Raw genomic sequence first — 144,179 nt, 5'->3', positions numbered from 1 at the left:
GAGTGGGGAGAGTCAGCTGCGTTTTCCCATCTAATGACTCAATGATGTAGTTGTTTGGTCTCCTCCTTAATGTTTCCATAAAGCCTCGTACACACGTACCGATTGTTGGCCGACCTATCGGTCGTCTTTTGTCCAGTGTTGTTGGGGTTGGTTGAAATGTGCTCTAGACTGCACACGATTTTTGTCGGCCAACAACAACCAACTGCAGAAGTGATGTCATGTTCTGGTTTACTTTCCGTGTGTTTTTTCTTCTCTGAGCATGCCCAGTCTTGCTCATCTGATTTTTGTCTGCCGAAATCTGTACTGACTGGCGAACAATCGGCCGTTCTGTTGACGGCCAACAAAAATTTTATAGCATGCACACCAGATTTTGTTTGGCTGAAAAGTTGCAGTCGGTTGTCGGAAGCATCATACTAACAAGCCGACAATTGGCTGATCAGACGTTGGCCGAAAATTCACGGCCAACAATCGGTGCGTGTGTACGAGGCTTAACTCCTGAACATGTCTTCAAAGTATATTTAATTGAACCTCCTCTGTCACCGAAGAGGTCAAAGAACTCTGTACTTGCCAGTTTCCAACTCTGCTTGATCTGTTTTTTATATTGGATGTCTAATTGTCCTCATTGTTTTTTGCATATATAATTTGTCCTCCTGTCTCTTTTTCTTTTGTTAATGAGGTTTAATAAAATAAATGTTTTTATACTAAATATACCATACTAGTGTCATACTATCACTATTGGTCATTGACGGTACCTTGAAAATCCCAACTTTTGCCCCATACCTCCTCAGTTTGTTTCCTTCAAATAATACTGGGATGTGGTACCTTTATTTCAATATCGTTTTCTTAAAGTGAGCCAATTTAGAACTTCAGTGATTTCAAGAAGTGGTCCCCCCCCCCGCCGCCCCTCCGAGGCAGCCTCTGCCTACCATTAGTTGGAAGCCGCTTTGGCCATGCCCCCGACCCGACTTCCTTCATCTCCAGCAAAAATAAAATTGTCAGGGGGCAGTGGGCCGCATTGCCTGGGGTTTCGGGCCGCATGTGGCCCCCGGGCCGCAGGTTGGACATGCCTGATCTAAAGGTATTCTTAGGGGTTGAGGTCAGGACCCGCCAAACTCGTTCATCCATGTCTTTATAGACCTTGCTTTGTACACTGGTCCAAATCATTTGGTGAAGAGGGGATTGTGGTGTGGTGTTGCTTTTCAGGGGGTTGGACTTGGCCCCTTTGTTCTAGTTCCAGTTAAGGGAACTCTTAAGGCATCAGCATCCAAGACATTTTGGACAATTTCATGCTCCCAACATTGTGGGAACAGTTTGGAGATGCCCCCTTTCTGTTCCAACATGACTGCACACCAGTGCACAAACAAGGTCCATAAAGACATAGCTGAGCCAGTTTGGGGTGGAGGAACTTGACTGGCCTGCACAGAGTCCTGACCTCAACCCGATAGAACACCTTTGGGATAAATTAGAGCAGAGACTGTGAGCAAGGCCTTCTTGTCCAACATCAGTGCCTGACCTCACAAATGCCCTTCTGGAAGAATGGTCAAACATTCCCATAGACACACTCCTAAAACTTTTGCACTGCCTTCCCAGAAGAGTTGAAGCCGGTATAGCTGCAAAGGGTGGGCCAACTCAATATTGAACCCTACAAACTAAGACTGGGATGCCATTAAAGTTCATGTGTGTGTAAAGGCAGGCATCCTAATACTTTTGGTGTATATTCTATAATAAATTGAAAAATACAACTGGCTGCTGAGTGCCTGGTACGAGAAAGATTGGCAAAAAAGTGAAATTGCAGATGTACTGGGTCTTTGTGTGTAGCTCACATGTCAATACCAAAAAAAGACAGAAAAAAACATTAAAAAATAATAAATATGAAAATAAAATTTTTAAAAGCAATGATAATAATAAAAAAAAAATTGTGACTGGGAATCCGCCACACTACGGTTGTCTTATATGCACTATCGAGTGACTATCTTGTAAGTGCACTATTTTAAAATAAATTACTTAAGATTACCTTGCGGAGACCCTTAGATTTCTTGTGTCTTCTTCTTCCATACCTGGGATCTCTTCCTGTGGATGAGTGAAACCTGGTCCTGGGAGACCCTCTGCTGTCCTGCATACGATCCTTCCTACCATCTTTTGACCCCTGTGGGGTATAGCTGCATCTGACCCTGGTTGATTCTTGGGTCAGAGATTGAGGTGAGAGGCTTTAATTTGTGGTGGTGGCGAATTGGAGCACATTCACGGAGGTGCAGCTTTGGACACCTGTGGGATTATTGGGACTCTTTTATCACCATTCAAATTTTTTATATTACTTGGACACATTACATTATTTGATTATTTGAGCACTTTTTTGGATCCTTCCATCTGATATTTGAATATTTTGTATATTTTGAGTACTCTGTGGGCATCTATTGCACATTTATGTTCATTGCACATTCATGTTCTGGCGCAGCACTGTCTTGGTTATTTATGTATTGAAAATTGCTCTTATGTTTTAAACTATAGACATCTGTAATCCTGTGATTCTTAAGAATTATTGACCCATTACACCACATAGACAGGTACCTGAAAGCTTGGGATGCTGCTGTTATATATCATATCAAATGTATACATTTATGTTTTTTGTAGATAGTGTATAGAAGTTTTCTTGAGTCCACTAAACTATATATATTTTATTTTTATTTATTTATTTCAGGTACTTATATAGCGCTGTCAATTTACGCAGCACTTTACATATACATTGCACATTCACATCAGTCCCTGCCCTCAAGGAGCTTACAATCTAAGGTCCCTAACTCACATAACATACACAGTAGGGCTAATTTTTATTTTTTTATACAGGATCCAATTAACCTACCAGCATGTCTTTGGAGTGTTGGAGGAAACCGGAGTACCCAGAGGAAACCCACGCAGGCACAAGGAGAACATGCAAACTCCAGGCATGTAGTGTCGTGGTTGGGATTCGAACCAGTGACCCTCTTTCTGCTAGGTGAAAGTGCTAACCACTACACCACTGTGCGACTATATATATGTGAGGTTAGTGTTAAATTTCTAATGTGTTCCAGCACCCTGCCTGCTTCTTTTTTTTGGCAGAACTGGGCAACTATACAAACGGAAAGCCGAGGCATTTGTTTGACTGCTAAGTAAAGAAAAGTAATGTGGATATATGAACTTCAATAATGGCAGTATGGAGAAAGAGCTTGAGTGAGGTCAAAGCTACAATAAATCAAAGCAGTGTTTGGAAGAACAGAACTGTTAAACCTTGAAGCAACTTGGTTTTTATCTGCTGTAACATAGCTGTTTGAACTTATGAAGAGTCCATGAAAATCAAAAATAAGACAACAACCACAAAAGTCTTCCATGTTGTTTAGCTACTTATTCTTTTTAAAAATGTAAATCGAATAAACACAAGCATTGTGAGAACTAGCATCAAATGTAGAGCTTTTAAGGACACTGCCAATCGCTTGTATTCTTTTTAAGGGCTTTTCTTGCCCATTTTTATTAAAAGAAAGTTCAGAAGAACACAAACATAGGTTTTCCTCGCAGGGGTTTTCAGCATTTCTTCTCCTTTAACATAAACAACATTCATCCCTCCTGGCTTGTACTGGCAGCACTGCCGCTCTGGCCTTTAGGGCCATACACACTATAAGATTTTCTGAAGACTTTTTCCTTTAGACTTACCAAAACCATATAATATGAGGTCAAACCTAAACACTTTCAATTTGTATGCAGTCTGGCAGGCCCTTGCACTACATAGAAAAGGTAAATCTGAAGGAAATCTAACCACAAAAGTTGGATAATGTGTATCCAGCTTTACACTCCAGGCCCTTGTCTGTCTCCTACAGACTGTTCCCCGACCAACTTTCTGCAATGGCTCCCACATGGAGCCCTCATGACTCCTAGGACAGACCTCCTGTCTGCCAGGGTGGAGCCCAGAACCATGGTCAGATTACTGCTAAAAGCCCAGCACACACATGACCAAGTAGTATGCTGCTTGTTCTGAATAGCTGGACCCAGGATTGGAGCTTTCATCCCACCCAGATCACCTAGAAATCTCCATGCTCCAGGCAGGGCCGATCCCAGGGTCACAGACGCCTGGGTGCAGAAATATTTCTGGCGCCCCCACATGGGCGTGGTCATCTTACTAACTCCTCCCCTTTACAAATGTTTCTATGGCAATGACTTAAACACAGAGATGCTCCCCTAAGGAGTCTTCCTTACCCCGGGACCCTGCCACGATCTCTTAACAATAAACAAATTACAGGAAGAGAAGCAGAGTACTCTAATAGGACCTGGAGAGGGGTCTCTCTAATAGACACAGAGAGGGCCTCTGTTAGAGAGTCTGTTAGACAGAGCCCCCAGACATACTATAGGAGATGGTCAGAGACTGCAGACTTGATACAAGTGATGGTCAGAGACTGCGGATATGATACAAGACATCAATGTATCGATGCAGTCTCACCAGTGCCCATCAAATGCAAGCTTATCAGTGCCCATAAAATGCTGCCTTATCAGTTGTGCCCACCAAATGCAGACTCATCAGTGCTCACCAAATGCAGACTCATCAGTGCTCACCAAATGCAGACTAATTTGACTGGACTTCTACTTTAAGTCTTAACTTTTTAGGTTGTTTCACTTTAAGTCAAGTTAAAAATGTGGTGCCTTCAAGGTGTAATGTGAGGAAAATATCTTATCTGCCTTGTGGGCTTTTAGTTGTATATTCTGTGAAGAAGCACCAGGGTGGTATATGGTCTGCAAACTACATTTTAACAATTTTCCTACTGTGTACAGGATCAGCGTGGGCCACAATGTGGAGGGCTTATCAACTGCCCTTATGGCAAGCTAAACACCGTCAGTATGGAGCTGTTCTGGGCACTTTGAGGGCTTACTGTGTTACTTATTTTGGAAAGGCTGGGTGGTATGCCTACTAGACATCCACATTGGAAGCAGCTAGCCACATAACTACTGTGAAGGGGCAGTTAAAAATAGTACAAGAAGACAGATAATGCACAACATTCACAAATGAAGCTCATTATATATATATCTTAATACAATTTTAAAGCCATCTATAACTATTTTACACACCTCATGACCTTTACCCTATTGTCTTACAATTTTAATAATGCATCTACAATATTAAATACAGCAAGTGTTACATTTTCCTAGGACCAGAAGACATTTGCAGCTGCAGTCCAATCTTATGGTGTCATAATAGCAACTCAGAATAAATTACCTTTTTTAAACTACATAGGAAATGTTAAGGTAAATTTTAATTATTCAAAAAAGGTCATAACATCAAACAACAAGTGCCATTTTAGGTTTACCTCTGGCCAGGGTTGGTGCTGTGACGTGGCTCTGGGTGGTCCCGCAATGTTGTTTCACTGCATCTCTGCGCCGGATGTGATGTAATAGGTCGAGTCATGGCCTTGTCACTTCTGGCAGACTGTGCTATTTAATCAGACAAACGGCGTTGGGCACTGGACACGGCTCCCGGTAGATGTTCATTTAAACATAAGCAAGTCGCGGGAGTCTCTCCAGCCGCTACATCCTTTGTAGTTCGGGGCGGATCAAAGGCGGAGTGATATCAAATGCACTCCGCCTGTGAGAGGAGGAGCCGTACAGAGAAAGCAGGCGGCTGCAGGAGTAGAGAGCAAAGCCCCTTCTTCCTCTGTATGGCTCCTCCTCTCACAGGCGGAGTGCATTTGATATCACTCCGCCTGTGTGCCGCCCGGAATTACAAAGGATGTAGCGGCTGGAGAGACTCCCGCGACTTGCGGGAGATTAGGGTTATGTGCGGCTTGCGCCCCCCCTCACGCGACACCTGCACCCCGCGCACCCACCCAGGATCGGCCCTGGCTCCAGGCCCAAAAAAGGACTTTAGAAAACAATGAGAAAACTTAAAAGCCAATTTCCTCTGCATTAGGCAAACCCCCTGGAGCCCCTCAACCCACCTGGTTGAGAATTCATGGTCAAAATCGCTTTCTAGACTCTGAACCTCCCCCCACCTTGTTTCGACCCAGGATTGGGCGGAACACGCAAACCTAAACTTTTTAGCGGTGTGCCAGCTTTCACCCACATTAGCCCATTCCCGACCAACATCACTTTTAAAGGGAAATTCTCCTACCTGTCTTGTGAGGTGACTTCCCCTGTGTACCCCTGCTACACTAATTTTGGCTCTACAAAAACATCCCAATGCCTTTTTTTAAGAGGTGTGTTTTCAAAAGCAACATGTGTGAGCACTTTTATTGGGGTGACACTGATCCATCTCTGCCTTCTATATACAGGCACCCACCTACTGTCCAAACTTAACTTCGCTTGTTTCCCCATGTACTCTGCGTGCTTTATTGCGTCAGTTTCATCACTAACATTCTCACATGACTGCAGCAAGTTCCTATGCTCTTTCTGAAGGATTTTAAGTCAGATGCCACCTTTAAGGATCCCAGCTCTTTATCTTGATTTTCCTTCCAAGCAGGTAAGCTATCTAAGGTTTTCTTTCCCTGGCGCTGAACAAATTGTGGAAAATCTTTCCTTAATTACCTTCCTGAACCTGTAGGGGGCCTACTTCCACTTCAACCTTTTACCTCTGCTGTGTCTTTTCGGCCATTAACCATCTCATTACATTTTTCAAAATTAGCAGCAACTATGTCAACTTGACCCTCAGGTCTACTACCATTACTCTCATGGCCACTCCATCATCAACATTTACCAGTGCCTTGTGTAATGATATCCCCTACTGGACACATGAAACGCTGTAGCAAGTGGCCATGTTGTTCAGTCATTATAGGTCAGCCATGACAGTCTGGCAGAACAGTTACAGTGATTACTCCCTCCCTCCTCCTTAAATTCATGGAATGTATAGGTTTACACTTTAAAAAGAGCTGTTATCTCAACTCAGAGAAATCAGAAACCAGCACTTAGGCCTGTGCAGAGCTGTAAACCGCTAAATTAAGTCCTAGCAGGATGTTTCTGCTGTCCAGACCTATTGTAAAACTGAACTAATGGGGATCATAAAAGGCAATCAGAGAGCTCTGCCCAATTTAAAACCTTAAAAATACACACACGATTCATAAACTCAGACAGGAACACGACACAATAATAATAAGTATATATTTGGATGAGAACTGTCGTACTGAACAAATTAAGGTCATACATGACCACACTAGCACATATAGAAAGGAAGATAGCTGTCAGATATTTCCTGGGTGACAAGTTTATCTGAGCAACCATGTGTTTAGTATCCCTGGATGTGAAATTCAATGCTGAACACTAATCTATTAGTTTCAAGAATGCAACCTGTACATCTTGAAAGATATGAGTATTGGTATAAAACTGTCTATAAGGAAGGGACCTGATATTGTCATAAACTCAGGACAGCCCATGGACACTCTGTTTTATTGATAAGGGGCATCCCAGAGAAAAAAGGCAGATCCCTAACCAGTTGGGAGTTCTGCATTGATGTACCATCAAAGCGGGAACATCTGTCAAGTTTGAGAACCGATAACACCTGGCTCATCGACTGAACTCTGATAGTACCCAGGACATTGACTGCAAGTATTCTTCCTCCACAATTCTACCTTATTTTGCTATTGCTGAATTATGTCTCTATTTCTTTGAAACACCTTTTTTTTCTGTAAATATTTTATTTGCACCAACTTTGACCTTTTCATCATTACAGCCTTATTTTGAAAATTGTTAACCTTGTCCCTAAGCTCTTAATGCTAACTAAAAAAGAACCTATCTCTTGAAAAGTGTTACTGTATAGGATAAATCCTATGAATATACCTGTCTGTGGTGACAGTCTGTGTTACAGACGATTATCCTAAAATCATAATTGGTATTGATAGAATTATGAACTTCCTCCTGCTTGGACCAAAATAGGGGTGGTGGCAGTTAAATTGTTAATTGCTTAATTAGCCTAGTGACAATCGCTCTCAGCCTACTGGCACCTAGATTGTGGTCCTGCAAGCTGGAAAATCTTTGTGCATGGTGCAGCTGAAAGTGGCATTGTTATGTAAGTGACAGCATGGTGTGCGATTGGTTGGTCCTCTGTCACGAGTTAGTGAGAAGGACAGGCATCTGATACCCACGTCCGTCACACCTTGCACTTTTCTCCATTGTCAGAACCATCAATACAATAATCATAACTCATTTCAGTTTTTGGCAGGGCAGTGTCTGGAGAGCAATCGCACAGAGAACAGTGATTGTCTCCCATGGCGACATTACTATCCACCACCTCCACTGACACATGACCCTCTTCCAGCAACTGTCCTGACAACTGACCATCACTACATAATTCCATATCTGGATTGGTGAACCCAATCACTTCCTTTTTGCTTGTGCCATCAGGCACTTCCGGAAAAATAAGGGGGTCTTTCTGCGCTAATAATTGATATGAATGTGAAGAAATAAAATGAAAAAAAAATATTATAGTGAAAAAGCAACTAGCACAAGATCCACAGACAGTGATCAAAAAGGTACAAATATTAACAAAAAGTGCAGTGCTAAGTGTAAAAATGATAATAGATACAATGACAAAAGAAATTCTATTAAAAAAACATTATGAAAAAACATAGGGAAGTAAGTATAGGGTGACTAAGAATCCCAAGGAAAAGTCCAAAATAAAGCAATTCCAAGAAAGTGATTGTAATAACAGTCCTTCCTTCCTGTGACACCCAGGGAATGTGTAGAGTGGGGACACCACAGTGCACTAGTGTGGGAACCAGCTTACCAAAAAGCCGTGGCTACTCAAATGAATGAGACAGCCTCATCAAGTAAAGCATATCACATATATCTCAGGAACTCCAAGAAACCAAGGGTAGCGCCGTGGAATAGTTAATTCCTCAGGGTAGCTCCAGAGTAGTCAGATGGATGTATGGAGAAAGAATGTACAAAAGACCATAGCGTAATCCCATAAAATACAATGGTGAAGTTTATTAAGAGAACTACTCACATTGATGTAGTACAAGCAAGCACATAGAGAATGGTGGCTGGGGATTCAATCGCGGCGTCCCGCATGTATCCAGTCAGCATAGACAATAATAGCTGGCTCAGAGAAGGGGCGTGTGGACGTTTGCGTCTGGAGTCGCCAACATTTCGTCATCAAAAGACGTCGTCTGGGCACTTCCACCAACACCAGATTGTTTTGCAGCTTGTCACTCATTACCACATCATTAGACCCTTTGTGGACCGTGGACACCACCTCTGCTGTGCGTTCCCCCCTTCTTGGCGCTTCCATTTTGTGAGCGATATCATCTGCAGCATTAAGTGCACCCATACTTACAAGTTGCTCTGCAGGTCCTTTATCTGGCACCGCATAAATCGTGTCCGCTCCACTGTTACCAACGGAGGCCTTTTCCAATAAAGCCAACAGGTTTTTTTGCCCATCTGTCCCAGTCTGTTATCTCTGCGCTTCTATCAGAGGTAACATGCAGTACCACTCCAACTGCCCAAGGAGACCCAGAGGGACAGAGTGGTTCAGCAACAGACACATTGCACATGTCACTTTTGTTCAAACTAGACTGTGTCAAAACAGTCTTAACTATAGAAGGCTGCAATACCATAACTTCACCACCTTGTTTTGGTGGCGCTTCATTAAACGCATTAACACTTTCATACCTGTCGTCATTGCCAGACTGCAATAACCCATTTCCACCATAAGTATTTTCAAATATTTCAGTTTTAGCATTTAACAGCTTGTGTTAGCACCAGGTTCAAGTACCCTCTTATCCATCAGAGCGGCACCATAGTTGCCCCGGGCAACATCTGGCTGCAACACACAGAGCTCCTTTGAGGTTTGTATGGACAACTCTGCGGCCTTATATACTGTTGCTAGGGGGGATAGCATACCCTGCTTAGCAATCACCCCTACCTCATTCAACTCAGAACCTTGTTCAGTTGACACAATAGCAACTTCACACTCATTAAGCATCACATTATGAGCATTAGTCAACTCAATAGCAGCATTGTCATGCTCCTTAGTAAGTTTCACATCATCACATTCAATTTTAACACTTGCTTCCCCACTGGACAGGGCACTGCAGCAAGGCAAGTCCTTTTCCACACAGACAGTGGACTCCCATTTGGGGTCACTTCCACTCCAGTGTGCACAGTCATGTAGTCAGTCTTTTCCATGTCTTTTCAAGCAACAGTCCTACCCATCAGTGTTACAGATTTTGCCATTTTCGTTCAAGTACGTTGACTTTCTTCTGCTGCACTTTTACTGGCCAGCTCTCCCTGGTGGCCACAGAATGAAACTACAGCAGGCATATCTGGCTGTTTAGCACTCCCTGCAGGCACAACAGGAATTTCCTCTCTGTTGCCAGGGTTGACTGCAAACATTTTAAACAGGAATCTGGTCTTGCAGACAACAAAATTATTTCCCGCAGTATTCCAGAATGTGGGAAAGAAAAAGAAAATGCCCAAGATGACCACATTCCAGGCATGGTACTTGGCGACTTTCTTCTGTTGCTAAGGGAGATGGCACTCTCCCAACATGCAGAAACTTACTGGCATCTCTATGGGATGGTGGGCCACCTCTCCTCTGTAGCTCAGCCTTCCAGTTGGCACATTTTCTCCTGTTGCTATGGGAAACGGCACTCTCCCAGCTGCAATTGGCTGGCTTTCCCAAACATGTAGACTTCTCTCTCCATAAAGTGGTGTTGCTTTAAACTTGTCACAATCCTCTGTAAGCAATATCTTTGTCTTGCAGTCCACAAACTTGACATCACAGGCGTTGCTATGGGCAACTGCACTCCTCTGAAACTTCTGGTAAGCCTGTTGCTCACCCAGAGCAGGCTTCCAAAACACAGATGCAGAACTTTGCTTTCCTAGGTAACTTTGCACTTGAGTCTGGGACAAAGGGCACTTGGAGACAGCATGCCCCCACTCATTGCACCGCAAACAGTGTACTTGACTCAGTGTTTTGTCCAGGCTTCCCACACTGCATCCTCTTGCAAGCTTAGGGCCCTGCACATTGATGGCTGGTCTCCTTGCACCAGCATTTCTAGGGGCAACAGCAGCCATATCTTGCCTTGGAAAACTCTGTTCAGGTATGTATTGGACTCTTCCTGGCAGTAACATCCCCTCCAGCTACAGAGCTCTGTCTCTCATCTCAGCCATCCTTGCTTCTTTTTTTTAGTTTTGAATTACCCATCTTTGCAGTCACTCCAGAGCAGTTTTTCACATTTCAACAACAAAATGGAGCACAGTCTCTTTAAGGCTAGTCTCTTTCCTCTTGCAGGTTCCCCTCATCTGCACACACAGATTGTGTAGTCTCATGCACCAAACACAGTTCATATAACGCATCCGCCAACATATGTGAGAACTAGCATCTAAGTTAGAGTGTTTAAGGACACCACTAGGGTTGAGCGGACACCTAGATGTCCGTGTTCGACGGGTTCGGCCGAACTTTAAAAAAAAGTCCGGGTCCGTGTCCCGGACTTTTACCGAACTTTTCCCGGACACCGAACCCCATTGAAGTCAATGGGGACCCGAACTTTAAGGCACTAAAATGGCTCTAAAACACCAAAGGAAAGGGCTAGAGTGCTGCAAATGGCAGCAAAACGTAATTAAGAGCATGGCAAGTGCTCTGCAAACAAATGTGGATAGGGAAATAACTTAAAACAACAGAAAAAAACAGAAAAATAAAACAATGTTCTTCTTCATCTCTGAAGGACGAGGCCCATATGGAGTAGGAGGGAGGTTGAGGTGGTGGTGGATGTGGCGGTGACATAGGCGTGCGCACAGGGTGTGCTGGGTGTGCCTGGGCACACCCTAATCACCTAGGGCACATAGCATTGCCAGTGAGGAGATGGGAAAGATCTCCCTGGGACCTGCTCTGCTCTATTTCTCCTTGCCTACAGGTACATGGCCCCGATACATTACTCTCCCTGCTGGCAAACACATGCATGTGTATTTCAACTTTGGGGTGCACACCTTAATGCAATAGGCTGCGCACACCTATGGGCGGTGTAGGTGGAAGCGGCGGTGGAGGAGGACCAGGGCCGGATTAACAGCATCATGGGCTTGGTGCTGAGGATTTTGAAGGGCCTTAAGGGCCGTGCCTTGCCATGCACCCAGAGGAGGAAGGGTGCAGCCATGCATGCCTAATTCAACATGGGATGCTGTCTCTGAAGCCCATAAACACATCCATGCATCGCCAACTGTCCCTCCTTGTCCGGCCTTCACGCTGTGTGGGGAGGTTCTGAGGGTGCTGCCTGGGGAAGCGAGCATAGAAGCCAGACTTCTGTGTTTACAAGTGACAGAAGAGCGGTAACAGTGAATATGGCCAACCCGGGGCCTATATAAAAGGTAGGGGCCTGGAGCTGCAGCTCCAATAGCCCCTACATTAATCTGGCCCTGAGGAGGAGGACGAGGTAGCCAACACTGCTTCTTTTCAAAAATTTTAAATGAGGGTACACCCCAAAAGAGTGAGAAAGAGCAAAAATGGAACAATGGGTGGGTAAGGTCGGTATCCATTGCTATTCTGCATAAGGTACGGAAAAGTCCCGTGGGATCCATGCCTGGTTCATTTTAATGAACGTGAGCTTGTCCACATTGTCTCTGGACAGGCGGCTGCGCTTGTCTGTTATAACGCCCCCAGCCGTGCTAAATACCCGTTCAGATAATACACTGGCTGCAGGGCACGCCAGCACCTCCAAGGCGTAAAGGGCAAGCTCAGGCCATGTGCCCAATTTGGAGACCCAGAAGTTGAAGGGGGCAGACCCGTCATTCACTACATGTAGGCGTGTGCACACATACTGCTCCACCATGTTGGTAAAATGCTGCCTCCTGCTAAGACGTTCCATCTGAGCTGCTGGTGCTGCTGTTTGTTGTGGCGTGCTGACAAAGCTTTTCCACATTTCGGCCATGCTAACCCTGCCTTCTGAGGTGCTGGCGGTGCCCTGGTTGCGTTGGCGACCTCCTCCTCCTCCTCCTCTGCCTTGTGCTTCCACTGTGGCCCCGCTGTCAGATGGGAATGCCAGCAGCATGGCGTCTACCAGCGTGCGCTTGTACTCGCGCATCTTGCGATCGCGCTCCAGTGAGTGAATTAAGGACGGTACGTTGTCCTTGTAACGGGGATCCAGCAGCGTGGCCACCCAGTAATCAGCACAAGTTAGAATGTGGGCAACTCGGCGGTCGTTGTGGAGACACTGCAGCATGTAATCGCTCATGTGTGCCAGGCTGCCCAGAGGCGACGAAAGGCTGTCCTCTGTGGGAGGTGTATCGTCCGTGTCCTCTGTATCCCCCCAGCCACGCACCAGTGATGGCCATGAGCTGGCCTGGGTGCCACCCTGCTGTGAACATGGTTCCATCTCCTCCTCCAGCTCCTCCTCCTCCTCATCCTCCTCATCCTCCAGAACTGTGCCCCTGCTGGACAATTGCGTCCCTGGCGTTTGCGTGTGCAGGAACCCACCCTCGGAGCCCCTTGCGAATGACTGCCCTGAAAGCCTTGGAAATGTTACCTCTTCATCCTCCTCCTCCTCCTCATCCTGTGCCACATCCTCTTCCATCATCGCCCGAATTGTTTTTTCAAGGAGGCATAGAAGTGGGATAGTTAAGCTGAGAACGGCGTCATTGCCACTGGCCATGTTGGTGGAGTACTCAAAACAGCGCAACAAGGCACACAGGTCTCGCATGGAGGCCCAGTTATTGGTGGTGAAGTGGTGCTGTTCCGCAGAGCGACTCACGCGTGCGTGCTGCAGCTGAAACTCCATTATGGCCTGCTGCTGCTCGCACAGTCTTTCCAGCATGTGCAAGGTGGAGTTCCACCTTGTGGGCACGTCACATATGAGGCGGTGAGCGGGAAGGCCGAAGTTACGCTGCAGCGCTGCCAGGCGAGCAGCAGCAGGGTGAGAACGCCGAAAGTGCGCACAAACGGCCCGCACTTTCTGCAGCAGCTCTGACATATCGGGGTAGTTTTTAAGGAACCTCTGCACCACCAAATTCAGCACATGCGCCAGGCAAGGGATGTGCGTCAAACCGGCTAGGCCCAGAGCTGCTATGAGATTTCGCCCGTTATCGCACACCACCAGGCCGGGCTTGAGGCTCGCTGGCAGCAACCACTCATTTGTCTGCTGTTCCATGCTCCTCCACAACTCCTGCGCGGTGTGTGGTTTGTCCCCCAAACAGGCAAGTTGTAAAACTGCCTGCTGTCGTTTACCCCTGGCCGTGCTGAAGTTGGTGGTGAAGGTGTTACGCTGTCCGGATGAGGAGGCGGTAGAGGATGAGGAAGCGGAGTAGGAGGAGTTAGGAACAGGAGGCAAACTGAAGCGCCCTGCAATCCTCGGTGGTGGAAGGACATGCGCCAAATTGCTATCCGCCTCAGGCCCATCCGCCACTGCATTTACCCAGTGTGCCGTTAGGGAGATATAACGCCCCTGACCGTGCTTACTGGTCCACGTATCCGTAGTTAGGTGGACCTTGGCACAGATGGCGTTGCGCAGTGCACACCTGATATTTTCCCCCACTTGGTTGTGCAGGGAAGGGATGGCTTGCCTGGAAAAGTAGTGGCGGCTGGGCACGACGTACTGTGGGACAGCCACCGACATAAGGTTTTTAAAACTGTGCGTCTCCACCAGACGGAATGACAGCATTTCAAAGGCCAATAATTTTGAAATGCTGGCATTCAGGGCCAGGGATCGCGGGTGGGTAGGGGGGTACTTCCTCTTCCTCTCAAGTGTTTGGGAGATGGAAAGCTGAACGCTTCCACGGGACATTGTGGAGATGGTTGTTGGTGACCCAGGTGGTGGTGTTGCTGACAGATCGTCTGTTTGCGGGGTGGCAGGTGCCGGTATCACTACAGATGTGGCTGGAGCGGCCGAGACTGCAGCAGAAGAGGAAGCAGGATGAGCCAGAGACGTTTCTTGGTTTTGAAGGTGTGTACTCCACTGCAGCTCGTGCTTTGCACTTAGATGCCTGATCATGCAGGTTGTGCTCAGGTTGAGAAGGTTTATGCCTCGCTTCAAGCTCTGATTGCACAGGGTGCAAACCACTCGTGTCCTGTCATCAGCACATTTTCTAAAGAACTTCCACGCTAGAGAACTCCTTTGAGCTGACTTTGGTGCGCTCGTTCCCTTGCTGCGTTGGGCAGTAGCGGGCGTAGTGTCTAGGGCACGGCCGCTCCGCTTCTGCACCCTGCTCCCTCTTCTGCTGTGCTGGTGGCTCTGTGCGACCACCGCCTCTTCCTCCAAACTACTCAGGTCACCTGCATGACGTTCATTCCATGTGGGGTCGAGGACCTCATCGTCCTCCACATCATCTTCCACCCAGTCTTCACCCCTGCCCTCCTTGTCGGTCTCCACAATGCTGAACGCCGCAGCAGTTGGCACCTGCGTTTCGTCATCATCGGAGACGTGCTGCGATGATCCTTGCATGTACTCATCTTGAGAAATAAGTGGTTGGGCATCGCTGCACTCAATCTCTTCCACTTCTGGGGCAGGGCTAGGTGGATGGCCCTGGGAAACCCTGCTGACAGAGTCCTCAAAAAGAATAAGAGACTGCTGTATGGCTTGGGGCTCAGACTGCTGGCCTGATTTGCAAGGGGGTGAGGTGAAAGACGGTTGGACATTGGCTGCAGGTGCCAACTCTGACCTTTCTGCAGTAGACTGGGTGGGAGACAATGTGAAGGAACTGGAGGCACTGTCAGCAGCAAACCAATCTACTATCGCCTCAACTTGTTCTGGCCTCATCACTTCTAGGGGCGTTTGATGCCCTACCAAATACTGATGCAGGTTCTGTCGCCTACTCACACTTGAGGAAGGTGTTTCACTTGTGCGTGTAGCTGGCACAGATCGACCACGTCCTCTCCTTGCAACAGGAGCTCTACCAGCAGCACCACGACCCAGGCCACGGCCCTTATTTGACGGTCTCCTCATATTTCTGTAATTTAAGATCTTGCCCTAGAAAGGTTTTTATTGAATAGCGGAATAGGAAATATGATCCAAAAAAGTGTATGTATCTCGCACGTACAAAACCACACTAGGCCCCAATTACTATTGTTTCTACCCCTAAAAGGATGGATGAGGAGTAGGAGGAGTATGGAACAGACAGCATCCTCAAATCTTCAGAAGTATGAGATGAACCCCAAAAACTTGGAAAGGTGGATCTCACACGTACCGACACAGACTATCCCCCAATTTAACTGATCCCCAAAGGTTTTTGATTAAATAGCGGAATAGAAAATATGATCCAAAAAAAGTGTATGTATATCACACGTACACAACCACACTGGGCCCCAATTACTATTGTTTGTACCCCTAAAAGGCTAGATGAGGAGTAGGGGGAGTATGGAACAGGCAGCACCCTCAAACCTTCAGAAGTATGAGATGAACCCCAACAACTTGGAAAGGTGGATCTCTCTCACACGTACCAACACAGACTATCCCCCAATTTAACTGATCCCCAAAGGTTTTTGATTAAATAGCGGAATAGAAAATATGATCCAAAAAAAGTGTATGTATATCACACGTACACAACCACACTGGGCCCCAATTACTATTGTTTGTACCCCTAAAAGGCTAGATGAGGAGTAGGGGGAGTATGGAACAGGCAGCACCCTCAAACCTTCAGAAGTATGAGATGAACCCCAACAACTTGGAAAGGTGGATCTCTCTCACACGTACCAACACAGACTATCCCCCAATTTAACTGATCCCCAAAGGTTTTTGATTAAATAGCGGAATAGAAAATATGATCCAAAAAAAGTGTATGTATATCACACGTACACAACCACACTAGGCCCCAATTACTATTGTTTGTACCCCTAAAAGGCTAGGAGTAGGGGGAGTATGGAACAGGCAGCACCCTCAAACCTTCAGAAGTATGAGATGAACCCCAACAACTTGGAAAGGTGGATCTCTCTCACACGTACCAACACAGACTATCCCCCAATTTAACTGATCCCCAAAGGTTTTTGATTAAATAGCGGAATAGAAAATATGATCCAAAAAAAGTGTATGTATATCACACGTACACAACCACACTAGGCCCCAATTACTATTGTTTGTACCCCTAAAAGGCTAGATGAGGAGTAGGGGGGGTATGGAACAGGCAGCACCCTCAAACCTTCAGAAGTATGAGATGAACCCCAACAACTTGGAAAGGTGGATCTCTCTCACACGTACCAACACAGACTATCCCCCAATTTAACTGATCCCCAAAGGTTTTTGATTAAATAGCGGAATAGAAAATATGATCCAAAAAAAGTGTATGTATATCACACGTACACAACCACACTGGGCCCCAATTACTATTGTTTGTACCCCTAAAAGGCTAGATGAGGAGTAGGGGGAGTATGGAACAGGCAGCACCCTCAAACCTTCAGAAGTATGAGATGAACCCCAACAACTTGGAAAGGTGGATCTCTCTCACACGTACCAACACAGACTATCCCCCAATTTAACTGATCCCCAAAGGTTTTTGATTAAATAGCGGAATAGAAAATATGATCCAAAAAAAGTGTATGTATATCACACGTACACAACCACACTAGGCCCCAATTACTATTGTTTGTACCCCTAAAAGGCTAGGAGTAGGGGGGGTATGGAACAGGCAGCACCCTCAAACCTTCAGAAGTATGAGATGAACCCCAACAACTTGGAAAGGTGGATCTCTCTCACACGTACCAACACAGACTATCCCCCAATTTAACTGATCCCCAAAGGTTTTTGATTAAATAGCGGAATAGAAAATATGATCCAAAAAAAGTGTATGTATATCACACGTACACAACCACACTAGGCCCCAATTACTATTGTTTGTACCCCTAAAAGGCTAGATGAGGAGTAGGGGGGGTATGGAACAGGCAGCACCCTCAAATCTTCAGAAGTATGAGATGAACCCCAAAAACTTGGAAAGGTGGATCTCTCTCACACGTACCAACACAGACTATCCCCCAATTTAACTGATCCCCAAAGGTTTTTGATTAAATAGCGGAATAGAAAATATGATCCAAAAAAAGTGTATGTATATCACACGTACACAACCACACTAGGCCCCAATTACTATTGTTTGTACCCCTAAAAGGCTAGGAGTAGGGGGAGTATGGAACAGGCAGCACCCTCAAACCTTCAGAAGTATGAGATGAACCCCAACAACTTGGAAAGGTGGATCTCTCTCACACGTACCAACACAGACTATCCCCCAATTTAACTGATCCCCAAAGGTTTTTGATTAAATAGCGGAATAGAAAATATGATCCAAAAAAAGTGTATGTATATCACACGTACACAACCACACTAGGCCCCAATTACTATTGTTTGTACCCCTAAAAGGCTAGGAGTAGGGGGAGTATGGAACAGGCAGCACCCTCAAACCTTCAGAAGTATGAGATGAACCCCAACAACTTGGAAAGGTGGATCTCTCTCACACGTACCAACACAGACTATCCCCCAATTTAACTGATCCCCAAAGGTTTTTGATTAAATAGCGGAATAGAAAATATGATCCAAAAAAAGTGTATGTATATCACACGTACACAACCACACTAGGCCCCAATTACTATTGTTTGTACCCCTAAAAGGCTAGATGAGGAGTAGGGGGGGTATGGAACAGGCAGCACCCTCAAATCTTCAGAAGTATGAGATGAACCCCAAAAACTTGGAAAGGTGGATCTCTCTCACACGTACCAACACAGACTATCCCCCAATTTAACTGATCCCCAAAGGTTTTTGATTAAATAGCGGAATAGAAAATATGATCCAAAAAAAGTGTATGTATATCACACGTACACAACCACACTAGGCCCCAATTACTATTGTTTGTACCCCTAAAAGGCTAGGAGTAGGGGGAGTATGGAACAGGCAGCACCCTCAAACCTTCAGAAGTATGAGATGAACCCCAACAACTTGGAAAGGTGGATCTCTCTCACACGTACCAACACAGACTATCCCCCAATTTAACTGATCCCCAAAGGTTTTTGATTAAATAGCGGAATAGAAAATATGATCCAAAAAAAGTGTATGTATATCACACGTACACAACCACACTAGGCCCCAATTACTATTGTTTGTACCCCTAAAAGGCTAGGAGTAGGGGGAGTATGGAACAGGCAGCACCCTCAAACCTTCAGAAGTATGAGATGAACCCCAACAACTTGGAAAGGTGGATCTCTCTCACACGTACCAACACAGACTATCCCCCAATTTAACTGATCCCCAAAGGTTTTTGATTAAATAGCGGAATAGAAAATATGATCCAAAAAAAGTGTATGTATATCACACGTACACAACCACACTAGGCCCCAATTACTATTGTTTGTACCCCTAAAAGGCTAGATGAGGAGTAGGGGGGGTATGGAACAGGCAGCACCCTCAAACCTTCAGAAGTATGAGATGAACCCCAACAACTTGGAAAGGTGGATCTCTCTCACACGTACCAACACAGACTATCCCCCAATTTAACTGATCCCCAAAGGTTTTTGATTAAATAGCGGAATAGAAAATATGATCCAAAAAAAGTGTATGTATATCACACGTACACAACCACACTAGGCCCCAATTACTATTGTTTGTACCCCTAAAAGGCTAGGAGTAGGGGGAGTATGGAACAGGCAGCACCCTCAAACCTTCAGAAGTATGAGATGAACCCCAACAACTTGGAAAGGTGGATCTCTCTCACACGTACCAACACAGACTATCCCCCAATTTAACTGATCCCCAAAGGTTTTTGATTAAATAGCGGAATAGAAAATATGATCCAAAAAAAGTGTATGTATATCACACGTACACAACCACACTAGGCCCCAATTACTATTGTTTGTACCCCTAAAAGGCTAGATGAGGAGTAGGGGGAGTATGGAACAGGCAGCACCCTCAAATCTTCAGAAGTATGAGATTGTGTTCACTGTACCCCACAAAGATTGAGTTCACTGCACCCCACAATGATTGTGTTCACTGCACCCCACAAAGATTGTGTTCACTGCACCTCACAAAGATTGTGTTCACTGTACCCCCCAAAGATTGTGTTCACTGCACCCCACAAAGATTCTGTTCACTGTACCCCACAAAGATTGTGTTCACTGCACCCTAAAAGGATGTTGTTCACTGCACCCCACAAAGATTGTGTTCACTGCACCCTAAAAGGATGTTGTTCACTGCACCCCAAAAAGATTGTGTTCACTGTACCCCCCCAAAGATTGTGTTCACTGCACCCCACAAAGATTGTGTTCACTGCACCCCAAAAAGATTGTGTTCACTGTACCCCCCAAAGATTGTGTTCACTGCACCCCAAAAAGATTGTGTTCACTGTACCCCCCAAAGATTGTGTTCACTGCACCCCACAAAGATTCTGTTCACTGTACCCCACAAAGATTGTGTTCACTGCACCCCAAAAAGATTGTGTTCACGGTACCCCCCCAAAGATTGTGTTCACTGCACCCCACAAAGATTCTGTTCACTGCACCCCACAAAGGATTTTGTTCACTGCACCCCAAAAAGATTGTGTTCACTGCACCCCAAAAAGGATTTTGATCACTGCACCCCAAAAAGGATGTTGTTCACTGCACCCCAAAAATGATTTTGTTCACTCCACCCCAAAAAGATTGTGTTCACTGCACCCCACAAAGATTGTGTTCACTGCACCCCAAAAAGATTGTGTTCACTGTACCCCCCAAAGATTGTGTTCACTGCACCCCACAAAGATTCTGTTCACTGTACCCCACAAAGATTGTGTTCACTGCACCCCAAAAAGATTGTGTTCACTGCACCCCAAAAAGGATGTTGTTCACTGCACCCCAAAAAGGATGTTGTTCACTCCACCCCAAAAAGATTGTGTTCACTGCACCCCACAAAGATTGTGTTCACTGCACCCCAAAAAGATTGTGTTCACTGCACCCCAAAAAGGATTTTGTTCACTGCACCCCAAAAAGGATTTTGTTCACTGCACCCCAAAAAGGATGTTGTTCACTCCACCCCAAAAAGATTGTGTTCACTGCACCCCAAAAAGATTGTGTTCACTGCACCCCACAAAGGATTTTGTTCACTGCACCCCAAAAAGATTGTGTTCACTGCACCCCAAAAAGGATGTTGTTCACTGCACCCCAAAAAGGATTTTGTTCACTGCACCCCAAAAAGATTGTGTTCACTGCACCCCACAAAGGATTTTGTTCACTGCACCCCACAAAGATTGTGTTCACTGCACACCAAAAAGGATTGTGTTCACTGCACCCCAAAAAGATTTTGTTCACTGCACCCCAAAAAGATTGTGTTCACTGCAGCCCAAAAAGATTGTGTTCACTGCAGCCCAAAAAGATTGTGTTCACTGCAGCCCAAAAAGATTGTGTTCACTGCAGCCCAAAAAGATTGTGTTCACTGCAGCTCACACACAGAAAAATGGATGTGGATCACTGACACCTGCCTATCTCCAATCCCACACCACACAGCAATATCGATTGTAGTTTGTAGAACACAGTTTCCCTAAAATTCAGCAGACTCTGTCCCTAACAGGATTGAGAAGAGATCGTAGATCAGGATTGAGTGCAGATTCACCCCACCCCCCACACAGCAATATCGATTGTAGTTTGTAGAAGACACTGACCCTATAATTCAGCAGACTCTATCCCTAAAATGCCTACAACTCGCCCTGCCTAAACACTCCGACCTGTCCCTCAATTCTATCCGGACACAAATGGTTTTTTCCTGCCTATCTTTCCCTAATCAGCAGCAAGCACGTTGATGTGTGCTCTGTCCCTGATATAAGCAGCATAATGACGCCGCTGCGGCTGCCTCGAACTTATAAAGACTTGGTCACATGCTTCAGACGGCCAATCACAGCTACTAAGACATTTGCAGGCATGGCTGGGATGGCTTAAGGCACACCAGTTAAACGATTGTTGATTGGCTGTTGAAAGCCCGCCATGAAAAGAGCGCCAAAGCATGCAAAACCCGGAAATAAAACGACCGAACACGGATTTTTACCCGAACATACAGTAAAGTGTCCGTGTCCGTGTTCGGGTACAAAAAATCCAATTATTCGGTACGAACACGAATAATACAGTCCGTGTTCGCTCAACACTAGACACCACCACTCGCTTGTCTTCTTTTTAAGGGCTTTTCTTGCCTATTTTTTTTTAAAAGAAAGTTAAAAAAACACAAAACATAGGTTTCCCTCTTAGGGGTTTTCAGCATTTCTTCTCCTTTAACCACTTAAGCCCCGGAGGATTTGGCTGCTAAAGGACCAGGGGTTTTTTTGCGATTTTTTACTGCGTGATTTTAACGGACAATTGCGCGGTCGTGCGACGCTGTACCTAAACGAATTTGACGTCCTTTTTTTCCCACAAACAGAGCTTTCTTTTGGTGGTATTTGATCACCTGTGCGATTTTTTTATCACGCGCTATAAACAAAAAAAGAGCGTAAATTTTGCAAAAATAACAATATTTTTCACATTTTTTTATATGAAATTCCCCAAAAAAAAATGTAAAAATCAAAATTTTTTAACATTTTTTCCGGCCAATTTGTTTTATGCTACCTATGTTTGGTAAAAAAAAATCGCAAAAATCGTATTTTGATTGGTTTGCGCAAAAGTTATCGCGTTTACTAACAAAGGGAAAGATTTTTGTCATTTTTGGTGTTTTTTTTTTAACGCGTAATGGCGGCGATCTGCGATTTTTTTTTCGGTACTGCGACATTGCGGCGGACAGATCGGACCCTTGACTGACATTTTTGACACTTTTGGGGGTACCAGTGACATTACTGCAGTAATCAGTGCTATACATATGCACTGTTACTGCAAAAATGACACTGGCAGGGAAGGGGTTAACTTTATTGGACAGGGAGGGGTTAAGTGTGTCCTAGGGGCGTGATTCTAACTGTGCAGGGACATTCCTATTGGTGTAAAAGCAAAGATCAACCGTTCTACATAGTAGAACGGACAGATCTTCACTTTTACACAGGGAGAACTGACAGGCAGCTTGTTTACACAAGCCGCTCTGTCTTTCTCCCTTCACAGGAGCGATCGTAGTGTGACTGGCGGACATCGAGTCCACCGGTCACACGCACTGACTTGTCTGTGAACGAGCCGCGGTGGGCGCGCACCTCGGCAGGCGCGCGCCCGCCCGCAATAGGCTCGCAAGTCAGTGACAGGCGAGTGACGTACCGATACGTCACTCTGCCTGGCCGGGGCTGACCGCCGCAGTATATAGTCGTGCGGCGGTCGGCAACCGGTTAACCACTTAAGCCCTGGAAGATTTTACCCCCTTCCTGACCAGGGCCTATTTAGCGATTCGGCACTGCTTGACTTTAACGGACAATTGCGCGGTCGTGCAGCGCTGTACCTAAACTAATTTTATGTCCTTTTTTTCCCACAAACAGAGCTTTCTTTTGGTGATATTTGATCACCTGTGCGATTTTTTGATCATGCGCTATAAACAAAAAATAGTGTCAATTTTGCAAAAATAACAATATTTTTCAAATTTTTTTATATGAAATTCCCCAAAAAAAAAAGTAAAAATCAAAATTTTTTTACATTTTAGGCCAATTTGTTTTATGCTACATATGTTTGGTAAAAAAAATATCGCAAAAAGCGTATTTTGATTGGTTTGCGCAAAAGTTATTGCGTTTACTAACTAAGGGAAAGATTTTTGTCATTTTTGTTGTTTTTTTTTTTTAACGAGTAATGGCGGCGATCTGCGTTTTTTTTTGCGGGACTGCGACATTGCGGCGGACAGATCAGACCCTTGACTGACATTTTTGACACTTTTGGGGTTACCAGTGACATTACTACAGTAATCAGTGCTATACATATGCACTGTTACTGTAAAAATTACACTGGCAGTGAAGGGGTTAACTTTTTTGAGAGGGAGGGGTTAAGTGTGTCCCTAGGGGCGTGCTTCTAACTGTGATTGGATGTGGCTACTGGTGTAAGAACAGAGATCAACAGTCCTACAAGGCAGAACCGTATGATCTCCATTCTTACACAGGGAAAAATGACAGGCGGCTTTGTTTACATTAGCCGCCTGCCTTTCTCCCGCGGTAACGGACAATCGCGAGTGCACACGTGGGGGGGGGGGTCCGTGAGCGAGCGGGAGCGGGAGCGCGCCTCCGGCGGCGCGCGCTCCCTCCCTAGAGCCTCACAGGCTAGCGACGTAGTCCTACGTCGCTTTGCCTGTGAGGGGCTGACCGCCGCAGTAAATAGTCATGCGGCGGTCGGCAAGTGGTTAACATAAGAAACATTTAGCCCTCTTGGCTTGTACTTGCAGCACTGCCACTCTGGCCTTACACTCCAGGCCCTTGCCTGTCTCCTATAGACTGTTTACCAACCAACTTGCTGCACCGGCTCCCACGTTGAGCCCTTCTGACTCCTGGGCCAGACCTCCTGTATGCCGGGGTGGAGCCAAGAACCATGGTCAGGATACTACTAAAAGCTCAGCACACAGCTGACTTATTAGTATGCTTGTTGTTCTGAATAGCTGGACACAGGATTGGAGATTTCATCCCAACCGGATCATTTAGAAATCTCGAGGCTCCAGGTTCCAAAACAGACTTTAGAAAACAATGAGGAAACCTAAAAGCCAGCTTCCGCTGCATTAAGCAAACCCCCTGGAGCCCCTCAACCCTCCTGGTTGAAAATTATGGGTCAAAATCGCTTTCTAGACCCTGGCAGGCCAACACTCTGCCATAGCATGCAAAGCTGAAATTAACAGCTATATTGAAAATGAAAGGGCCAGAGCTCAGCTGAACACATATGGTGCTAGAACATGATCACTATCAGCAGTTGTACCAAAATGGTGCTTTGTTATAAATATCCATCTGCCTCGTGCCCCAACAACTTTGATTCAATAGTCATTTGCAAGGGCCCTTTCACATTGTCATTCAGATCAGGTTCACCTGTTCACTTTGCAAGCTCCTTGCAGTTCTTTTTGACAGGTGGGTGTAAACAAACTTTTTTGCCCCCGATGACATCAGTTATGACGAAACGCCTAGGGCAGAGCTAATGAACATGATGACGCCACATGGCCGTCTTACCACATGGGCATGCCAGTTTGGCTTGGTTCAGCATCTCATCTCAGCGCTGCCCACAGCCCTAGGCCACCAGCATCCACTTCCGCCAGCTTTATGATGTCATCTTCGGGCAATCGATGCGGCTTCCCCGGCGGAGTGGTCGTCAGTCCTAGGTGCCCCAGCTATTTGCACCTGCTTGGTTGTCCCCAGGTGGCCACATCACTGCACATAGGAATCCACCAGCTGTTCCACAGATCCATCAGGCTGATCCACGACCCCCTATGAAGTCTGCACACATTTCACCAGACAGCCTAGCTGGTCTTCTTGGAACATCTTGGAGTCACTCTGTCACTTATGTAGCGTCCACATAAAAGTAATCCACTTGGGTTAGAAACGCTCTGCATGGCTATCCCCTGCCTCTGTATGTCTTGATCTGTTCAATAAATACATATATTTTTATTCCTTCGAGGATTGGTGTTATAACCCTGCTTTGGTATGGTACTTTTTTTCCCATTTTTTTGGTTCTTTCTTCTGATCTCATTGGTTATGAGTCTGGGATAGCAGCGACCTTTTAACAGACTATATTCTCCTGGTTGGACAGTGGCCCATGCACCTGGACATTTGTGTGTTAGTCAGCATTGCTTCATAGTGTCCTGCCACCATTCGCGCAACTCATAATTTGTTTTCGTGGTGCAGGGGGGCACATCAGGATATACACATGACATCATTCTTTGCTATGGTATTGGCAGTCAGTCTGTCCGCACCATAATTACAGATGATGTTGATCCAATGCAGGCATTCAGAAGAGGATGCAATTTTCTGTCCAGCTTTGCTCTGCCTCCCGCCTTCTGAATATGCTGCAGCCGCTATGAAAATTTGAAAGTAGGAATTTATTTATGAAGGGGGAGCTGATGAGTCTTTTGTGAAGGGGTTCTCTAATGTGATAGGGGGACTCTAATGTAATGGGGGCTGGCTCTGATGTAATAGGGAGGGGCTATAAGGTGGTGGGGGCTGACAGATCTGATGAGGAGGACACTGATGTGAAGGCGGCTCTGATGTAATGAGGGAATTCTGATACAATAATAATAATAATAATAAACTTGTATGGCACCTTTAAAGTAGTTTCTCAAAGCGCTTTACAAAGGAAATACAAGAAATACACAGGATAAAACGAAAGACAGAAAGGGACAATTACGTGAAAGCTCGTCTAAAGAAAACATTTTTTAGATTTGAATTAAATGAGTTCAGAGAAGGTGACTCTGATGTTCTTTGGAAGTGAATTCCAGAGTTTTAGAGCATAGCAGGAGAAGGCTCTGTCTGATATGAAGAGGGCTCTGATGTGATGGGGGACTCTTATGTAGAGTGGGACTTCGATGTAAATAGTTGGACTCTGATGTGATGGGGATTCTGGTGTGAAGGAGGGACTCTGATGTGATGAAGGGACTCTGATTTAATGAGGGTACTCTGAGGTGATAGGGTGACTATTGTGTTGGGGGACTCTGAAGTGTAGGTGGGACCATAACATAAAGGGGGACTCTTATGTGATGGGGGGGGGACTCTGATGTGATGAGATTTCTCTGATGTAATGGGGAAACTCTAATGTAAAGGAGGGGGGCTCAGATGTGGTGGAGAGACTCTGATTTAATGGGGGTACTCGAATGTTATGGGGGACTCTGCTGTAATGAGGGGGGCTCTGACATGAAGGTGGGGCTATGAAGTAAAAGGGGGACTCTGATGTGATAGAGGAACGTTGACGTAATAGGGGAGTCTTATGTAATGGGAGGACTCTGAAGTGATGGAGGAACCCTGATGTGATAGGAGGACTCTGATGTGAAGGGGGCTGAATCTGATGTAATGGTGGGACTCAGATGTATCGGAGAAGCTCTGTTGTGATGGGGGGGGGACTCTAAAATAAAGGGGGCTGACTCTGATGTGAAGGAGGTTTCTGATGTGTAGGGCAGACTCTAATGTGAAGAGGGGGCTCTAGTGTAAAGGTGGAACTTTGATGTGATGAGGGAACTCTGATGTGAAGATGGGACTATAAATAAATGGGGGACTTTGATGTGAAGGTGGGGATTCAGGCTGTAAGGGTTAATGCTTTTCCACCATTTTCAGCTGCAATTTTCAGCCAGGTTACCGCCCCTACAGGTCAACCAACAAAAAAGTGTCTGCCTCCAAGCCCCTGGAGCTATTCCTGGGGAAACAGTACCAAAATGTTGCCTGTCACTGCTGAAGTGATCACCCCCTTTGGAGGGTGAAAGGAGCCTTATCGGGGTTCCTGGAGAGGGTCTCAAGCCTGGGGACCTTATGGACATGTAACTGTTAATTATAGACTTATGTTTCCTGAGCCACAGCTTGGCCCCACCCCCTCTTTCTCCTCATTGACTAACTGGCTGACAACCATAGGCTCCTGCTGCTGTCTCAGCCAATAAGGTGGGAAAGTCCCCGGAGAGTTGAGGCTCTTGTGCACATCACTGGATCAAAGTGGGGCTCAGGTAATTATTGGGTGTGGGTGGAGGTGGGGGGAAGCTGCAAAGAGAAGGTTTTTTACCTTCATGCATGCCTTGAGCCTTTAGAACCACTTTAATGGACTTTTACGTTGAAAAGGATTGCTTCATAGACTTGCCTCCTTCATAAGGTATGCACATTCTATGTATGTTAGAAGAGCTCAGTACAACATTTGTGTTGAAACTGTTTTTTGAGAACTCTACTGTATGCAGCAACTACCGCAGTAAAGTATTTTGTTACTTGTTTTGCCTGGTCTGAAGTCTATAAACAGGTGCTTGCACAGCGTATCTAAAAAACAGAGCTTGCAACACAACAAGGGGACTGAGCTAGAGGAATATGCAATACATGGGTCTGCAAACAGAGTACTGTCCAGTGGAAGATAACGTGTTGTTGCTAAGGACTACAGCATTGTGTCATTGCTTAAGACAGCCAATCAGCCAGGAGACAGATGACTGGCAGGGGTTCCTCTGGTAGTGGAGGGGAATAAGTGCTTGGCACCTCCAGTAGCAACCAGTTCCCTATACTTTGGGAGCGGATCCACAGCACAGAGTGCTAGGGACTCATCTTGGAGCCATGGTAGAAAGTATGACAAGAGGTCCCTGGAGAAAAGTTCAAGTACAGAGGTTGAAGAGAGAAGGGGAGAGAGAGAGAGAGAATTTCCTGTATCCCATAGCAACCATGGAATGTGTCGATGGGAGAGAGGTGACTTGAATTACTAGATTGGTAGAGCCTGTTACTGGCTCAGCAGTTCTAGTCTCAAAATGCTGCACACCTGGAAGTGGTGTCCTCTATTGAGAGTGTCTGGAATATACAAGTGTCATCGGGTAATGAAGTCAGTACAGACGAAAGGGGTAACAGTGTTATTGCAGTTCACTTCTAAGCCTAGAAGACCTCCCTAATGTTAACTGTCCCATGACATCAGCTCCCAGCCTGAAGTTCAGGCATTGGTGAATGCAGGTCCACTTGTTGCCACATGGACACCCACATGAGGGATGTGTTGTAGGTGTGCTGGAGTGTTTTAAATGCCCAGCAAAATAATGTTATCATGGATACATCTATATTTCCATAGAACATAGTTTCACAAACCTTAACCAGCATATGATTTATCAGTAGGAATTTATGATCTGTTAAATATCATTCATGACAGGTATATGATATGTATTCTTCCTAGGGGGTCTAATGTATCATACTAGCCTTCTGGACCTTGTAATATAGTTGTATTTTGTGTCTACTTGAGTTGTATCTTCTTCTTCTATATTATTTTTTACCATATTTTAGGAGGGTAACTCCATTATAGCACAAATTGTGGAATATGTATGAAAGTGGGCTCTGGGAATTCAGTTACAGATCAATACCCTAGCCTGACAGATACAGTATGTATACCTAAACCAGTCAATTTACAGCATGATCATTTATGACAGAACTTCACCATAAGTCCTTTCAAGACCCTGGGCTGATGCTTCTGAAGTCCTTCTAAGTTGACTTTTGCTAAATGTGCTGATTTCCATGGCTTAACCATGCTGCTTAACAGCTCTGACACGCACACCTGTACACTACCTATGAGCCAGATCTGAGTATACCCGTGCAATATCCTTTTCTTGTTCCCTGTGTAGGGTCTAAATAAAAGATGTGTTGTATATGCAGGGCTGCTGTTAGAAATCGCGGGCCCCGTACAGACTACCTGGCAGGGTCCCCCCAAGAAAATATTAAAGATATACCATATTTAGCTAAAATTACAACAAAATCACTATTAGCAGACACAAATATAACATAACTTGCATAATTCCTGCTAAATCAAAAAAAAAACTATGTTAAATAAAAAAGATGAGATGAGAAAAATATACAGGCTGGGCAGTTGGAGCTTAGTGATTAGAGAGACAGAGAGAGAGAAACAATGTTACAATTTACAAATCAACTCCTGAGCAGAGATAAGTGCTGGGAGGGGTGCCCACACAAGGTAGGGGGATTATTGATGGACAACTGTCTCTTTCTCAACAGATAAAAGCTGATAGCAGGGAGAGGGACAGAGATCAGATTCAGGTGCTGGAGGAAGATTTCTGTATTTTTTGTCCATTACTAATCCCCCTCTCTGTGTGGGCCCCCCCTGTGAGCTTGGGCCCCCTACAAGAGGACTGGTGGCCCCCCCCCCTATCAGCGGCCCTGTGTATATGTGCCAGAGTGTTTAAAATGCCCAGCAAAACACTGCTAATGCTAATTTATTTTGGGTACATCTACAGTGCCTTGAAAAAGTATTCATACTCCTTGATATTTTCCACACTTTGTCATGTTACAACCAAAAACATAAATGTATATTATTGGGATTTTATGTGATAGACCAACACAAAGTGGCATATAATTGTAAAGTGAAAGGAAAATGATAAATGGTTTTCAATTTTTTTTACAAATAAATATCTGAAAAAAGTGTGGCATGCATTTGTATTCAGCCCCGCTGAGTCAATACTTTGTAGAACCACCTATCGCTGCAATTACAGCTGCAAGTCTTCTTGGGTATATCTCCACCAGCTTTGCACATCTGGAGGGTGACATTTTTGCCCATTATTCTTTGTGAAATAGCTCAAGCTCTGTCAGATTGGATGGTGAGCGTCTGTGAACAGCAATTTTCAAGTCTTTCCACAGATTCTCAATTGGATTTAGGTCTGGACTTTGACTGGGCCCTTCTAACACTTGAATATGCTTTGATCTAAACCATTGAATTGTAGCTCTGGCTGTATGTTTAGTATGTTTAGTATGCTGTATGTTGTCCTGCTGGTAGGTGAACCTCTGCCCCAGTCTCAGGTCTTTTGCAGACTTTAACAGGTTTTCTTCTAAGATTGCTCTGTACTTGGTTCGATCCATCTTCCCATCAACTTCCCTGTCCCTGCTGAAGAAAAGCATCCCCACAACATGATGCTACCGCCACCATGTTTCATGGTGGGGATGGTGTGTTCAGGGCGATGTGTAGGGTTAGTTTTCTGCCACACATAGCTTTTTGCTTTTAGGCCAGTAAGTTCAATTTTGGTCTCATCTGACCAGAGCACCTTCTTTCACATGTTTGCTGTGTCCCCCACATGGCTTCTTGCAAACTGCAAGTGGGACTTCTTATGGATTTCTTTCAACAGTGGCTTTCTTCTTGACACTCTTTCATAAAGGCCAGATTTGTAGAGTGCACGACTATTAGTTGTCCTGTGGACAGATTCTCCCACCTGAGCTGTGGATCTCTGCAGCTCTTCCAGAATTACCATGGGCCTCTTGGTTGCTTTTCTGATTAATGATCTCCTTGCCCGGCTTGTCAGTTTGGTGGACGGCCATGTCTTGGTAGCTTTGCAGTTGTGCCATACTGTTTCCATTTTCGGATGATGAATTGAACAGTGCTCTGTGAGATATTCAAAACGTGGGATATTTTTGTATACCCTAACTCTGCTACTTTTCCCCAGCCTTATCCCTGACCTGTCTGGTGTGTTTATTGGCCTTCATGATGCTGTTTGTTCACTGAAGTTTTCTGTGGGCTTTATAGAGCATCTGTATTTATACTGAGATTAAATTACACACAGCACACAGATGGACTGCTTTTACTAATCAGGTGACTTTTGAATGCAATTGGTTCTACTAAATTTTAGTTAGGGGTATCAGAGTAAAAGGGGCTGAATACAAATGCACGCCACACTTTTCACATATTTATTTGTAAAACATATTGAAAACCATTATTCATTTTACTTCCAGTTCACAATTATGTGCCACTTTGTGTTAGACTATCACATAAAATCCAGATAAAACACATTTCTGTTTTTGGTTGTAACATGACAAAATGTGGAAAATTTCAAGGAGTAGAAATACATTTTCAAGGCACTGTATATTTCCATAAAACCAGCATACCATTTCTCAGCATGAGATTATGATATTTTAGATATCAAACATGACAAGTATTTGATTTGTACACCTCTTAGGAAGTCTAATGTGTCTTACTAGACTTCTGGACCTTGTAATATAGTCGTGTTTGGTGTCTAACTTAGTTTAATCCTCTTTTACATTAATGTAATCACCTTTTATGAAGATAACTCCATTATGGAATATACACCATATTGTCAAATATATTGGGATGCCTGCCTTTATAGGCACATGAACCTTAATGGCATCCCAGTCTTAGTCCATAGGGTTCAATATTGAGTTGGCCCACCCTTTTTTTTCTTTTTTTTTTTTTTTTTTTACAAAAAAGGGTTGCTCTTTATTGATATAAGAATGGTACATATAAAACAAAGGTTCTCAGATGTACATACCATATTAACAGGAAATATTAAGACGTTTATACAAACATGTCGGAACAGTTATCCTATGCCTTACATTACATAAAGAGAGTCAGAATTACGTCAAAGAACAGTCAGCAGTCTAGCCATGGTTGCCAGATTTCATACTTCTGGGGGCAATTCCTCTTAATATACCAGTAAGTCAATTTATACATTGGCAAGGCCCCATTTATGATGGTTTCCCATGATGATGCTGTGGGAGGGGAGGGGGAAGCCTATTTAAGTATGATTTATTTCTTTGCATAGTATAACACATAGGATAACAGCAGCTTAGTGTATCTAGGTCTCTGGACATCATCCGGTATGCCCAGGAGCACCAACTCCGGAGTGCAGGGGACCGAAAGTTATAGGCGAGTATTGATAATGTCGAACACCTCCCTCCAGAACTGAGCCACCCGTGGGCACGTCCAAAACATATGAAAATATGTACCTTCCAATGTGAGACATCTAGTACAAGTGGGGGGCCATCGGGGGTAGATTCTGTGCATTCTCTGGGGCATTTAGTATAGTGTGTGTAAGAACTTGGTTTGGATTAACTTGTCTCTGGATGCTATCACCAGTCTAGAACAGTTTCCGAAGCCTTCATCCCATGTCCAAGGTGGGTATGTCAATCAGCCACTGCTGCCATAACCTAGCTATCCTCAGAGAGTCCACCCTCATTAAAGTTGCCTATATTGCTGAGACGGGTTTAGAGAGTGTTTCCTGTGCCAAAAGGTCTTCCAACAGGTCGGTCTCTAACACAGGTGGGACAGGAAATAGGGCCCGGGCCGCATGTCTTAATTGAAGGTATCTGAAGCCCATCAAGGGCGGTAGGCCAAAGTTGCTTTGCAATTCCTGGAACGTTAGGAGCGTACCCGCAGGTATGATATCCTTCAGCCAGAAAATACTGTGCCTGGCCCATATCTTCGGGTCAGGGATCATTCTGACATGGGGCAGGGTGGGGTTGCCCCACAAGGGCTGATATGGGGACCAATGGTTAGGTTTTAGGAAGCATGCTCTAGCTACAGTCCATATCTTAAGAGTTGTCTTGGTAGGGTGTAGAAGGGATAAGTACGCACCTGAACCCGATAGTCTAAGTTGCTGAGTTCGGCCAAGGATCCCAGGCAAGCTGCCTCCAAACAAATCGCCGCGTTGAGTCTCAAGCCCGAGAACCACCAACGAATGGTGAGTAGCACAGCCGCCCAAAAATATATTTGGAAGTTGGGGAGTGCCAGCCCCCCCCCCCCCCCCAGTCAACCAGGAACTGCAGGGTGGCCTTTGCCAGACGAGGATTTACGAATTAGGATAGCCAGCGGTTCCAGCACCAGGGCAAACGGCCGAGGAGACAGGGGGCAGCCCTGTCTCATCCCTCTAGCCAGTGGGAACACAGTGGAGGTCCTTCCGCTAGAGCGGACCCGGGCTCTGGGGCTATTATAGAGCAGTTCCAGCCAGCAAAGAAATTTGGAGCCAAACCCAAATCTGCGCGGGACACCCCACAGAAAAAGCTATTTGACAGAGTCGAAGGCCTTCTCTGCATCCAGGATGGCCACCACCCTTGTGCCAGCATTTTGGTGTGTAGACAACAGGTTAAAAAAAATGTTCCAGCAATGTATATATCTGTACAATACCCTTCTGGGATTACCATATTGCAGTGATCCTTTTCTGTTCACATATATATGTTTATAATAGATCTGATGTAACTTTTATGACATACATTTAATAAACTTTGTAAAAAAAATGTATACATCATTGTATCTATATCATTTTTGAGAGGCACATTTAAATCCCCTCCTTCTAGATCTACCTACCCAGTAGGTCTGGACCCTTTTTCTTCCAAAGTTAAGAAAAAGTCACCTAATATTGATGTCCGTGCCCTTCCCTGGCATAAAGCCCGTCTGTTCCACATGTATAAGATCTTCTATTACTTTGGAAAGGCGGAAAGCAAGGATCTTGGCTAGGAGTTTGGCATCAGTGTTAATTAAAGATATCAGCTGGTATGTGGCACAGTCTTCTGGATCCTTGCCGGGTTTGGGTATCAGCACAATCAAGGCTTCAGACATCAAGCCCCGCAAGGCTTACATGTCTTTAAATTTTCCTATTACCTCTGTCAATTTGGGTGCTATTATATCCTGATAACAGGAGAAAAATGTGATGGGTATGCCATTGGATCCAGGTGCCTTCCTGGGTTGCATATGACTCATCGCTATTTGTAGCTCCTCTAACGTGATGGGTCCATCCAGGCTGTCCCTAGCTGTGTCATCTAAGACTGGGAATGCTATATTGTCAAGGAACTGATCCAGATCAGAGGCTCCGTAGGTCACCCTAAATGAGTAAAGGATTTGATAGAACTGTCGGAACCGATCGTTAATATTGCCTTGATCTGTTAAGAGCTCACCCGTCGCAGCTCTAATACATCCTATATGCGTAGTGGCAGTTTGTCCTCTCGACAGCCAGGCGAGAAGCAGCCCATTTTTGTCACCATATTCAAATATGCACTGGGCCGTCAAGAGGAGAGACTTGTGGGTCTGCGCTGTTCTGCATACCGAGAGTTCCCGAAGTGCATGTTGACAGGTCAGATATTTGTCTCTGTCTGGTGCGGCCACATATTCTGCCTCCGCACTGCAGAGAGTTCCCTCCAGCTGTTCCAGAGACTGCACAGAATCCCTCCTAGCAATGGCAACTCATGCCACATACTCCCCCCTTAGCCAGGCCTTAAATGAGTCTCACACCATAAGTGGGTTAGTGGAGTCCGCATTATTGAGCCAGTATTGACACAGTGCCTCCGGCATGGCTGCTTGTATCTTGGGGTCCATGATCCAGAAATTGGACAGCCTCCAGCCACCCCCCCCCCCCGACTCCCCTCGCACAGACGTAGAGTGAGCAGGTGTGGGACATGATCCGAGACACCTTGAGAGAGGATGTCTGCAGATTTAACCAATTTCAACGCCTCAGACGAGGCCAGAGCCAGGTCTATGCGCGACAATGTCCGGTGAGTGGCGGAATGGCACGTAAACTCTCTGTCAGAGGAGTGTAGGTGGCGCCATATATCAGTCAGAGAGAACGTGTCCATCCACTGAGCCAATCCAGCGGACAAGGTGGAGGGAGGATGGAGGCGGCCCAGATCCAAGGACGGGGTCATAAAGTCCCCCAAAATTAAAACATTAGAGACACTGAATGAAATGATCAATTGCATAATTGTATACAGTAAAGCAGCCTCAGCTGGAGGTGGTAAATACAGACCAACTGTAACAAACTGTATAGAGTAAATATTAGCATGCAATAACATATAGCGGCCTCCCGGGTCAGTCCTGACCTCAAGAAGATGGAATGGTAGGGATCTGTGCACAAGAATACTGCCCCCCCCCCGGAGTATGTGGCATGATAATGGGCCCCAAACCAGGCCTGTTTGAGTCCCAGTGTATGAGAGCCCATCAAATAGGTCTCTTGGTGTATGCAAATGTGGGGAGAGAATCTACGCAGAAAGTTAAAAACTAAGAAACGTTTTATTGCAGAGTTCATCCCCCTCACATTCCATGATATCACAGTGGCCTGAGACACCAGGTACAGAAGGCACAAGCCAATATGGCCAGGGGCTGCCAGGGGGAAAGCACATCCCACGTCAGAGATTCCCTGCATCACATATGATCCATAGAAGGTAAGTACACCATGATATCCACAAAGAGCTGCAAACAAAAAACAGAACCAAAAACATAAGAACAATTCCCATGTTGAAACATGAGTAGCAACAGCTTGCTCTCCCTTCCCCCCACCCCGCCCGAGTCTGAACCATGGATCCCCAAACTCCCGCTCTAACAGAGCAGTGAACAGTTAGGAAGGCGTGAGTCCAAGAACTAACAGGCGCAAGGCTTACTGTGTTCGATGGTAAGATGCAGCATGGTGCGACCGTCCAGAGCATCTGATGAGGAAATAACAGTAGAGGTAAAATCACCTGGGTGTACCAGGGGCGCAGACTTAAGTGGTGTCGCATTCATGTAGAGCCAGTAAAGTACTTATCATGAGGAGTCCTACTTCACTGCCTATCACAGAAGTAATGCTTGAGAGACGGCGGCACAGCAAAAAATAAAGCATTATGTCTAAAAGTATTATGAAGTGACACGGCTGCAGGGTTGTAGGCAATTATCATTGGAAAGTTCCTTAACTGGTGTCATAGTACCGCCGCCCCTTGTTGCAATGCATAAGTCATGCAGTTCGCCTGAGAGCACTCCCCACAGTACTATAATGCAGGTAGCTAACAAGAGTGTTGCTCAATGTAGGAGCCTACAGTTGCTATTCCCGGGGTGGCAGCGACTCCAGCCAGTCCGAGGCGTCTTTGGGGTTAGTAAAGAATTTAACAGTCTCTCCATCGACCACCCTGAGCTTAACTGGAAAAAGTATGCTGTACTTAATACCCTTGGACCGCATGGCCGCTTTAACTGCATCAAAGGACCGCCACAGTTTTTGCGTCTCGACAGTGTTATTGGGGAAGAACATCCATTTGGTATTTTGGTAGGCCAGGGGTCCTGAGGCATTGGCCACCCGCAAGGCCTCATCCCTATCTCTGAAATTGAGCAGGCACAGGATCAGCATGCGGGGGGGGGGGGGGGAGAGTCCTCTGGGCCTGTGCTGCGTGGTAACCCGGTGGGCTCGCTCCACTGTAAAGTGTGGGGAGTATTGGGCCGATGGCAGGAATGATTTCAGCAGATCTTCCACAAAAAGCGGGGGGTTCTTACCCTCCTCTCCTTCAGGTAACCCCACGATCCGGAGGTTGTTACGCCTGCTCCTGTTTTTGGCATCTTCTGCCCAGTATTCGAGGGCCCTAACTTTGGTCTGCAGAGCCTGGAGGGAAGTAGAGTGGTCAGCCACATTGTCCTCCACGTGGCCAAGTCGCTGCTCTGCCGAGGCAAGCCAGGAACTAATTTTGTCAAAGTCGTGGTGCAGCAGACCCACATCCATTTGGACGGCCTCGATTTTAGTAGTCAGGGCCAATTGACATGCGGTAATGGCCACCATCACCTCCGGAATGCCGGGTGGTCGGGAGGCAGAGGAGTCCTCTGTGTCCGTTTGGGAGGCCATGCTAGTGACATGAGGTGGCATCCCTGTCCGTACCAGGTCAGGGGCCAAGGCTGGTCCGTGCCTGGAGGAAACCGAAGCTTCTTCCCCCTCTGGGATTTCATGGAGGACTTGCAGGGCATGGGGAGTCTTTGACAGGCACCCAGGGAAGCATAAGTCTTGTGCCGGATGGCTAACAGGGTTTTTCCTCACAGAGGTCTCAGCAGACACGTCTGCTTAGTTCGCCATCTTGGACATGCCCCGAGTTGGCCCATAACAGCTTAAACTCTTTTGGGAGGGCTGTTAACAAGGTTTAGGAGTGTGTCTATGGGAATGTTTGACTATTCTTACAGAAGCGCATTTTATGAGGTCAGGCACTGATGTTGGATAAGAAGGCCTGGCTCACAGTCTCTGCTTTAATTCATCCCAAAGGTGTTCAAGTGTTCTATCAGATTTAGGGAAAGCCAGTCGAGTTCCGCCACCCCAAACTCACTCATCCACACAATATTGCCAAAAGTATTGGGCCACCCCTCCAAATCATTTGGTGGAGGGGGAATTATGGCATGGGGCTGCTTTTCAGGGGTTGGGCTTAGCCCCTTAGTTCCAGTGAAGGGAACTTTTAAGGCGTCAGCATACCAAGACATTTTGGACAATTTCATGCTTCCAACTTTGTGGGAACAGTTTGGGGATGGCCCCTTCCTGTTCCAACATGACTGTGCACCAGTGCACAAAGCAAGGTCCATAAAAACATGGATGAGTGAGTTTGAGGTGGAGAAACTTGATTGGTCTGCACAGAGTCCTGACCTCAACCCGATAGATCACCTTTGGGATGAATTAGAGGAGAGACTGTGAGCAGGCCTTCTCGTCAAACATCAGTGCCTGACCTCCCAAATGCTCTTCTGGAGTCAAAAATTTCCCATAGACACACTCCTAAACTTTGTGAACAACCTTCCCTGAAGAGCTGAAGCTGTTATAGCTGCAAAGGGTGGGCCAACTCAATATTGAACCCTACAGACTAAGACTGGGGTGCCATTAAAGTGCCATTGGCGCCCCAATACTTTTGAAAACATAGTGTATATGAAGGTTGACAGTGGGAGTTCAGGTATAGGCCAATATCCAGTCTCACCGCACACTAGACCACATTTACGGTGTGACCATTTACAGCAAGACTGCATCAGGAGTCCCTTGAAGACCCTTGGATAGATACGTTTTATGAAGCCTCTGCATCCCATCTAAATTGACTTTTGTTAAATGTGACTTCCATGGCTGCTTAGGCACAAGCAATAAACTTTAACATTGCCATTTTGTTACTGACTTTTCAGTTGGGAGAAATTAGGATGACATGCACCCTATTCTCTCTACACCATATGGGGTTCAACAAATCTCCCTATCATATTACCTGTTTACAATCATTACAGATTCTTTGCAGTTAGATTCATTCCAATGCGTTGATTCATTTTCATTCCTTTTAGTATAAGTCTGGAGTACACTCAGTGAAGTAATGGGGGGAGGAGGAGCTCCTGTCTCTACACGACCCTCTCATAACAAACACACATGTCCATCTGCAAATTCTCATATGAAACCCGCTTACAATCAGACACTGCAGGGCTACACTAACTTGTCTCACAACACATTTATCTCAGACTTACAACTGTATTAACAAGTCTAGTTATAATTTACTCAAGTGGCATGATTACTAGAAGAGACGGCATTCTACAACGGAACTATATCCCTAGTGCGAACTGAGATCACCCCCCAATCAACCTAGTTACAAAACTTGGCTCAAGCATCATGCCAACTGAATAAACAGAATTAACTCACAAGCTGTACGCCACATCACTGCTGCTGCAGCCAGGGCATGGAGGGTCTGTTCGATCATGTGGGCCATTTTGGAAGGTAAGCTGATTTTATTTGTAATGTTCTGGATGGGAGATTTGTGCTGGAATTTTAGAAAACTGCAAATACTTTAAAAGGGTCTTACTTTAGAACAGGAAAGTTTTATAAGAGTGCTCACTGTGGGATAGAATGATCTGTAAGAGGCGAAAGGCAGTGCTGTAGCCACACAGTACCAGTTTATATGAGAAGAGAGGGCTATTGTTAGCTATGGGATTTGGGGCTATTAGCAGGCAGTTAACAGAGAAGCAGTGTAAGAAAATAACCTGAAAGCATGCCACTATGATGATGCATAATATTAATTCAGGCTCTGAATTTGTGAGATCTGCTTTGTAAAGTGCAAACAATTTTGCTTAGGACTTGTATTCTGAGTTAACAATACAATACTATTGACTACTAAATTCCTATATATAATTAAGTATTTTCCCTACAAAATTATTTAATTTTATTTTGTGTATAAAAGATTCAGCGCAGAATAGATAAATACGTAGTAGGACCAGCAGCTAACACTCAAGGGCAATCAAACACCTTCAATGTAATTTTAAAAAATAGTGTAGTGCAGTCTAATGAATCCAAATACTGTTGGATAACAATCTATTGGTAAAACCAATATAAATAAATAATAAACCAGTTCATAAGTAAAAGAGACAGTTCATAATTTGAGGTGATGTAGGGTAAAAAGATGGGAGAAGTAAAGTCCACTTGTGATCCGGTGAAATAACAACAGGTGTGACTTCTGTGCTTATAAATTCCCACCACCAAGCATTTTCTGCCTCTCACCTCAAGAACTCGACCCTACAGGGTCTAAAAGCATAAACAATCTCCACGGTACACAGCATATGTTGTTCCGATATACAAAAGGACCACAGCCTCCAGCACTTGTCAGCAAGGTATAAATAGCAATCATTTACTGCAGAGGATACAGCTCACAACCGTTTCCAGATCCGTCCCAAAACATATAAATAGAAAGGGGAAATCTAGTGCTCTATGGATGGAAAAGAATTGGACAGGTAACAGATGTTCGCGGACGCTCTGCAGCGTGGTCCGCGAGTAGTGATAGCGCGGCTTCTCCACCTGACGCGTTTCCCCTTACGAAGGCGTCCACTGGAATTGGAGTCCAATTCCAGTGGACGCCTTCGTAAGGGGAAACGTGTCGGGTGGAGAAGCCGTGCTATCACTACTCTACTTGGACTCCACTACTTGGACCCCAATTCCAGTGGACACCTTCGTAAGGGGAAACGCGTCGGGTGGAGAAGCCGCGCTATCACTACTCGCGGACCACGCTGCAGAGCGGCCGCGAACATCTGTTACCTGTCCAATTTTTTTCCATCCATAGAGCACTAGATTTCCCCTTTTTATTTATATGTTGTGGGACAGATCTGGAAACGATTGTGAGCTGTATCCTCTGCAGTAAATGATTGCTATTTATACCTTGCTGACAAGTGCTGGAGGCTGTGGTCCTTTTGTATATCGGAACAACATATGCTGTGTACCGTGGAGATTGTTTATGCTTTTAGACCCTGTAGGGTCGAGTTCTTGAGGTGAGAGGCAGAAAATGCTTGGTGGTGGGAATTTATGAGCACAGAAGTCACACCTGTTGTTATTTCACCAGATCACAAGTGGACTTTACTTCTCCCATCTGTTTACCCTACATCACCTCAAATTATTTCATTTTATCTATTACCTTTTACCTTCTACTACGGCATATCAATTACCTTCATTTGTAATTTTTTTAGCCTGACAGTTCAGAAGGCCATTGATGCACATTAATGTCATTTTCATAGACATTTTACAGCTGGCCAGATGCATATTTATATGATGCAGACTAAGACAGACCATACATGATTCAGCGGGTTGAACAAAAAAAAAAAAAAAAAAAATAACCATTTTCCTCATTTACACTTTTGATGTGGATGGGGGAATCACTCCCTCTGAGCTATTGTATTCTGCCAGTGGGAAGCCTTCCCCAGTGGCAGAGTACAATGATCAGTGTTGCCGGCTATAGCCGGATGCACTGACCTTTTGAGAAAAACCCGTCTTGTGTACAACCGGTAGCCCATATTAGTTGGTTTAGCCCCTAGCGTAGGTAGCAGGTTCGGTCCCTGATGAACTGGCAGAATTTAGATTTATGTATGACCGGCTTAAGACAGCTCTGCTTACTACAGCTACCAGCTCAGCAAATTATTTATAATAGTTTTAAGTGAACATCTGATTACTATTTATATTAGTTTATTCAAATTACCATGGTATAGGCAATATATAATTTGCTCTGCCCAGAAACACTTTTAAGGACAGACCAATCTTAACAAAGGAAAGAACTATTAAAAGAATACAAAGCATCCTCTGAATAAGTAAGGGGAGAAAGGGGCAGACACACTACACAGCTGCTTCCGTTTATGAAAGTTGCCACTCTCATAGTCATAGTGTCAGAAGTATAGTGAGAGCTGTAATATCCGATCTCAATGAAAGTGTGAGAACAACCATACCTAAAGTGGAATACACCTCTACAGATTTAACTATTTACACCTCAGATTTAAGAAAATGATTACTTTCTACTAAAGTGATAAATTTCACATGAGTGTAAAGTCAAGTTAACTAAGGCAGAAACCAGAACATATCTACAAACAAAAGTGCTCCACTTCAAAGAGACTGCAAGTTAACCTGTATTTCCCTTCCAGCTCTTTCTTCCCAAGTCTGATTTCTGCTCCCCCACTTCGTAATATGCTCTCTCTATCTTTTTTCATCACAAGTGTCCTCTCTCCCTAAATTCTCATTCATTTACCTCTCTTTTCCACCCCACACCTTATATATATATATATATATATATATATATATATATATATATATATGTATCTATATATTACTCTGACTCCTACCATCTCCCTATTATTGCAGTCACCTAATTCTGAGCCCACACGCTAACATAACCTCCAAGTCACTTGGGTATGTGCGCTCAAATAAATCTCACTCCAACCTTACTTCCCTCACCCTCCTGCTTCCCCTAACTTCTGGTGATTTTACCTCCAATTCTGGTCCTCATCTGTCTAACTTTCACGCTCTTTCCTCTAGCAGCCACCTTCCTTCTCTTAAGCCCCCTGAAATGGCTGCTCTGTAACAAGCTTGCCCTGTCCATTATCTTTTTTTCTACAACTCCTTTAACCTACTTGCCAGTACTGAAACTTGGCTTCAGGAATCTGACTCTGCTTCTCCAGATGACCTCTCCTATTGTAGCTTCCACTGGAATAAAGCTGACCATGATGGGTCTTTTTTTTTAATCAGCCAGTGGACTGATAAAAAATAAAAAATCTAATTAACAAATTTTTCCTGCTGAGACATTGTATTCTGGCAGCAACTACCCTACACTCTCAAAATGCATTGATCAATGTATTCAGCTGGTTGGCTACAATCACTGACCAACAAAATGTTTCCAACAAGCCCATTTGACAGAAGTCGAATGCTAGATGGACTTCAGTCAAGCGGGAGCAGCCACACATCGATATTCATGCGGTTCAGCAGGGCTGTCTAAAGACAACTTTAGTCACCCAGACCACGTAGATGACAAGAATTGGAATTCTTCTATCCCCTCAAAGTACTTTTCAAGCGTTTCCTTCATCTTCCTCTTTATCCCTCTCTTCTTTTAAAGCCATAGCCTTGAGGACTTCTGTGGTTTATTTCCCCCCTGGATCACTGTCACGCTTCATTGATGGCTGGCTTCTCTGCCTGACTACCCTACTTTGTCTCCTCTAAAATACCCAATATCATTCTTAGTGACATTATCATCCCTGTTAAATCAAACACCCTAGGCTACCTCCCAACTTCTCTACCTAATATATTTCCGACCAGCAAACAGTTGCCCATAGAAACCTTCACCATTTTAACCCTTCTCTTTGTTGCTACACAAAATCCTACCCCTGTCCTGCTCAGTCTCATCTTCTCTTGACATACTTGTTTTCCTCACTACACACAGAATTAGACCCTGATTTCTACATCCCTGGCACACAGACAACACCAGAAGTCTCAAAAGACACAGTGCTGCACAAACTGTTGGTGCTATCCTGGTGACATAATAGGAAGTTAGGGAAAATCTCATTATTGACAGAATTCTTTGGTGGTATATTTTCTGTTTTGGGTACATCTGTCAATGGTTTGATTCCCCTCACACACCTGGTGACAACTGTTTGGAACAATCAGAAATGCAAAACATTTTGTCTGAGGTTCCACTTAAAGTTAGGGAGGTTGGTGCTCCTGACTGTCTGTAGCTACTACATGGATATTTTCCTGCCTGAGGATTAGGAATTCCTATTTGGATTTTTCTGTGTGTCCACTTACATATTTTTTATCAAGTGATCAGATCCAAACTACCAGTCTAACAGCTGTGGCATTATTTAGAGAACTAGTGTGCCTGAGAGCATATGTGGGCTGCTGTGAGTTCCAGTGCAATCAACTCTGAATCAATGTAGCAGTATAAAACAGAAAGACTTATACATACTGCAGGCCTTGTTACTAAACTAGAGTTGAAGCAATACCAGCACAGAAACACGATTGCTTCACTGAATTCATGAACCCTGGCCATTTACACAGTGTGGCGTGGGTGCTTATTGCATGACAGGGTTGTTTCTACCATGTACTGCAATCACTATCAGTCCTGCGGGTGTAGAGTAGATCATCGGTAGCCACTGCAGCTAAATTACACAGGAAACTACAGAAGGGTTTTGAGAACAGGACAGCTGTTTCTCTTCTATCAAGTATTTACCCTTGGTGTATTGCTGACTCTCACTAATAAGTTATGTCCATTCTCAAGTAATCATGGTGGAAACAACAACCAATTATTAATATGTAATAATGTATCGGGTCTCACTGTATGAAGAACCATCAATGTAAACAGCAATACAAGTATCCAGCTTGAACACAACTTAAATTATCTGTTTTTTCAATCCAAAAATGCTATTTAATTAATTTTTATTATTCAAAGCAAACTCACCCATCCATGTCTCCATGCTTTAATTTGCTAAAAAAAATACTTTGAAAAACACCCATTACCTTATGTGGCAGTTGCCATCTTGATTAAGGGCAGATGATTAACCACTTAACAACTAGCCGACCGCCCACAGTATATTTACTGCGGCAGTCAGCCCCTTCTGGGCAAAGCAAGGTAGTACTACGTCGCTCGCCCAGGAGCCTGCAGGGGGCAAGCACGCGCCGCCGGAGGCGCGCTCCCGCCCCTGCTCGTTCCCTAACATCCCCGCGCGAGTGACCATCGGCTCCGATGTCCACCGGCCACTCGCGATCTCCCGCTGGAGAGGGAGAAAGGCAGGCGGCTAATGTAAACAAAGCCACCTGTCATTCTCCCTGGTGTAACTGCAGAGATCATACGATCCTGCTATGTAGGATCGTATGTCTCTGTGGTTACATCACAAGCCACGCCCCTTGACAGTTAGAATCACGCCCCTAGGGACACACTTAACCCCTTGATCACTAATAAAGTTAACCCCTTCCCTGCCAGTGTCATTTTTACAGTAACAGTGCATATGTATAGCACTGATTACTGTAGTAATGTCACTGGTACCCCCAAAAGTTGTCAAAAATGTTAGTCAGGGGTCCGATCTGTCCACCGCAATGTTCGCAGTCCCGCAAAAATCTCAGATCGCTGCCATTACTAGTTAAAAAATCTTTCCCTTAGTTAGTAAACGCAATAACCTTTGTGCAAACCAATCAAAATACGCTTATTGCAATTTTTTTTTACCAAAAATATGTAGCAGAAAACAAATCGGCCTAAAATGTTAAAAAATTTTGATTTTTACATTTTTTTGGGGAATTTTATATAAAAAAATGTGAAAAATATTGTTATTTTTTCAAAATTGACGATTTTCTTTTGTTTATAGCGCAAAAAATAAAAATCGCACAGTTGATCAAATACCACCAAAAGAAAGCCCTATTTGTGGTGTGGGGAAAAAAAAGACGGGTATAGCGTCGCATGACCGCGCAATTGTCCGTTAAAGTCACGCAGTGCCGAATCGCAAAATAGGCCCTGGTCTTTGAGCAGGAAAATCCTCCGGGGCTTAAGTGGTTAAGGACCAAGCCTATTTTTGACACTTTTTGTTTACAAGTTAAAATCAGTATTTTTTGATAGAAAACTATTTAGAACCCCCAAACATTATATATATTTTTTTACAAAGACTTTGGAGAATAAAATGGCGGTCATTGCAATATTTTTTGTCATGCGGTATTTGCGCAGCAGTCTTTCAAACGCCATTTTTTTGGAAAAATTACGAAAAATCACATTTCACTGCATTTAACCACTTGCCGACCGCCGCACGACTATCTACGTGGGCGGTCAGCCCCTCACAGGCAAAGTGACGTAGGTCTACGTCGCTCGCCTGTGAGGGTTTAGGGAGCGAGCGCGTGCCGCCGGAGGCGCGCTCCCGCTCCCGCGTGGTCACGGACCCCCCCGCGCGCGTGACCGGCGGACCCGATCGCCGCCGGCCACTCTGCGATCGGCGGGGGAGAGGGAGATAGTCAGGCAGCTTGTGTAAACAAGCTGCCTGTCATTCTCCTCTCTGTATGAGAGCTGATCACATGGATCTACTATGTAGATCCATTGATCACTCCTCATACAGTTGAAGCCACAGCCAATCACAGTTAGAATCACGCCCCTAGGGACACACACAGCCCCTCCCTCTCAAATAAAGTTAACCCCTTCACTACCAGTGCATTTTTACAGTAACAGTGCATATGTATAGCACTGATTACTGTAGAAATGTCACTGGTAACCCCAAAAGTGTCAAAAATGTCAGTCAAGGGTCCGATCTGTCCGCCGCAATGTCGCAGTACCGCAAAAAAAATCGCAGATCGCCGCCATTACGCGTTAAAAAAAAAAACAACAAAAATGACAAAAATCTTTCCCTTTGTTAGTAAACGCAATAACTTTTGCGCAAACCAATCAAAATACGCTTTTTGCGATTTTTTTTACCAAACATAGGTAGCATAAAACAAATTGGCCGAAAATATTAAAAAATTTTGATTTTTACATTTTTTTTTGGGGGAATTTCATATAAAAAAAAGGGAAAAATATTGCTATTTTTGCAAAATTTACGCTCTTTTTTTGTTTATAGCGCGTGATCAAAAAATCGCACAGGTGATCAAATACCACCAAAAGAAAGCTCTGTTTGTGGGAAAAAAAGGACGCCAAATTCGTTTCGGTACAGCGTCGCACGACCGCGCAATTGTCCGTTAAAGTCACGCAGTGCCGAATCGCAAAATGCCCTCTGGTCGTTTAGCAGCCAAATCCTCCGGGGCTTAAGTGGTTAAAAAAATCAGTTTTTTAAACTACTAAACAGTAAAGTTAGCCCATTTTTTTTGTATATTGTGAAAGATGATGTCACGCCAAGTAAATAGATTCCCAACATGTTACGGTTTAAAATTGCACACACCCGCGGAATGGTGACAAACTACGGTCAATAAAAATCTCCATAGGCGACGCTTACAATTTTTTTAACGGTTACCAGTTTAGAGTTAGAGTGTAGCTCTTTTTTAAAAATTATTGCTCACAATCTGGCGATCGCGGCGATACCTCACGTGTTTGGTTTGAACAGCGATTTAATTTGCGGCGCAACTTCCGTATACGTTTCGTTTGTGCCTGAGCTCACGGTGACGGGGGCGGCTAAATTTTTTTTCCTATTTATTTTATTTTTTTTTTTACATTTTAACACAGGTTTTTTTTAAAAAAAAAAAAATCTGATCACTTTTATTGCTGTCACAAGCAATGTAAACATCCCTTGTGACAGCAATATGCAGTGACAGGTACTCTTTATGGAGGGATCGGGGTCTAAAAGACCCTAGACCCCTCCACTACACTTCCATGTATTCAAAATGCAGAAAACAGCATTTTTGAATACATTCACTTTTTGAAACTGCCGCCTTTAGCAGCCGAGTAACCCGGATGTGACGTCATGGACGCCGCTTCCGGGTTACGTCATCGGAGACCCGATCGAAGCAGCTTCCGGCTTTGATTGGGACTCCATCCAGCCGGCGGACGTGCCGGCTGGTTGCTCAGGTCTCCCGGTGGGACGCGTGACCCGGGCAGAGCCGCAATATATATCGCAACATTGGCAACTAGAAGAGAAGGAAGACGAATCTTATGCATGTATACACGTTAACATTTAATCAAGGTCTTTACATGACATTTTACTTATCTTTACTTACTATCTTTCAGTCAAAAAGATTTTTAGTATAAACATCAGTAAATTATTATGTCTGTGTACAACTGGCCTAGTATATGCTTTTATTTCTATTTTTAGTTAGGAAACAGGACAAAAAATATACAAATTCCTGTCATTTTTCCCACCGCAACACTTACATAATAAAATAATCTCAGAACCTTAGCCTATAATATACTCATTCAGCTCTCCTGAGTATAAGGTTGCATCATAAGTGTGCATTTTATGTAAGATGCAGTGACTTATTCATACAGAGAACAAGAAGAAATATTTCCCATGAGGCAGATGTTTTACAAATGCACAAAAAAGGCATTTTCTATTCATTTCAAGGGGCCTACTGAAAGCCCAGCTCCAGTCATAACTTTTTTTTTGTTCTAAAAACAGACGAGTGTGAATGAACCCTGGCAAAAAAACCTGATGTTGACAGATAGACTTAACAGAATAACCAGTCCAACCGCAATATGAAAGCACGATATGGGATGAATAACCTGCCAGCGTTGTCAGATTTACAGAGTTCATTAGTAAGATTTGTATAGAGTTGTTTCATTGGGACTGACTTACTAACGCCAAATAAGCTGTTCACTTTGCAATGGAATTTACCCCAGTGAATATGGTAAATATGGTGAAGTTCCTTTGCGAAGAGAACCCAATCATGTGCAAGGAAATAAAAAAGCAGCATTTTTGCTTGCACATGATTGGAGGATCGAAGCCAGTAGAGCTTCACTCCACAAAGCTCTGGAAGTTCCCTTACAAAGTGAAGAGCTTATTTGCATTTAGTAAATCAACTCCACTGTCTACTGGGATGGTACACAGGAAATGCATTAACCACTTTACCACCGGAGGATTTTGCTGTCTTACGTCCAGGCCACTTTTTGCGATTCGGCACTGTGCGTCTTTAACTGACAATTGCGCGGTCGTGCGACGCCATACCCAAACAAAATTTACGTACTTTTTTTCCCACAAACAGAGCTTTCTTTTGGTGGTATTTGATCACCTGTGCGATTTTGACTTTTTGCGCTATAAACAAAAAAAAGCTTTTATTTTGAAAAATAACAATATTTTTAACATTTTTTTATATGAAATTCCCCCCAAAAAAATGTAAAAATCAAAATTTTTTTAAATTTTTGGCCAATTTGTTTTCTGCTACCTATGTTTGGTAACAAAAATCACAATAAGCATATTTTGATTGGTTTGCGCAAAAGTTATTGCGTTTACTACATTTTTGGTGTTTTTTTTTAACGCGTAATGGCGGCAATCTGCGATTTTTTTTTGCGGGACTGCGACATTTCGGCGGACAGATCGGACCCTTGACTGACATTTTTGACACTTTTGGGGGTACCAGTGACATTACTGCAGTAATCAGTGCTATATATATGCACTGCTACTGTAAAAATGACACGGGCAGGGAAGGGGTTAATTTTATTGGAGAGGGAGGGGTTAATGTATGCCTGGTGCTTACCAACGTGTGGGGGGGGAGGTGACTGAGTGACACAAGGACAGATCGCATGTTCAGCTATGCTGAACACTGCAATCTGTCACTCCTTGTCACTGAGGAGATCCGCCCGCTCTGTTTACACAAGCGGGCGGATCTCCAAACTAGATTCCCCGACGATCGGGGAAGAGCCGCTGCTCCTCCCCTGGCCCGACTCCCGCTGTGACTGAAAACAGCGGGAGCGAGCCTCCGGCGGCGCGGGAGCGAGCCTCCGGCGGCGCGGGAGCGAGCCTCCGGCGGCGCGTGCGCCGCCCATAAGGGGCGGAGTCCAGCGACGTAGGTCTACGTCGCTGGACAATAACGATCCACATTGCTGCAGTAGCAGCAATGTGAGCAGTGCTAAAGTGCTTAAAAACCAATAATACACAATATAAAATAAATACATAAATAAGACACACACACAAAATATTTTATTTAAATATGGTTAAATATGGCCCATTATTAGGGGTTACTCAATTTGACATATTGTATCAAACTGTAATATTACACCTAAAGCCCAATTTAAATCCTCAGTCTAAAAACAGTATATATCAATCTGTATAAAAACAGTAAATAAATTTTAGCTGCATCAAAACAAAAGATATTTGATGTCTGAGACCCCATTCACATCTAAGCATTCAATGCTTTTGCAGATTTTCTCAGAACACGCAAAAAAATGCACGTTGTACTTGACGTGTGATTAATTGTTAATGGCACCCCAATGTGGGCACAACCAGACAAAGTAAAAAAAAATACAAAACTTTATTGATGCACAAAAGAACAATTCAAGTTAAAAAACATAGTAGCATTCTGCACCCTAAGTCACTGAGGGCGGTGGCCTAGTTCAAAACAAGCAAACTGTTTGTTTACAGACTAGAAATCTGAATAGTATAAGTAGAGGGCTCCACCATCCCTTCATAAAAGGCGCAACATATTTTGCATGTTCCACTTCTTCAGGAGCAGAAGGTGCTAATAAAGAAATGCTACAAATGGTGTTGGCCGAAGACAGTGTCCCAGGTAACACATACCACACGAGGATCCGTAAGCTGAAGGCCAGGGTCCATATAATATCAAACATCAAACAAGTGTACAATATGATCTATACCTAGATATGGGAAGCTGCTCTCAAGAGAGATCAATTTATTTCAAGGTAATTGACAAAATAATATACAGTTAGGTCCATATATATTTGGACACAGGCACAATTTTAGATTTTTTCTGGTATTTACCATAACATGTTCAAGCTATAGTTATATAATGGATGTGGGCTTAAAGTGCACACTCTCAGGTTTCATTTGAGGGTATGTTCATCAAAATCGTAAGAAGGGTTTAGGAATTACAGCTTTTAAAAATAGCCATCTCCCCTTTTTCATGGGACCAAAAGTAATTGGACAATTGAATCAAAAGCGGTTTCATGGCCAGGTGTAGGCTACTCCATTATTTCTTCATCAATTAAGCAGATAAAAGGTCTGTAGTTGATTCTAATGCCTCGTACACACGCAACGATTATCGGCCGACCGATCGGCAGACTTTTGTCCAGTGTTGTGTTGGTTGAAATGTGCTCTAGACTGCACACGAATTTTCTCGGCCAACAAAAACCAACTTCAGAAGTGATGTCATGTGCTGGTTTACTTTCCGTGTGTTTTTTCTTCTCTGAGCATGAGTATTGCTCATCAGATTTTTGTCTGCCGAAATCTGTACTGACTGACGGAAAATCGGCCGTTGTGTTGAAGGCCAACAAAAATTTTATAGCATGCACACCAGATTTTATTCAGCCGAAAAGTCGCAGCCGGTTGTCGAAAGCATCATACTAACAAGCCGAAAATCGGCCGATCGGACGCTGGCCGAAAATTCACGGCCAACTATCGATGCGTGTGTACGAGGCATAAGTTTGGTATTTGCATTTGCAATCTAATGGATGTGCAGCCAAGGGAGGCAGAGCCTCAACTGCCATGAACATTAAAAAAAAAACGTACCCCACCACTGGTCAAAATCTGGTTCTCCTAGAACCTATGGTTCCAGAGATACGGAGCTCCTTGTCAGAAGCTACATATAGTGCAACCAGTTTAAATACAGGCTGGCACAGGCTGTTTGCATCAGACTGAGAGGATGAGCTCACAGTGCCTCTGACTTCTTGGAGCCTTGAACCAATGATAAAGCATCATTGGACCAAGCTGTCCAAGAAAAAGGAAATGGAGCTCTCCTCTCACTGCATTGTCATAGAAGGGGGCATGTGTCTAAAAGACAATTGCTCCCTTCCAACCCAGCCCTCTTAACTACAGGAAAAAAATGGGTTTATGGGTATAAGGCTTACCCATAATTCCATGTTTTTCTCACACAGTTAACCACTTCTGGACCGAAAGATTTTCCTGCTTAATGACCAGGCTATATTTTGCGATTCGGCACTGCGTTACTTTAACAGACAATTGCGCGGTCGTGCAACGCTGTACCCAAATAAAATTGATGCCCTTTTTTCCCACAAATAGAGCTTTCTTTTGTAGGTATTTGATCATCTGTGCAATTTTTATTTTTTGCGCTATAAACAATATAAGAGCGACATTTCTGAAAAAAAAAAATGTTTTTCACATTCTGCTATATAACATTCCCAAAAAAAAATTTAAAAATCAAAATTTTTTTACATTTTAGGCCAATTTGTTTTCTGCTACATATTTTTGGTAAAAAAAAATCGCAATAAGCGTATTTTGATTGGTTTGTGCAAAAGTTATCGCATCTACTAACTATGGGAAAGATTTATGTCTTTTTAATTGTTTTTACTAGTAATGGCGGCGATCTGCGTTTTATTGCGGGACTGCGACATTGCGGTGGACAGATCGGACCCCTGACTGACATTTTTTACACTTTTGGGGGGACCAGTGACATTACTACAATATTCAGTGCTAAAAATATGCACTGTTATGTAAAAATGACACTGGCAGGGAAGGGGTTAACACAGTAAGTGATCAAGGGGTTAAATGTGTACCTAGGGGCGTGTTTCTAATGGTATGGGGCGGGGCTTGTGAAATGATCACAGAGACCTGTGTTCCTATATAGAAGGATCACAGGAGCTCTGTGATTATTCCAGAGAGAAGAACGGTCAGCTGTGTTTACAACAGCTGACCGTTCTCTCTCAGCAGGGAGTGATCGCAGGTGTCAGGCGGCAATCGGAGCCTCCTGCCCCGCGCATCGGAGTCCCCGCTACCATATGGGGGCGGGAGCGCACCTCCGGCTGTGCGTGCTCGCCCCATAGCTGCAGGCATGCGACCGACGTATACCTACGTCGGTTCACACAGGAGGGCCGCCCTGCGGCAGTATAACTGCGGCGGGAGGTCGGGAAGTGGTTAAGAGGGAGAATCTGCTGCTGCTGAAAAGGTACTTTTTAATCAAGCAAAATAATATAGTATTATGCTGTATGGTATACCATAATAATTTATTATTTATCTATTTACTGTGAAACTGCTGGTTTGAAGTTATAAATTCAAACTTCAGTAATTTGTGTGTTAAGCCACCTGCTTGAGTACAATTTTTGAAAATATAGCAAATTAGCTTAAAAACATTATATAATTATTATTTGTATATTACTTACTTATGGTAACTAACCATTTGCCACCCAGGCAAATTCTAACACTTCTCTCCTACGTGTAAAAATCATAATTTTTTGCTAAAAAAATTACTCAGAACCCCCAAACATTATATATATTTTTTTAGTTGGACTGTTTCACTGTTTTACCGTTTGTTTTAAATTCTCCTGTATTTCATCTTTTAGTAAAAAACCCTGAACCCTTTGTTTACTTGTTTATTACTGAATATTACTGTTCTATTTCTGGCTTCAGAAAATAAAGAGACATGTTTAATTTTTTCTACAATCTTTATTATCATGTTTGCTAGTAATATTGTTTCCAGCACCAACAAAAAGGGTGACAGAAAAAAACATCTTAAAGGGACAGCGTTTGTAAATATTTTTGTTAAATGAGTATAAGGCTCGGTTCACACTTGTGCGATGCGGGAAGGCAGCGAATTCGCAGCCTGTTCCCGCATCGCATCCGCACATCTGGCAGTTCGCACTGCCATATGCGATACGCAGGGGGTATCAATTAAATGTTAACGACACCCCCAGTTTGATCGCATATCGCAGTGCGATCTGACAGTATGCACAGGATCGGATCGCACAAGTGTGAACCACTGTGCGATCCGATCCTGATGCGGCTGAAAAAAAGGGTCCTGTGCGTCTTTGGTGCGGATACAGTGGGAATTCAGCCATACAAAGTGTATGGCTGAATTTGCATCCGCACATGAGATTGCATGTAATGAAGGAGCAGTGCACTCCGAATTACATGCGTTTGCCGCAGCCGCACATATGTGAACCGGCACATAGTAGTAGAACTGCAATCGCCTACATAATGAAAATCGAATACGTATTTGTGAATATGTAACCTGTGTGTATCTGGCTCTGATACTAGCTAGTGCCTCACCAGCCACTTACCTCACCGCGTGTAACAAATCCATCAGAGAGATAGCAGCAACATGGAGTGGCTAAATCAACAGTTTGATACATTCTGTGAAAAGAAGAATGCACTGGTGAGCTCAGCAACATTAAAAGGCCTGGACATCCACAGAAGACAACAGTGCTGTATGATCACAGGATCCTCTCTATGGTAAAGAAAAACTCATTCACAACATCCAGACAAGTGAAGGACACTCTCCAGGAGGTGGGCGTATCATTGTCAAAGTCTACAATCAAGAGAAGACTTCACAAGAGCAAATACAGAGGGTTCTCCACAAGGTGCAAACCATTCATAAGCTTGAAGAATAGAAAAGTCAGATTAGACTTTGCCAAAAAACATCTAAAAATAGCCAGACCAGTTCTGGAAAAGCATTCTTTAGACAAATGAAACTAAGATTAATATGTGCCAGAATGACGGGAAGAAAAAAATGTGGAGGAGGCTTGGAACAGCTCATGATCCAAAGCACACAACGTCATCTGGAAAACATGGTGGAGACAGTGTGAGGGCATGGGCATGCATGGCTTCCAGTGGCACTGGGTCATTGGTGTTTATTGATGATGTGACAGAAGAAGCCTGGATGAATTCTGCAGTGGCTGGAGATATACTGTCAGCCCAGATTCAGCCAAATGCAGCAAAGTTAATTGGACAGTGCTTCACAGTACAGATGGACAGTGATCCAAAACACACTTCAAAATCCCCCCAGGAGCTTTTGAAGGAAAAGAAGTGGAATCTTCTGCAATGGCCGAGTCAATCACCTGATCTTAATCCAATTGAGCATGCATTTCACTTGCTGAAGGAAAAACTAAAGGCATAAAGACCCATAAACAATAAACAACTGAAGACAGCTGCAGTTAAAGCCTGGCAAATCACCAGAAAGGAGGAAACCCAGTCTTTAGTAATGTCCATGGGTTTCAGACTTCAGGAAGTCATTGCCAGTAAAGGATTCCCAACAAAATATTAAAAATGAACATTTTATTTATGATTACATTCATTTGTCCAATTACATTTGAGTCCCTGAAAATGGGGAGACTGTGTAAAAACATGGTTGCAGTTCCTAAAATGTGTACTTGATATTTATGTACTTGAATTGAAGCTGAAAGTCTGCACTGTTTTGTTTTAATTTTATTCTGGTGGCATACAGAGCCTCAAGTATGAAAATTGTGCCTGTGTCCAAATATATATGAACCTAACTGTATAACACATCACAGCTTCTCCCCTGGGATTCACATGTTAATGTCAATCAGATGAGGAAAGAAAAAGAGGACTAAACCATTCTCAAAAGGCTTTGTAAGCACTAATGCTAATATAGGGGCCCGCTGGAGGCATAACTACGGACAGGCCATAGTTAGGCCTTAATTGTAGAAATCTTAATAGATAGTCGTCCCTCTGTGAGAGGATTCCATGGGGGACCTCACAAAGGGAGGACAATTTATCAAGATTTCCATAGTTATGTCTCCAGCGGTCCCCTATGTTGGCACTATTAGCACTATCTAAACCCAAGAACAAATGGTAAGCCAAATGTGGTGGCTGCATTTGTTTTAATTTTTCAGAACATTAAGTAAGAACATTTTCAGCAAGTATAGAACTGTTGATCTTGCAAGAAATACAATGTCCGTATTGTGAAGAAAGGATTCCGCGCAAATGGATCTAATTGTGTGGTTGGCTGCAGCCTACCCCAAAAATATAGTAAAACTATATCTGAAAATGAAGAAGATATTAGGGTAATTGGCGCTGCCCAATGATAAAGAAAAATATAAAAGTGTGTCTCATAAATCTAGGTGCATTTAGGTGATCTGAAAAAATTATTGCTGTAAGTAATGGTCCCTATAATATAGCCAATGGTCTTGATGATAAGCCACAATAAATATTTAAAGATATCAATAAAAAAATGAATTAATAGTAAAATCAACCATTCATTAATTAATATCACAAATAAATACTTGATAGAAATGCAATAATTAGGCAAGCCAATAAAATAAATAAAAACAGTAAAGTGTCTCAAAATTAAAAGTATAGTGACTCTTAAAACAATTGGTGTAAACACTAGGGGGCAGTATTGATCAAAATTAAGTAGGGATATCCAAGTGAATGAAAAGTGCCAGGTGCTGTAATTAAGTCAAAATCTAAATGAAGTGCAAAAATGGGTATCCAAGTGAAATTAAATAAATATAGAAACAAGCCAAGTAGTATAAAAATACATATGATGTGCCAAGTGAAATATAAAAGGTAAAAACCAATAAATAGGTGAATTTCTAGTGGATAAATAAATATGAATATAAAAAATATAACAAATATAAAAATAGTCCGTAATATAAGTGACAAAAAGTCCAAAGAAAAATATATGCTCAATATAATAGTCCAACAACGTGCAATATGGTGATAGGACGTGCCAAAGAAAATTGCATGGATAGAGGGGGTGTCTCCTGGTGTGGATCAGGATGTGGGTGCTGGGTGAGGGAATTCCGTGCTCCCCTTCCTAAATAGCCCGCACTCACCAGAGAGCGGCACCCCTGCAGGGGTAACCAGCGTTGGGTAATTGGGGTAAACCCCGATAAACCGCGGTGAGCCTCTCCTCTCCTGGTGGGACCAGTGGTACTTCCTCCCTCAAATGGTAGGTAATGGGGATGAGCGATGTGTAATAGGGGTAATAAGCAGCGCTCCAGCAAAGATGATGTCCGGGATTATATGGATAAAGAAACACTCATATAGTGAAGTACCGTAATGTATGTTCATTTATTAAACAAATAAAATCAAGTACTCACATTTAAAAACCAGATAAAGCATCTGTAGGAAAGTAGGGACCGCGAACCCCTCGTATAGCGGTATTTCCGGACGCCGTGCGCCTCAACGGCCGGATGTGCGTCTCAAGGTGCGGAACTGACGTGCCTACGCTCTACGCGTTTCGTCATCAAACTGACGTCATCAGGAGCAGCGTCAGTTTGATGACGAAACGCGTAGAGCGTAGGCACGTCAGTTCCGCACCTTGAGACGCACATCCGGCCGTTGAGGCGCACGGCGTCCGGAAATACCGCTATACGAGGGGTTCGCGGTCCCTACTTTCCTACAGATGCTTTATCTGGTTTTTAAATGTGAGTACTTGATTTTATTTGTTTAATAAATGAACATACATTACGGTACTTCACTATATGAGTGTTTCTTTATCCATATAATCCCGGACATCATCTTTGCTGGAGCGCTGCTTATTACCCCTATTACACATCGCTCATCCCCATTACCTACCATTTGAGGGAGGAAGTACCACTGGTCCCACCAGGAGAGGAGAGGCTCACCGCGGTTTATCGGGGTTTACCCCAATTACCCAACGCTGGTTACCCCTGCAGGGGTGCCGCTCTCTGGTGAGTGCGAGCTATTTAGGAAGGGGAGCACGGAATTCCCTCACCCAGCACCCACATCCTGATCCACACCAGGAGACACCCCCTCTATCCATGCAATTTTCTTTGGCACGTCCTATCACCATATTGCACGTTGTTGGACTATTATATTGAGCATATATTTTTCTTTGGACTTTTTGTCACTTATATTACGGACTATTTTTATATTTGTTATATTTTTTATATTCATATTTATTTATCCACTAGAAATTCACCTATTTATTGGTTTTTACCTTTTATATTTCACTTGGCACATCATATGTATTTTTATACTACTTGGCTTGTTTCTATATTTATTTAATTTCACTTGGATACCCATTTTTGCACTTCATTTAGATTTTGACTTAATTACAGCACCTGGCACTTTTCATTCACTTGGATATCCCTACTTAATTTTGATCAATACTGCCACCTAGTGTTTACACCAATTGTTTTAAGAGTCACTATACTTTTAATTTTGAGACACTTTACTGTTTTTATTTATTTTATTGGCTTGCCTAATTATTGCATTTCTATCAAGTATTTATTTGTGATATTAATTAATGAATGGTTGATTTTACTATTAATTCATTTTTTTATTGATATCTTTAAATATTTATTGTGGCTTATCATCAAGACCATTGGCTATATTATAGGGACCATTACTTACAGCAATAATTTTTTCAGATCACCTAAATGCACCTAGATTTATGAGACACACTTTTATATTTTTCTTTATCATTGGGCAGCGCCAATTACCCTAATATCTTCTTCACAATGTCCGTATTACTTACTGTGAGCTGAAATAAAAGCACTAACAATGGCACCTTCCTTTTTTAAACTACTAACCCCTTGTGTAATGGAGATAGCATGAGGAAGACATGTTTGAACTCCAGCTGTGGCTCTCACTCCTCACTGAGAAGCTGATGTGGTTGGTGGAATGGAACCCTCTTCCCAAAGACAATGGCTTAGAGCAATGAATGCTGGGAGGTGACATCATGGCTTTATGGAATTTAGTCCCACAGTTGGCCCTCCACATTACACAGACAAGCCAAAGCTTTGCAGTTACTTGACTGCACAGATAAAAATTAAAAGGGGTATTTTACGCCTGTAATCTGCCCAAAAAGAAGCTCATGTACTTTTTTGAGCGTTGGGCGTTTTGCTTCAGGCGTTAAAACGCTCAGATGTGAACAGGGGCCATTTAAATGAATGGGATTTTACTTGTTGGGCGTTTTGGAAACGTTTTTTTTGAGCGTTTTTGGAGCTGAAAACGCCCAGGTGTGAATGGAGCCTTAAGGAAAAGGAAATTCCTGCCAAGTACTTGTGTACAGATGAAAAACAAAAATGATGTTGCAACGGAAGAAAATACAAAAACAAAGCAATGTAACCTTCAACAAAATTGCAATTACATTAGACCATGCCACTGAATACTCACCCTGGGTTCAGGAGAAACTAAGTTTCTAAGACATTCTACAACTAGTTTTTAACCACTTTACCACCGGAGGATTTTGCTGTCTTACGTCCAGGCCACTTTTTGCGATTCGGGACTGTGCGAATTTAACTGACAATTGCGCGGTCATGCGACACTGTACCCAAACAAAATATATGTCCTTTTTTTTCCCACAAACAGAGCTTTCTTTTGGTGGTATTTAATCACCTGTGCGATTTTTACTTTTGGCGCTATAAACAAATAAAGAGCGTAAATTTTGAAAAAATAATATTTTTCATGTTTTTTTATATGAATTTCCCCCCCAAAAAAATGTAAAAATCAAAATTTTTTACAATTTCTGGCCAATTTGTTTTCTGCTACATATTTTTGGTAAAAAAAATCGCAATAAGTGTATTTTGATTGGTTTGCGCAAAAGTTATTGCGTTTACTAACAAAGAGAAAGATTTTTGTCATTTGTGGTGTTTTTTTTTTTTAACGAGAAATGGTGGCGATCTGCGATTTTTTTTGCGGGACTGCGACATTGCGGCGGACAGATCGGACCCTTGACTGACATTTTTGACACTTTTGGGGGTACCAGTGAAATTACTACAGTAATCAGTGCTATAAATATGCACTGTTACTGTAAAAATGACACTGGCAGGGAAGGTGTTAATTTTATTGGAGAGGGAGGGGTTAATGTATGCCTGGTGCTTACTAACATGTGTGGAGGGAAGTGACTGAGGGACACAGGGACAGATCGCATGTTCAGCTATGCTGAAGCCTGCAATCTGACCCTGCCTGTCACTTAGGAGATCCACCTGCTTGTGTTTACACAAGCGGGCGATCTCCACACTCGATTTCCCGACGATCGGGGAAGAGCAGCGGCGATCGCCGCTGCTCCTCCCCTGGCCCGACTCCTGCTGTGACTGAACACAGCGGGAGGGAGCCTCCGGTGGCACCGCCCACAAGGGGAGGAGTCCAGCGATGTAGTACTACGTCGCTGGACGATAATGAGCCACATTGCCGGAGTAGCAGCAATGTGAGCAGACGGAAAGTGGTTAAATTAAGTCCTTCTACATCCCAATCTGGTTCCGATTCCTGGAACCTAGTAAACTGTACCACATCACAGAGAGTCCGCAAAATAATCAGATTGACTAGAAATGTAAGACGCTTTTAGCCAGCTATTTCGTTTTGTGCAACATGGAACTAAATATTACAGTAAAATAATCACAAGATTATATTTCAAAGAAGGACAATTTAAAAAAGAAGTACTTTATTATTGGTGTGCAACAATATAATTTATTCATGAAAGGAATAATCCCATATGAGTCTATGACCAGAGAAATTACTACAGGGAACAATTCAAGTAAAACCAGATTTTTATTAACCAGTGCTGACTTGAAAAAAAAAACCGCTGTAACAGGGATAACAACTGTATCGCTCTAAAGTTGGCACACAGTTTCATTAAATAGTGATATCACTGACTGTAAAGCTCTCATTTGCTGTAGGTTGCAGCGCTTTATTTAAAATGTTGTCCCTTTTAGACTGCCAGCTAATCTGCTACATTTTACTAGCTAATATGCTTATACTTCACTTCCTTAAAGCTGACCATACACTGCTATGTTTTTTCCCACTGGCTGAACAAAAAAAACGAAAGATTCTTCTATCCACACATTCTTTCATCCACACAAATGCAAAGGATAGAGGAAACATCAGTGTCCTCACTTACCCTTCACATCACCCCCCCCCCTTTACACATAGGGCCCCATTACAGTGCAGTCCCCTTTGAATCACAGTGCCCCTTTACATTACAGACCCCCCTCATCACAGTGCCCCTTTACATCACAGACCCCCTCATCACAGTGCCCCTTTACATCACAGACCCCCTCATTACAGTGCCCCTTTACATCACAGACCCCCTCATCACAGTGTCCCTTTACATCACAGACCCCCTCATCACAGTGCCCCTTTACATCACAGACCCCCTCATCACAGTGCCCCTTTACATCACAGACCCCCTCATCACAGTGCCCCTTTACCTCACAGACCCCCTCATCACAGTGCCCCTTTACATCACAGACCCCCTCATCACAGTGCCCCTTTACATCACAGACCCGTCATCACAGTGCCCCTTTACATCACAGTGCCCCTTTACATCACAGACCCCCTCATCACAGTGCCCCTTTACATCACAGACCCCCTCATTACAGTGCCCCTTTACATCACAGACCCCCTCATCACAGTGCCCCTTGCAGTGCACATTGCTATACATCCTCACATATTTCTAGCAAACTTTGTATATAGTCAGGAATTTTTGGTTCACATACAGTACATTACAATACAAAAAATAATCAATCCAGCAATCTTCTACAGTTGTGTTTTATCTGCCTTATATTGGCGCTATATATACTGAAGTATGCTATAAGCAAGTAAGTCAATTTCATATTGCAGAGTGGCGTAGGGACGAGCTAGAGAGAGGGATTACTTTGAGCAAGCAGAAACTGTGACCTTCAGCCAAGAGTCCGAGTTTCAAAACCGCTATCCGTGGCCTGTTAAGTATGAAGAGGGCTGAAATACATTGTCTTACATGTTGCTCAACTATGCAGCTGGAATCTGAATATGGTGGCGTTTGCCTCCAACCCTGTCTAATAGGATCTATGATCTATATGTGCATTTTTCCATTGCTACCATGTGAATACCAAGCAATATTCTCAGTGTCACAAACTGCACATTCAGGCAGTCCTGGATCTGAGAGCTTACCACCTGTTAGCATGTGTCGTTTTGTTTGTTAAAGTAATAGAGTGACTTTAACAAATGTTGAGATAAGATATTGGCCAGAGAGAGTGCATTTGTAACAGAAACAGAGTATGAGTATATAATTAGCAAATACAGCTGTAGATATGTAATACAGGTTTTACATAGGAACACGATTTTTAGAATATTAAAGATCATTCACATTGTTCCACGTTGGTAATATATGCATTAATTATTTTTTTGTGGTGTTTTAACAAGTGTTGTGTAGCATGGCTCATTTCTTTTTGAGCACAAGAGAAGTTTTGTCTGCACTCCGATATAGAAGGTAAACAGTGGACTTTATTGAGTAAAAATATATCCCAAAAAAATGCAAACATCATGGACAAGACAGATTACAGGAAGAAGCAGTTGACGCGTTTCACAAATTAGATTTGCTTACTCAACACTAAAATCACATCCATGTGTGTGTTACCTAAATAGGGCCAAAAACAGCTGAGTATCCCAATTAAAGATATGAATCCCAATCAAGGAGATACACCATATGAGGAAAAAAAATAAAAAATAAACTGTTGTGCCCTGTTCAGGTATACACTTGGTTAAAAAACAAACACAAAACTGAATGAAACCAAGATTGAAAACGAACACCATTCTAAGATATGAGTATATGATTGGAAAAGATGTGAAAACATGATCAAAAAACATGAAGTTTTCATAAAATCATATCAGTACATTTACACATATATAGAATGGTGAAATAAAAATAAAACAAGATGGAAAGACGAGAAATACATTGAAAGGGTATGAATATGTGGGCATAGCAAAACCGCCTCATTATAGAAAACTCAAAAAATATAGATATAGAAACTATAGAAATATATGTAAACTATAAAAGCATAGGGGTGTAGTTCTATTAGGTGCAAAGAAACTGGGAGACAAAAAGTTTTCCATCACCTCCCCAAGGTCCACACGGAGGGCCCAGTCACTTGTCTCAATCATGGGTTAAACAAATGAATATTACTATCGAGATCAGGCTATTTATTTCTTGACTATGATATGTGTGCTAGATGAGAACGGGGGTTGTGGGCATATATGTTGGCATATATTATATACAGTAGTTTATATTTCGTTATATATATTTATATTCCTTATATGTATGCTTTTATAGTTCACATATATTTCTATAATTTCTATATATATTTTTTTTTAATCTTTCTATTTCATCCCGCAGTCTACTTATTTCACACCAAATAAATGCAGTCCGGATGCATTCCAGATGCTTTTCTGCATGCGCGTATTTGTGTGTTTTTGATGCATTCCAGTGCATTTTTTCCAGTCTTTCTTGTTCACCTTATATAAGGACATGAATGTTTCCGTGCGTTTAGGTGCATTCCGATGCTGTTTTGATCCATTTTACCAAGTTCCAGTACAGTTCAGTGCAGAAAAAATGTAGCATGTTCTACTTTTTTTTCTGAAACTGGAACGCACTGGTGTGAACTCTGCCATTAAAATACCATATATCCTACTATCCATACGTTTTTATTACAGAAAAAAAAAAGCACTGGACTACATGTGGTGTGAACTGGCCCTTAAAACAGTACACAAATACATGGCTGCTTTTGTAACTGTGAGTTTTCTTCACATGCTGCCTCTGACATAGACTCATCAGTGGTTGTGAAAAGGCTAAAGCCCAGCTCTAGTCAACATTTTTCTTTCAAATTGGATAGTATGCTAAAGTTTTGGAGCCTGGGTCATATTTTTATTGCTCTCTGTGTTCCTCATAGGAGAGATTTCTCTGGCCATACACTTTAAGCCTAAGCTGGCCATACACTTTTAGATTTTTTTTGTTGGATTACCAGGACCCCCACCATCGCTCATGGCCCCTCCCTCCTGCCAAGTGCCCCCAGAGCAAGCAGCTTGCAATGGGGTCACCCAAGCATCCTCTCTTGAGCCGCTGCTCTGTGTGTGAATGGACATGCAGTGTTTTTGCACAGAGCAACCCAGATACTTCTCTTCTCGGGTCCGTTGCTGTTGCTCGGGGCCCCTCCCTCCTGTCAAGTGCCCGCAGAGCATGCAGCTTACAATGGGGGCACCTGAGCAGGCTTGCTCCTGAGCCACGGCTCTGTGTGTCCATTTACACACAGAGCCCCACCCCCTCTCTCCTAGTTGGTTCACTGGCTGTGATCGCTATAGGAAAATTGGGCTCAGGTAAGTTTTAGGGGGTGTTTGGGGGGCTGCTACATAGAGAAGATTTTTTTAGCCTCATACACAGAATGCAAGAAGGTAAAAAACCTACAGCCTTTACAAACAATTTAAAGTCAAGTTACAATTTGTGTATACACTGGGCGTCCTGAATGGAACCAGTTATTATTTGTCTAAATAGTCAATTTTAAATGATCCTAAATGTGAATGTTTACCTATAAATCATGTATATTAGCTTTTTTATTTAGTTTAAAGAGAAACTGGACTGGACTAAAGTGGTAAAGAGTTTAGATGTAAAAAGATTGCCGGATCTATGTAGAGCCCCTTGGATCCTAGGCCATGGCTTCTTAATGTCTACCCTCGTAATGCTAAGCCCTGTCTCCTGTTTTTTAAAGTAATTGTAAAGGATCAGTTTTTTTTTTTTTTAAATAACAAACATGTGCAATAGTTTAGCACAGAGCAGCCCTGCTCCTCCTTTTCTCGGGTTCCCCTCTGGTGCTCCTGCTGCTTGCTATTGGGGCACCCATATGTGCTTGCTCCTGAGCCGGCTCTGTGTGTCAATGAAGCAGCTCAACCCTGTCCCCTTTCCCTCCCCACTAGCATGATTGACAGCAGTGGGAGTCAATATCTCTGCTGCTCCGCTGCTGTCTCTGAACCAATGAGGATAGAGAGAGAGAGGCACCGCATGGCACTGGATCAAAATCAGGCTTAGGGAAGTATAAGGGGGAGCTGGGGGGAGCAGCACTAAGAATATTTTTTACCTTAATGCATAGAATTAGAGATAGGCTCTGGCGTGTTCGGGATTATAGTCCCAACTGACCTGCCCAATCCCACCAGGAAGCCAACACTGCACATCGCCAATCACAGGCAGTTCGACATTTCCTGGACTGTGCAGCTGCGGACCAGGAAATGTCTAACTGCCTGTGATTAGCGGTGTGCAGTGACGGCATTCTGAATAGGATCCCGAACAGGCCAGAGCCCATCTCTACATAGAATGAATTAGGGAAAAAACCTTCTGCCTTTAGAACAACTTTAGCAATCAAAAGCCAGATCCAGTCATGTCTACTTTACCTGTGGCATTCAACAGTTAAATGACAGGGTAGAAATTAGTGTGGGAAGGTTGCAGGACTTAACATTGCCTTGAGCAGAGGTGGAGGTTTCATGCACAGCTTGGACCCAATTTTCAAAGGAGCCCCATGGGGGGGATGTGAACCAGTTTGCAGACTAAGATGTGCTTGCAGGCACCATTAATTGCCTTTAATTCAGTACTGTTGGTTTCTTGAAATGTTTAAAGCCAGATTAGTTAAACTGTAACTTTGTGTCAAACTGATCATTAAAATATGTTTTTACAAATCTTTCATGCAAGGGTCTATCTGACTGGTTATTATAGGATTAAATTGTTCAGGCATGCCTTACAGTTTTGGTAAATCTACAGGAGAATGACTCTACACACCCTGTGGGTAAGTGCCGAAAGACCACCTAAAGTTGCTGCTCTGCCAACATCTTGACCTCAAAATAACAACCTGATTTATCGTTAAATTTCAGCACAATATCTAATAAGAGAATCATGTACTTAGAAGGCATATAAAAATGACAGGGTTCTGTTTTGTTTGGCATGGTTGTTTATGAGCTGTACAAAAGGCTGTGTTATCAGCTTAAATTTAGAAAGCCGACAGGCCAGCAGCTGTCGGACTTTAGAGAGCCCTTTACCATTAACGCTTAGCTCCAGGAGTCATTTTTGGACAAAATAAATAGCGTAGGCAAAAAGGGAATAATAATACACCTTTTATAAATAAGCCAGCACAATTATACAGATTTTTGCATAATTTTAATTATGCATGCCTTATTTATTTAAAAACGTTTTATATATTGAAAACTTTATTCCTGATTTTCAGCCCAGATGTTATGTTGTTTGTTATTAAAATGATGTTTTTTCCCGATTGAAGTAGACATTTTACAGGTTTTTTTGCATTAGTATGTGCTAGTTATCGTTTTAGCATCACATTTTTTTTTATTTAAACAATATTTATGAGGTTAAGCTTAGGGGGAACACTGTGAGAAAACAAAATGATGAATACTATGGACCCTATTTATGGAAGAGAACAGTATGCATTGTAAGAACACTGCTGGGCTTCACATTAAATATTACATTATTATTATTTATTATTTAAAAACATACAGTATAAATCAGAGCATAAGCCTCGTCTGTCCTTCAGAGTACTCACCAAATAATGCTGCAGAGATCAGAAAATATAAGGAAAGCCCTACCACATAACTTGGTACATGATGGGTTCTCTCTTCCCTCCACTGCTCCCCCTCAACTATCTCACTCATTAGAATAAACTAAGCTTTGCTTGTTCTTTCCATTAGAAAAATGTTGATAATAAAAGACTTTTTCTGGATAGCCCAGACAACACCTACAATTCATGTGTTAACAAGCGAAATGTTTGCTCCTTTAAAAAAAAATTAATTTGCTTGATCAAAGTCCTTTGTAAATGTCTGTGAAATATGTATATGCTACTTAACCAAGTTTGCACTTTGTAGCATGCCCAAACTGTTTATTTCAATCATTTCCCTTTAATATAAGTAAAGTGCAATGGTGCTTACACATATATACATGGCCCCCATTCAACTTTTTTAACTAGACCCACTAATCCATCATCGTATTCATTAAGCAAAAGAGTTGCTATTTTTTTTTTTCTTTGTTTTTTTTTTAAATGTCAACCATTTACATGTTCTCATAGAAGAGCTTGGGAGAGGTACAAGCTGATTTTAAATGGACTCAAAGGTTAAATTCTAACTAAAGTCACATAACAAGTAATCACTTAAAAACATTGTACAAATAGAATCAATGTTTATAGATTTACCTCCACTTTTTTGTTACAGCAATCGCACAATATGTCTTATATAGCTATGGCACCAGAGTTTGACCACACTACCTAGAGCACTCTATTGACCTAGTCAAACACACTGTTTTTTTTATCTTCAGTACAATTACAGTATAGATAAATAAAGAGAGCTGAATTCTTAAATTTTCTTGGAGTACCTCATGTCATTCTACTTGGTGGTGGGTTAATTTGGCAAAAAGAGCATCTATTTAAATGCAGCTTCTGAAGTCTCTGTCCCTCTGAACTGGTTGCTATTTTCTGCCTGGTGTCCATTGTAAAGTAAATCTGACGAACCTTTTGCTCCTGGTTTATTGATAGTGGTAAGGTGAGCTTTCCCTCTCTTCCAATTCTTCAAACTTATTTATTCCATCTTGGCAACTTTTCTATTTTAGCTCTCTGGAATCCACAATGAGTCCACCACCCCTGCCAGCCACAGCATTGAGGACTAAGAAAAAGAAGGTAGAAGAATATGTGATTATTGTCATGGTGTGTGGGTTCCTTTTAAATGCATTGCCGAAAAGAGACATTATGGTTCCCACATGATCTATGAGGAAGGGCCAGAGACAGAAGGGGGAAGAAGAGTCTACTTTTATTGATTTGTCAGACCATTCAGCCCTGTCTCTTGTGGATAAGCCATAAGAAATCTCGTTGCAGGTATTCTATCTTGCTATCTCAAAGCCAAGCCAATAGGCTGGAGTCTGAGGTGTATTGAACTTGAGAAACAATGGCCCTACCTGGCAAGAAGTTCTATGGTACCTGTTTAAAGGAACTTTCCTATGAAAAGAAACCAAAATCTAAAGAATTGTATTACAACACTAAAGAAGAGGAGTTGATAGCATGCAAGAATATTTGCCAAAAAAACACCCTTAAACCCAAAAAGGCAGCCATCCAGTTATTTTGAGGGCAAAATTAGTCTATCTGCTGGGTTGAGAACCAGCGGAATCAGTCTCAAATGAGAAGGTACTCTCACACTCCTTTGATTTTTATATGGTTTTGACCTTAACAAAATCAATCAAGGAAGCCATAGGTTGGGAGGAGGAGGAGGCATGCTTTCAAAAAAGTTCTAAAAAAATATGATCCTGATTGGGAGAAAGAACTGCTGGCCTTTCCTCCCAAATTCAAGACATGGGAAAAAATTAGGTAGTAATGAGTAGTCCTGACAGGAATATAAATAGCATATGTATATTCGTTTTCAAGCTGTATCTTATTGCCAAAAAGGATGAACTTTTATGGAAGATGGCTCCAAAAGCCTGACACCCTACCTACCCCACTTTTCACCCTACAAAGGTGGACATGACAAGCCCTATTTATATATTATATAGACAATCCAGTGGCACTTAAAGATAAGATGGATTGAATTTGAAAATAATAATTGAAAAAGAATATTTAAAAATATTTTCAATTTCAGGTTTGGCTTGCAGACCACCAATTGTCCTAACATCTACTGTACGTTCAGAGGATTGAAAATATGGACAGTCAGTACAGGGTTGCCCATTAGAAGAGATGTAGAAAATCCCTCCATTATTCTGGGACTACAGGAATTAAAAGTATCGTAAGACAGCTGTGGGTCAAGTACATGAGATATCTCGCTTAATAGCTTATTTGAATAAAGCCAGAAAAGCCTTGTGTCTAAGCATTGGTCTGCACAATTAGCATCTAAACAAACTTTGTTCTATTAGTTTTAGGGAAAACATCTGCTTGGCAAAACATTAGAGGTAGTCAGCAAGTATTCAAGATAAGTTGGGGCTGATTTCACTAGAAAGGACAAATATTTGTAACCCTTTTTGGTTGAATAGACCAGTATTGAGAATTCAGATTTTACCATCCAGATCAAGAATTCTACAGAAGCTTTGGGACGAGCTTGCATACTATATTTCGAAAAGTCATTAACTCCAAGACAGTCCAATCTTCCAAGAACACAGAAAAGTCAATTCCAGCAAACATGTGGGTGAAATGCCACTAAAGTGTATTCCAATAAGTTCTTATTGCATCAGTGTGATAAGAAAGCCCCCTAGTGGATGGAGCCCCGCAATCTGACAGACAGCAGGCTGTTAGGTCAAATGTCAGAAATCATTTTTACCACAGATGCCATTCAGAAAGGCGGGTGTGCATTGCCTGGGACAACAGACTCAGAACCCCTTGATACAGCTGTGGTCCCTAAAGTCCAGTCACGTAGAACTGGAGTTAATTCTCAAGGTCCTTTGAGAGCCAGTTGCTGGGCCAACATGTAATGATCTTGTCACACAACAAGATGCCAGTGGCTTATGTAGTTAGAAAAGGAGGACCCATGAGTTTTCACTTGTCAAAAGATGTTTGTGAAAATTTTCCCTTGAACAGAGCAACATCTACAGTCGCTGAGTATGTCATACCTGATAGGAGCCCAGAACATGACAATGAACAAGATCAGTAAGGTTTTCTTTAATCTCAACGAATGATCTGAAAGTTGAACTGTTGATTCCATTGTTGATAGTTCTGGATCCCTTTCTAAATCCCCTTGTAGCAATATTTCCAGGCATTGGGCCTGATGTGGGTCTGTCATGGTTACCGTTAACACCAACAGCGCATTTAAGCTTGTTGCCCATGTGTGAGATCTGAGACAATGAACAGTTTGGCATCCTTGGTTTTTAGTTTTATTGTAGGAACTTGGATGGGAGAAGGGAATGAGTGGGATACTTCTCTGGCTCAACTAGGTACAAATCTGGGACACTTGAAAAAAAAAATGCCACCTTGCTGAATGCCAACCAATGCTTACTGGCGCTTGTAAACCTGACTTGCGGTCTGTGAACTGAAACTTGACTTCTGATGCTTCCTCGCAGCTCAAAAGTCCTGTGCACTACTCCCTGTAGTCTTTTCTGACTGAGGTAGCCTCTAGCAATGATGCTACAACGCTTATACACTTTACATTTCAGGGCCCAACTGCTGGCAGCCCCTTACTCTTCAGGGTAATCTCTGGCACCCCCTTTCTATATTCCTGTACTGGCTAGCTAGCTCCTGGATCCTTTTGACCTTCTCCGGAGTGGTCCCCTCTGCCAGGCAGACCCCCCAGGGGCAGTTTGCAGTACTCATGACTCAGAATGCTTTCCTGAAACTTGACCCCAACACTCCGCTGGTCCCCAGCACACCTGGATCCTTCTCTGCAGCTCAGCCCTGTGTCTATTCAGACAAGCCGCCTGGGACACCCGATTCTTCCTGACAGGAGGAGAAACAGCCGTCACCTCCCTCGGACTCTGCTTCCCGTCAAAGACCATCTGTCCTGTGCTCCCCACAGACTTCTACCCTCTTCCAGAATGCTGTGCAGCAGAATCTGCCCTTCCAGGATGGATACAAGCCCTGGTGTGCTATTGGTCAGGTTTCCTGCACTGCCCAATGAGAGCCCTCATTGGGATACAGTGGGGAGACTCCCTAACACAACAGGCACACCTGGGAACACATGCCAGCCTAACTGAAGACATTGCCCTACTAATAGGCAGACAATACCCACTATACTCTACCTAGCACCTACATTGGAGGGTGCTACACCCTATTGCAAAGGCCTCAGCTCATTGACTTTGAAATTGAAAGGCGTGGTTCAAGAGATTAGACATCTATGAAGCAGTCAATGAAACTTTGTTAAAGGCCAGAAAGTTTTCCATGAACTAAACCTATTGCAGATTTTGGCATGTTTTTCTAAATTTTACCATGACTAGAAAGTTTGATCCTCTGTTTCTTTCGGTGTCTCATCTCCTGGACTTTAGAGAAGGTCTAAGCTGCAGCTTGTTACGTGTACAAATGTATTTTCAGTTTGCATTGATAGATAGGAGACGGACTTCAGACTCCTTAGTGTCCTAGTTAATAAAGACCGTTTAGAAGATTAAACCTTGGCTGAAAGCATTGTTCCCCAAATTAGAACTGCTGCACTTTGGCTATGGCTATGGAACATCTGTAGACTTGTCAGTTGAGAATTTTAAGGGCTAGTTAAGGCTTTGTCCTGGAGGCGTCAGAGGGTAGAGCTGACCCAAGTAGGCTGACATAAGGATGCACCAGTGAAGGAAAATTATGGTAAGAAGGGGTAAACAATTTTCCGTGTAGCAGCTGGGTGTTTGGCTAAGAATGGAGAGTGAGAGAAGCACTAACTGCAGATGCTCTCTGTAGCTGCTTTCCTGTGGTGCTGAAGTGGTTAACCGCTATATAAGCAAGAGGAGGGACCTGCTGAGCAGGAAGATATAGACTGAGTCAAGCAGCACTTCACAATGGAAACTGTAGGCCAGAGGAGAGAGACTCTACTGTAATCAAGAGCTTTTGAACAGCATTACCCATAGGGAAATTGCCCAGAGGAGGGGGGAAAGCTGCATTTTCTCGGGTTTTGAAGGTCATGACTTCCTCTTACCATGAGGGAGCCTGGAGAGTGTGCATCGCTGTCCAGTGTACACCACTACTGATGCATAATGGCGGTCTGAGCAGGATCCGGAATCTTGAGTCCAGATGTGCCAACAGCCAGAGTAATCTGGAAACAGAGCAGAGAGTGGACTAATCATTGTGTGTGACCAGATGGTGAGCTGCAATATCGCTGGGACTGGTGAGCTGCTGCTATGGGTATTTACTATCTGCTTCTACAGAGACTGAGCCCTTTAGGAACTGACCATACAGCCATCTAGCAGCCTTATTGCTGCCTGGAGACTCGACTGTGACTATTCTGACAAGCACCAACAGTACAATTGAGCCCCAACGCTAGCCAACTGTAGAGTTAGGACTAAAGACTGTCCCTTTACAGCTGTTACACAGAGACTTTCACCTATTGCATATAATAAGAGGTATCCTAGCCATGATCTCTAGAGTGCACTCTTCACTAGTTATAGTATTATTATTCACATTGCAGTTAAGTATTATATGCAGTGTTGCTGACTTTGCTTAGTTAATCTTAGTCTAGTGGTACAGAATTCTATTCTATATCACCTTGGCATAGTATTTATACTGTTTTGTGGACTATGTCTGAACCTACCTTCTGTGATTTAATTTATGCTCAAACCACCGTTTATTCTAACCTGTACCAATACATTGAGTTCATTTACCACTAAACAATCTTGTATTTATTTTGTAGTACAAATTCACAATGAAGTTGAAGGTATCTACACTTGTGTTCCTATAAGTGCTTGCAGTAACTTTCACTCAATCAGGTGTATCAGAAGGATTGAGGTTGTTCTTGAAGTTGAGACGCAGAACAGGGAACCCAAATTACCAAGCCGCTCTTTCAGGGGTAGCGCTACATTCGTATTTTTTTTCAACCTGACTAACTATGTATTCTAAACATGTCCTTGTCCAAGATCTCTCCATTGCTGCTTTGGTAACCAAATGCCTAGGCCTTGGCCATGTCATTCCTGTTGCATGGTAGAAACAGAGTTAAGATTGGCTTATTCTACCTTTTTGGGGAGATCAGGGGACAAAATGTCTAGCTTTTGGTCAGAAGAACAGCAAGAAAAGAGACTGGGGCCAAAGTTTCCGAAGAAAAAGTTTACTAAGTAAGAACTTATTTATAGGAAGTACCGTATTTTCCGGCGTATAAGACGAATGGGCGTATAAGATGACCCCCCTAATTTTCAAGTTAAAACATAGGTTTTGGGCTATACTCGCCGTATAAGACTACCCCCCTTCCGAATCAAGGCAACACCATTGAAAAACATCAGATTTCTCATAGATCTCAAAGGTACCCCAAGTACTGTAATACATGTAATCTCTCATAATATCTCCAAGGTACCCTAAGTATTCCCAGTAGATGTAATCTCAAGATGCTGGCTATGCGGGAATCCTGTACCGCTATACCGTATGTACCGTAGCTTCGGCTACATACAGTATACCACGCTAAGCCAATCACAGTGAGCTATGTATTCTGTTATTGAATGCAAAGCCTGCTCCGATTGGCAGAGTTAGAGAGGCGGGCTGATGTTACTCCGCCAATCCGAGCAGGCTTTGCATTCAATAACAGAATAATAGAATACATCACTCTCCCTGAGCTCTGAGTGATCTATCACTATTATAAATGAACAATCAGCATGGCTTGTTTATTCTTGATGGTAAACAAGTACTCAGCGGTTCGGCTTGGTGTAATCCAGGGCACTGGCAGATATTCTACACAAAGCAAAAGCTCTGGGTAATCCTTTACTGTTATACAAGCAGTGCTAAATATTAATTCATAATAGTGGCAGATCACACTCAGTTTGGAAATGGGGTGGGACTCGTGGAGGCTTTACCTCCCCCAAAAGGAATGCCCATAATTTGGGCTTCAGAAGAGGGTGGGGCTACAGTCAGCATTGAAAAGTGTGTTTTTGCGAACAACAGGGCTACCAATCTGAACAGTTGCAAGTGTTATATGTACTTAGTCTCACAGGGAGTTATAAATATTGTAAATGGTGACAATAGTTCTTTAAATGATTAAAGGCTTTACTGACAACTGTTTTCCTATCTCTAAATTTCCTGTATAACTTATGTTTTTTGTTCTGTTGCAGATTTCAAGCATACATATACTTTGCTTCTGCTTTTCAAGCAATCTCATGTGGCATTCACTATTTGGCCTCCGTGTTCATTGCTGTTACACCAAAATTTGTCTGCAGACCTCCAGGAAATACCAGTCTGATATTACACCACAATGACTCTTTCTCTGAGTTTCGTGAAGTGTGGGATCTATGGACATCACCAAATGATTATCTTGTTGTCCAGCAGGAAAATGGGGACATCTGGGAACTGCAGCATTGTAGCAGGTTTAAACGTGAAAATAACATAGATCTGATGTACAAGTCTGATGGAAATAAGACTCTTTTTTCCTGTACTGATGGATTTCATTATGATCTTACTAATTTGGATAGTAGCATAGTGACTGACTGGGATTTGGTTTGTGATCATGAATGGTTTGCTAAATTAGTTCAACCTACCTTCATGCTTGGAGTCCTGATCGGAGCAGTATTCTTTGGTGACATTGCAGACAGGTACAGTACATGCATGCAAAGAAAACTATTTTTGTAAAAGTCTCATCATCATGCTACCTACTAGAAGTGGCCGTCATTTGGCCAACCTGGCTCTAGCCTATGCTGCTTATTGAGCCCTGAGCTAAAACTCATTACAGAATCCAGGTCCAGAAGAAACAGGATCAACTAAAATAACAGGAGTTATCTACTAATATACTAGAAGGTCACCACTACACACACACACACAGTAGCAAGGACCTAGCTTTATAGCACTGTGCATGTGAGATAATACCAAATAGGACAGAGATACGTCTGTCACAACCTTTAGATATGCAATCAAGAAGCTACGGGAAACTGCAGTTAAACTATTATAACATAGGGATACTTGCCTAATAGTCTCTGCTTCTGGTCTGGGTGAAAATACAGCAGCAGTAGCAGCCCCTGTGTTAATAAGGTCATGTGGTTCAGTTAACTTTCTGACCCAGACACATAGAGACAGTAAATGATGTACATAAATAATCTCTTTGAATCTTAAGCAGCACAGCTACTTACAAACAGTAGAGGGCAACAGACCCCTACAGCAGACTAATTCCGGCTCGTCACTTTTGTCTTGAAATTTTATGCGATCTCCCATGTGCTTCAGTGGGCTGCCCTATGGGCGTTTGTCCCCCAACAGAAGTTCCTGCTCCTTTTTTGGCATAAGCTTAGTGCAATTTGTAAGCTCTCGTTTTGATGCGATTGCCGTGTTATTCTGTTGCATGCTCATGGCGGAGGAATAGCACCGCATTTAGGGTGCCATTAAGAATATTCGCACCCAAACATTAGTTGCACATTTTGCTGTGATTTGAAGAATCAAGGTGATTCTGCCCAAAATTCCAAATCGCTTAACGTGAACGGGGCATAAGCTGTAATACCAAACTATGTTTTTATCAATACTTAAACAGTTTGTTATTTTGTTGTGTTGAAGCTAGGGGCTTTTTTTGTTATGTTTAACCACTTGAAAGTGGTGGGTTGTAGGAGGATCTGTTGTTATGAACAAGTTCTGCAAGGGCAGAATCACCTTAAATTAGATATTCAAACTCTCAACAGTGCTAAGAATATAGTCAAAAATATATATAGTCAATAAGAAAACACAGATATGGGAGCATGATATGGGAGCATGATATGGGAGAAGATATGGGAGCATGGTCAGACTTACATTACAGAATTCCAACTGCAGTGTTCTGAAATGCTCACACTACCTTTTTACAAAGCAAACTGTTGCTGCTCATTGTATTATTAGGCCTCATGCACACTGGAAGTTTTTACAGTTGCTGCTTTTGCTGTCAGACATTTTGCCAGTAAACTCCCCAACATGTTATTCTATATAAACATGCACACATAGGCTGTTATTAGCTGTTTTTAGCAGGAGGTGTTTTCTTGCTGGAAAAAAACCCAGAACTAGTGGGTTTTGAGAGGAGTTTTTCACTTGGAAAAATGCTCTAACTCTGATAAAATCTGGTTTTTCAGCGTTCATCAGCGTTTTTGAGCTATACGCTTTTATGGAAGCAGTGGCGGCCGGTGCTCCATGGGCCGGGGGGGTGGGGAGATGGACCGCACCATACATCCCCCCGGACCACACCAGGCCACACACCATATCCCCCCAGGACCACAGCAGGACCCCAGCAGGACCCCCCCCCGGCTCACTCACCCTGACTGGACATGTGCAGCAGCAAGCGGCGGCGGCTTCGGCTTCTTTCCCCTCAGTCGTCTGCGTCTCCTCCCTCCTCCTCCATTCCAATGGCATGTCTTCTCCTTTCGGCCAATTGGGAAACGGATTTCAGGACCCGTTCTTGATTGGCCAGGAGGAGGATCCGTGTGACCATAGTGAATTTTCATTTGCTATTCTCACACAACTGGGTGGGCTCGGGTGCAGTGCTCTGCGCCCCAAGCCCACCATTTTTTTTAGCCTGTTAGTGCCTCTGACTCTAATCACATGCTAAAAAAAAAAAGCCCCATTGAACTCCATGCGTCCGGCGCTCTGCATGTAGATTAGGGGGCCGGAAGCATTGATAGGGGGGGGCGGCGCCCCTGTGCCCCCAATGCACCAGCCGCCACTGTATGGAAGTATAGTTTTGCTAAAAAAAGCTAAAAAACACTACAGCTAAAAAATGCCAAAAAACACTACAGTAAACCCCCCTCCATTGCGGGGGTTACGTTCCGGACCCAGCCGCGAAAAGTGAAATTCCGCGAAATAGAAAAACCCTATTAAAATGCATTGTAGGCATGTTTTTTTACTGTCACTGTACGTGTAGAAGCATTTTAAGGTCTTTAAACACACTTTTAAAACAATAGAAACTCATTTAAACACATAAAAGATACTAAGAGACATAGCAAGAGCTATGGAAAACACAAAAATATTTCATTTTTAATGATTTATATAGTAAAATAACATTACAAAAAAAACCGCGAATTACCGGGACCGCAAAAACTGAACCGCGATGTAGCGGGGGATTACTGTACTACAAAAACGCTGTAAAACTCACTCTACAACTACAGCTTTCTACAGCTAACGCTATTGGCTTTTTTATACTGTCCAGTGTGTATGAGGCCTTACTCTTACTATCTATTGAACTGCCAGTTACTTCAGGCTGGCCAGAATGTTTAGTTATCTAGAACCATAAAATCAGTAACTGTGGTGTAAAGGTATATCTATTACAGAAGACATTTTAAAGGATTACCTTCCACAGAAAAGTGTGTTAGGCACAGTATGTGGACCTTATACGCTTGCAAACTCTAGTCCTTTTCTGTAGCCAGCTCTATTATTAAATCGGAGGTAAGCAAACATTTAATACATTCTAGTTGATTTAGTTATGATTTCTGTAAAATAATGTGTTTTTTAAATACAGCTTTAATATGTTACTCAGTGTGCCTTAATATCAACTTCCTATAGTTACTTGCATTGTAGTACTTACAGAGGGACCAGAGGGACCATTGGCACTCTGAGCCAATCAGAGCTTTGCTTTGAACACTATAACTTGAAGCTTTCACATTTTGGAAAAGAGAACACTTGAACTAAAGATCTATTGCAGGACATTGTAGGAAAAAGTGGGAGTGCCTAATTTGTTGTGATTAAAGGGGAAAGATTTAAATCATAACAAATACAGTATGTTTTAGGGATTGACCGATATCGGTTGCCGATACTGATACCGATATTTTGGCCATCGCATATCGGTATCGGCCGATATGGGCTGATATTTTGTACATCCTATGTCAGGGTCCGAGACTAGTCTTCCCGTCCTCTAACCATTAGGTGGTGATGCTCATGTAAGGGTAAAATTATGTCACATAGCATAATTCCGTTTACAAATGTTATTGAATATGCCACTCACATATGTATAAATTAAAGATATAAGCAATTCAACATTAGCAGATTTGCTGGCAGATCGGTATCTCTCACCCACTTGCCGTAAGTGATACCCAGGTGATACCTCTCCGTTCGGCATCCACTCAATACTGCTCTGTCTCTCCCCCGCTCCATCTCACACCCACCCGATACTGATCTGTCTCTCACCCACTTGCCGTAAGTGACACCCGGGTGATACCACTCTGTCCAGCATACGATCTCGGAGGTCACGTGCGTGGTCATGCCCGGCGTGACCACGTGACCTCCGAGATCGTCATCATATGCCGGACAGAGTGGTATCACCCGGTTGTCACTTACAGCAAGTGGGTGAGAGACGGATCAGTATCGGGTGGGTGTGAGATGGAGCGGGTGAGAGACAGAGCAGTGGATGCTGAAAGGAGTGATATCACCCAGGTATCACTTACAGCAAATGGGTGAGAGATCTGCCAGGAGATCTGCTAATGTGGAATTGCTCATATCTTTAATTTATACATATGTGAGTGGCATATTCAATAACATTTGTAAACGGAATTATGCTATGTGACATAATTTTACCCTTACATGAGCAATATTTGGAATATTGGCAATATCGGCCAGTTCTGGGGCCAATACAGATATATCGACAAAAGTCAATGTCGGCCCTCGATATATAGGCCTTGCCGATAATCGGTTGATCGCTAGTATGTTTGTGCATGGTACCACTGCAATAAATAGCAGTGCAGTAATTTCATGCTATAGTGATTATTCTGTTGTTTCCCATATGCAGTAGTGCCTCCCATAGTTCTCCACATTTGTTTAGTAGTCTCCCTATTTTTATTAGTGATCACAAAGCTCGGTCTTACCCCACCATAGTGACTCATCACCCATTATTGCTCCCCTTATTGGATCAAAACCTCAGTAGTACATCATGATTAATACTGTCCTGATTGTCAGCAGTGCCTTGCAAAGTGTGGCCACGCTCAGAACTGCCCCCCTATAGTGTCTTCACATTAATCACTGCCACCATTCTCAGTATTGCCCTCCCAATTCTGTTGGGGGCACCTTATAGCATTCCCATGCTCAATAGTGCCCCATTGTTCCCCAGTCCTGTGCAATGAGCTTCCCTGTGAGGCCTCATTCACGCTTGAGCATTTTGGAGCTTGTAGCTCAAAGCTCAAAAACGCTCAGAAAGCAAAAACCTATTGTTTTCAATAGCCCTCATTCACATCTGAGTGTCCTGCCACTTGTAGCAAAACTCCTCTCACTCAAAAAATACAAATTTCAGGTACAATTGAGTATTTTTGCCCCCATAGACTTCAATGGAAGTGCCTGAAAAGCTATTTTCAAGTGTTTTGTTGCATGTTTTCAGCTCAAACAGCATCCCCGCCCCTTTTGCAGCAGCACTCCACACCTTTTAGTTGAAAAACGCCTGAAAAATCACCTGACAAAGCTGCATAAGCATGCAATCCTGCTCCAAAATGAATTCATTAGAAATTGCAGCTTACCTTTTTTAGATGTTTTTTTTTCTGGAAATTCAAGCACTGCAAAATCCTACCAGTTCGCTTTGTTTATGAGGAATCTGGGCAGCTGTATTTTCCACTGTTTGCACTATGCAGGCTGATCCTAAATATCAGTTGTAAACTAGATTTTAACACTGTCTGTCCTAACAAAAGGTTAAATATTTAGAACAGGAATAGGGTTATTGATTTAATGCATTTAGCCCATTGTCAACGAAAACCTCTGTGTCGGCCTTCCTCTTATGCATAGAAAGGCTTTCAAGAGGGTGGATTGGACTGATCCATATTAGTGTCTGAGAAAATTCTAGTAAATGGATCAATGTCATGTACTATTTAGCAGCAATTAGGACTAACAAATTTACCTCAGCTTTCTTTTCTTTAATGGATTGCACGAGGCAGGAGTGCACTTTATCACCACTGATTTTTTTAATTTGACCTTAGAACCCTTGCTGAGATGTTAGCAGCCACTCAGACATTAATGGCTTCTCAGTGGGAAGGGCGGAGCAGAAAGTGGTGGCGTTTGCAGATGACGTTTATCATCACAAATCCTATCTCTAGTCCGCAAAGCAAACTCCGTGAATACAGTACCCTGAAAAACCTTATGGTTAATGTAGCTTTACGCCCGAAGGAGCCGCTAAATAGATTGTCCAGAGTCTTTTCCCCAATAGGTGACCTGGAGCCAGGCACACGGTAACAGTCCATCTTTGGCTCAATGAACAGTCCAGGAGTTCTCTTTTTGGGGTTTATTTTTTTGGGTAACATAGGGTAGTACAACAGAGTCAACACTTTGCTGGACCAGGTGGAGGGGCTTCCCATTTACTTCCAATCCTAGGCAACCAGGCATTCCTTCCTGACCTCACAAATAGGAGGTTTACAGTAGATGCCTTCTTTAGCTGGGTGTCAGGGCTGGGCTCGCAGCAGCTCTCTTCTCTGTGCTCAGGCTGCTCAACTGTCGGTTAATTGTCAGCACTCATTGATTCCTCAGTGGCTGATCTGGTTATGATTATCTGCTCGTCAGTCCCGCCTACAGCCAGCTCCTTTTGGCTATTTAGGCTGCTTTGTTCATTTATTTCCTGTCTTCGCCTTGTCAAGATATCCCGAGTGTCTCTGTTGTGTTCCTGTTAACCGCTTGCCGACTGCGCACAGTATATTTACTGCGGCAGTCGGCCCCGGCCAGGCAGAGTGACGTAGGTCTACGTCGCTCGCCTGTCACTCCTTCCAGAGCCAATAGCGGGCGGGCGGGCGCGCGCCCGCTGAGGCGCGCGCCCGCCTCGGCTCGTTCACGGAGGAGTGCGGGAGTGTGACTGGCGGACCCGATGTCCGCCGGTCACACTACGATCGCCGGTACAGCGGGAGAAAGACAGAGCAGCTTGTGTAAACAAGCCGCCTGTCAGTTCTCCCTGTGTAAAAGTGAAGATCAAACAGTTCTACTATGTAGAACTGTTGATCTTTGTTTTTACACTAGTAGACCTGTCCCTGCTCAGTTAGAATCACGCCCCTAGGACACACTTAACCCCTCCCTGTCCAATACTGTTAACCCCTTCCCTGCCAGTGTCATTTTTGCAGTAACAGTGCATATATATAGCACTGATTACTGCAGTAATGTCACTGGTACCCCCAAAAGTGTCAAAAATGTCAGTCAAGGGTCCGATCTGTCCGCCGCAATGTCGCAGTACCGCAAAAAAAATCGCAGATCGCCGCCATTACTCGTTAAAAAAAAAAACACCAAAAATGACAAAAATCTTTCCCTTTGTTAGTAAACGCGATAACTTTTGCGCAAACCAATCAAAATACGCTTTTTGCGATTTTTTTTTACCAAACATAGGTAGCGTAAAACAAATTGGCCGAAAATTTTAAAAAATTTTGATTTTTACATTTTTTTTGGGGGGAATTTCATATAAAAAAAAGTGAAAAATATTGTTGTTTTTGCAAAAATTACGCTCTTTTTTTGTTTATAGCGCGTGATCAAAAAATCGCACAGGTGATCAAATACCACCAAAAAAAAGCTCTGTTTGTGGGAAAAAAAGGACGTGAAATTCGTTTAGGTACAGCGTCGCACGACCGCGCGATTGTCCGTTAAAGTCACGCAGTAAAAAATCGCAAAATAACCCCTGGTCTTTTAGCAGGAAAATCCTCCGGTGGTAAAGTGGTTAAAGACTTTGCCCTGCTGACATCCCTTCTGGTTCCTTATCCCGACCTTCTGCTTCCAACTGGCCCGTCTGATTACCCATTTTGGCTTCCGACCCCTGGCTTATGTTTTGACTACGTTTTTGATCTGTACTATTTTTACTATTACATTAAAGGTGTGATTTTTACTGCATTTTCTGTCTCAGTCTGATTAATGGTTCCTGACACTGGGTAAGTTTCTCCTTTGAGACTTCTTGTCAGGTTCTGGACTGAATGCCTCTTCGAACATATGAATGATGTTTGACTTGCCGATAGACAATTTGTGATTACACCAACTAATACATTGTTTTGCTGGTCTGCTCTGTGGTTGGCTATCTTCCTGCCCTAACATTACATTTGAAAATCTTTGCTTAGACTCTGGACCCTCCTCCCATGGGGTCTCAAAAGCATTCAAACTGCTTCTTTGGCCTTTTGAGGGTTTGTACCTCCATTTTTTGTTGAAGTGTGAAAGGGATTTGGGTCTTTTGGAGAGCATAACATGGATTAGGGACACAGCGCATAACGACCTTCATAAGTATAGGCTTAGGTGGTCAATACATTTCGGTGAGAGCAATCCCAGATGGGGGCACTGGGGGTTAAAGGGGTTGGTGGGATACTCAAGTGGAGTCCTCTTTCTGTTTGCATGGCACAGTCACTTTGACATACAAGAACAAATGCAATAGCTTTATTGAAGCACTTTTTGGAGTGGACTGATTACACTTTTAATAAACTTTGCACTTTATTTAGCAGCACTGAGCACTTTTATTTAGCTTGGTTGTAAGAATTGTTCACATGCATGATATTTATTTTGCATTGGATGTTTTAAAAAAGCACAGGACACTACAGTTTAGGATTTATAGTATTTATTGGCATCATCCCATTTTTTGAGATGCTATTTATGCACATGCTGATACACATAAGGTAGCGCAGCTTTTTCTTGTTGTACTGAGCTTACTAAATTTGACTTGGCTCAGATCCAGTGAAATACCTTCCACACCATACTGATCTCCCAAAACATAGATACAAGAACTCAATGCTAATTCATTTGTTGAATGCAGCAAAGGCTTGTTTACTGGTATTGTGGAAGCAGGAATCTCCCTTTACAGTCTCAATGTGGTTAGCCAAAGTGGCTGAGATTTATTCCATGGAAAACATCACTGCCGCTTAGAGAGGCAAAGAAGTGAAATTTGTGTGGAAGCTGTTTCATTGGTCTCTGTATATGTGCTCCATAGAATATGATTCTGTCCTTGCAGCGGACGGGTGAGGTTTCAGTTCCACTTCCCCTATCCCCCCCTTTTTAGACCACCCTGGTTGTGTCCAAGTTAATTTCGATGGATCGACTTGGGTACAATCAGCCTGCCCATAAATGGATTGATTCTTGGCTAGTAAACCGTCTGAGATTCAAACCATCTATGGCCTGTTTTAAGCTGGCCATAGATGGATTGAAATCTGGCCAGTGCAGCAGGGACCTAACAAGTGGCTTCTTTTGAATGGAGGAAATACGCTTTAAGCAATCAGCCACTGACAAGCCAACAACAAACACATTTACAGAAAGGGAGAACACAGGCATGACCTCATCAGTGGGCTGCTGTGTCTTTGTTATCTAGAGGGAGAAAAAGTGACTGATGAAGCAGAACTCCAGCTGCCATTTTCTACTGTGGTGTGAGTGCCATTACCAAAATGTTAGAAAAGCAATGATGTTAAGTGAGAGGATGCTTTCAGCTATTAAAGTAAGCTAGGACATACATATGTAATACAATATAGACCCTGGGATTTTTTTCCAAGAGTTCCATTTAAACTTTTTTAGTAAAACAGTATTTTGAAGCAGACAAATCATACAAAGGCCACTAAAGAAGTATTAGAATCCAGACTTTGCTCTCCAAAGTTTATTCTCTACGCCACACTGCTAGCAAATGACAGATTTGCTAATTGTTCAGCTGTCAGATTTCCAGCTCTTCAAAGTTCAAACATCTTCTACACACAAACAAAATCATGTTCCACAGAGAGACTGGGATTATGTGTTCTTATACCTTCATATGTGATGCAATCTGAATTGCTAACAGGAGGCTCTGGCCAAGATCAGAAGCAGTTATATGAAGCTGAGATTTATTTCCACTATCTGGGATGTCAATTATTTCAACATAAATCTGTTTGGGCTAAAATAACCTTGCATAGCCCCTTCGCATGACTCAGCCATCTAATTTAATCACAACTCACACACTCTTCTTAAAAAAAAAAATATATATATATATATATATATATATATAAAAAAAAAATATATATATATATATATATATATGTTATTTAAAAAATAAATCTAAAAAAAGTATTAATAATAGTATTATTTTTCTTGTGGATTAAAACACACAACTGATCAGCCCATCCTAATAAATTGTAAAATTAAATATTTTATTAGTAGAACAACAAGCAGGACTGTGCTTTATTATAACATACGTAAATTAAGCTGGACATACATGGATCAAAACTCGCTTAGTTAAGCAGGGACCATGGATCTACCAATCAACTTCCGTACAACCACCCTGTCAGCCGCCATCACACGTGTAAATGGGGGATTGAGTCATTGGTTGAATGAAAAAAAAAATTAACTCCTCTATGGGCTGCCTTTGTAAACTTTAAAAAGTAAAAGTTAGTTCTTTGAAATTAAGTATGTTTGCAATATATAATTTCCCTCATTTAAAAAATGCCACTTTTCAAAAAGGTCTAGCTCTACAAGTGATATACTGCACACTAGGCCCTCAGATAACATAAAAGTAAAACAATGAACAAATGTTACAATACTAATTAATGTTAAGGCCCCTTTTACATGGTCATTCTGTCAGCTTTTCAGACGGACCTAATCAGAAGGTCCATTCATCCCTATGGACAGGTGAATGCAAATGGATTTGTGCCTGTTTACACCCACCTATCTTTGGGTCCAATTGGGTCTACTTGCATCTGTCCTCCTCTGTTTAGGTAGAGTGGATCGGAGGGAAGCTGGGTGTAAACAGACAGTGGAGTCTGTTTACTCCCAGCTGCCCATAATGCAGAGCAGGCTCTGTCTGTGTCTGCTCTGCAGATACTGAGTGGACACGATTGTGTAATCTACCCGCTGTGCTACCATCAGCAGGGGATCTGTGAGCCGATTCCCTGATGTTTAAAATCGAATCTGCCCCATGTGAAAGGGGCCCTATGATATTATGCTTATTTCCTAAACATATAACTTATAAACAATTTGCTAGTATAATATCAAAGCTTGTGATGTTTTATACACAAATTTTAAGCATGACCTGTATTTTAAAATCAAGCCCCATGAGCAACTTTAAAATGTAATGCTAGCCAGTTTAAAAGCTCTTTAATCTCTAGAGCATTTTTTTTTTCATTTTTTGCACACATGTTAAAAACTGCATTTTGGATATAAAGTTACTTAAAGCCCCAAAATAATACATATTTTCTGAAAGCAAAGGCACTCTAGAATAAAATATCCTGTATAGTAATTGCAATTTTTTATGTTGCATGATGTTTGCACTGTTTTCAGGAAAAGAAAACTACTAAATGAATTTTTTGCATAGAAACACAATTTAATTTTTTTTGTACATAGTAATAGATTAAGTAATGTAGTGTGAATAGATACCAAATGTGTCAAACGCACCAGAAAATTGGCAAAACATTTATGGTACCCAAAATTAACTTTAAATTAGGGATCTACCGATTATCGGCAAAGCCGATTATCGGAGGGCTGATATTCACTTTTACCGATATATCGGTATCATCCCTGGAACTGCCCTATATTACCGATATTAGTGTATGTAATATTAGTGTAGGTAATATACTAGCATCAACTTTATTAGTGTTATATATAATGTGTTTTTGTAATCGAATAGTGTGAAATACCTTCATTATATTGCCGCTCAGGCCCTTCCGTGACCCCCAGCTGTCAGTGGGGGAGGAGAGAAGGACAGCAGAGCGGGAGATTAGCTGAGCCCGGAGCGGCGATGTAACAGAAGGTATTTCACACTATTCTAATCTAATGCCCTACACTTCTGTGTAAACTGCAGAGGGGAGGGGCTGAGATCCTCCTCTGGCAGCTATGAGAGGAGAAAACAGCAGAGCGAGAGATTAGCGAGGAGAGCCCGGAGCAGCGATGTAATGAAGGTATTTCCCACTATTCTATTACAAAAACACACACTGGACATTATATAAAACACTAATAAAGTGGATTCTAGGATTTTGATGACACTAAACTAAGTTCACACGGGATTCATGGCAGGCAGGGAGGGAGGGGAAGGCCGCACATTACAGCTAAAAGATCTATCCCACATGTTCAGTACCAGATTTGTGTCAAAAATTGTCTTTATTTTTCAAAACTTTAAATGTACAAAATATCGGCCCATATCGGCCGATACCGACACTTAAAGTGACCAAAATATCGGTATCGGCCCTGAAAAAACCATATCGGTCTATCTCTAATTTAAATGCCTTTACAGCTCACCATTTTAAAGTAAACTGTAAATGATGCCCCTAAAATTATTGCTCTCATTCTGACATTCATGGCTATATATAACATATGTGGTGCAATTCCTGTTCACATATACATGAGCACCCTGTGTGCACATTTGCATTTGCGAGTGTGTGCAGGGTGATGGGGGTTACATGAACTTTTTATTTACATTTTTATTACAACTTTATTTTATTTTTTTTTTCATTTAGCTTTATTGATATCATGATGGGGCTAACTATTCCACAAAGTGATAGCATTGAGCAGGTAACAGGTCCTCTTTATGGAGACATCAGTGATCTATTATACCCCCATGTCTTCCCAGTTCTCCACAGCAGCTAAACAAGCACAGATTTTACATGATTAGCTGCTTTCCTAGGCCATCAGAACTGAGCACGTCCTGCTTTATTGACAGCAGTGGTTTGGCCCCAGAGCAGGAGAGCCAGGAACCATGGGGGTAAGAGTCTGACAGAGTGGGGAAGCACCGTACAAGTGATCAGGCAGCTCTGTTGCTGTCCAGAACACTTTTACATGAAATGAAAATGCATGTATGAAAATAACAAATACACGCTTAATGCTGCCACTGCAGCCATGGGCTTGATTAAAACCTACACTACGTACAGTATATCCAGAGCGGATGAAGTGGTCAATCCATATATTCCATCTCATCGTGTTGATCCAGCTGTCAAAAGGTTTGTATCATATTTTCAACATTTTTAAAATCAACTTATAGGTTTGTCATTAACCATTTAGGGCAGCGTCAAAGCTGTTGTAAACCCTCTCGTATACCCAGTGAAGTGAATAACCCCAGATGAGACACAAAAATAAAACAAATCCTCCTACATACAGTTAACTTGTTTATCTTCAGTCTTCTCTTTTCTACATACCTTCAAAGTGCTAAAAATGCTTTTGCATCTGTCAGTAGCACAAACAAATGGGCGGGGAGCTGCAGTTGGAGCTCTTGTACAGTGTGTGATTGCTGATTGGAGGAAAGGGGCACACCCCCCTTCACACATGGCACAAGAATGAAGAAATGATGCAGAGCTGTGTTGTGAATAGACAAGCTGTGTGCTGAGCTCTCCTTCCCCATTACCATTTTATCTCTGGTGTTGAGAGAAGTGACACATGCTGATAACAGAGTAACATAGCACCAGAGATAAATGACACTCAGAGCTTTGGAGAGAGACAAGTAAACTCTACAGATATATGTGCTTTATTCAGATTTCATGAGGTTTACAACCACCTAAATTCAGAATATACCTAATGTTTAATAATATGGAACAAAGGAAGGCCAAATGTTTAATCTGCATGCTTTTAAAGCAAGCAGTCTTTTAGACATTAGTCTGGACATCAATGTTACACCATGACACAATGCTATTATCTATATAAGGTGTATATAAAAAATATATACATATCAAGTGGACCGCCCTAAAAAAAAAACAAGAATTGTAATAAACAGTGCTTATAAAATCCCACTAAAATATCTCCTTATTCATATAGTTATTCCTCAAATTGATTGATATAGCTAACATCTGAGTTAATTGGGGCGTGGCCGGAATGTAATCAGGGCTGGACGTGTTCCATTGGAGCTCTGCAAATATCCGTCCATTATCCAGCCCTACAGCGGGGGTTTTATCCCCCTGGTGCTGCTTCTACCTGCTTGGGCTGATCCAGGAGTGTGCCTGGCTCATGGCGGGCAGGAAATCAGCGCCGGCGCCGCAGCCTCCAAAGCAGCAGAGGACCCAGAAGACCTGGAGCGCATGAGAGTCCTCAGCCATCTTCTAGCCACGTGTGGTCTCCTCCCCCTCCTCTAGCAAGCGAGCGGCGGGGATGGAGGTGAACACGCTGTCTCCCAGAGGAGCGGCTCCAGCTCTGGTCCCATCTCTCAGGTCCTCCCTGTGCACTTGGGTGAGACACAAGCCGTGAATGTTACTAAGCCTATCGTGGAGGCGATAGATGGCTGCAAAGCTGCCCTGAGAGTGCACTCTCATTAGGCATGACCTGGATAAGATCCGTGGCCGCCTGACAGGTGCTGAGGGGAGAATTCCTGAGGTGGAGGATACGGTCGCTGTGCACAGCTCCAAACTTGGGTGAGCGCCCTGACTGCCAAGCTGGAGGACGCTGGGAACAGGCAGTGGCGGAACAACATCAGAGTAGTGGGCCTCCCTGAGAAGGCCGAGGGGGCTCATCCAGCTGCATTTGCTAAACAGCTCTTTAAAGATCTATTGCAGCTGATGGATGTATCCCCCACCTATGTGGTTTAGAGTTGGTACATAGAGTACCAACAGGCTCTAGACCACCGGGGCCACCCCCCCCCCCCCCGGGGGCCAACCCCGAGGCCTTTGCTGGTCCGCTTTCTGAACTTTCGGGTTAGAGACAGGATACTTGCGGGGGCACGCAAAAAGGGTGAATTGCACTGTGAAAATACTAAAATCATGCTCTTCCCGGATTTTGCTGTCGATACGCAGAAAATGCGCCATTGCTTCACTGAAGTTCGCAAGCGTCTACGGATTAAGGGCCTGAAGTACAGCATGCTTTATCCAAGTAAGCTGGGAGTGGAATACCAGGGTGCTGTTTAATTCTTTGAATCCTCTGGTGAAGCCATAGACTGGCTTGATTCCATATAATGCGGGCTGTTTTCTTATTTGCCTTCCTACCCCAGCTCATCTGGCTGTGTGCACTGTGCCTCTGGGGTGGCCATGCAATGTAGTATTGTGCTTTGTTGGCTCCGCTTCACTAGTGGAGCTCTTTTTTTCTCTTCTGGTTTTTTCCTTTTTCTATTTTGCCACTTTTTTAGGCGAGTGACTGTTTTAAACTGTTCCAACCATGCTACGGAGCCTTTAGCTGCAAGTATTGGGAATAAGCTGGATGCCTTGTTTTTTTCTGTTCTGCTTTCGGGTATTACAGCAGGGTTTAGTTTTCTGGGTTTCAGGCACCGCCGATGCTCATTTTCCTATACTGTGGGTCATGCTATTATCTACTGTCATCTGTCCCTGTCCTTTGAGGGATACTTCTGAGTACTATTTCTTACAATCCTTCGGGGTTGGCTGCCCATTTTAATTGATTTCTATGGCTATGTCTGTTAAAGTTTTGTCATGGAACATTAGGGGTCTTAATGATAAAGTTAAGAGGGCCGCAATGTTTACTTATTTGAAGGCGGCTAGACCACACATTGTTCTCCTGTAGGAGACTCATCTAGATGGGAGCAGGATACTCGCACTTCGTAGACCGTGGCTGCAACATATGTTCCATGCACCTTTCTCCTCCTATGCTAGGGGAGTGTCCATTCTAGTGGCTAAAAGTGTTTCCTGCACCATCCAGAGGATAATCTCTGATCCAGGGGGCCGCTATCTTGTCTTACATTTGAAAATTTTAGGGGTGGCTATGGTTCTTGTATGTATTTATGTGCCTCCGCCCTTTCACTCGCAGATCCTATATGATCTCCTAGTGAAACTGGCCCCTTACCTGCACCTGCCTGTGCTCTAAACTGGGGATTACAATGTTATTTTAGATGGTGCTCTGGACTCCTCCAATCCCTTGTGGGTCTCCTCCCTGGACCTTGTTTCTTGGGCCTTGGCTGCCCAGCTCAAGGGAGGTCTGGCGCTGGAAAAACCGGGGAGTTACTCCTGCCTGTCTCGCGCCCACAAAACTGCCTCGCGCATCGACTTGGCTTTTGCCAATGCGGCATGCCTTCCTTTGATATGGGCAGCTTCTTATTTGGCAGGGGGTCTATCAGATCATGACCAGCTGCTGCTCACCATCTTTGTCCCGAATAGGGCTCTGGGGGGTGCTTGGCGCCTGTCTCCTGGCTGGCTGAAGGCAGGCAGAGCGAGTGTCGGAGATGGTCCACCCACACATGTCTGCATTTTAGGACCATAATCTTGATACACCTGAGGACACGGTGGTGTGGGACTCCTTTAATGCGGTAATGAGGGGACAGTACATGTCTGCTATTAAGGCAGTTAGCACCGAGCATAATTCTACCAGGGAGAATCTGCGGACTAGGGAGAGGGAGTGTGACAGAGAGTATGCGGCTGCTCCGGATGCGGCGGCTTTCACCAGCCTGGAAGCAGCTAAACGCCAACTGGCCCTACATGATATCTCTCTGGTGCGCTCCCACCTACACCGCACTCAGGCACATCTTTTTGAGAAGGGGACAAAAATGGCAAACTTTCAGCGATGCTGGTGGCTGATGTAAGAACCTAAGTTAATGTTCCCTGTGTTGGTTCTAGTTCCGGGGGCCATGCTTACTGATCCTGATGACATTATGGCTAGGATTGTTGAATATTATCGTTCGGTATATGCTCCCCTCCCGACTTATGACCAGTCAGAGTTGGTGGCTCTCTTTGATGCTCTCCCCTTATCCTCGCTTGAGGCGGATGACAGGGCTTGGATGGACAGTGATTTTACCTTCCCGGAGATTAAGGCTGCCATTAGGTCATTCCCCCCTCACAAGTCTCCGGGCAAGGACGAGTTCCCGGCTGACTGGTACAGACATCGCCTGGACACCCTTGCCCCCCTATGCTTACTGTTTTGAAACCGATGTTTTCACCCCTCTATGAGGGTGGCCTATGTGGTTCTTATCCCTAAACCTGGCAAGGACCCGGCAGACTGTGCGTCCTTCAGACCTATAGCCCTACTTAATGGTGACTTTAAAATACTTACTAAGATCTTGGTGACCAGACTGGCCACGGTGATCCTGTCCTTGGTTGACATTGACCATTGGTTTTATGTCAGGTAAGTCCACAGACACCAACCTGCATCGCCTATTTACTCACCTTCAGATTTCTCACCAACAGACCGGGTCCAGGGTTGTTGTGTCCCTTGACATGGCTAAGGCATTTGACTGGGGATACATGGGGGTGGTGCTTCAATACATGGAGTTTGGACCTCACTTTAGGAAGTGGGTCTCTCTTCTCTATAGCTCGCCTCAGATGGCCTTGAAGATAGGGTCATCTATCTCTGAGTTTTTTACTATAGTCAGGGGTACGCATCAGGGCTGCCCTCTTTCTCCTTTATTGTTTTCACTGATGATTGAACCCCTGGCAATTGCACTCCGCTCTTCCCCTGATGTTGAGACTTTGGAAGTGGGTTCCATCAGAGAATGCCTAGCACTTTACGTTGACGACTTGTTGCTGTTTTTGAGGGATCCCGGTCACTCGCTTCGGGCGGTTTTTCAAGTTTTGGTAAAGTTTGCGTGATATTCGGGCTTGCAGGGGAACTGGGATAAATCCACTGTGCCGATAGACTTCGGAGCTGTAGCACTGGCGGATGCATCCATTGGGCTGCAATGGGTTACACAGTTCATGTACCTTGGTGTACGGGTCACGGTGAGGGTTGCTGACTATTTTAGGATGTCAGGATGATGGTTTTCACTGCTTTTTGTGTATTTTTGGCCCTGCGTGGCCGTGTTTGTGTTGTTTGTACTTTTTGAAAAAACGTAATAAATATAACTTTACAAAAAAAAAAACATCTGAGTTAATTGGCCATAAAGAGTGGGATGATTGAATCGGATGGGACCATCCCGAGGCGGCTGTGTAAATAATGAGTGATATGGCTCTTATTATAACAAATAATTGGCAGAAGCATTTAACATGTATCTTAATGTACTGTACCTGCATGCAGTTAGTACATGTACATAATTTCTTGCTTCCTTGCTAAAAAATACTGAAGACTAAAGAAGGATGATGACACATGTTCATTTATACTGGCATACATAAAAGGTTTATTGATAAACTCACCCTCCCTGCAGAACCTCTACTTTGAATTTGCTACCACTCCCATGTGCACTCATATGCAACCACAAGTCCACAAAACAAACACTTACAACCATAATCTTAAATTCCACCCTTTTAAAAAAGTGCTGTAAATATATATATATTTATACACAGCGGGTAAAGTAAGTATTGCACCTGTCACTATTTTTCTAGGTAAATATATTTCTAAAGGTGCTTTTGGCATGAAATGTTCACCCTATGTTGGTAACAACCTATGCAATTTATACATACAAAGAAACCAAAATGTCCACCATTGTTTCATCTTTGTCATACTGGTAGATGGTAGCAGATTTTTATCAAGAATGTCTTGGTACATTCTTCCTTCAACGACATTAAGTTTACCAGTACCGTATACTGAAAAACAGCCCCACACCATTAAGTTCCCACCTCCAAACTTCACTGTTGGTATGGTGTTTTTGGGTTGATGTGCAGTGCAATTTGACCTCCAAAGTGTTCAATTTTGGTCTTGTATAACCAGACTATATTTTCCCAGTATTTTACAAGCTTGTCTAAATGTTGTGCAGCAAACTTTAAATGAGCTTCAACATACTTTTTCTTTAGCAATGGAGTCTTGCATGGTGAGAGTGCATACAGGCCATGGCAGCTATTGCATTACTTATTGTTTTTCTTGAAACAATTGTACTTGCTAATTCCATGCCTTTCTGAAGCTGTGGTCTTTGGCTCTTGGACAACATTTCTGATACTTCTTTTCACTCCTCTGTCAGAAATTGTGCAAGGGGCACCTGGTCGTGGCCGGTTTATGGTGAAATTATGTTCTTTTCACATCCGGATTATGGCACCAATAGTCCTCACTGGAACATTCTGAAGTTTAGATATCCTTCTGTAACCAATGCCATCAGTATTTTTTGCAACAATAAGGTTGCAAAGGTCTTGAGAGAGCTCTTTGCTTTTACCCATCATGAGATGTTTCTTGTGTGACACCTTGGTAATAAGACACCTTTTTATAGGCCATCAGTTGAGACTGAATCAGCTGATATTAATTTGCACTGACATGAGGCAGGATTGCTTTCTATTTACTGATAGATTTCAGCTTGGGTCTTGGCTTTCCATTTTGCACCTCCCTTTCTTCATGTGATTATTACCTTTTCTTTTTTCCCTATGTCATTCCATTTTATTACACATAACCTAATTTCTAAACATATTTGTTTTGGTTTATTTGTATGTATGGATTGCATTGGTTGTTACTGACATGTGGTGAAAATTTCATGTCAACAGCACCTTTAGAAATATATTTACCTAGAAAAATGGTGACGTGTTTAATACCACTTTTACCCTCTGTATATATATAATATAGAGGATATAGTGGTTAGCGGCTTCTGGGAGTTCCCAAAAGGTTGCCTGGTAGACTTGTAGTTAAACTGGGATAACAATGTTGACAAGCAGCACTAAGCACATATACTTATTTTCACCATAGCTGACTCATTGCCTAGAATAATGCTTATAATGTGACACTCTTCCCCACTGTGCAACCTAAGAGCAATGAAGGATGAGATATTCAAATCTATTTTTAACACGCAAATATGTATTTTCACTTCAGAATTTCCCATTTGGCTCTTATTAAAGTAGTCCAAGGGAAAAAAATATGTTTTTATTTACAGCGTTCAGAGGCTGCCAAGCCCAGGCACCAGTTCCAAGCACACCAACAAACACAGGCTCAGTCTAGGGAATGTATTTTTGTACATTTATTGCAGTGTTAAACCAGGAGAGAGGGTAGCAGTCATGGGCGTCCGCAGGTAGGGGCAAGGGGGGGCGAATGCTCCCCCCTGGAATCTCAACTTTCCTTTTCAAGTGGTTGTTAAGCCACTTTATACCATCCTGTCTGGTCTGTTTAATAATCCTGTGTGCCTGTGTGTCTGTGTTTTAAAAAAATAAGCCGTTCTTTACCAGTTTTCAGAGGGCCGAGCACCGCACACGTGACCCATCAGCTCTCTCCTCTCCCCGTCTGACAGCTTCCTGCAGCAAGCAGGGCCGAGGATTCCTCACTGACGTCAGTCGGGAGGGAAGGAGGAGGGGAGCGGGAGAGAAGGAGAGAAGCGGCGGGTTACGTGAGCGATGAGTGGCGCTCTGAAAACTGGTAAAGAATGGCTTATTTTTATAAAACACAGACACAGGGGCACACAGGATTATTAAACAGACTGTAGACAGGATATGAAACCTTAAATAAAACTACAGCAGCAGGAGGAGAGGGGGCAGGCACTGACACAGGAGCAGGCAGGCAGGGAGGAGTGGGGGGAGAGAGGCAGAGGAGGACAAGAGGGCTGCGGATGACGAAGGCAGTGTCAGGGCTCAGCAGCCGTGGTATACCGTGGTCAGTTTCCAGACTGGAGGGTATAGCCAGGCAGGATCAGCCAGGTATTTTAGGTGATAGAAGGGGCCAAATTACAGAGCAAACCACTGTGCTGTATAACACTTTCATTTTTTTTCTTTTTTTTTTAGGTTAACAAATGCTTTAACAATAAATGCTGCTGTTTGCTCTTTAAAAATAAATACTTAAAATAAGTATAATGACTAAACCCCTCCCCGTCATGATATTGTTGGAAAGGGGTGGAGCATGGGTGACCTTAAAATGATGCCCCCCCTGAAAAAATTTCTGCGGACGCCCATGGTAGCAGGATACTCTAAAACACAAAACAGGTATAGGAGGACTGATTCCCAAACACAGATCCTTTAGCAGCAGCTTTTGTTGGAGGTAGAGGGAGTAGCTAGCTAATCTAAGATTTTGTACGAGCAGTCCCAGTCCTTACAGCAACCTCTGGCTTAACCCCCAAAGCACATGCACACCTGGAGTCCTGCACAAAGACCCTACTCACAATGTCCAAGGACAGCTGTCACCAATCAGCTTCCATGTAACACTCTGCAGGGATAAAGGGATCCTTCCCCAGCCCAGCTCCCTTTGATAGTGTCCTCCAGCAAATCTCTTTCAGTCCAAGTTCTTCCAGGCCCTCAGCTAAGCACATGCTGGGGCCAATAACTGCTCTTTAGTACACAAAGAAGGTCCATGTAAATTGACCCGAATAAGATAGAGGGTCACAATATTTTGGTGAGTTGTTACCTTTAACCTTCCTAGCGGTATTCCCGAGCGTGGCTCGGGGTTACATTTCAGAGCCAAAAGCGGTAACCCAGAGCCACACTTGGGGTACCGCCAGAAGCATCGCTGGATCCTGTAAAAGAGGTTACTTACCTTGTCACCAGGATCCAGCGATGTGTCTCGGCGGTGTCTCGCGGCGGATCTTCCTCCCGATCCTCTCCGTGCCCCGGCTTTCGTCTCCTGCGACGTGACGTTCGCAGGGGGGTGGAACCGGCGGCAAATTCAAATGTAAAAACACACCAAACACACTGATACCATTCAAAATAAAAAAAAATCATATTAGTTTGCCCGCCAGTGCCCTTTCCTGCAGTTTTACTGATTTTTTTATGTAAATATAATATATATATATATATATATACAGTATATATGTAAATATATATATATATATATATATATATAGATATACAGTATATATATATATATATATATATATATATTATACAGTATATATGTACTGTATATATATATATATATACGTATATATATATATATATATATACGTATATATTAGGGATGCACCGAATGTTCGGCGGCCGAACATTATTCGGCCGAAAATAGAAAAAATAGCACTTTCGGTGTTCGGCCGAATAAGTCAAAAGGCCGAATAATTTTGTGCCGAATAATAGGGCTGAACGATAGTTGATATTATCGACTATCGTTCTGTGGCCGTAGGCGATATTCATATCGCCGAGGTCACGATATTTACAGGGGGAAGGGACTCGGAGGAGGACAGGAGGACTCACAGACTTCCGTGAAGCCGGGACACTTCAGCGGTGAGCATACATTACATTACTCACTCGTGCACTGCAGCCCGCCCCACACATTCAGTGAGTCTTACTCTCCTCCCTAGTTTTTTCAATGGCACATTCAGGAAGCCAATCACGCCGTGATTAACTGCACAGCGAACCAATCACGCGTGCCTGCACACCTGATTGGTTCCGCTGTGCCGCTACTCACGGCGTGATTGGCTTCCTGAATGTGCCATTGAAAAAACTAGGGAGGAGAGTAAGACTCACTGAATGTGTGGGGCGGGCTGCAGTGCACGAGTAAGTAATGTATGTATGCGGCTGTGCTCCTTTCCAGGCTCCTACTAGTCCACCTCCAGCCTCCTACTACCACCACTATGAGAGACTGTCTGTCACTGTATAATCTGATCGAGTCCACACTGACACTGACTGACTGTCACTGAGTAATTGATGTTACCACATTAACCCTGACCTGCCCAGTGCCCTGTATCTGCAATTAAAATTTACAAGGCTGCCTGCATGCTTCCTGATTTCCATTCCCAGCATCCTTCCCAATCCCTACAGTGTCACTAACATTAACCCTATGGTACAAGGCTGCAGTGTGCACTGAATCCCATTCCCTACAGTAACATTTAGGGAGAGAGAGAGACATGAGAGGACAAGAGAGAGAGAGAGAGAGAGACATGAGAGGACAAGAGAGAGAGAGAGTGAGAGGACAAGAGAGAGAGAGAGAGAGACACGAGAGGACAAGAGAGAGGACAAAAAATTGGCAAAATAAATGGAAAAAATGCGAAACACCGCGTTCGGTATTCGGCCTTCGGCCAAACATTTTATTATTATTCGGCTTCGGCTTCGGCCAAGAATTTCATTTCGGTGCATCCCTAGTGTATATATATATATATATATATATATATATATATATATATATATATATATGTAATTCTTGTGAATGAGCAGCCCATACCAACTGTATACATTGTATATATATATACATATATATTTAATATATAATAAATGTATACAGCTGGTTTGGGCTGCTCATTCACAAGAATTACATGCAAAATAATGGTACTGCTTTCAGCACCTAAAATCCAAAAGAATCATACCGCCAGGGAGGTTAAGGGGGGGAGTGTGGACATCACATGTTTGGAGCACTTTTGCTTGATCAAGCAAGCAAGTGCACAGTGAAGTGTTCACCATTGTGATGAAGTCTAAATTTTCTTTGCATAATGTATATGGGCTAAATATATATGTTTGTTATATGCGTATTACAAAAAAAATAACACACAACACACAGTGGTATGGCATTATTTATTTGTTTGTAGAATATCCAAGCACTGATACATTTTGAATACAAACACAAGCCTCTGGAGATTGACCCTGCTGAATAGGCTTCCCAAACTTTTATCTTCTCCCCAGCCACCTTCTGAGTGCCACCCCCAAAGTATTGGCTAAAATGGCAGCTATGAATCTGCAAAAAAGTTTGCTAAATTGCTTGCAGTATATGTTTTAAACAAAGACATTTCCTTTTGGGGAAAAATAAATACACCAAATGATCATTTCAATTGATATATTTTATACCAAAGCCACTTGATTGCTAACAGATACTTTGAAATAAGTTTAAATGCTCATAAAGAGTACTCAGTTACGTTGCTCACTGATATTACAACTCCTGCTTAAGGACATTACTTCATTACTGATGGAGAGTTCTGGCTATGACTTTGCATAAGCATGTTGAACCACTGCAGGATATGTAAATGTTATCCTTGGTATTGGATGTACAGTAGGTGACAGAAATTGCTATCTATGCTATTCTGGACAACGGGCAGACAGGGCAAAGATACAAATCCAGCATTTTTCCTTACTTTCCCTAGTCCACAGCACAACATTAATCTTACGCAAAGACACGAAGTTGTGCTGCAAAAATATAGCAAACAGGACTTATTGTATCTTTCAAAAATCTTTTTCTTTTTCAGTTTATTTTTATAATAGGACAATGTTTCTAATATATGGTACGGATATATTGAAAAAAATATATTTATTAATTATTCATTTATTGCAGGAACTTGTATAGCGCCATATCTGAATGATAGTATTCACACTTGTTGAATTCATAAAGGAAATTCCCAAAATAAGCCCAATTGAGAAATACAACTGTTAGGGATCATTAAGTGTTGCAATCATTTGTAAAAAAAAGTAATATTAACACACAGCTGTTAAAATTGTGCCTGGGCCCCATAGCCTCAAATGTTCCTTCTGCACCCCTGTAGGTATGGCCATGGTTATATAACAATATTGAAAAACACTGCTCTTATTTTTCTGAAGAACTTCAAATGAATGTTCTGTTTCCAAGATCTCTCCCTTTCCTTTTAACTATTCTTAGTGTGTTTTAGGGTATGCCAGATTTGTAGGGGGCAGCATGCTTAATTAGTTTACCTTGGCAAGCACAGTCAATTTTATTATATATAAACATCTTTTGTCTTAAATTGGGCTTAGCTACAGCGCATTGCATGTTACTTCCCTACTGGAGCCTTCACATTTTCAGTGTGAGGTGGTCAGCTTTGCCAAGACATCGTTAACATAGTTTCACCTTAACTAAGCGTTCTCTTCATGATTCTGGCTTTGGCGTGAATCACCAGCGCCAGACTGCACAGTTATATAGTTACATAGTTAGTGAGGTTGAAAAAAGAACAAAGTCCATCCGACTCAACCAATAAAAACAGTGGTAGAACCAATTCTTTTGAGTTTTAACCACTTTATCACTGGATGGTTTTACCCCCTTCATGACCAAGGCAATTTTTGCTATCCAGCACTGTGCTACTTTAACGGGCAATTGCTCAGTCATGCAACACTGTACGCAAATTAAATGTATATCTTTTTTTCCCCCACACAAATAGAGCTTTCTTTTGGTGGTATTTGATCACCACTGGGTTTTTTTTATTTCTTATTATACAATATCTCACAAAAGTGAGTACACTCCTTACATTTTTGTAATTATTTTATTATATCTTTTCATGTGACAACACTGAATGACACTTTGCTACAATGTAAATTAGTGAGTGTACAGCTTGTATAACAGTGTAAATTTGCTATCCCTTCAAAATAACTCAACACACAGCCATTAATAGTTAAAACCGCTGGCAACAAAAGTGAGTACACCCCTAAGTGAAAATCTCCAAATTGGGCCCAAATTGTCAATATTTTGTGTGGCCACCATTATTTTCCAGCACTGCCTTAACCCTCTTGGGCATGGAGTTCACCAGAGCTTCCCAGGTTGCCACTGGAGTCCTCTTCCACTCCTACATGGTGACATCACAGAGCTGATGGATGTTAGAGACCTTGCGCTCCTCCACCTTCCGTTTGAGGATGCCCCACAGAAGCTCAATAGGGTTTAGGTCTGGAGACATGCTTGGCCAGTCCATCACCTTTACCCTCAGCTTCTTTAGCAAGGCAGTGGTTGTCTTGGAGTTGTGTTTGGGGTCGTTATTGTGTTGAAATACTGCCCTGCGGCCCCAGTCTCCAAATGGAGGGGATCATGCTCTGCTTCAGTAAATCACAGTACATGTTGGCTTTCATGGTTCCCTCAATGAACTGTAGCTCCCCAGTGCCAGCAGTACTCATGCAGCCCCAGACCATGATACTCCCACCACCATGCTTGACTGTAGGCAAGACACACTTGTCTTTGTACTCCTCACCTGGTTGCCGCCACACATGCTTGACACCATCTGAACCAAATAACTTTATCTTGATCTCATCAGACCATGGGACATGGTTCCACTAATCCAAATCCTTAGTCTGCCTGTCTTCAGCAAACTGTATGTGGGCTTTCTTGTGCATCATTTTTAGAAGAGGCTTCTTTCTGGGACGACAGCCATGCAGACCAATTTGATGCAGTGTGCGGCGTATGGTCTGAGCACTGACAGGCTGACCCCCCACTCCTTCAACCTCTGTAGCAATGCTGGCAGCACTCATACGTCTATTTCCCAAAGACAACCTATGGATATGATGCTGAGCAAGTGCACTCAATTTCTATGCGAGGCCTGTTCTGAGTGGAACCTGTCCTGTTAAACCGCTGTTTGGTCTTGGCCACCGTGCTGCAGCTCAGATTCAGGGTCTTGGCAATCTTCTTATAGCCTAGGCCATATTTATGTAGAGCAACAATTCTTTTTTTCAGATCCTCAGAGAGTTCATTGCCATGAGGTGCCATGTTGAAATTCCAGTGACCAGTATGAGAGAGTGAGAGCGATAACACCAAATTTTACACACCTGCTCCCCATTCACACCTGAGACCTTGTAACACTAACGAGTCACATGACACCAGGGAGGGAAAATGACTAATTGGGCCCAATTTGGACATTGTCACTTAGGGATGTACTCACATTTGTTGCCAGTGGTTTAGACATTAATGGCTGTGTGTTGAGTTATTTGCAGGGGACATCAAATTTACAATGTTATACAATCTGTACACTCACTACTTTACATTGTAGCAAAGTGTCATTTCTTCACTGTTGTCACATGAAAAGATATAATAAAATATTTAAAAAAATGTGAGGGGGTGTACTCACTTTTGTGAGATACTGTATAAGCAAAAACATACCGAAATTGTTTTTTTAAAAACACACAATATTTTTTCTTTTCTGTTATAAAAGATATCCAATAAAATCAAATGTCTTCATATATTTAGGCCAAAAATGATTCTGCTACATGTCGCAAGTGCTGGCAGTGATCGGAGGCTTATCCTGTTAACACTGCGTGTTTGGAGCACTTTACTTTTGGGGACACTAGTATAGTTCTGAACATGATCAAGATACTGTACAGATATAGTATTAATGGCGGTGATCAGCGACCTTAAATGTGACTGTGATAGTGTGGCGGACAATCTGACACTAGTAGTTGGCTGACCTCATTCTTTGGGATATGCAGTAACTATCTGTGACGGTATGCACTGTCACTGAGCCTGAAAACACTATGTGACAGATAAATTGATGGTTTGGACTGCTTCAGTTGGTCAGACCTGTAACAGATGCATGTCATCAGCTCAAACACCTGTCTTCCATGCATTGTAAATTATGCTGATTTTCTCACCTATTGTTTACGGTGGATTCTCAGTATTTACACTGATATGTGTATTCTATCTTGTTTTAGCTTTGGTGCCGGCAGTCTGGTCTTCCAGGCTGGCTTAAGTGTACTGAGTTAATTAGCATGTTAATTTGAATTAGCCATGAGTCAGCTGTAGATCGTTATCTAACCATTGTGTGATGTTTTGGGTAAATAATCATGTAGTGACTGACCTACTTCTCAAGTGTATACAAGTCTGTTTCTTGTTCACTAAAGGAGTTAGTTGTTTCCAGAATACAAACTAAGTGTCAGGCTAGCTTTGTATGAAGGCGGCTGGGATTTGATATCTATGTTAATGACTGGGAGGAAGCCGTATACTGACGGAAGACTACAAGTGCAGTGTGGGTCATCGGATTCCGTTACATTGGTGGCAAGCGGTGGGATGCTTTCTGCAGTCTGGAACATCCAAACCTCCACCGGGATACAAGGTCCAGGGAGCAGAAGAGGAGAGGTACAGATATCAGCCTCCATGGAAGAGGAATTCGGAAAGAGGTTGCGAGAGATGCGGATACAGCACAGGGGACCAGTGTCAGAGAAGGTCCTGCTGGGATGGCATGATTCAATCCGCTTGGAACTCTGGGAGGAAGCGCTAGCCGGTGAGCAGCGACACCAGGAAAAAATACTTCTCTTTTTCCAGGAAAGGTACTGGTCGCAGTACGAAGTGCGAATGGTGTTTTTGGGGAGACAACCGCATAAGGAATGGAAAGCGGAGTTAAGCAGGCTGGTCCAGGCAGAGATACGGTTGGATGAGAGCTATAGAGCCCTCCGCTGGTATATAACCCAAGCGTGCCCATGGACAGCAGATGACAGCCCAACAGAAGGCTTTTGCTATGGCGGCCTGGGGCTGTTATTAGAGAGGCTGTCTGAGGACCCCGACTTTGGGAGCGATTTGGAATGGCGTTTGGAGGAAATCTTGGAATACAGAGAACAGATGCTGAATGTCTTGGAAGTGCACTGGGCACTGGAACACTTGGAATTTCTAGCCAATCAGGAATGGGAGCTGGAGATTGCCTACAGACGGCTGCTAGACTCTGCTTAGCGCTGGGCTTGGCCTCCCCTTGCCTGGGAATATCCAGAATACAAACTAAGTGTCAGGTTAGCTTTGTATGACGGCGACTGGGATTTGATATCTATGTTCATGACTAGGAGGAAGCCGTATACTGACGGAAGACCACAAGTACAGTGGAGGTCATCGGATTCCGTTACACTATCCAATAGGATAGTTACTGCATACTTAGTTTAGTTGCTTCGTTAATTCCAGGTGGTGACTTTTTATTTGGCCAGGCAGTGTATATAGGGATCTAGCCACAAGTCCTTACACAGATTATGCTTACTCCAGGCATGTACACTCACCACCCACTTTATTAGGTACACCTGAAAGGGGATTTAAGTGACTTTGAACGTGGCATGGTTGTTGGTGCCAGACTGGCCGGTCTGAGTATTTAGAAAACTGCTGATCTACTGGGATTTTCACGCACAACCACCTCTAGGGTTTAGAAAGAATGGTCCAAAAAATCGAAAATATCCAGTGAGTGGCAGTTGTGTTGAAGAAAATGCCTTGTTGATGTCAGAGAACAGAGGAGAATGGGCAGACTGGTTTGAGATGATAGAAAGGCAACAGTAACTCTCAACAAATAACCACTAATTACAACCAAGGTATGCAGAATACCATCTCTGAAAGCACAACACATCGAACCTTTAAGCAGATGGGCTACAGCAGCAGAAGACCACACCAGGTGTCAATCCTGACAGCTAAGAACAGGAAACTGTCTGATGAGTCTCAATTTCAGCTGCGACATTCAGATGGTAGGGTAAAAATTTGGTATTGATCAAAGTATTGATCCATCCTGCTTTGCATCAATGATTCAGGCTGATGGCGGTGGTGCAATGTTGTGGGGGATATTTTATTGGCACACTTTGGGCCCCTTAGTACCAATTGAGCATAATTTAAACACCATGGCCTACCTGAGTATTGTTGCTGACCTTGTCTAAATCTTTATGACTACAGTGTACTAATCTTTTGATGGCTACTTTCAGCAGGATAATGCACCATGTCACAAAGCTCAAATCTGGTTTTTGAACATGACAATGAGTTCACTGTACTCCAATGGCCTCCACAGTCACCAGATCTCAATCCAATAGAGCACCTTTGGGATGTGGATTTCCCCTTTGGACCCATCTCCGGGACTACTGGCAGCTCCCCATCTGAGAGAAGTCCTTCCTGATGGATGGACTTTCAAAGATGGGGAGCATGGGTAACATGGAGTGCAGTCAGTCTCTCATTGAGATCATTGCAGTTATTGATTGTTTATTATTTTTTTTCTCCATAAATTCAGTATATACTATATATTATAAGTGTTTTTCTGTTTTTTAATACCTCTATAAGCAACTATATCTATGCAGAAAATGTTTGTTCTAATATTGTTGTTGTTTGTATTTCTATAGTTATGACTACATACTGTACATGCTTTACAGCTCCTAAAGAAGCAGAAAAGTGAAACAAGCATTGTGAATGGCATAAATATCTGTATATGTTTGTGTTATATTTGTAAAAGTTCTTTTATAAACAAAATAATTGGGAGCAATTGTATGCCCCAATTTTTAACAGTTTTGAGCTGCCTTTGAGCTTCCGGTAGTTGGCATATTCAAAGTCCCAGGCAATCCATGGTGACAGCCTGCTCCCCCTGCCTGTAGCACACAGATGGTGATTGGAAGCCTCAGATGTGCTAAAAGACTGTGTAGAGGAGGGCGTGTCTATTCCCTCCACCCAGGTGTCAGATTACACTCAGCTCTCTGCCATGTGCTGTGGAGTGTGTGACATCAGATCCCCGCCCTTGCCTCCTGGAAGCTAAGAAATAACATCTGATCTGTGTACTTTAGAAGGTTCTGGACTAGGAATGACTGTGAATGATTAGGTACAGCTTGTGTGGGAGGATTTGCTTCATCATTGTGAGTCTAGTCACTTCAGTGGGCTTATGTAAAGGTTTATTACAACTGTAAGTGCTTCTGAAAGACTTCTTTCTGACATTTGTGACAGCTATAATGTTCCAGAAATTATTCTTAAGTGCTGTTTAGACAGATTATTTCCAAAAATAGATGTTGGAAGCCACAGTCTGCGCTCTGATTTCTTAAGGTTTAGCTAAAAGCAACATTTTTTTATTTATTATTAGTTTTTTTTTTTACCTTTTGGATATAGTTTAGATAAGCAATGTCTTTTTTTATAGTTTGTTGAAAAGGTATCTGAATAAATTAGATACATAATATTAGAATTAATTATTTGATTTAATTAGAAGGTTTGCAATGAACATTTTTTTAAAAAATTATAATAAAATTGTTATTTTTCTCCCAATTTCTAGAGTTGGAAGACGACCAATAATGTGGATTACAAGTTCATGCCAATTTTTATTTGGTGTTGCTGTGGCATTTACTTTCGACTATTACAGCTTTATCATTGTTCGTTTTTTCCTGGCTACGGTGTGTTCATGTTTTATTATATGTTACAGTATAACAAGCTCTACAAGTAAAAAACTAGGTAATTGAAGCATCCAGATTTCAGATGATATAAGATGTTTACATTTTTATCAGAAATAGACGCACCCTGTATGCAGTGAATAAGTGCACACTTCCACAGAAAGTCCACAGAAATTGTACACTTCTGGTTGCCAATAATTTGATGATTCATTTTGCAATGATACTGATCTTCATAATAAACTACATACACATTTTTAAAATTTATTATTTTACAGCTCTTAAATATAAGACAAAACTAAATGTAAAATATAAAGTGCACAATGTTAAATCTACATATACATATATGACCTCAAAGTGCCAGGTCCCATAAATAAGCAAAGTGCCTTGTGTCAACGCTCAGTCTGTGTTCAGTGTTACATTGCACAAAGTGCCATATAAATTGTGCTCCACACCCTTATCCTTTTCATCCAGTCATCACTTTGTGAATTCACCTCCACTCTCATGAAACCATCACTAGATAGAATGACCCTATATGCATTAAAACTACACTTTGTTTCCACTCAGGGTTTCTACCTCTCCTTCCACTAGCATTTTTCCACCAGGGGATTCCACCACTCCTTCACTGTTCGTATGCACCAGATTTTATGCACCATAAATAAAATTGCACCCAGAGGGAATCACTTTGTCTCCATGCATATCTCATAACGATGTACAGCCCAAAAGGAAAAACAATAAAAAGGCGCCAAAGCATAAAACTGTCTTTTATTTAAAATATATAAAAAAGTAAACACACTCACATCAAAAGTGCTGTCCCCCGGCTCCCAAGTGTTGCGCCTAATCCTTTGCAGTTACCGGCTCCACCATCTAGTCCAGTGCGAGCGCAGTCTATGTGTCAGTTGATGTCACTGGCAGTAGCTCTGCCCCAATGCATTTCGTCACTTGGAACTCTCCCTCCCTGAAGAAAGAGCCAAAGCATGTTTGCCCATACTTCTTTACTGGATCACAGAAGTGCACTTATTTCTGCTCTCTTGTGACCCTGATTCAGCCTGGACATCAAAGAGCCAGTCGAAGCTCTGCAGGGTTCCTGACAACAATGTCAGGATCTGGCCAGATGCCTGACTCACAGATGGCTCAGCCTCTCAGCACACCCCTGAGATCCTTAGCCAGTTGTTCCCACCCCACCATAACATGGTGCTCCAGTGAGCACTGAAGGGGCAGAGCAGAAAGCCACTCTCTGCTCAGTGAAGACCAAGAACTGACCGATCACCAGTCATGTGATTGCTCAGTTCTTAATCCTAGAGCTGGCGGGGCACAGCTGCAGCATCAGATTTTTGCTGCAGCTATCTAGGTGAGTATATGTTCATTTTCTTTTCCCAATGCCACACTTCTTTAAGGCAAAACATTTCTAGCCTTTAGAACCACTTTAAAATACTTGATATTTCTGTGTTTTCCCCTGCAATTTTTAAGGTCAATCCAATATAAAAAAGGGATATTTATTGCTCTACACACGGGCTGAATGCTGACCGGTTTCTGTTAAACAGGCCAGTGCTAGCCCATGTGTACCAGCCTTAAAGGGTAACTCCACTTTAGTGGGGGAAAAAAATAGCAAATAAAGCAAAGTCAATATAGCATATACAATTGCGACGCAAGTCATATTGTAATTCAATGTTATTAAAAATTACCTTTCCTTTTCAATCTGCAGCCGCTGCAATTTTCTAAAAATTCAATGCAATATGGCTACTTGGAGTTGTTCTGTACACAGAATGTGTACTGACCACACCCCAGAAACATCATTTTCTGCTTATGTGATTGGCTCACCAATTTTCCCAGCAGTCTGCCTAAGATACAAGTCAGATTTCAGGCATTCCCTGCAAAAAAAATTCATTTTTGGTGAGATACTCCCAATAGGAACACATCTTAAGGGATGCAGGCCCAGCAGCTTTCCTCATTAGAGCCCTACAGTTGCACAGCTGGTTGATAAATATGAAACCACTCCCATTAGACCCACTCAGCACAGAGGAACAACCAAGGATTTCTTCAGAATAACAAAAGGTTGGAATCTGCAACAAACATTGTTATAACCCTTGTAATCTACAGAGATCACCCAGAGGTTCTCAACAAAAGTGAAGTTATGCTTTAAGGATTTTCCTGATTCTGATTCATTCACTGTGGACCTGGGCTTCCACTATCTCTGGTTCTTGACTTTGTTAGTCGTCAAATCACTGGACATCAGGTGTAGCACTGATATGAGGAAGCAAAGCCCTGCCTCTACCATAAAGGCCATATTCACATAGAGACTCAATGCAGAAAATGCAAGACAAATTAACAAAAGGGACAGGACTTATGCAACATCTCACTATATTTCCTAATTGTTGATACCACAGTGCCTTTTTCATGTTTGTTCAATATATTCTGTTATGCTGAACCTGGACTTTCGGTAATATATCAATAAATATTCTTACTGGCAAAAAAAAAATAGTAAAGGGAAAGGATAAAATGTAGTTAGCCTAAAGTCAATACTGGTAACTGATCTTTAACCCTCTGTTTGCTTTTGTTTAGGCACAGCTTTGACAGTTCAGGTCCCATTTAACCACTCTTGCCGAACGCCCCACGCAGATTTACTGCGGCAGGGTGGCTTGGCTGTGCATAATCACGTAGATCTATGTGATCATGTGCATGTGGTCTTGGCGGCACACGCTCGCCGCCGGAGCCGCGCTACCGCTGTGATTAGACACAGTGGAAGCCAGTACGCGGGAGGAGCGGGCTCGATCGCTACCGGCCTCCTGCAATCTTCGGGTAACTGACAGGAGAGCCGTCTAAATAAAGCAGGCGGCTCTACTATTGTCAGACAAGCACAGTGAGATTGTGTGTCTCAGCTAAGCTGAAACACCGATCTATGTGTGCGCCTGTCACAGAGCCCCCTACACACACACACAGTTAGCAAGCACATTTAGGCTTACATTTTACCCCTTGATCACCCCCAGTATTAACCCCTTTCCTGCCAGTGTAATTTATACAGTAACAGTGCATATTATTTAGCACTGATTACTGTATTAATGTCACTGGTCCCCAAAAAGTGTCATTTAGTGTCAGATTTGTCCGCCCCAATGTCGCAGGCCCACTAAAAATCACTGATCGCCGCCATTGCTAATAAAAACAAAAAAATAAATAAAATAGTCCAAACATTTATCCTGTAGATTGTAAACGTTAAAACTTTTACGCAAACCAATTAAAATACGCTTTTTGGGATTTTTTTTTTTACCAAAAATATGAAGCAGAATACAAATTGGCCTAAACTAATAAAAAAAATTAGATTTTTTTACATTTTTTTATTGGGAATGTTTTTTTTTCAAAATTATCACTTTTTGTTTATAGCGCAAAATCTAAAAACCGCAGAGGTGATCAAATACCACCAAAAAAAGCTCTATTTGTGGGAAAAAATGACATGAATTTTATTTGGGTACAGCGCCACACGACCGCGCAATTGTTAGTTAAAGTAACGCAGTGCCGAATCACAAAATATTGTGATATTTACAGCGGTGGGGGATGAGGATTTTGAGGAACCAGGCTGCAAACAGCACTGTTGGTTTTGCTGAAAGAATGACAGCTTTTAATTCTTTACACTAAAAGCTAATCAGTTCGTTGAGAATATTGCTATTACCGGTGTGCACTTCTTATATATCTATTTCTAAATCCTGTCAGATGCTTCTAATATTAACTGTGACACTAAGGGGTTGTTTTACTTAAACTGGAGAGTGCAAAATCTGGTGCAGCTCTGCATAGAAACCAATCAGCTTCCAATTTCTTTTTTTTTTTTGTCAAAGCTTAATTAAACAAGCTGAAGTTAGAAGGCTTCCATGATTGGCTATCATGCACAGCTGCACTAGAGCTTGCACTCAATAGTTTTAGTAAATCAACCCCTAAATGTTGTGTTTTATAAGACCTTATATGATGGTGTGTTGCATATTTCTAGTGAACGTCTCATACATCACTATGTAGAATCTACTAAGGGGTACTAAAAAAATGGAACCCTCTATCGGATTCTCCATATGTTCTTACATGGTGAAGGTGGAGGTAGTTCTACTGCTAATGTCCTGAAGATCTGTAAAGAACTGATATGGAAAAAAATGCTGCCTGACCATTCCAAAAAAGATAAATCAAATATAAAATCAATTTTGGTATAAATTCTTTAGGTATTATTATTTTAACAATGCCAATAGTACATTAAAATGAAAATCGTGAATTCTTTCTCTTTCTTTTCAGGTATCCAGTGGCTATCTCGTAGTAGTATTTGTATATGTGACAGAATATATAGGGATCAAAGCTCGCACTTGGGCCTCTATGCACATTCATGCCTTTTTTGCCATAGGAGTTATGATTGTTGCTTTGGTTGGTTACCTAGTGCGCACTTGGTGGATATACCAAATCATTCTTTCTGTCATCACCCTACCCTTTCTCCTATGCTGCTGGATGCTTCCCGAGACTCCTTTCTGGCTGCATTCCCAGGGAAAATACAAAGAGGTCGAAAAAGTAATCGCTACAATGGAAAAGTGGAACAGAGTGAAAAGTCCCTGCAAACTCTCTGAGATCTGTACTGTAGAGGAAACAAAAAGTGCTAATTCTGAAGATGTCCAGTTGTCCAAAAATCATAACGTGTTTGACCTGTTTCACAACTGTAGTTTTGCAAGAAGGACCATTTCTGTTTGGCTCATCTGGTTTACCGGTAGTTTGGGATACTACGTATTTGCTCTAAACTCCGTAAATCTGGGAGGAAATGAATACTTGAATCTTTTTCTTACAGGTACGACAATTTCCCTTTAATTATACTAAGAATATTTAGCACTCTACATCTACATCATCACAGTTTTTATATATATATATATATATATATACACACACACAGTATATATATATATATATATATATACAGTATATCTCAAAAAAATTAAAGTGACACTTTTTAATCAGAGTATAGCATCAAGTCAATGAAACCCCTGGGGTATTTATCTGGTTAGTTAAGTAGCAGAGGGGATTTCAGCCGCTTTGGTGTTAATGAAATTAACAACAGGTACACTAGCTAGGCAAAAACGGGATGACCTCCAAAACAGGAATGGTTTTAGAGGCCACTGGCATTTTTTCCCTACTCCCTTGCTCTACCTGGACTCTATAGAGGTTGCATAGGCAGTCCAACTCCTCCAGGATGGCACGTCAATACGTGCCATTACCAGAAGGTTTGTTGTGTCTCCCAGCACAGTCTCAAGAGCAAGGAGGAGAATCCAGGAGAAACTCTAGGAGAGCTGGACAGGGCCGTAGAAGGTCCTTAACCCATCTGCTTCTTTGTACAAGAAGGAACAGGATGAGCACTGCCAGAGCCCTACAAAATTACCTCCAGTAGGTCATTGGTGTGAATGTCTCTGACCAAACAATCAGAAACAGACTTCATGAGGGTGGCCTGGTGACCCCTGTGCTCACCTGGCACCATGGAGCTCCATTGGCATTTGCCATTAAACACCAGAATTGCCAGGTCCATGACTGGGGTCCTGTGCTTTTCACAGATAACAGCAGGTTAACCCTGAGCATATATGACAGATGTAAAAGGGTCTGGAGAGGCTGTGGAGAATGTTATGCTTTTTGTAACATCATTCAGCATGACCGGTTTGGTGGTGGGTCAGTGATGGTCTGGGAAGGCATATCCATGGAGGGACGCGCAGACCTCAACAGGCTAGACAATGGCACCCTGACTGCCATTAGGTTTTGGGATAGAATCCTTGGACCCATTGTCAGACCCTACGCTGGTGCAATGGGTCCTGAGTTCCTCCTGGTGCACGGCAATGCCTGGTCACATGTGGCAAGAGTATGTAGCCAGTTCCTGGAGGATCTAGGAATTGATACCACTGAATGGCCCTCACACTCATCTGACCCAAATCCAAAAGAACACCTCTAGGACATTATATTTCGGTCCATTCGACGCCACCAGGTTGCGGCTCAGTCTGTTCAGGAGCTCAGTTTTGCCCTTCTCCAGATCCGGGAAGAAATACTCCAGGACACAATCCGTCGTTTCATTAGGAGCATGCCTCAATGTTATCAGGCATACATACAAGCAAGTGGGGGCCATACTGAGTACCATTTTGAGCTGCTGCAATGAAATTTCAGCAAAATGGACTAGTCTGCTACATCATTCTTTCACAATTTTTGGGGTCTCTTTGAATTCAGCCCTCTGTCGGTTGATAATTTAAATTTCTATAAAACAATACGGCATCCTTTCCTTCTTAACACAATACCCAGTCCATATCATTATAGATATTCAGCATGATATTTTTTCCCCATTGAGATCTGATGTGTTTTCATAGTGTTCCTTTAATGTTTTTGAGAAGTACTGCCAGCTTGATAATACCAAAGCTTTAAATTTAAATTGTATTCAAACCTTAACAATGCACTTTCCCAATTTGCTCCCATTGTGTTTTGTTATAGTGGTTCTATAAGTGCAAAAAAGGAACATGCTGGTATTGAGGAGGTTAAAAAAGGATTTTGAGAATAGTGTACTAGCTACAATAAATGCACGGGTCATACCCAGAGAAAGGATTTTGTGAAGGGTTAATGTCCTGGTTACATACAAAAGTATTATGGAGATGAAGGGGTAAGGCTGGGTTCAAACTTATGCAAATTGGATGCTGGTTTCTCTGCATCCAATTCGCATTACAGGAGAGTGTGACTGGCTCTTAATGGAGCCGGTTCACACACCTTGGGGGCGGCCACAGTTCGAACTTGAAAAGGGACCTGTGCGTCCTCTGGTCCGTTTCAGGTGAGATGTTAGCCAAAAATTTGGACCTGATTCGCATCTGAAACAGAGAACAGGGACCCACAGACCCCTTGCTGTGAGCCTCAGCTAGTGTGAACCCAACCTTAATATTCAGATAGACAGGATTAGGGAGGTGAAAAGGGTTAATATGTGGGTCACATGAGACAGCATAGAGATGGCATGTGTAGAGAGGGGGGGGAAGGTTTTAAAGAAAAAAAACGATCCTCCTGTCAGTGAAACAGAATGCATGGATCTGAAGCATGATCCATTCATTATGTCCCTTGTAAGGGGAGGGAAGGGCTTAATCACAGCGATCACATGGTACCCAGCCCCTCGGACCAGCAGTACAGTGTAGTGTCTCTGTGTACCCAGCTCTGTAATGATATTGATCACTGTGTGGATCAGCCACCCAATTGCTATTTATCCAGTGGCATTCATAAACCGCACTGGGTAAATAAAGAGCCACCAATCCGCAATTAAAAAACATACGATGGTACAAAGTATTTAAGAAATACAGTTTTTTAAAAACTTTTTTATACTAAAGAAAAAAAGACCAAAAACGGTTTATCCAAACTTCTGTTACAAAACATATGAAATAAAAAGGCCAGAACAGTATGAAAACCCTCAAAATAATAATTTTGGAATGTAGACATTCAAAAGTGATCTCAGTTTTTGCCACGACTTGCACAATAAAGGGATTAAACATGGAGAAATGTGCAGTTATGTACTTCAAATGTCTTTTTTTTTGTTTATTCTGCCCTGACAACCACTTTAAAATACAAAAAATAACAGGCCTAAGTATGCAGTGATTTGAAGGCTGCACATATTTATGAGGCTAGAAATATTTAAAATCTTAGTGGGTGTAACAATAAATGTGTACTGGAGATGCCTAAGATTAACATCCACTTACTTGTTTTAGCTTGCATTACCTATGCCTTGTTGCTTTAAAATAAATAAAAATGTGATTGAAAAAAAAAAATACAGTTATATGTATAAACCAGTCTTTCCATACATGAAAATAAAATAAATAAGATAAATGTAAATGTATAACTAATGTATTTCTGATTTTACAAATGGTCTTTATCTAACTTTTATTATTTAGCTTTAAGTGCCGGTTCACACTACCGAGGCACGACTTCGGGGGCGACCTGTGAAGTCGCCTGCACCGCGACTTCGGCGTGACTTGCACGGACTTCATATATTGAATGTCAATGCAAGTCGCTCCAGGTCGCCCCGAAGTAGTACAGGAACTATTTTCTAAGTCGGAGCGACTTGAGTCGCTCCTATTAGAATGGTTCCCGTAGCACTGCATGGACCGCGACTTGTCAGGCTGACCAGTCGCCTGACAAGTCGCGGTAGTGTGAATGGGCACTTAAGAACAATCCTTTTTTGTACCCTTTCACCTGCTACTCTGTTTCCTCTCAGTTTTTATACATACACACAGCTGCTATTTAGCGATTGCTAAACCTTATCAAACACACTGTCCAAGGAACACAGAGTTGAAGAGAACAATATATTTCATTTTCTTGACTTAAAGAAGTTTTCCATTATCAACTTGAATGCAGTCTTTTTTGCAGTTTGTAGGGTGGAAAAGCTGCTTCAAGGCTGAGGGCATATTTGGCAACTCAGAGGTTAGGTAACCCTCAGCTATTTATGACTTTTAGTAATTATTATTTATTTATTTATTTATTTTTTTGTATTTTACAGGTGCTGTGGAAATTCCCTCTTATATAGTTTGTTGCCTGGGCATGGACAATCTTGGAAGGAGAAATACGTTGGCTCCATTTCTTTTACTCAGCACTGTCATTTGTGGTGTACTTATGCTCATACCTGAGGTATATCTACAATCATATCCACTTATACAGTACATATGGTAATGAAATTATAAAAGGCTGGCAAGCAAATAAGCATAGCATTTGGGGATTGCTGGACTTACTTCAAACATCATATTAAAATTGGTGTTCAAAATGAAGGTCTACCTACAAAGAAGACATTTAATACACACCTCACCCACTATCCACTTCAGTGATCACTGCTGTAATGAAAAGAAAAGGCCAGCTACAGAATCCCCAGAAATCAACATCTGAAGGAGTCCCTACATTCTTACTGTGTCCTGTGGGGGACATACTAAAACATTTAATGTGAAAATGGCTTAATGTAGCTTAATGTGTAATAAAGTGCCTAAACCATAACCAATTGCCCTGAAACTTTGCACAGACTAAGTTTTTAACTGTTCTAATATATCCTAGAAGTTTCATGTAGTTTGGTCTTCCACGAGGCAAACTGGGGACATTAAGCTTGTTTTTTGGGGAGCTTAATGTGGCTTAACGTACAAAAAAGAGCTTAGATGTGAACCAATTTCCCCCAAACTTGGCACAATAGAAGAGTCTATCAATTCAAACATATTCTGAAAATTTCAGATCATTTGGTAAATCACACCAAAAGTTATTCACATTAAGCTCTTTTTGTACAATACTAAAACGTTTAATGTCCTTAGCTTAATGTGAAAAGAGCTTAATGTACCAAAATGTGCCTAAACCTCAACCAATTGTCTTGAAACTTTGCACAGCCCAAGATCTGCACTTCTCAAAGCTATCCTGGATGTTTCATCGATTTTGGTCTCCCACACGGAAAACTGGGGACATTAAGCTCTTTTTTTGGGGCGCTTAATGTGGCTTAACGTACAAAAAAGAGCTTAGATGTGAACCAATTTCCCCCAAACTTGGCACAATAGAAGAGCCTATCTATTCCAACATATTCTGAAAATTTCAGATCATTTGGTAAATCACACCAAAAGTTATTCACATTAAGCTCTTTTTAGCAAACATAAAAACGCATAGCTTAATGTGAAAAGAGCTTAACGTACTAAAATGTGCCTAAACCTCAACCAATTGTCTTGAAACTTTGCACAGCCCAAGTTCTGCACTTCTCAAAGCTATCCTGGAGGTTTCATCGATTTTGGTCTCCCACACGGAAAACTGGGGACATTAAGCTCTTTTTTTGGGGCGCTTAATGTGGCTTAACGTACAAAAAAGAGCCTAGATGTGAACCAATTTCCCCCAAACTTGGCACAATAGAAGAGCCTATCCATTCCAACATATTCTGAAAATTTCAGATCATTTGGTAAATCACACCAAAAGTTATTCACATTAAGCTCTTTTTAGCAATCATAAAAACGCATAGCTTAATGTGAAAAGAGCTTAACGTACCAAAATGTGCCTAAACCTCAACCAATTGTCTTGAAACTTTGCACAGCCCAAGTTCTGCACTTCCCTCAGCTATCCTGGAGGTTTCATCGATTTTGGTCTCCCACACGGAAAACTGGGGACATTAAGCTCTTTTTTTGGGGCGCTTAATGTGGCTTAACGTACAAAAAAGAGCTTAGATGTGAACCAATTTCCCCCAAACTTGGCACAATAGAAGAGTCTATCAATTCCAACATATTCTGAAAATTTCAGATCATTTGGTAAATCACACCAAAAGTTATTCACATTAAGCTCTTTTTGTACAATACTAAAACGTTTAATGTCCTTAGCTTAATGTGAAAAGAGCTTAATGTACCAAAATGTGCCTAAACCTCAACCAATTGTCTTGAAACTTTGCACAGCCCCAGTTCTGCACTTCCCTCAGCTATCCTGGAGGTTTCATCGATTTTTGTCTCCCACACGGAAAACTGGGGACATTAAGCTCTTTTTTTGGGGCGCTTAATGTGGCTTAACGTACAAAAAAGAGCCTAGATGTGAACCAATTTCCCCCAAACTTGGCACAATAGAAGAGCCTATCCATTCCAACATATTCTGAAAATTTCAGATCATTTGGTAAATCACACCAAAAGTTATTCACATTAAGCTCTTTTTAGCAATCATAAAAACGCATAGCTTAATGTGAAAAGAGCTTAACGTACCAAAATGTGCCTAAACCTCAACCAATTGTCTTGAAACTTTGCACAGCCCAAGTTCTGCACTTCTCAAAGCTATCCTGGAGGTTTCATCGATTTTGGTCTCCCACACGGAAAACTGGGGACATTAAGCTCTTTTTTTGGGGCGCTTAATGTGGCTTAACGTACAAAAAAGAGCTTAGATGTGAACCAATTTCCCCCAAACTTCACACAATAGAAGAATCTATCAATTCCAACGTATTCTGAAAATTTCAGAACATTTGGTAAATCACACCAAAAGTTATTCACATTAAGCTCTTTTTGTACAATACTAAAACGTTTAATGTCCTTAGCTTAATGTGAAAAGAGCTTAATGTACCAAAATGTGCCTAAACCTCAACCAATTGTCTTGAAGTGCAGAACTTGGGCTGTGCAAAGTTTCAAGACAATTGGTTGAGGTTTAGGCACATTTTGGTACGTTAAGCTCTTTTCACATTAAGCCATGCGTTTTTATGATTGCTAAAAAGAGCTTAATGTGAATAACTTTTGGTGTGATTTACCAAATGATCTGAAATTTTCAGAATATGTTGGAATTGATAGGCTCTTCTATTGTGCCAAGTTTGGGGGAAATTGGTTCACATCTAAGCTCTTTTTTGTACGTTAAGCCACATTAAGCTCCCCAAAAAAAGAGCTTAATGTCCCCAGTTTTCCGTGTGGGAGACCAAAATCGATGAAACCTCCAGGATAGCTTTGGGAAGTGCAGAACTTGGGCTGTGCAAAGTTTCAAGACAATTGGTTGAGGTTTAGGCACATTTTAGTAAGTTAAGCTCTTTTCACATTAAGCTATGCGTTTTTATGATTGCTAAAAAGAGCTTAATGTGAATAACTTTTGGTGTGATTTACCAAATGATCTGAAATTTTCAGAATATGTTGGAATTGATAGGCTCTTCTATTGTGCCAAGTTTGGGGGAAATTGGTTCACATCTAAGCTCTTTTTTGTACGTTAAGCCACATTAAGCTCCCCAAAAAAAGAGCTTAATGTCCCCAGTTTTCCGTGTGGGAGACCAAAATCGATGAAACCTCCAGGATAGCTTTGGGAAGTGCAGAACTTGGGCTGTGCAAAGTTTCAAGACAATTGGTTGAGGTTTAGGCACATTTTAGTAAGTTAAGCTCTTTTCACATTAAGCTATGCGTTTTTATGATTGCTAAAAAGAGCTTAATGTGAATAACTTTTGGTGTGATTTACCAAATGATCTGAAATTTTCAGAATATGTTGGAATGGATAGGCTCTTCTATTGTGCCAAGTTTGGGGGAAATTGGTTCACATCTAGGCTCTTTTTTGTACGTTAAGCCACATTAAGCGCCCCAAAAAAAGAGCTTAATGTCCCCAGTTTTCCGTGTGGGAGACCAAAATCGATGAAACCTCCGGGATAGCTTTGAGAAGTGCAGAACTTGGGCTGTGCAAAGTTTCAAGACAATTGGTTGAGGTTTAGGCACATTTTGGTACGTTAAGCTCTTTTCACATTAAGCTATGCGTTTTTATGATTGCTAAAAAGAGCTTAATGTGAATAACTTTAGGTGTGATTTACCAAATGATCTGAAATTTTCAGAATATGTTAGAATTGATAGACTCTTCTATTGTGCCAAGTTTGGGGGAAATTGGTTCACATCTAAGCTCTTTTTTGTACGTTAAGCCACATTAAGCTCCCCAAAAAAAGAGCTTAATGTCCCCAGTTTTCCGTGTGGGAGACCAAAATCGATGAAACCTCCAGGATAGCTTTGAGAAGTGCAGAACTTGGACTGTGCAAAGTTTCAAGACAATTGGTTGAGGTTTAGGCACATTTTGGTACGTTAAGCTCTTTTCACATTAAGCTATGCGTTTTTATGATTGCTAAAAAGAGCTTAATGTGAATAACTTTTGGTGTGATTTACCAAATGATCTGAAATTTTCAGAATATGTTGGAATGGATAGGCTCTTCTATTGTGCCAAGTTTGGGGGAAATTGGTTCACATCTAGGCTCTTTTTTGTACGTTAAGCCACATTAAGCGCCCCAAAAAAAGAGCTTAATGTCCCCAGTTTTCCGTGTGGGAGACCAAAATCGATGAAACCTCCAGGATAGCTTTGAGAAGTGCAGAACTTGGGCTGCGCAAAGTTTCAAGACAATTGGTTGAGGTTTAGGCACATTTTAGTACGTTAAGCTCTTTTCACATTAAGCTATGCGTTTTTATGTTTGCTAAAAAGAGCTTAATGTGAATAACTTTCGGTGTGATTTACCAAATGAGCTAAAATTTTCAGAATATGTTGGAATTGATAGACTCTTCTATTGTGCCAAGTTTGGGGGAAATTGGTTCACATCTAAGCTCTTTTTTGTACGTTAAGCCACATTAAGCGCCCCAAAAAAAGAGCTTAATGTCCCCAGTTTTCCGTGTGGGAGACCAAAATCGATGAAACCTCCAGGATAGCTTTGAGAAGTGCAGAACTTGGGCTGTGCAAAGTTTCAAGACAATTGGTTGAGGTTTAGGCACATTTTGGTACGTTAAGCTCTTTTCACATTAAGCTATGCGTTTTTATGATTGCTAAAAAGAGCTTAATGTGAATAACTTTTGGTGTGATTTACCAAATGATCTGAAATTTTCAGAATATGTTGGAATGGATAGGCTCTTCTATTGTGCCAAGTTTGGGGGAAATTGGTTCACATCTAGGCTCTTTTTTGTACGTTAAGCCACATTAAGCGCCCCAAAAAAAGAGCTTAATGTCCCCAGTTTTCCGTGTGGGAGACCAAAATCGATGAAACCTCCAGGATAGCTTTGGGAAGTGCAGAACTTGGGCTGTGCAAAGTTTCAAGACAATTGGTTGAGGTTTAGGCACATTTTAGTACGTTAAGCTCTTTTCACATTAAGCTATGCGTTTTTATGTTTGCTAAAAAGAGCTTAATGTGAATAACTTTCGGTGTGATTTACCAAATGAGCTAAAATTTTCAGAATATGTTGGAATGGATAGACTCTTCTATTGTGCCAAGTTTGAGGGAAATTGGTTCACATCTAGGCTCTTTTTTGTACGTTAAGCCACATTAAGCGCCCCAAAAAAAGAGCTTAATGTCCCCAGTTTTCCGTGTGGGAGACCAAAATCGATGAAACCGCCAGGATAGCTTAGAGAAGTGCAGAACTTGGGCTGTGCAAAGTTTCAAGACAATTGGTTGAGGTTTAGGCACATTTTGGTACGTTAAGCTCTTTTCACATTAAGCTATGCGTTTTTATGATTGCTAAAAAGAGCTTAATGTGAATAACTTTTGGTGTGATTTACCAAATGATCTGAAATTTTCAGAATATGTTGGAATTGATAGACTCTTCTATTGTGCCAAGTTTGGGGGAAATTGGTTCACATCTAGGCTCTTTTTTGTACGTTAAGCCACATTAAGCGCCCCAAAAAAAGAGCTTAATGTCCCCAGTTTTCCGTGTGGGAGACCAAAATCGATGAAACCTCCAGGATAGCTGAGGGAAGTGCAGAACTTGGGCTGTGCAAAGTTTCAAGACAATTGGTTGAGGTTTAGGCACATTTTGGTACGTTAAGCTCTTTTCACATTAAGCTATGCGTTTTTATGATTGCTAAAAAGAGCTTAATGTGAATAACTTTCGGTGTGATTTACCAAATGAGCTAAAATTTTCAGAATATGTTGGAATTGATAGACTCTTCTATTGTGCCAAGTTTGGGGGAAATTGGTTCACATCTAAGCTCTTTTTTGTACGTTAAGCCACATTAAGCGCCCCAAAAAAAGAGCTTAATGTCCCCAGTTTTCCGTGTGGGAGACCAAAATCGATGAAACCTCCAGGATAGCTTTGAGAAGTGCAGAACTTGGGCTGTGCAAAGTTTCAAGACAATTGGTTGAGGTTTAGGCACATTTTGGTACGTTAAGCTCTTTTCACATTAAGCTATGCGTTTTTATGATTGCTAAAAAGAGCTTAATGTGAATAACTTTTGGTGTGATTTACCAAATGATCTGAAATTTTCAGAATATGTTGGAATGGATAGGCTCTTCTATTGTGCCAAGTTTGGGGGAAATTGGTTCACATCTAGGCTCTTTTTTGTACGTTAAGCCACATTAAGCGCCCCAAAAAAAGAGCTTAATGTCCCCAGTTTTCCGTGTGGGAGACCAAAATCGATGAAACCTCCAGGATAGCTTTGGGAAGTGCAGAACTTGGGCTGTGCAAAGTTTCAAGACAATTGGTTGAGGTTTAGGCACATTTTAGTACGTTAAGCTCTTTTCACATTAAGCTATGCGTTTTTATGTTTGCTAAAAAGAGCTTAATGTGAATAACTTTCGGTGTGATTTACCAAATGAGCTAAAATTTTCAGAATATGTTGGAATGGATAGACTCTTCTATTGTGCCAAGTTTGAGGGAAATTGGTTCACATCTAGGCTCTTTTTTGTACGTTAAGCCACATTAAGCGCCCCAAAAAAAGAGCTTAATGTCCCCAGTTTTCCGTGTGGGAGACCAAAATCGATGAAACCGCCAGGATAGCTTAGAGAAGTGCAGAACTTGGGCTGTGCAAAGTTTCAAGACAATTGGTTGAGGTTTAGGCACATTTTGGTACGTTAAGCTCTTTTCACATTAAGCTATGCGTTTTTATGATTGCTAAAAAGAGCTTAATGTGAATAACTTTTGGTGTGATTTACCAAATGATCTGAAATTTTCAGAATATGTTGGAATTGATAGACTCTTCTATTGTGCCAAGTTTGGGGGAAATTGGTTCACATCTAGGCTCTTTTTTGTACGTTAAGCCACATTAAGCGCCCCAAAAAAAGAGCTTAATGTCCCCAGTTTTCCGTGTGGGAGACCAAAATCGATGAAACCTCCAGGATATCTTTGGGAAGTGCAGAACTTGGGCTGTGCAAAGTTTCAAGACAATTGGTTGAGGTTTAGGCACATTTTGGTACATTAAGCTCTTTTCACATTAAGCTAAGGACATTAAACGTTTTAGTATTGTACAAAAAGAGCTTAATGTGAATAACTTTTGGTGTGATTTACCAAATGATCTGAAATTTTCAGAATATGTTGGAATTGATAGACTCTTCTATTGTGCCAAGTTTGGGGGAAATTGGTTCACATCTAGGCTCTTTTTTGTACGTTAAGCCACATTAAGCGCCCCAAAAAAAGAGCTTAATGTCCCCAGTTTTCCGTGTGGGAGACCAAAATCGATGAAACCTCCAGGATAGCTGAGGGAAGTGCAGAACTTGGGCTGTGCAAAGTTTCAAGACAATTGGTTGAGGTTTAGGCACATTTTGGTACGTTAAGCTCTTTTCACATTAAGCTATGCGTTTTTATGATTGCTAAAAAGAGCTTAATGTGAATAACTTTTGGTGTGATTTACCAAATGATCTGAAATTTTCAGAATATGTTGGAATAGATAGACTCTTCTATTGTGCCAAGTTTGGGGGAAATTGGTTCACATCTAAGCTCTTTTTTGTACGTTAAGCCACATTAAGCGCCCCAAAAAAAGAGCTTAATGTCCCCAGTTTTCCGTGTGGGAGACCAAAATCGATGAAACCTCCAGGATAGCTGAGGGAAGTGCAGAACTTGGGCTGTGCAAAGTTTCAAGACAATTGGTTGAGGTTTAGGCACATTTTGGTACGTTAAGCTCTTTTCACATTAAGCTATGCGTTTTTATGATTGCTAAAAAGAGCTTAATGTGAATAACTTTTGGTGTGATTTACCAAATGATCTGAAATTTTCAGAATATGTTGGAATGGATAGGCTCTTCTATTGTGCCAAGTTTGGGGGAAATTGGTTCACATCTAAGCTCTTTTTTGTAAGTTAAGCCACATTAAGCTCCCCAAAAAAAGAGCTTAATGTCCCCAGTTTTCCACGTGGGAGACCAAAATCGATGAAACATCCAGGATAGCTTTGAGAAGTGCAGAACTTGGGCTGTGCAAAGTTTCAAGACAATTGGTTGAGGTTCAGGCACATTTTGGTACGTTAAGCTCTTTTCACATTAAGCTATGCGTTTTTATGATTGCTAAAGAGAGCGTAATGTGAATAACTTTTGGTGTGATTTACCAAATGATCTGAAATTTTCAGAATATGTTGGAATAGATAGACTCTTCTATTGTGCCAAGTTTGGGGGAAATTGGTTCACATCTAGGCTCTTTTTTGTACGTTAAGCCACATTAAGCGCCCCAAAAAAAGAGCTTAATGTCCCCAGTTTTCCACGTGGGAGACCAAAATCGATGAAACCTCCAGGATAGCTTTGGGAAGTGCAGAACTTGGACTGTGCAAAGTTTCAAGACAATAGGTTGAGGTTCAGGCACATTTTGGTACGTTAAGCTCTTTTCACATTAAGCTATGCGTTTTTATGATTGCTAAAAAGAGCTTAATGTGAATAACTTTTGGTGTGATTTACCAAATGATCTGAAATTTTCAGAATATGTTGGAATGGATAGGCTCTTCTATTGTGCCAAGTTTGGGGGAAATTGGTTCACATCTAAGCTCTTTTTTGTAAGTTAAGCCACATTAAGCTCCCCAAAAAAAGAGCTTAATGTCCCCAGTTTTCCACGTGGGAGACCAAAATCGATGAAACATCCAGGATAGCTTTGAGAAGTGCAGAACTTGGGCTGTGCAAAGTTTCAAGACAATTGGTTGAGGTTCAGGCACATTTTGGTACGTTAAGCTCTTTTCACATTAAGCTATGCGTTTTTATGATTGCTAAAGAGAGCGTAATGTGAATAACTTTTGGTGTGATTTACCAAATGATCTGAAATTTTCAGAATATGTTGGAATGGATAGACTCTTCTATTGTGCCAAGTTTGGGGGAAATTGGTTCACATCTAGGCTCTTTTTTGTACGTTAAGCCACATTAAGCGCCCCAAAAAAAGAGCTTAATGTCCCCAGTTTTCCACGTGGGAGACCAAAATCGATGAAACCTCCAGGATAGCTTTGGGAAGTGCAGAACTTGGACTGTGCAAAGTTTCAAGACAATAGGTTGAGGTTCAGGCACATTTTGGTACGTTAAGCTCTTTTCACATTAAGCTATGCGTTTTTATGATTGCTAAAAAGAGCTTAATGTGAATAACTTTTGGTGTGATTTACCAAATGATCTGAAATTTTCAGAATATGTTGGAATAGATAGGCTCTTCTATTGTGCCAAGTTGGGGGGAAATTGGTTCACATCTAAGCTCTTTTTTGTACGTTAAGCCACATTAAGCGCCCCAAAAAAAGAGCTTAATGTCCCCAGTTTTCCGTGTGGGAGACCAAAATCGATGAAACATCCAGGATAGCTTTGAGAAGTGCAGAACTTGGGCTGTGCAAAGTTTCAAGACAATTGGTTGAGGTTTAGGCACATTTTGGTACGTTAAGCTCTTTTCACATTAAGCTATGCGTTTTTATGATTGCTAAAAAGAGCTTAATGTGAATAACTTTTGGTGTGATTTACCAAATGATCTGAAATTTTCAGAATATGTTGGAATGGATAGGCTCTTCTATTGTGCCAAGTTTGGGGGAAATTGGTTCACATCTAGGCTCTTTTTTGTACGTTAAGCCACATTAAGCGCCCCAAAAAAAGAGCTTAATGTCCCCAGTTTTCCGTGTGGGAGACCAAAATCGATGAAACCTCCAGGATAGCTTTGGGAAGTGCAGAACTTGGGCTGTGCAAAATTTCAAGACGATTGGTTGAGGTTTAGGCACATTTTAGTACGTTAAGCTCTTTTCACATTAAGCTATGCGTTTTTATGTTTGCTAAAAAGAGCTTAATGTGAATAACTTTTGGTGTGATTTACCAAATGAGCTAAAATTTTCAGAATATGTTGGAATTGATAGACTCTTCTATTGTGCCAAGTTTGAGGGAAATTGGTTCACATCTAAGCTCTTTTTTGTACGTTAAGCCACATTAAGCGCCCCAAAAAAAGAGCTTAATGTCCCCAGTTTTCCGTGTGGGAGACCAAAATCGATGAAACCTCCAGGATAGCTTTGGGAAGTGCAGAACTGGGACTGTGCAAAGTTTCAAGACAATTGGTTGAGGTTTAGGCACATTTTGGTACGTTAAGCTCTTTTCACATTAAGCTATGCGTTTTTATGATTGCTAAAAAGAGCTTAATGTGAATAACTTTTGGTGTGATTTACCAAATGATCTGAAATTTTCAGAATATGTTGGAATAGATAGGCTCTTCTATTGTGCCAAGTTTGGGGGAAATTGGTTCACATCTAAGCTCTTTTTTGTACGTTAAGCCACATTAAGCGCCCCAAAAAAAGAGCTTAATGTCCCCAGTTTTCCGTGTGGGAGACCAAAATCGATGAAACATCCAGGATAGCTTTGAGAAGTGCAGAACTTGGGCTGTGCAAAGTTTCAAGACAATTGGTTGAGGTTCAGGCACATTTTGGTACGTTAAGCTCTTTTCACATTAAGCTATGCGTTTTTATGATTGCTAAAGAGAGCGTAATGTGAATAACTTTTGGTGTGATTTACCAAATGATCTGAAATTTTCAGAATATGTTGGAATAGATAGACTCTTCTATTGTGCCAAGTTTGGGGGAAATTGGTTCACATCTAGGCTCTTTTTTGTACGTTAAGCCACATTAAGCGCCCCAAAAAAAGAGCTTAATGTCCCCAGTTTTCCACGTGGGAGACCAAAATCGATGAAACCTCCAGGATAGCTTTGGGAAGTGCAGAACTTGGACTGTGCAAAGTTTCAAGACAATAGGTTGAGGTTCAGGCACATTTTGGTACGTTAAGCTCTTTTCACATTAAGCTATGCGTTTTTATGATTGCTAAAAAGAGCTTAATGTGAATAACTTTTGGTGTGATTTACCAAATGATCTGAAATTTTCAGAATATGTTGGAATGGATAGGCTCTTCTATTGTGCCAAGTTTGGGGGAAATTGGTTCACATCTAAGCTCTTTTTTGTAAGTTAAGCCACATTAAGCTCCCCAAAAAAAGAGCTTAATGTCCCCAGTTTTCCACGTGGGAGACCAAAATCGATGAAACATCCAGGATAGCTTTGAGAAGTGCAGAACTTGGGCTGTGCAAAGTTTCAAGACAATTGGTTGAGGTTCAGGCACATTTTGGTACGTTAAGCTCTTTTCACATTAAGCTATGCGTTTTTATGATTGCTAAAGAGAGCGTAATGTGAATAACTTTTGGTGTGATTTACCAAATGATCTGAAATTTTCAGAATATGTTGGAATAGATAGACTCTTCTATTGTGCCAAGTTTGGGGGAAATTGGTTCACATCTAGGCTCTTTTTTGTACGTTAAGCCACATTAAGCGCCCCAAAAAAAGAGCTTAATGTCCCCAGTTTTCCACGTGGGAGACCAAAATCGATGAAACCTCCAGGATAGCTTTGGGAAGTGCAGAACTTGGACTGTGCAAAGTTTCAAGACAATAGGTTGAGGTTCAGGCACATTTTGGTACGTTAAGCTCTTTTCACATTAAGCTATGCGTTTTTATGATTGCTAAAAAGAGCTTAATGTGAATAACTTTTGGTGTGATTTACCAAATGATCTGAAATTTTCAGAATATGTTGGAATAGATAGGCTCTTCTATTGTGCCAAGTTGGGGGGAAATTGGTTCACATCTAAGCTCTTTTTTGTACGTTAAGCCACATTAAGCGCCCCAAAAAAAGAGCTTAATGTCCCCAGTTTTCCGTGTGGGAGACCAAAATCGATGAAACCTCCAGGATAGCTTTGGGAAGTGCAGAACTTGGGCTGTGCAAAGTTTCAAGACAATTGGTTGAGGTTTAGGCACATTTTGGTACGTTAAGCTCTTTTCACATTAAGCTATGCGTTTTTATGATTGCTAAAAAGAGCTTAATGTGAATAACTTTTGGTGTGATTTACCAAATGATCTGAAATTTTCAGAATATGTTGGAATGGATAGGCTCTTCTATTGTGCCAAGTTTGGGGGAAATTGGTTCACATCTAGGCTCTTTTTTGTACGTTAAGCCACATTAAGCGCCCCAAAAAAAGAGCTTAATGTCCCCAGTTTTCCGTGTGGGAGACCAAAATCGATGAAACATCCAGGATAGCTTTGAGAAGTGCAGAACTTGGGCTGTGCAAAGTTTCAAGACAATTGGTTGAGGTTCAGGCACATTTTGGTACGTTAAGCTCTTTTCACATTAAGCTATGCGTTTTTATGATTGCTAAAGAGAGCGTAATGTGAATAACTTTTGGTGTGATTTACCAAATGATCTGAAATTTTCAGAATATGTTGGAATAGATAGACTCTTCTATTGTGCCAAGTTTGGGGGAAATTGGTTCACATCTAGGCTCTTTTTTGTACGTTAAGCCACATTAAGCGCCCCAAAAAAAGAGCTTAATGTCCCCAGTTTTCCACGTGGGAGACCAAAATCGATGAAACCTCCAGGATAGCTTTGGGAAGTGCAGAACTTGGACTGTGCAAAGTTTCAAGACAATAGGTTGAGGTTCAGGCACATTTTGGTACGTTAAGCTCTTTTCACATTAAGCTATGCGTTTTTATGATTGCTAAAAAGAGCTTAATGTGAATAACTTTTGGTGTGATTTACCAAATGATCTGAAATTTTCAGAATATGTTGGAATGGATAGGCTCTTCTATTGTGCCAAGTTTGGGGGAAATTGGTTCACATCTAAGCTCTTTTTTGTAAGTTAAGCCACATTAAGCTCCCCAAAAAAAGAGCTTAATGTCCCCAGTTTTCCACGTGGGAGACCAAAATCGATGAAACATCCAGGATAGCTTTGAGAAGTGCAGAACTTGGGCTGTGCAAAGTTTCAAGACAATTGGTTGAGGTTCAGGCACATTTTGGTACGTTAAGCTCTTTTCACATTAAGCTATGCGTTTTTATGATTGCTAAAGAGAGCGTAATGTGAATAACTTTTGGTGTGATTTACCAAATGATCTGAAATTTTCAGAATATGTTGGAATAGATAGACTCTTCTATTGTGCCAAGTTTGGGGGAAATTGGTTCACATCTAGGCTCTTTTTTGTACGTTAAGCCACATTAAGCGCCCCAAAAAAAGAGCTTAATGTCCCCAGTTTTCCACGTGGGAGACCAAAATCGATGAAACCTCCAGGATAGCTTTGGGAAGTGCAGAACTTGGACTGTGCAAAGTTTCAAGACAATAGGTTGAGGTTCAGGCACATTTTGGTACGTTAAGCTCTTTTCACATTAAGCTATGCGTTTTTATGATTGCTAAAAAGAGCTTAATGTGAATAACTTTTGGTGTGATTTACCAAATGATCTGAAATTTTCAGAATATGTTGGAATAGATAGGCTCTTCTATTGTGCCAAGTTGGGGGGAAATTGGTTCACATCTAAGCTCTTTTTTGTACGTTAAGCCACATTAAGCGCCCCAAAAAAAGAGCTTAATGTCCCCAGTTTTCCGTGTGGGAGACCAAAATCGATGAAACATCCAGGATAGCTTTGAGAAGTGCAGAACTTGGGCTGTGCAAAGTTTCAAGACAATTGGTTGAGGTTTAGGCACATTTTGGTACGTTAAGCTCTTTTCACATTAAGCTATGCGTTTTTATGATTGCTAAAAAGAGCTTAATGTGAATAACTTTTGGTGTGATTTACCAAATGATCTGAAATTTTCAGAATATGTTGGAATGGATAGGCTCTTCTATTGTGCCAAGTTTGGGGGAAATTGGTTCACATCTAGGCTCTTTTTTGTACGTTAAGCCACATTAAGCGCCCCAAAAAAAGAGCTTAATGTCCCCAGTTTTCCGTGTGGGAGACCAAAATCGATGAAACCTCCAGGATAGCTTTGGGAAGTGCAGAACTTGGGCTGTGCAAAATTTCAAGACGATTGGTTGAGGTTTAGGCACATTTTAGTACGTTAAGCTCTTTTCACATTAAGCTATGCGTTTTTATGTTTGCTAAAAAGAGCTTAATGTGAATAACTTTTGGTGTGATTTACCAAATGAGCTAAAATTTTCAGAATATGTTGGAATTGATAGACTCTTCTATTGTGCCAAGTTTGAGGGAAATTGGTTCACATCTAAGCTCTTTTTTGTACGTTAAGCCACATTAAGCGCCCCAAAAAAAGAGCTTAATGTCCCCAGTTTTCCGTGTGGGAGACCAAAATCGATGAAACCTCCAGGATAGCTTTGGGAAGTGCAGAACTGGGACTGTGCAAAGTTTCAAGACAATTGGTTGAGGTTTAGGCACATTTTGGTACGTTAAGCTCTTTTCACATTAAGCTATGCGTTTTTATGATTGCTAAAAAGAGCTTAATGTGAATAACTTTTGGTGTGATTTACCAAATGATCTGAAATTTTCAGAATATGTTGGAATAGATAGGCTCTTCTATTGTGCCAAGTTTGGGGGAAATTGGTTCACATCTAAGCTCTTTTTTGTACGTTAAGCCACATTAAGCGCCCCAAAAAAAGAGCTTAATGTCCCCAGTTTTCCGTGTGGGAGACCAAAATCGATGAAACATCCAGGATAGCTTTGAGAAGTGCAGAACTTGGGCTGTGCAAAGTTTCAAGACAATTGGTTGAGGTTTAGGCACATTTTGGTACGTTAAGCTCTTTTTACATTAAGCTAAGGACATTAAACGTTTTAGTATTGTACAAAAAGAGCTTAATGTGAATAACTTTTGGTGTGATTTACCAAATGATCTGAAATTTTCAGAATATGTTGGAATTGATAGACTCTTCTATTGTGCCAAGTTTGGGGGAAATTGGTTCACATCTAAGCTCTTTTTTGTACGTTAAGCCACATTAAGCGCCCCAAAAAAAGAGCTTAATGTCCCCAGTTTTCCACGTGGGAGACCAAAATCGATGAAACCTCCAGGATAGCTTTGGAAAGTGCAGAACTTGGGCTGTGCAAAGTTTCAGGACAATTGGTTGAGGTTTAGGCACATTTTGGTACATTAAGCTCTTTTTACATTAAGCCGTGGACATTAAACGTTTTAGTATTGTAAAAAAATAGCTTAATGTGAATAACTTTTGGTGTGATTTACCAAACGATCTGAAATTTTCAGAATATGTTTGAATTGATAGACTCTTCTATTGTGCCAAGTTTGGGGGAAATTGGTTCACATCTAAGCTCTTTTTTGTACGTTAAGCCACATTAAGCTCCCCAAAAAACAAGCTTAATGTCCCCAGTTTGCCTCGTGGAAGACCAAACTACATGAAACTTCTAGGATATATTAGAACAGTTAAAAACTTAGTCTGTGCAAAGTTTCAGGGCAATTGGTTATGGTTTAGGCACTTTATTACACATTAAGCTACATTAAGCCATTTTCACATTAAATGTTTTAGTATGTCCCGTCCTGTGGTGACAAAAGGAAGGAGGAACCACAGCATGCAGCAAGAGAACAGGAAATTGACAGTTGTGGTTTTTGAAAATTCTTTAGTTTGCCTTCTCTTTTCCCTATAGCATAGATTGCTAATGCAAGCAGCAGTAGAGGTTGGTACTCACTTCAGCCCAATTTGAAAATCTGTCTGGAGATTCAGCCAGGAAGTACAACCTACCTGCTCAGTACTTTAGTTTTTCATCAAGGCATGTCCAACAGTGTACCAGTCCACCCCACTTACTCTGTTTATCCTAAAATGTGCCAGCGAGTGATGCCGGAAAATGTGATGTTCTTGCATAAATGTAAAGCCTGATGTAAAAAATGGCGATATTAAGAGGTTTCACACAGCAACCAAACATGTTTAAATCTGCCTTGAAAATCTTGAAGCAGAGAGGATGTCATACTCCAAGCCTAAAGAAACTCTGTTGTCAAACTAATTTGGAGCAAAAGTGTGAACTGAAGTGCCACCACACTTTTACATGGTTTAGATAAGGCATTTTTGTTTAACAGCACATTTTTAAAAAAATACATAGAAGATACTAGACTAAATCATGCATTTATGTTTTGCAGGAACACAGTACTGTAATTATCATTATGAATATGGCTGGAAAGTTCTCAATTGGTATTGCCTTTGGCCTTATATACCTGTACACGGCTGAATTATATCCAACAGTTGTAAGGTTAGTTAAATTAAGCTACAAGTATATTTATTTTAAATTAATAAAAATGATATCAAAGCTCAATTATGAGCATGCCAAAGCCCCCCTATTCCTTCCCCTCCTCCTCTTTAGAGCATCCCCATTGCATTAAAAAAGACCTAGTTACTAACTTTTTTTTTTCAGCTGTTTTAAATGCTTCTGAGAAAAGTGACGTAGCCCTGATGCCTGCAGAATTCCATATTTTATTTCTGGATGGGGGGGGGCACAAAGTCTTAAAGCCCTGGGCTCACAGGAAGTGAGTTGAGTGATGCTGGGCATCATTTAGTCTGAAAGAGGAAGGGCAGCTGGAAACCAGTGTGGTAAGTCTGCAGGGAGCAGCACCAGAGATCAGATGACTATAGCTGCCTTGGCTGCTTTTTTGTTTTTAGGGGCAGCTCGGTAACAAGGTTTTTGGAAATTGCGCATACTTGAACAAGGCTTTTTTTTACAGATATTACCTTTTTTCCCTTGCTACTCTAGGTCCCTGGCTGTTGGCAGTGGAAGTATGATGTGTCGACTCGGTAGTGTGGTTGCCCCATTCTGCGTGTACCTGAAGGATATTTGGATATTTATGCCACAGGTAATTTTTTTTTTTTCCTAGATAAATTCCTACTTAATTCTATACATGTGGGGTCTCTTGATTACATGATTAGATTCTTGCTCATATAAACTGTAAACATAAATTGAAGGTACAGAAAACTATGCAGTAGATTTTTTAAAGACCACTGGCCCTTTAAGTGGTTTTGTCTAGACCAGGGGTCTCCAAACGTTCTAAACAAAGGGCCAGTTTACTATCCTTCAGACTTTAGGGGTGCCAGACTTTGGCCAGCAGGAAAATAACTTTTTTCTGGCATCAGTGGGCGTAAACAGTGCCCCATCTTTCGTAACAGGGGGAGGAATAGTTCCCCATTGTTAGTGTCACTGTTGATATCAGTGACAGGAATTTTGCCCCATTGTTGGCGTCAGTGGGCAGAATAGTATCTCATATACTTGGGATGAATAGTGCCCCAAGGGCCAGAAAAAGGCAATCAAAGGGCCACATCTGGTCTAGACTGACACTGCAAAATGTGTATGTGGATAATTGGGGGCAGTTCATTTTCTAAAGTTCATGCCAAACAGCTAAAATACAGTACATTCACAAATTGCTTTACCCGTGAAAGGACTTGTAATTTTGTTCAGTCAGTCTTGGAATTCACACTCCAGTAATACTGAAAAGCCTGGCAGGACATACATGTGTTTCCTTGTTAAGCTCTGGAGCTTCCTATATCAGCTCCAGCCTGCTAACTTGATAATGAAGCAGCATCTTCCAACTGCTGGCAAAGAAATATTAATATTAAAATAGAACTACAGTAAAACTTTGGATTGAGACTAACTTGATCTGAGAGTGTTTTGCAAGACATGCAAAATTGTGTTTATACATTTTGACTTGATAAATGAGCAATGTCTTGATATACAAGTAGCGTATCAGTCACAACTGAGTATAAGAGAGGTGCCTCTAAGTGTAGCACTATGGTTACATTTAATGAAAGTCCAACATTTAGCAACTCACGTGGTTGATGATTAAAACAAGCACATCTGTAAACATCCAGGGTAAAGCTGTCCACATAGACCATCCTCCTCACCGCCATAAACGTCATCCCTTCCACGATGCACTCTATGAGTGATTCAAGCCTCGCTCTCAGATCGCTCTACTGCAGGGTAGTCTTCCCAGTTATGGTTGCAGACTGACAGCGGTAAGAGCCAGCACAGTCAAACGATCCGCCACTGCAGAAATCACTACACAGATCACTGTGGCCCTGTGGCCTACACTCCAAGGAGCCATGTGATGTGCTTTTTCCCATTCATTACTATGAAGAGAATGGACTGATCCTCCAAGAGATCAGAGGTATTCCTAAAACTGATGTGGTAAAAAAAACACCTCCTGTCAGGAAACCCCTATTAGACTGTGCAACCACGGAGCCACCTGCACTTGTTCCTCTCTGCACGCAAAAAAAGGCAGATCCATAGTATTATCCTACCTAGAGGAACACAAGGACTTCTGTCCAGTGCCAGACATACAAGCCCTACACCTGGATCGAACATCTGGACCTGCTGGACTTCTCTCTCATAATGTTTTGGTAGGAGGTCGCCCACAAAAGCCCTAGACCTGAGAAGTGAGATCCTCGATGGAACTCCCCCAGGTCCTAGAGTCAAACAAGCAAAGGATATGCAAGAGAAGGGCCACAATAGTGTAGAATGCAAATACAGTTTATTATAAAACAAGGTGCTACACTCACATTAAGATGAAGAATCAATAGCGCTATCGGCAAACAATTCCAAAGACCGCCGCCGCCCGACTTCCGGGTACACCGTGCTGACGTCACCGATAGCGCTATTGATTCTTTATCTTAATGTGAGTGTATGTGAGTGTATCACCTTGTTTTATAATAAACTGTATTTGCATTCTACACTATTGCGGCCCTTCTCTTGCATATCCTTTGCTTGTTTAAAGATCAGGATGAGGCGACTAGTGTTGTTTGCTGGATACCGCGGGTCTCTGTCCACTGAATGATCTTTTCAGGAGAGGAACTCTGCATTGGGTTGTGTCCACTGATGTCCACATATTATGTACGATGCTGATTCCTTTATCAAATCTGGTAAGCGCATAGCACATTCTCAGCATGCCACACTAACGGCGGAAGGAGTGATCTATGGTGGTGGATTCATTTTCCTCTATATTGCACTTTAGACTGGATCTCCCTTGTACTTTGGACTTTCCTATTTGGACTTTTTAGGCACAAGCTGTGTCAAATGTTTGGACATTTTTAATTATATGTTCATTTGTTATCTGTCAGTGTGATTATTTTATTATCAGATATAGCGCAGCTTCTCTTTACCATCCTGATTTATAGTGTTTTCCCACTACAGCTGCTGCTCAATTTTCGTGCGGTTATTTACATTTTTACTTTTTAAAAAGTGACAAATGTTTGCAAGTTATACATATTTAATCATTTTGTGAAACCTCACATTTTTAATTTTCTTTTTCAGCTACTAGTTGGAATCATGGCATTAATAACTGGAATATTAACCCTTATGCTCCCAGAAACACTTGGGAAGCCACTCATGAGCACAATGGAGGAAGCTGGAAAAAAACCAAGAAAGACAGAAAGTAAAAGAAAACCATTAGCAGAAGCAAATGGGGTTGCTATGGAAAAACTAGATTCCGCTACAATAGATGCCCCTGATGTTTAGAAAAGCAACACATCAAGTAATTTGATTTCTTATAGGGAAGCAAAGAAGGCAAATTCACTGAAAATCATGTTGTTTGACTTTGTTGATATCATCACATCATAAAAATTATGACCATGGTTGACCTGACGTCTAGCTGGAGGTAATGGCCTAAAAATATATAATTTTTTATCACAGATTTAGCCTGGCTGGCTAAGCATCCTGTTGGCCTCTAATGTCGCTTGGAGACTCCACTGGCAATATCTCCCTGTCATAGCCCAAGGCTCTCCTCTTGCTTTAGGGTTTAATGTACTTTTATTCAGTAAGGGTGTCCCCATTCATTCTCCATATAATAAATAAAATTCAACAAGAAGTGTGGAAGAACCATGATACAGCTACAGGAGTTGTTTTCCATGAAAAACAAGAAAGCATTTAGTGATTTAACATATTCCAAATATCAGTGCTGAGTAAAGAAACTAAAAAGGAATTGTTCATGATGCCAGTTTATAAAACTTGCCAGTCAATTGGTGAGCTTTTTGTGTCCAGTTATTGATTACTCCCTATTCCAGATATTTAAAAAAAAAAATAAAAAGTCAAAGCATGTCTTTTTACCTTTTAAAGTGTTACTAAACCCAGGACCTTGCATTCACTCTCTCTGTTCTCCCGCAATACACAGAACATGAAAATGCAATTACTATAGTAAATATAAAAGGCTAAACAACTTTTCTCATTAGCAGTATATTGCAGTTTTGTGAACTCTATCGGTGTCCGGCCGAACACTGGCTAACACTTATAAGAGGAGATTTCATTCTCTTCTGACTGACCTATAAGGCTGCATGACCCCTGATCCTCTGTCTGGACAGTGCTTTTTGGCTCTGTGCTGATTAGATGCCCCCTCCCCCTCCCACCCCCCCCCCCCCAAAAAAAAACAACTCACTAGCAATACACACCAAACTGAGCATGTACAGAGTGCCCCCAAGACTCTGTACTATCAGCAGATGGATTGGGGACTGTGGAGGAAGGAGAGGATCAGAGAAGACAGAATCAAACAGGCTTTTTACACAATGCAGAAGATTATCAGTGAGTATATCAGTGCTATCAGTGAGTATTATCAGTGCTTTGCTGCATATACAGACTGTTCTACTGTTGTGGGTTTAGTAACACTTTTAGCTTGAATGTTGTGTATTTCAATAGAAAATATAGGCCTAGACTGCAGTCTCTTTCGTACAGTCATTCTAACTGTGAAATTCATTCCACAGTGGATACCATCCCATGTATAAAGGGCTTTTCCATTTCAGAAGTTTTAAGGATTTTGGATCTGCTATAGATTTTTATTTTCAGTATAGGGAAACTGAAGAAGTGGTATAATTGACTTATTGGTCAATTTCACCACTTTGTTTTGCACATTGTATGCCTCTTTTAAACATCTTTTATACATTTATACTGCCATTTCTTACTTAGCACATTTTATGCATTTTGAAGTATTATAAATGACAAGTTCCTTGAAAAGTGAGATGAGAAACACACCATAATGCCAAATCAGCATTCTACTGTCTTGAATAAGCAGTTATATAGTGAAGTATGGCATTAGGCTTTAAAAGTACATTTTATGTCATATTGACCATTGTTACTTCTTAACTACTGCATCTGATTATTAATAAATTGATTAATTAATGGAATTAATAAGTAAAATAATATCAGGGAATTATTTGCTGGAAGGCAGGGGCATTTGTCCCTTGGGACAGTACTAATAGTATATAGTTTGGCTGGTGGCACTGATTGCAGAAATCCTTAACATTCAGACATCCAAATGAAATTCATAGACAGTGAAAAGTTGGGTATTGAATACCTAACTGCTCCCTCTTAAGGCATGTAAGCACAGCATCAGGCAAAGCAAAGTCTTCCAGCACCAGCTTAATTTGCAGCTCTGAGATGTCATGCTGCCAAGAGACAAAATGCAAGCTGATATTGAAAGATGTGAAAATAAACCATGCCAACCAATCACTTTGGTATTATGGCACAGTTTGGGGTTGATTTACTAAAACTGGAGAGTGCAAAATCTGGTGTAGCTGTGCATGGTAGCCAATCAGCTTCTAACTTCAGCTTGTTCAATTATTCTTTAACACAAAAAAAATTTAATCAGTTTCTATGCAAAGGTGCACCAGATTTTGCACTTTCCAGTTTTTGTAAATAAACCCCTTTGTGTGGCATACTTACTTTAGCCTAAAAAAAAAAAATCTATCCCTACCCTGAAAAGGTGAGTCAGCTGTGTTTTGCCCCCATGCCAAAAGTTTAAGTTTCTTTCCTGATATTGTCCACCTATTTTAGTACTGCAACCTTTTGCTTTTAGTAATGAGTAATTGTATTAATTGTGTTTTTATTTACATGCTGTTGATTTCTATTACAGTGACAAGCAACTTTTAACATGCCCTTCGAGATCACTATACAAAAGAATCAATAAATAATGATTAGAAAATCAATAAAAGTAGCAACCAATAAAATATTTTCTTATTAGTGATTTTAAATAATGTAGAGTGGAGTTCAGTTTCTTATGATTTTCAAGTTCTTTCAGTTTGTTACTTTGTGGTCAAAAATTCTTGCAAATTAAAATCTTTATTAAAAATTATCTAGAAAGACTTTGATAAAGAATATACTAATCTAACATACAGATGCTAAAAACAACCAGCTTTAAAAAATCACAGACACAAAAATATAAGATTCTTTTTTTATTACTTTTTTTATGTCCGAAAATGGAAATTCTAACTATGTCCTTAGCTTGTTATATTGTTATTAATTAAATATAATGAGCAAAACAATTATGAAATGTGTATGTGTGCCGTACTCTTGTGCCTATCAATCTTCAATAACATAGAATGTATTAAGACAAAGAATGTTGCCTATAGCAGTCAATCAGATCACATTCATTTTTATTCCCATACCTGCTCTGGAAATTCCATAGCTTGAATCTGATTGTCAGCCAGGACAGTTATTTTTTGACACACACTGGTAGATGGAGCCTACTACATTTGACTTGTTGTCTTATGAAGCAAATATGTAGCTAGCCCATGAGCCAAACAACATTTTTTGTGAGCTCTTCAAACAAACCCTCTTTGTGCAAAATCCAGCCTGCTTTTTTGCCATTTTGACAAAATACACATTTAAACTATGTTCTATATTATGTTGTTTTTTTAACAAAACATACAGTATATGACAAATATATTTCTCTAGGATTAGGGATGAGGTTTGAGTTTTCTACTACCATGGGTTTTTAAGCAATTCCTGCGTTTCAAGATCCGTGGAAGAATTATGTACAGATTTGCCAGGGATATTTTTTTTAAGCCATAATACACAACATGTCATGTTAATGGGGGAGTTAGGTCCCACACCTGGTCAAATGACAGCCAGATGGAAGGACACCACGACATGCGTAGGCTGCAGTTGGTAACAATCTGGCAGCGAGGTACAGATTCAGTGGGTAGAAGCATGGTCAGTAGTCCAGGCCGAGGTCAGTAATGGAGGCAGAGAGCGAACATGAACAGGCAAGCATAAGGAGGAAGCTGAGTCAATAACAAGGCTGATGGCCATGCAGCAAAGAACTAGTGCACAGTTCAAGTTTAATAGGCATCTTTGTGGCAGTGGACATGCATGCACATCTGAGTGTGCGCATGCTCATACATGTATGCTATGATGAACGTGCAGTCTGTCTTCTATGCTTATAGAAATGGGCACACCTATGCCACGTGGATTAGCCAGTACAGTTTTTCTTAGCCCGATGGCTGGCACCATGATCCTGACACTACATGGCCTTTGAACTATGACCAGCAGGCTTAGAAGTATCAATAAGCAGGCTTAATATTACGCCAGGCCAGTTACTATAAGGTGGTCATGAGGGGACAAAGCAGCTGCAGTCTTTGCGTCTTTGAAGCTGTTGCAGGGAAGGCAGACAAACTGCAAAGGGAGAGATTGGGTCAGTTAGGAAACTACGTTTATCCTGATTGCTGACTCTTTGAACAATGAATGCATTTGCTGTTTCTTTTTCTAATAATATTGGGGGCTTTTTTGTTTTTCGTTTCATTTTGTGGTTGATTTGAGGTCTACGGTCACTTTTACACGCTGTCTCGGCCACAGGAAAGTTTTTTTTTTATTAGCTACAAGGATTCGCTTTTTTAGTTTGGGGTGCTCAAAGCAGTGCCTTCACCTTCCTTGAAGCTGCCTTTTGTTCACAACATGCATCTGCATTGTTTGAAAGAAAAAAAAAGAAAAAAATGCTAAGTTCAAGAACAGTGTGCATCTAAGCCACCTTACATTATATTACTCATACTCACAATTTCAGGGTCCTGGCAATCTTCTTATAGCCTAGGCCTGTGATGGCGAACCTTGGCACCCCAGATGTTTTGGAACTACATTTCCCATGATGCTCATGCACTCTGCGGTGTATTTTAGGATCATGGGAAATGTAGTTCCAAAACATCTGGGGTGCCAAGGTTTGCCATCACTGGCCTAGGCCATATTTATGTAGAGCAACATATCTTTTTTCAGATCCTCAGAGAGTTCTTTGCCATGCGTGGCCATGTTAAACTTCCAGTGACCAGTATGAGAGAGTGAGAGTAATAAGATCAAATTTAACACACCTGCTCCATATCCATACCTGAAACCTTGTAACACTAATGAGTCACATGACATCAGGGAGGGAAAATGGCTAATTGGGCCCAATTTGGAGATTTTTACTTAGGGGTGTACTCACTTTTGTTGGCAGCGGTTTAGACATTAATGGCTGTGTGTTAAGTTATTTTGAAGGGACAGCAAATTTACACTGTTATACAAGCTATACACTCACTACTTTACATTGTAGCAAAGTGTAATTTCTTCAGTGTTGTCACATGAAAAGATAGAATAAAATATTTACAAAAATGTGAGCGGTGTACCTTTTATCTATTACTAAAGTAAGTCTTTATTCATCTGCCCAACTCAGTCTTTTCTAAAAGGACAAAACTCAGTTGCACACTAAATGGGTATTTGAATCCAAGGGTTAATACAACGTAGAATACAGAGCATTTACATATCGAATTGTATGTACAGTATCTCACAAAAGTGAGTACACCCCTCACATTTTTGTAAATATTTTATTATATCTTTTCATGTGACAACACTGAAGAAATGGCACTTTGCTACAATGTAAAGTAGTGAGTGTACAGCTTGTATAACAGTGTAAATTTGCTGTGCCTTCAAAATAACTCAACACACAGCCATTGATGTCTATGTTTACATTGTAGCAAAGTGTAATTTCTTCAGTGTTGTCACATGAAAGGTTATAATAAAATATTTACAAAAATGTGAGTGGTGTACTCACTTTTGTGAGATACTGTACATGTAAGAGAACAGGATTACTCTGTATAAGTTCAGCTTTGAGAGCCCATTTATATTTTATTTTTTTTACATTTTTATTTTAATTGAGAATGCAATTGACAATTAGAAGGCTGCAACATTTGGTCAAAAAAGTAACATTCATGAACATTAACATAGCATCATAGAAAAGAATAAGCCAGCTAAGAATGTATGATCAATTGAATAACAAGATGATTGATCATTCAACCAATCAACCAATCAGCCACACAGTTAATGGGCAGTGGTCAATCTTATACTCAATTCCACGTTAGGAGGGGGAAATCTTTTTCATAGCAAACATAAAAATGCATGGCGCATATAATCATATTGGATCCCATGACTAAGTTGTAAAACGAAACATGTCGGGACGCAGGCTGCACAGCAACAAGGAGAGTGTACCCGCATCAGACGTCGAACCGGAAGTGACGCTGGTCTCCGGGGGGGGGGGGGGCAGGTGAGCGGAGGACTGGAGGCTGATCATAGATTGATCCCTAGCCCTCTTCACGTGTGCTTATGCTTTTAAAGGTGTTTTTACCGCATTAAAAATGTGAGTGGATCCTTTTTATTTTCATTTAATAAACGTTGTATTTAACAATATTACGCTATGGATCATTTTGCTTTTATCCTCCATATGGATTCATACTGAGTTGCGGCCACCCATGGACATCTACTAAACTGCCTGCAGAGTGATATAAGGTGTAAAGCGCTGTTTATCAGCTGTCTGGTGAGTTCATTACCATTGGGAGCGGTGATATCTGCACTTGTGGTGTGGTGGATGGGGCACATTCCTCATCTCTAAGTGGATGATTTATCATGAACTGTGTGACACTTCATCTACACAAATGGGACTGTGATTATATGCGCCGCATGTCTTGATTTCATGTTTGTATGAGATCTGACCTTTTGTTGAATATTTATTAGTTATTGTTGGCTTGCATTTCTTATTTAATATTTTTTTAGAGGTGCAATTACCTTAATGATTTTTAGCCGAGGCGCTGTGGCAGGATCTTATCGTTAGAGGGCTGAGTATTGTGTGATCCTCATTGTTTTCTAAATAAAGATGGCCTAAGCTATAAGAAGATTGCCAAGACCCTGAAACTGAGCTGCAGCACGGTGGCCAAGACCATACAGTGGTTTAACAGGACAGGTTCCACTCAGAACAGGCCTCGCCATGGTCAACCAAAGGAGTTGAGTGCATGTGCTCAGCGTCATATCCAGAGGTTGTGTTTGGCAAATATACAAATGAGTGCTGCCAGCATTGCCGCAGAGGTTGAAGGGGTGGGGGGTCAGCCTGTCAGTGCTCAGACCATATAATGCACACTGCATCAAATTGATTATGCACAAGAAAGCCCTCAAACAGTTTGCTAAAGACAAGCAAACTAAGGACATGGATTACTGGAACCATGTCCTGTGGTCTGATGAGACCAAGATAAACCTATTTGGTTCAGATGGTGTCAAGCATGTGTGTCGGCAACCAGGTGAGGATTACAGAGACAAGTGTGTCTTGCCTACTATCAAGAATGGTGGTGGGAGTGTCATGGTCTGGAACTGCATTAGTGCTGCCAGCGCTGGGGTGCTACAGTTCATAGAGGGAACCATGAATGCCAACATGTACTGTGACATACTGAAGCAGAGCATGATCCCCTCCCTTCAGAGACTGGGTATTCCAACATGATAACGACCACACCTCCAAGACGACCACTGCCTTGCTAAGGAAGTTGAGGGTAAAGGTGATAGACTGGCCAAGCATGTCTCCAGACCTAAACCCTATTGAGCATCTGTGGGGCATCCTTAAACGGAAGGTGGAGGAGCATAAGGTTTCTAACATCCACCAGCTCCATGATGTCGTTGTGGAGTAGTAGAGAGGACTCCAGTGGCAACCTGTGAAGCTCTGGTGAACTCCATGCCCAAGAGGGTTAAGGCAGTGCTAAAAAATATTAGTGGCCACACAAAATATTGACACTTTGGGTCCAATTTAGACATTTTCATTTAGGGGTGTACTCACTTTTGTTGCCAGCGGTTTAGACATTAATGGCTGTGTGTTGAGTTATTTTGAAGGGACAGCAAATTTACACTGTTATACAATCTATACACTCACTACTTTACAGCAAAGTGTCATTTCTTCAGTGTTTTCACATGTAAAGATATAATAAAATATTTACAAAAATGTGAGGGATGTACTCACTTTTGTGAGATACTGTACATACAACTCGATATGTAAATGCACTGTATTCTACGTTGTATTAACCCTTGGATTTAAAATTTAGCCTGCAACTGAGTTTTGTCCTTTTAGAAAAGACTGAGTTGGGCAGATGATTAAAGACTTACTTTAGTAATAGATAAAAGGTCGGCCAAAAGCCATACAAGTATAAAGTTCAGCCTGTCAACATCAGTTATTTAGTAAAACACTCTGTTTTTTGTTAAACAAGGTTGAATATTCACTTGTTCGTTTTGTAAATCTTTTGGGAACATCCAAAACAATCCTTGGCCGTGACCTTGAAATTAAAGATAAACTATTCTAATATACTAAAACGAAAGGAATTCTGTGCTTGGAGCCATAATATACAGTGCCTTGCGAAAGTATTCGCCCCCCTTGAACTTTTCGACCTTTTGCCACGTTTCAGGCTTCAAACATAAAGATATAAAACTGTAATTTTTTGTGAAGAATCAACAACAAGTGGGACACAATCATGAAGTGGAATGAAATTTTTTGGATATTTCAAACTTTGTTAACAAATAAAAAACTGAAAAATTGGGCGTGCAAAATTATTCAGCCCCTTTACTTTCAGTGCAGCAAACTCTCTCCAGAAGTTCAGTGAGGATCTCTGAATGATCCAATGTTGACCTATATGACTAATGATGATAAATAGAATCCACCTGTGTGTAATCAAGTCTCCGTATAAATGCACCTGCACTGTGATAGTCTCAGAGGTCTGTTTAAAGCGCAGAGAGCATCATGAAGAACAAGGAACACACCAGGCAGGTCCGAGATACTGTTGTGGAGAATTTTAAAGCCGGATTTGGATACAAAAAGATTTCCCAAGCTTTAAACATCCCAAGGAGCACTGTAAAAGCTATAATATTGAAATGAAAGGAGTATCAGACCACTGCAAATCTACGAAGGCCTGGCCGTCCCTCTAAACTTTCAGCTCATCCAAGGAGAAGACTCATCAGAGATGCAGCCAAGAGGCCCATGATCACTCTGGATGAACTGCAGAGATCTACAGCTGAGGTGGGAGACTCTGTCCTTAGGACAACAATCAGTTGTATACTGCACAAATCTGGCCTTTATGGAAGAGTGGCAAGAAGAAAGATATCCATAAAAAGTGTCGTTTAAAGTTGGCCACAAGCCACCTGGGAGACACACCAAACATGTGGAAGAAGGTGCTCTGGTCAGATGAAACCAAAATTGAACTTTTTGGCAACAATGCAAAACGTTATGTTTGGCGTAAAAGCAACACAGCTCATCACCCTGAACACATCATCCCCACTGTCAAACATGGTGGTGGCAGCATCATGGTTTGGGCCTGCTTTTCTTCAGCAGGGACAGGGAGGATGGTTAAAATTGATGGGAAGATGGATAGAGCCAAATACAGAACCATTCTGGAAGAAAACCTGATGGAGTCTGCAAAAGACCTGAGACTGGGACGGAGATTTGTCTTCCAACAAGACAATGATCCAAAACATAAAGCAAAATCTACAATAGAATGGTTCACAAAGAAACATATCCAGGTGTTAGAATGGCCAAGTCAAAGTCCAGACCTGAATCCAATCGAGAATCTGTGGAAAGAACTGAAAACTGCTGTTCACAAATGCTCTCCATCCAACCTCACTGAGCTTGAGCTGTTTTGCAAGGAGGAATGGGCAAAAATTTCAGTCTCTCGATGTGCAAAACTGATAGAGACATACCCCAAGCGACTTACAGCTGTAATCGCAGCAAAAGGTGGCGCTACAAAGTATTAACTTAAGGGGGCTGAATAATTTTGCACGCCCAATTTTTCAGTTTTTTATTTGTTAAAAAAGTTTGAAATATCGAATAAACTTTGTTCCACTTCATGATTGTGTCCCACTTGTTGTTGATTCTTCACAAAAAATGACAGTTTTATATTTTTATGTTTGAAGCCTGAAATGTGGCAAAAGGTCGCAAAGTTCAAGGGGGCCGAATACTTTCGCAAGGCACTGTACATGAAATGGCGTCAAACTGATAACTAAATAGCTCAGACAGCAACACTTAAAATGATCTGAATACAAGATAATAAACAAGTAATAACGTAAAAATCAAAACACAAGTGAAATTATCTAAATCCACAAGTGCAAATATAGTAAATGAATATAATAAATGTGCAAATATATGAAAAAAGCCAGTATAAAATCAATGTAAATCAGTGACCACAGAGTGAAAATCCAAAGGTTCCGTGAACCAGCTTCAGTGTTTCGCCATCAGAAAGAAGACACACTGCCAGCTTACCAGAAATATAGGCCTCTAAATGGGAGGTCAGACAGCACTCAGGTAATGTGACAACCACTGGCGGATAAGCCTTCCTGCAGCTCATATTCCAAGCAAAGATCATACAAATATAGTAACAAGCATTAAGAAAAAGAACAAAGGAGCCGGTATAGTGTATTACCGTATGTAAAAAAAACACTCTATGTTAATGTTACTGGTACTTACAAACATTGAAGGTAGGATAAATGATAAAACACAAGCGCCCCTCAAACATCCAAAATATATTTTAACTACGTATTCTCATATATTTATTATTTATTATCATTATTATTATTATTATTATATATTATTATTATTCTCATATACTGTACTGATATAGTTAATCAGTCTCAAAAAGCTATATGCCCCAGTCCATGGCAAAGCTACATAACTACAGAGGCCCCCATAAGGTTGCATTCCTATACCTATACACCAAGTTTTTACGTGCTGGGAAACTAGTGCTGAAGCCATGAGACCACCATTTTGAAAGATAAGGGATAAGGGACAAGCCTGAAAGAAAAGGGTGAGAGGGAGAAAGAAAGAGAATATAATAGAGAAAGGAGAGCAAAAATAAATAAAATAAAATAAAAAGGGAAAGGAAAATAGGGGGGGAAAAAAAACATGGGAGGAGTAAAGGGACATGAGAAGACCAGTGTCCAGCAAGCGAACCAGATGAACACGATGGTCCCTTTTCTGAGGTGGAGCCTGCACTACCTGTGTGGACAAATAAGATTCATTTTTTTTCCAAACGACAAATAAGATTCGTAATCCTGCAAACATTGCAAGTCGTGCTAATATTTGCCAGTTACATTTTTTCATATGTTTTGGAATGTGACTGAGGATTATGTGTTGAAATAGTGAAGAAGATGGTAGAGGAAGAAGGGATGTCTGGATCAGTTTTAGAAAGCAATGATCAATAAGCATTACTATTTGGTTGTACAAAAAATTGGATAAGAGAGATTTAAAGATTTGGAGGCCTATATCCTTGTTAAATATAGATTTTTATTTATTGCAAAAGTAATGGCTAATAGGTTGTGTGCTGTGGTTGAAAATTCGGTTGAAGAGGCACAGGCAGGGCACTGGAAAAGTCACCAGGTGAAATCCTGTGGTGAAATGGCATGATACAGTGTAATCCGTTAGGATCACAACTTTGTATCATGTCATTTAGTGTATTTACATTTTTTAAATTGCCGCCGGTTCCACCCCCCTATGTCGCAATGCTCGCAGGGAAGGGAAGCGGAAGACAGGTGCCGGCATCGGCCGAGCACACAGCAGGAGGACAGCGTAATGATGGCAGGGGAGGACAGCGGGAGGACAGCGGGGGATTGCAGGGGAAGGTGAGTTTTAAAATGTAAAACAACAGATTTCCATGTAAAAGAATGTACCGCTTTTAGCACAGAAATCTGGACATAATCAGACTGCCAGGGAGGTTAAGGTGTTGGGAAGAATGGGGACACCTGAGAGACTGACTGGGTGAAAGAAGTGTTTATTTAAAGGAATGAACAGAAGGGTGCTGGTGAACAGGTGGTTAACAAAAGAAATATGTATTGGATCTGGGGTGAAACAGTGATGTTCATTGTCACCTGTGCTTTTTCTTTGTGTGATTGAACCCTTGTTAAAAATGTTGGTAAAGATAAATGTGTAAAGGGAGTGGTGGTGCCTGGAAGCGGTGGGAAGATTTTAAAGGTTATTGGGTATATGGATGAGGTAACAGTGATATGTAGTGGTATGGCAGGTTTGGGGAGAGTGAAGCTGCTGATAGAGATCTTTTGTATGGCGAGTGGGTTTATAGGAATGTGTGAACATGGGGAAAAGTGAGCGTATGCTGTTTGGGGAGTTGATGTTGAGCAATGTGACTAGAAGTTATGTAAGGGAGGGGTGAACATTTTGGGGGTTAAGTTTGATTTGGATTTGTAGATATAAGAGTTATAAGTTATAGTTATAAGAGTGAAGAAAGAAGTTGATTTTTGGTCTTTAACGACTTTGACTTTAGAATGGAAGGCGTTAATTATTAGAAAAGTGTTGTTTCTGTTATTTTTATATTATGTTTTTCCGACTCCAATAGGGTGTATTTTGTTTTTCTGTGGTCATCTAAGATGGAAAAATTGAGATGTAAGAAAGTGTGGAAAAGTGGGGAGAATGGTGGCTGTGATGACTCTGAGTATTAAAAGATTCCTGGGGATAAAGTATGTATGTATGTATGTGTGTGAGATTAAGTGGGAGAGAGAATTTGGCAGGGTGTATGTTGAGATACCCATGTGGTAGTGTGTTATGGAAGTATAAGCTGTATGGGGTAGACTTAAGGAAGCCAATGTGTTTCAATGCTCTGTGATTTTATGTGAAAATTGAGAGATGTATGCGAAGGTATACATTGCAAGAGTGCAAGAGGTGACGCAGGAGAATTGTGAGAGCAGGAAGTGATGAGTGTACTAGAAGAGAGGGAGGAGTTGGAGGGGATTGGTGGATTGAGTGTGGTTATTTGTGAGGAAATATGGAAGAATGTTGGCTGTAAATGGTTGGATAATAGACAGAAAGCTATTGCATGGATGAGTGTGCATGGATGTCTGCCTACAAGAGAATTTTTGAGGCGAAGGAGATTTGTGGATAGTGAGGTGTGCACGAGGGAGGGGTGTGGGAGAATTGAGAATGCTTGTGTTTGGGAAATGAGCATTTGCAAAGAAAGCATGGAGTAGGTTATAAAGGATGGCAAAGGGTTTAACTGGAATAGATAGAATGAAATCCAAGAATATATTTTATGGTTTGTGTGATTTAAGAGGAAACAAAAGCAAGAAATATTTGGAAATTGCAGGATTGCAAACAATGGTGTACATAATGTTAATTTTGGTTTATTTAAAGTGGTAGAAAATTGAAAATTTATATCAAATACTTACCGTAATTTTCCTTTCCTGATGGACTCCATGGCAGCATATGTATCGGGTTTAGTCCCGCCTCCAAACCTACCCTGTAGGACATCCACTCCCATAAATCTTTGCACCTGTTCAGCACACGTGTTCTGTAACTATCCTCCATAGAAACTGGGAGGGAACTCCTGCTGCCATGGAGTCCATCAGGAAAGGAAAATTACAGTAAGTATTTGATATAAATTTTCAATTTTCCTGACAGACTCCATGGCAGCATACGTATCGGGAAATAACTCGCTGTACACAAACAGGGTGGGCAGGTGCTGAACAAAAGTTTAATTTTCTCTGTCAACTGACAAGACTTGTAAACCAAAATTAACAGAAGAAAGAGCCGCCAGCTCAACACAATAGTGAGACAAAAAGGTATTTATAGAAGACCAGGATGCTGCTCTACAAATTACTTCAGGAGCGACATTCTGGAGACTGCCCAGGATGTGGAAACACTCCCGAGTCAAGTGGGCCGTAACCGCCACTGGAGGAGTCAAGCCCTTAGCCCTGTAAGCCCATTGAATGGCCTGGATTATCCAGGAAGAGATAGATCTTGAAGAAGCTCTTGAGCCCCGGTTCTTTCCATTAAAAGAGACAAATAGATACTCTGACTGTCGGAAGGGAACCGTAGCTTCCAAATACTGATTGATGCAATTACCCACATCCAGCGGGTGGACAGGTGAGCCCTCATCCTGCCTGAAGGTGGGCAACACAATTTCTGCATTTTCATGAAAGACAGAGGTAACTTTGGGTCTTGCATCCAACATAGGAATTAGGACTACTCTGTCCGGAAAAAAGGTCAGGAAGGGCTCTTGTGCCCCTAAAGCCCCAATCTCAGATACCCTTTTTGCCGATGTAACGGCTACCAGGAAAACTGTCACCAACGTCAGCTCTTTGATGGTAAGAGGCTCAGTTGTATCACAAATGCGTTGAGCTAGGAAGTCCAGAACTAAAGGGAGATCCCATTTAGAGAATCTTGGCTTCTTCTGGGGTCTAAGTCTTACTGCTCCCTCGAAGAATTGACGCACCAGAGTATGGCTAGCCCAAGAAATTCCCGTAAACGCTGAGATGGCCGATACCTGGACTCTGAGTGAACTCACCGAGAGTGGAAGATCCAAACCAGATTGCAGAAAACTCAGCACATCTTGGATTTTAATAGACGAATGAGGGTCAGGCCTTGCGGCTAAATGTGAGGAGAATCTCGACCAGATCCTTTCGTACGCTCTATTAGTTGAATTTCTCCTAGCACTCAAAAGTGTAGAAATAGCCTCCTCAGGGCATCCTAAGGCTTGTAACCTTCTCCTCTCAACAACCACACCTTCAGATGTAGCCGAGCAGGGCAAGGATGGA

The 144,179-nt window shown here is 42.0% G+C and overlaps 1 protein-coding gene across 1 annotated transcript; it reads left to right on the top strand.

Annotated features, from left to right (window-relative positions):
- The first annotated feature begins 38,298 nt into the window (after positions 1-38,298).
- Positions 38,299-130,085, top strand: SLC22A16 (solute carrier family 22 member 16). The gene is made up of 8 exons (XM_082250002.1): positions 38,299-38,672; positions 71,979-72,455; positions 102,083-102,200; positions 106,461-106,998; positions 110,704-110,831; positions 126,715-126,824; positions 127,323-127,422; positions 129,870-130,085. Exons 1-8 carry the CDS (start codon positions 38,635-38,637, stop codon positions 130,071-130,073), a joined length of 1,713 nt encoding a protein of 570 aa, XP_082106128.1. The 5' UTR covers positions 38,299-38,634; the 3' UTR covers positions 130,074-130,085.
- Positions 130,086-144,179: the final 14,094 nt, after the last annotated feature.

This window comes from Pelophylax lessonae, assembly GCF_965119305.1.
Source record: "Pelophylax lessonae genome assembly, chromosome: 3".
Lineage (NCBI taxonomy): Eukaryota > Metazoa > Chordata > Amphibia > Anura > Ranidae > Pelophylax > Pelophylax lessonae.
The sequence above is the reverse complement of the archived record's forward strand: the minus strand, read 5'-3'. Positions and strand labels throughout refer to the sequence as shown.

What these genes read in the sequence shown, in the direction of transcription:
- SLC22A16 (XM_082250002.1), top strand. Translation starts at nt 38,635, where the DNA reads ATGGAGGGTCTGTTCGATCATGTGGGCCATTTTGGAAG. An exon ending in TTCGTTTTTTCCTGGCTACG is followed by an intron (nt 102,201 to 106,460) that starts GTGTGTTCATGT and finishes CTTTCTTTTCAG; the next exon opens with GTATCCAGTGGCTATCTCGT. An exon ending in TTATATCCAACAGTTGTAAG is followed by an intron (nt 126,825 to 127,322) that starts GTTAGTTAAATT and finishes TTGCTACTCTAG; the next exon opens with GTCCCTGGCTGTTGGCAGTG.